This window comes from Mustela erminea, chromosome 12 (assembly GCF_009829155.1).
Source record: "Mustela erminea isolate mMusErm1 chromosome 12, mMusErm1.Pri, whole genome shotgun sequence".
NCBI classification, from domain to species: Eukaryota; Metazoa; Chordata; class Mammalia; order Carnivora; family Mustelidae; genus Mustela; species Mustela erminea.
In genome coordinates this window covers 44874285-45018463 of record NC_045625.1, presented here as the reverse complement: position 1 = coordinate 45018463, position 144179 = coordinate 44874285, and the positions used below count along the sequence as shown (strand labels likewise).

General features: G+C 35.4%; 1 protein-coding gene across 2 annotated transcripts; it reads right to left on the bottom strand.

The window, feature by feature from the left end:
- Positions 1-81485: 81485 nt before the first annotated feature.
- IZUMO3 (IZUMO family member 3) lies at positions 81486-84234 on the bottom strand. Of its 2 annotated transcripts, none has more exons than XM_032308305.1 (7): positions 83791-84234; positions 83579-83653; positions 83349-83438; positions 83117-83134; positions 82575-82655; positions 82048-82138; positions 81486-81727 (listed from the first exon to the last, which is right to left on the bottom strand). In XM_032308305.1, exons 1-7 carry the CDS (start codon positions 84020-84022, stop codon positions 81592-81594), a joined length of 723 nt encoding a protein of 240 aa, XP_032164196.1. In that variant the 5' UTR covers positions 84023-84234; the 3' UTR covers positions 81486-81591. The 2 variants fall into 2 exon arrangements, with proteins under 2 accessions (XP_032164196.1, XP_032164197.1); XM_032308306.1 differs by having other exon boundaries at positions 82065-82138.
- Positions 84235-144179: the final 59945 nt, after the last annotated feature.

Here is a 144179-nt window from a genome sequence, read left to right as displayed (position 1 = left end):
TGAATTAATTTGATAATATTGTCTTATTATTTTTAAATATCTGTAGGTTTGTAATGATAGCTCCTTTTAATATTTTTGGTCATTTGTATTTCTTTTCTTGACCTGCTTTCTTATTAGTTAATTAATCTTGTTAATTTCTGTAGCCCCAATGTTTGGTTTTGTTAACTTTTCTCTTTTGTTTGTCAGTTTTATGCTCTTGATGATTCTCTCCTTTCCACTTACTTGGATTGACTGTGTTATTATTTGTGATTTTTATTTGTATCTTGGATTTTCCTTCTCTAATGTAAGGAATGCAGAAGAAGACACAATAGAGTATAGGAAAAGCTTCCCTGCCTGTCTTACCAATCTAATGGGACCTTTAGAAAAGACCTTAGTGGTATATGTGCTAATTTAACTTAGTCAATCCGCTCAATACAACATCTGATATAAAGCCATTCATCAACAGCATAGCAGCATCCCTCCTTGTAGGAGAGTGTAGTGAAGTGGCCCAAGAGGACAGTAACCTGCTACTCTTAAGTAAAAGATGGATTTGGCCATAAGCACTGAGAGAATGAATGAAATAATAGCACTACTACCACAGATAATCAAAAAGGAAACAACTATACATTGAATGCTTACTATTTTCTAGGAACTTTACATTATATTTGAAATTATGTCTGGCTGCTTTCTCTCAATACTTATGAGATTCATCTATGTTTCGTAGAGTCGTTCTAATTGCTGGATAATATCTTATTGTATGAATATATTTACCTATTCAGCTGTTGATAGCCATTTGGTTAATTTCTGTCTTGGGTCTATAGCAAATAATGTTGCAATGAATATATTCTTATGTTTATATTTTCATGTACATTTGTATACATTTCTGTTGGGTATATACAAAGGAATATAATTGCTAGGTCCAAAGATTTTTGTACTTATGTTCACATTTAGTAAGCACTATTAAATAGTATTCTAAAATGATTAATAAGGAGAAATTTCTTTTAAAAAAAACCTTTATTTCGCTAAGCATGATACGTGAAATAAGTCAAGCAGAGAAAGACAACTATCATATGATCTCCCTGATATGAGGAAGTGGTGATGCAACATGGGGGCTTAAGTGGGTAGGAGAAGAATCAATGAAACAAGATGGGATTGGGAGGGAGACAAACCATAAGTGACTCTTAATCTCACAAAGCAAACTGAGGGTTGCTGGGGGGAGGGGGGTTGGGAGAGGGGGGGTGGGGCTATGGACATTGGGGAGGGTATGTGCTTTGGTGAGTGCTGGGAAGTGTGTAAACCTGGCGATTCACAGACCTGTACCCCTGGGGATAAAAATATATGTTTATGAAAAATAAAAAATTAAAAAAAAATAAGCTGAGAAAAAAAAACCTTTACTTTTTTATAAAAAGGAAAACTAATACCACTGACCATAATTAGAAAACTAATCACAAGATAGAAAAATAAATACAAGCTGTATTTACATATCTGCTGCCTTGTATAAATTTTATTGCCACAACATGTGTTGGTACCATACTTTGGGTAATGCAGGTCTGTGCCACTTAATAATTAATCATATATTGTCTAGTTTTATATTGCCTTGGCAGCTATTATATTTTTGAAATGAAATGTAATTTTCTGTCTTATTTCTTTGCTTACAAATGGTAGACATTATTTTATTATTTGTATCATCAAAATGATTTAGTAAAAAGTCTTAATGATTTCAGGAAATACTTAATGTAAGCAATTTTTAAGTTGGCTATTTGCCACAACACTTTTTTTTTTTTTTTAGCCTTAAACCATTTATGGTATTATATTGTAAGCACATGCATGCTTGTGTGATATTTCTTTTGGTACATCTTAGGGATTGTTGGCATGTTGAAGCTTAGGAATTGGAGTCAATAACTAGATTTAAATACCTTATTTTCTCCCTTCACCCTATTTTTAGTCATGTAATTTAATCATTGAATCTGTTTTTTTAAAAAAAATAAGGATTATAATGCATTGTAACGTAAAGTTAAATGAGGATTAAATAAGTAAATAGGAGTTAAGTTCCCAGGACATAGTAGGTGTTCAATAAATTTCCACCTGTAGACTATTTTTGCATGACCTTGATTGAAAACTAAATGACTTAATAATATATTAAAAAATAAATTTGCTTCTGGAAGTTATTTAAGTGTAAGTAACTATATATTTCAATATGCATAGCTCTATATTTATTTATTTATTTATTAAATATTTTATTTATTTATTTGACAGACAGAGATCACAAGTAGGCAGAGAGGCAGGAAGAGAGAGAAGGAAGCAGGCTCCCCACGGAGCAGAGAGCCCGATGTGGTGCTTGATCCCAGAACCCTGGGATCATGACCTGAGCAGAAGGCAGAGGCTTTAACCCACTGAGCCACCCAGGTGCCCCCATAGCTCTATATTTAAAAACATGTCTCAATTCTCAAAGTCTATGCTGCTTCTGAGAGTGTCTTACTTATTCCTCCTTTGGAATAATTAAACAGAATGGGAATCTGGCTAAATGAGCCATACGACACCTTGATAATGGCCAGACTTATATAATGGTCAGTGTAACCAGGGCTTTGAAATCAGAGAATGTGGAGTTAAATCTTGGCTCTACACATACTTGCTATTATGGCAGGTTATGTACCCTCTTTGGATTTAAATTTCCTAATCTATAAAATAGAGATTATAATACCTACCTCAGTGTCTAATACACAACACAATCACTCTTAAATGATGAGTTTGCACTGAAACTCTATTTTCTTAGTAGATTGGGTTATCTTTTGCTTTCCTAGCAAAGTCCTATCTTTGTTTCATGTATTTATCTATAAATTAAACAATGAGAAAAAGACACTGTTCATATACCTGATTATACGTGGTCTTTGTAGGCTGTCACACATAGGATGTGGTGAGTCCTGTGCTCAGTGAACTCACCCTTGATCTGAGGATTTCATTTCAGGAGTAGAAAGTACATGGATCTAATGTTTTTAATTGCTGGGAACAACACAAGGTGACTATCTGATCTTTTTCTTTTTTGATCTTTTAAAATGTCAATTTGAACTTGTGAATTTAATAAAGGCAAAGATAAAAAAGAAACCAAAGTAGTAATTCTGAATGTAATCCCAGAAATTTGTTTATTTCACTTGTTTCAGAGAGCTGTCATTCTGAGAAGATTAGAGATACTCATTTTAATAAGTTCAAGTTAAGCAAGCATTCTACATGCACAAAAGCTGGGGTAAAATTCACTAATAAACAGAATTTAATTGGAAAGTCCGACTTCGTTGATTACATAGCATTAAACATGACTTTAGAAGTAGTGGGAAAGAATATAGGGAAGAAAAACAGTTAAAGCAAATATATTTGAATCTGGAAGTCATCTGGTTGCTGACTTGACACTTCCGAGGCCGTCCTCTGGGGACTCGATGAACATTAGCTGCAGTAGCGTTTTAAGTCAGGCACTGCCAAATGCTAGTTTTACTCTTGAAAGCTGTTATTTAATTTGTGTGGCAGATACCCAAGATGACTTTTTCATTTGCAAAGAGCAGCAAGCTACCTGGGTTACTGGTGAACTGTGTGTAGCACTTGCTAACCACCGCTTGATTTTTTTTTTGCCAGCATATAATGCTTGTCTCTGTAGATGACAGGAGGGAATTCCTGATTGTGGAAGCAATGGAGAAAAGAGCAGTCGTGTCCATTACCAGAAGAAGTAATCACCATTGAATGAACTGGCCAGGAATGAGTCTTACTGTTGTCTCTAGCGGCTTGTTAAGTGATTACATTGATCATTTAATACATAATTCCAAAGATAAAGATCCCCAAAGTATCCAATAAAATCAAATACACAGGTTTGATGTCCACATTTGGGAGACCATCGTTGATGTGAGAACTTCCACTATTAGGGGTGGCTTTCCATTCTTCTTTCCAGGCTTACTCAGAGAACAGTGCTTTATCTGATTGGAGAGGTGAGGGCCTAACAGCTACTGTTTCATGTTATGCTTTTGAGTATGTGGCGGCTAGATGGTATCTGTGCTGCAGACCAAATCTTATTGTAAAGTAGGATCCAAGGGACTAGAGGAGGAACAGGGAGCTCATAGGTTTGGGTTAGTGGCAATAAAGCTGTTACATAGATTGCCATTACCCCAGCTCCTGTACCTGGTCTGAACTGGGTCTGAACTTGGAGGGAGAGAGGTAAGTGATTTATTGGTTCTCTTACCTCCCAGCCTAAATGTTATAAAGATATGATTCCAGTGGACATATTAAGGGATTGTCTGAGAACTCTATGCTGGCTGTGAAAGCCGAGCTGGTGCTTGGAAGGGAGTCCGTCATTTGCACACAGCAGTGACTGGGGGGCACAGGGATCGGCACTGCTGGCTGTACTTGATGCAGGATCAGTGGGAAGAGCTCAATAAATCTCTCCTCCTCATAGCAGAGTGGGAGCTATTGATCGCCTGTGGCTCCATTAGCTCTGTATGACTTCACTGAAATTAAAATCTTCAGGGCTCGATCTTCCCTCGGATAGCCCTATGTACACAGGGACCTAATCTAACCTTGTACTGGGTGGTGCTTTTTTTTTTTTTTTTCTTCTTTCCCCTCTTTCACCTACCACCTAGGTATTTGAGATGAGCAAGCTCCATCCTTCAGAATTTTAATAGGGCCCTGTTTAAAGTAACGCCTCTGACCTTTATGAAATTAAAGAGTAGGGAGAGCATTGCCAGTAAGACCTAACCAATCATTCTGTCTGCTGGCCAGTCTCCATTTGTGTGTGTGTCCGCTCTTTCCGAGGAGAAAAAGAGCCTTTCACAAAACCACCTCTAGGGCTCATCAGGGTACAGTTGACATGTTGAAATCAGGTCAATCAGTTGTTACTAAATATGATAGACTGAGGCACAAAGATCTGGGATTACTCGTGTTTCATGCTGGAGGTTTTATCACCCCGATCCATACACTGTACCCTGTTTTATTAACGGCAGGTCCTAAAATGTTTATTTTGCTTTTCTCTTGATTCTTGACTCCATCATTAGGTACAAACTGAAATTGTTTTCTTGATATTATCAGAGGGATAGTACTGTGCAATTGCTATTGAAAATTCAAGAGCCTCTTGATTTAAAAAAAAAAAAGCAGCAATGCCTTTTTTCTAATATAGCATTATGTTCCTGTTACCTAAAACTCAGAGATAGACAGATAATGAAGCAACTGTTTCTCATGGGAAATAATACTTACTATCTAATGGGACCACTTAAAAGCATGTATATGGAGTCTGAGATTTGGAGTAAGGCTTTCGGCCAAAAGTATACCAGCATCACTGTAGTTGTCTGATGGAAAAATCACAAAGCCATATATTTGTGGAAACCATTAGGAAAATAATGTAATATATCACAGCAACTGTTGGTTGACTTTTAAAAATAGCGCAAATGCATATTATGAAATATATTGACCTGTATACTGTCTAGACATCCTAAAGAACCCTTTCCTTTTATGGAGATTATGAGGGATATTGGAGACTATCTGTTGTGAGATTAAAATTTACGCCAAACCAGCGATAAGCTAAAGGTAACACAATTCGTCCGTATATTGCCTTAATCAAGTCAGATAGACTAGATGACCTCTGAATTTCCTTTAACTTCACAATTTCTGGGAATCACTTTTCCAAACAAAGAAAACAGCTAGAAGTTTTTTATTTGTCAGAACATCCAGGTCAATTCAAAACCATTATCTGTGGTGGCCTTAGTTTGAATCTTAGTGATGTTAGTTAAGAACCATTGAGCTAAGTCCTCAGAATAACTTGAATAAAGATAGGAACATTTTTAGTCACGTATCTGTAGTCTTTTTTTTTTAAAAGGATTTACTATAATTAGAAGTATAATTTCTATGTTTTCTAATTGTATGTCTTATACAGAGTTAAAAATTAAGAGCAGTGAGTCTCCTCTCCTTCTCTTCCTCCTGCCAAGGACACACACAAATGCAAGTATATACATGAAAGTTCTGATCCACAAGGATGTTTGGGTTCCAAAGCAATTCCTGACGGTTGGTGTTTCAGTTACAACTTAGTGGAGTAAAGGCTGAAGGAACATACTTGACTTTGCAGGGAGGGCATGAGTGATGGGTCTGGCAGGGAGTGGAGGAAAACTTTGCCTTTAGAATCAGGTCTGATCTAAACCTGCAGGTGACTCTGTGGCCGATTTGAAAGCATTACTGCTCTACTCCTCAGGCTGAGATAAAAAGAGAGATCTTGAAAAAGCGGAAAGGATAAGCCAAGATTTAATGATTTAATTCTCCTGTTGAGACAAGGCATTAAAAAAAAGTGAACTTGAGCCCCTCCTCCTATGTTCGAGAAGTGAGCCCTCTGTTTACAATTTAGTAGATGGGGTGCCTGTTGTTTTATAGTCCCGTCCCCTGCTCGGGTTCTTGTTCAGCACTGAATGGTTGTTTCATGATGGGCAAGTCACTTAACCTTTGTGTGCTGTATTCTTTTCATCTGCAAATAGAGATGATAATGCTCACTGGGGATGTGTTGCTAAGATTAGGCAATATATGATTGTGAAGAGCAATATATATGCTAAATAACAATGATAATGCTGTCTATCAGAGCGAATATTTGGATAAGAGAGCCTAGGCAGTTTTGTGAATAGCATCTCCTGCAGAGAAAGGCTTTAGCAAATGATTACCTGGTCTGTGGGACTCATGTTTTGTAATAAAGTAAGACTATCCTTCTCAATCTCTCCCCTCACCCACCAAATACCCCTGTGAAAATTTTTGGAAATTAAATACCAAATTGTTCTTTCGAGGAGGGGAAATAAATAGAATATCCTGTCAATGTCATTTCTGCTAGGTCCTCTTTGTAATTTTCTTTCAGAAATCCTACATTTAGACATTGGGTACCATTGTAAAATGCAGTGGAAAAGCCCAAGCCTGAACAGCCAGCCCGTGTTTGAAGGTTATCAGTTTATTGAACCTTTAATCTCAAAATCTCTTTTCTATTTCTGGAGAATGTAGTCCTTAGCAACTTTTTTTTATTCTATCTCCGTTTGTCACCTAAACCCACCTTACTTGCTCAGATCCTTAACAGGGTTAAAAATGTTAGAGCTCGGAGGAAGAACCTCTCATCCCCAATTCTGTGGCAGAGACCAGCATTTTGTTAAGGGCCAAGAAACTGCTACCACCTCTCACTTGTGTGAGATGTTCCTAATGGCACGCTGCTATGTTCTGAAGTGAGTGTAATGACATAAGGTTACGGCAAGAAAAATACACCTTCCCCCAACAGCAGTGATCCCATAGATAGTAAGAAGAAAGAAAGATCTTCAGTTGAGTTTTTAAGAAAACCACACTTGATAGAAAGATGGGGGTCAGAGCAGAGGCATGACCGCTTCATTTCAAACTTGATTTTTTACTTCCTCCTTGAAGCTGACACTATGATAACAGTATCTCACACATCCTTAGTAGTTTAACCATTTCAAAATTAACTCCCATGAACTTTCTGTCTTTGAGCATTACCACACAGTCCTGTAAAGCAGTTAGGGTGATTTTCTTCCCATTTTACAGGTGAATAAACTGGGACCCCAGAGACAGCTACATATTCACAGCCTTCCAGTTCTTTTGCAGCCAACAAACAAACCAAACAACAGAAGTTTTTCATTATGTGATACAACTATTTCTCTCATCCTAAAGAAAAGTGAAGTCTCTGAGAGACACTTTTTTTTCTTTTTGAAAGATTTATTTATTTGAGAAAGAGCAGGAGTTCAGGCAAGTAGGGGGGAAGGGAAGGGAGAGAGGGAGACGAGAGTCTCCAGCGGCTCCCCACTGAGTGCAGAGCCCTACCCAGGGCATAGTCCCATGACCCTGAGATCACGACCTGAGCTGAAATCAAGAGGTAGAAGCTCAGAGCCACCCAGGTGCCCCTCTGAGAGCCTTTTAAACTTCAGCCTTAAGTGGAATAAATTCTAGAATAAAATGTGGAGTTTATTCTGAGCAGATTAGATAGCATAATATTTCAAGAGTATCAGAAAAAGTCCTTCTATTCCTTAAATGATCCTACCATATATTCACAGAGGAATCTCCTTCCTTCTCTATTAGAGAAAAGGCTCAAACACAAAGACTTCTGATGAAGGTGACAACAATGGCTGAGATTTCTAAGGCCTGATTTGAGGGTTTTTTCCTGTAAGCATCTTAAAGAGGGAGAAGGGCTATATTGGCAGAGGTTTTGCCCTTTAAAGGAATGCCAAGAGTGAAGAATAGTGACTCGGGTGATGTAGAAAATGTTTCACTTAGATTACAGTTTAGCTCAGGGGTATCCTATGGGCACCTTGTCTATATTGATTGGAGCCCATGCTGTGTCAATGGAATGCCCTTCCTTGGATATACCAATCACCGCATATGCTGGAACATTTGGCAACCCTTGGGGGCCCCTACACTGTTACACAGCCAGTGACAGCACAGGCAGCACAGATGGGCAAAACTTGAAATTAAAGAAAGCAAATATTTTCCTCTTATCTGGAGTCCTCTGCATCAGTTTACTTAGGCAAGGTTTTCAGGTGACAATTAAAAATGGGGGACCTCTTATTTCCACAACTTATCTGTGTATTCCTTAAGGTTAAGCTTAGGGGGTATGGGTGTTCAGAACTGTCTCTAATGTATCAGGCTGCTTCCGCTTTATACGAAGTCTTAATTGTGGGATGCGGTCTGTGACAGCCATCTGCTGAAGCAGTCACATTTATCTCTCATTCAGACTCAGTGAAATTAAAATATTGACAAGAATAATTTCACAAGGTGAGGAAGTTAATAGAGTAATTGGAATTGGTATGCTTTTTGAATTTAAGCTGAATATCCAGTTTTGTCCGTGTTTGTGCAATGTTTTATGCTGTTGAGCATCAAGTCATTTTGAAATTGATACTGTATCTCTTATGAGGAAGAGCCTCTCATCACCCCAAGAGAAGATGCAGGTAGCAAAATGTTTCCATTTTTGTATGTGTGTTGGAGGTTTTTGTTGGGGAGAACATATGTAAATTCAGAAGGATGTTACTCGTTTGTCCAAGAAATATTTATTGAGATCTGGCCAAAATTTCCAACAAAGGAACTCTTCAGAAGTATAGGTATATAATTATATATATAAATATATATATATTTTTATATATAATATTTATTTTATATATATATATTAAGTATATACTTGGTTGAAGATGATGAGAGTTTTGGTTGGTAGTTAATTGGGCTGGGTGGATAATTAGTTTCCCACAACAAGTCTTATAATTCCATTAAATTCTTTATAAAATTGCTTAAGGAATAAGCAATTTTATAACTACTTCTTTAAGAGAGATTCAGTACAATTTTTCTTTTATATATGTGATAGATACCAAGTATTTGCTGGGACTACACAGATCAGTGAATGAAATTCTGAGTCCCCTGAAGAACAGAGTATGGTCTGAATTAACAGAAAAACAACTGTGTGAGAGGAGTAAGGAATAACCCATGACAATTCCAGAAAGATTCCAAGGGGGAGAGTGGGAAACCGTATGGTGGGGTCTGGCCAGTGGATCAATTATATGAATTAACTCTTCTTAGAATTCAGTTAGGACAGGGAATTTTCATAAGTTTTTGTCAAGAAGGAAGGAAAATTTGGGAAACTGGAGAAAGTGGAGTTACGAACTTAATTTGAAGGGGCAAAAAAGTTAATTTTCTACATTGTGAAACTTTTGGAACTCTGGGTTCTGTAAGCATTTGCACACTCAATGACAGCGTGGGGTGAGGGCTGGGAAACGAGGAGACCGTTGTTGCAGGACATGAGTTGAGCAAAGTCGGACTGGTCTTTGCAATACTAAGGAATTTACATGTTACTGTGTAAGGAATTCAAGGCATAGTAAATTGTGATATAATTTTATTTTTTAAAGTTTTATTAACTTATTTTTAAAATTCAAATATAATTAACATACAGTGTGATTTTACTTTCTGATGTGCAGTAAGATTCAATGATTATATATCCAGTGTTCCTCATGATAACGGTACTCTAAATCCTCTTCACCTATTTCACTCATCTTTTCCCCAGCTTCTGCCCCTATCTCCCCTCTGGAAACCACCAGGTGTTCTCTGTTTAAGAGAAAGAGAGAGAGAGAGAGAGAGAGAGAGTGTGTGTGTGTGTGTATTTTAGTCTGTTCATTTGTTTCTTAAATTCCACATATGAGTGAAATCATAGGGTATTTGTTGTTCTCTGACTGACTTATATCACTTAGCATTATATCTTCTAGATTCATCTATGTTTTGTAAATGGCAAGATTTAATTCTTTTTTATGGCTGGGTAATATTCCATTATATATACATATACCACCTCTTCTTTATCCATTCATCTGTGGGTGGACACTTGGGTTACTTTCATATCTTGGCTGTTGTAACTAATACTGCAATAAATATAGGGGTGCATATAACTTTTCTAATTTTCTTTGAGTAAATATCTAGTAGTTCAATTACTGGGTCATATGGTAATTCTACTTTTAATTTGTTGAGGAACCTCCATTGTGTTTTCCATAGTGGCTGCACCAGTTTCCATTCCCACCAACAATACATGAGGGTTCTTTTTTCTATACATCCTTGCCAACACTTGATGTTTCTTGTGTTTTTGATTTCAGCCATTCAGACAGGTGTGAGGTGCTATTTCATTATGATTTGAATTTTCATTTCCCTGATGATGAGTAATGTTAAGCATCTTTTCCTGCATCTGTTGGCCAACTGTATGTCTTCTTGGAGAAATGTCTGTTCATGTCTTTTGTCTATTTTTAAATTGGATTTTGTTGTTGTTGTTAAGTTGTAGAAGTTTTTTTTTTTTAACATATTAAGTACATATATTTTTTTGCATATAATAAGTTCTTAATTTTACATATTAACCCCTTACCAGATGTATCATTTGCAGGTATCATCTCCTATTCAGTGGGTTCTCTTTTGTTTCATTCCTGATTTCCTTCACTTTGCAGAAGCTTTTTATTTTGACATAGTCCCAATAGTTTAATTTTGTTTTTCTGTCCCATGCCGAAAGAGACCTACCTAGAAAAATGTGTCTATGATTGATTTCAAGATTACTGCCTATGTTTTCCTCTAATAACTCTGTGGTTTCAGGTCTCACATTTAGGTCTTTAATTCATTTTGAGTTTTCTTTTCTTCCTTTTTTTTTTTTTTAAAGATTATTTATTTGAGAGAGAGAGAGTCATTGGGAGAAGCAGACTCCCTGCTGAGCAGGGAGCCTAATATGGGACATGATCCCAGGACTTCAGGATCATGACCTGAGCCAAAGGTAGTTGCTTAACCAACTGAGTCACCCAGGCACCTTGAGTTTTTTTGTGTGTATGGTGCAAGAGGGTAGTCGAATTGTTTTCCATGTAGCTGTACAGTTTCACTAACATCATTTTCCCATTGTATATTCTTGCTTTCTTTGTCATAAAGTGATAGGCTATATAATCATGGGTTTATTTCTGTGACCTCTGTTCTATTCTATTGATCTATGTGTCTGTTTTTGTGCCAGTACCACACTCTTTTGATCACTACAACTTTGTAATATATCTTGAAATCTGAGATTATGATACTTCCAGTTTCTTCTTTTTCAAAATTTCTTTATTTTGGGGGGGTCTTTTGTGGTTCCATACAAATTTTAAGATTATTTTAAATACTATGACTGAAAATGCTTATTGGTATTTTGATAGGGATTGCTTTAAATCTGTTGATTGCTTTGGGTGCAATGGATGTTTGTTGGTTCTTCCAATTCATGAGCATGGAATATCTTTCCATTTGTTGTCTTCAATTTTTTTCATCAGTGTTTTATAGTTTATCTCCTTGGTTAAGTTTATTGCTAGGTATTTTATTATTTTGGGTACAACTGTAAATGGAATTTTTTTTAATTGGGGTATCATGCTTTACATTCTGTTCTTGTGCCTTTCTTGACTGATTTTATAGATACAATTATTTCTACTGCTTTTGTGCTTTAACCTCCATACTGGTTATATAAGTGATTAATCCACTTCCATTATGTTATAGGTACCTGTGAAATTTTTTTCCTGTAATTTTCTTACTCCTGATTATGGCCTTTTCTATTCACTCAAAAAATTCCCATGAACATTTTTTATAAGGCTGATGTAGTGGTGATGAATTCCTTTAAATTTTGTTTGTGAACTTCTATCTTTCCTCCTATTCTGAATAATAGTTTTGTTGGATAAAATATTTTTGATTATAGGTTTTTTTTCTTTTTAGTACCTTGAATTTATCATGACACTTTCTACTGGCTTGCAAAGTTTCTGCTGAAACATCAGCTGATATTTTTATGGGAGTTTCCTTTGTTTGTAACTGTCTTTTCTCCTCATGGTTTTAAAATTCTGCTTATCACTAATTTTTGCCATTGTAAAAAATATTATTTGTCTTGGTGTGTACCTCCTTGGGTTGATTTTGTTGGGGCCTCTGTGTGCTCTCTGGATCTGGATTTCTGTTTGCTTCCTCAGATTAGGGAAGTTTTCAGCTACTATTTCTTTAAATAAGTTTTCTGCCCTGTTTTCTCTCTCTTCTTCTGGGATCCCCATATGTCAATGTTAGGCTTAATGGTGTCACTGAACTTCCTTAAGCTATTGTCATTTTTCTATTATTTTTTGTTCTTTTAATGTTCAGTGTGTTTGCTTTTCATTGCCCTGTCTCCCAGCCCATTGATCTGCTTTTTCTCATTTACTATTTATTTGCTCTAGTGTATTTTTTAATTTCAGTTATTGAGTTCTTCATTTCTGGTTCTGTTTTATATTTTTTGTTATCTTGCTGTAGGTCTTAATGAGCTCTCCATTCTTTTCTTATGTCCAGTGAGCAGTTTTATGACCAGTACTTTGAATTTTCTATCAGGCATATTGTTTATCTCCATTTCCTTTCGCTCCTGTGCTGTGGTGTCCTGTTCTTTAATTTGGGACATAATCTGCTATCTTCTTTCTCATTTTGTTTTACTCTCTGTCTCTGTTTCTATGTCTTAGGAAAGTCAGCTATGTCTCCTCATCTTAAAAGTAGTGGTTTTATGAAGAAGAGGTCCTGTTGTGTCCTGCAGTGCAGTGTCACCTGTTCACTGGAATCTGGTGCTGTACGGGTGTCTCCTGTGTATGTTGCATACACCCTACTATTGGGGTTGAGACATATTTATCTTCAGTCCAGTCATCTACAGTGGCTCTTTTTGTCTGTTTTAGGCAGGATTTGGTTCCTGTTTTGTTAAGGGGATGCCTTGGGGTTGAATTGACCAGATGCCTGCCCTCTGCTTATTTTCCAGAACTGTTCTTGCCCTGAACTGTCAGGGGCTCTCCCTGCATTTCCCCTACAGGACTTTCATGGGTGGGCAGGGTCTGCTGTCAGACCAGGTGTCTGTCCCCAGTCCCTTTATTGGGGTTACATTGACCCCAGACTACCCAGCTCTATGTGCTTCCCCCATGAGGTTTTGTTGGTAGGAAGTATCAGTTGTTGGATCAGCTATCTGCCATCATTGGGGGCTGCAGTTGAACTGGTGTGTTCAGTTATCTTCCCCTCTCTTAGGGAAAGGATCATTGTGGAGTGGTACTTGTCACACTAGGGGTTGCTTACAGAATGAGATGCATCAGGTCCACTTAGAAGCAACCCCTGCCAAATGGAGTGGCTCAGATAGGGGAAGTCTTCAAGAGAACACGGGGACAGGCAGGACCCACAGTTTTAGGAAGGTATGCACTGGTTGCATTTGTTTGCTTGTAGAATGGGACCTGGACCACTTTGGAGGGACTTCAGCCCAGTGGATATGTTGGATGTAGGGTTGGAACACATGGTATTAGCCAGCTAGGTGGTAAGTGCTTGGGTTGGTTCCCTCATGTTGGGGTGTGGGGGAGGGAAATTGTGCCCACCAATCTTTCTATTCTTGGAGAGGTCTCCTAAAGGTCTCTGGCCCTCTAGTTTACATTCAGAGATTAGTAAACATGTCTCTTTCCCATATATCCCAGGCACTTTTCAAACTGCTGCTTCTGCGCTATAACTAAGAGCAGTTAAATGCTATCTGTTTAAGGTTGGGGACTCAGTTTTCTATTGCCCTCCAGCTTTCCCAGAGCCAAGCCGATGATTTTTCAAATTCTTGGTCTTAATCCCCATTGACTGAACACCTTGTCAAGTTAGGCCCTTGTGATTCTCAAAGCCAAATGCTAGGGGGAGTTGTCTTCCCACTATAAGTACCCCCTTGTCTGAGTTGCCTGGTGTGGTCTCTGTTCTTGTCTTTTCTCCATGCTTGTGATGTCTCTTCCTTTTGTGATTCACCCGGTAGGTTAATTTCCCAGCATTTTTGATACCACTTCTTCTTTACCATTAAGCATGGACAGCCTGTTCTACTATTCTTCAGGTTGTTTTCTGGGTAGTTTAGTTACACTGATGCAGGTGTTGTGTAGGTGCATCTAAGATGAAGTCCTCTTACTCCAGTATCTGTGTATCTGTGAGATGAGCTCAGGGTCCTCTTACTCAGTATCTTCCCTGGAACTCTGATGTACAATTTTAGAGCAAATTTTGAAAGCAGTTTATTTTTTCATTTCATAAATACTTATTGCTTAGTTTTCCCTAAGTATTATTTTAGCACTGGGCATACAGAGGCTAAGAAAATAGTATGGCTCCTGCCCTCGTGAAGCTCAGAGTTTAATAGGGAAAAAAAGATACTAGACAATAAACAACTGATGTATGTATAGAAAAAATTGAGTCAATGTTATGATGCCCTCTCGGAGTGGTATTCAAATCAAAACCTCAAAGCTAGTACAGAAGTAATTTGATACTAAATTAGGGGAATGATATTCTGTCAGAGAGCACAGTTAGCATCTGACAGCAAGGAATCAGGAAAGAGCTAGCTGTGTTTGAGGAATTTATAAAGGCCACCACTGTTGCAGTCGAGTTAGTGAGAGGCTAAACTAACCCAAGAACGCTTAATTAACAGACAGTCAATGCATAAGTCACATGTAACATATTTATATTTTCTGTAATGTGAGAAGTTTAGGTAATTATCTAGATCAGGATGGGGGCAAAATATAGCCTGCAGGTCACATCTGGCCTGTTATTGTAAATAAAGCTTTGTTAGAAGACAGCCATACTCATTCATTTCTTGTTTTCTATGGTTGCTTTTACGCTACAACAACAGAGTTGAATAGTTATGAAAGAAATTCCATTGCTCTGAAGCCTAAAATGGCTCTTCACAGAAAAAGTCAAGCTCTGATCTTGATCCTTGTAGTTTAATATAAAGTACACCAACATACATCGACGCATACATGTATACAGGTGTACACATACACAGAAACACAAAAATGTTACTTCATCAGTCTCCATGAATATAGACATGAATATCAAAATCATGATTTGTGGTGAGTGGATTTTTCATTAGTGCTACAATTCTCTTTGTTAAAATAGTTTCATATGCTACAAGCATCAAGTAAAGATCATGATTCTTCTAAGATGATGGTCAAGGAAGACAGAAAAGTCTAGATGATAGGAGAATAATTCAGGGCTTGTAGTTTTATTAAATATGCCTTAGGATCTGTGTGATTCTAAAAGAATTATGACAATGAAATCTTCATATTTAACTTCAGCAAAAAAAAAAAAAATCCTAATGTGTAGAGCTCTTGTGGTAGAAAAGTATATGATGCCTTAGAATATGTAATTGCCAAAGTATTAGATTTGGAAATGTAGAATTACATGTGTCAGAGCATACTTCATCATTAATAGTGCAGTATAGCTCAAGGTGCAGCAAAATTTCAAATGCTACATATTTTAAATGCTTTCATAAAATATTGACCTTTGATTTTTAAGTGAAAATGCATAAAGCCAGTCCGTATATTTGAGAAATAATATAAAATACATCTGTTTTCAAATGCAGCATTACGCTGTGCATTCCCCAAATAAAAAGGAATGGAAAGACATGAGCATCTCAAATATTACAATCCTTAACAATTAATTTAGAATAAAATACATAAATTCTATATAATACACATACAGTTTAATGTACAATAATAAACATTTGTGTACTTCTTTCCCAGCTTAAGATATCCCTTGTGAGCTTTGTAATCATATTCCCTCCAATATTACTCTTCCTCTTCCCTAGTAGAACCAATAAGTTCCTTAATTTTATAATGATTTAGTGTTTTTCTTTGTAATTTAACCATATATGCATGTATCTGTAAGTCTCGACTATTTAGTTTCTCCATATCTATTGTGATGGTTGCTTATTTGAACTACCTGTTGGGGTTTAGTTTTGTTTAGGTGTTATGAGAAGATTCTCAGCAATAAACCAGATGCTTTCTTTTTGTACCTAGATGTCAGGTCTTCTGGGTGTTGTTGACAGCTAGGATGTAAGCTTGGAGGGAATTCCTTGATGACACCTCCAGAACCAAATGTTACTGAAAAGAAAAGGATGTTTCTGAAAACAGATGTTCTAGAGAGAAAGAATAATACGTCAAACATGTTTTAAGCATGTCTGAGTCTGCATTTGTAATGAGAAGTCAATAGGCATGGTCTTTTTTTGTTTGTTTGTGGAAACGAAAGTGTGGACCTATGAGGGACATGTGTTGCATGACACTAGATATTGCCTAACATGGAGTATCATCATGGAGCCTCAGTAGACACAGTACCAAGTTAGAACACACTGATTGCTTATGAACAATTTCCATACCAGCCAGACTGCTGAAGTTGAGTGGAAACCCACTGTTTGTAAACTGTGGTTCCTATCACTATTAGCTGAGGGGATTGGTACAAATATACTACGCCTCTCAGCCCTCTTCTGTGACCAGTAAAAAGTACATGGTCAGTACTTCATGCAGGGGAGCATACACATGCCCCTAAACATTCTTTTTTTCCCCTAACAGATCAAGTGAATAAAAGAAAAGCACAGTATAAGATAAAGCAAGTAGTACTGGTCATATATAATAACATCACTCACATTTTAGAGCTAATCCTTCTAAATGAAATAGAATTGAACTAAACTTCACTGTTTTGTTCAACGTCCTCACAATGAAAAGCTTGGATGAAAACCTTGTGGGGAAAATTTACACGGACCATCAAATTCTACAGCAGTTGGAGAGTTAACATTTCTTGCTCTGGTGCTTCCACTATATCATTTGTTTCTTGGTCTAAAAATTCAAATCTGCCATATTAAATGCGTACGGGTAATCTTTAAGCAAGAGTATCACTGCATTACTTCATTGCTTTCCAGGAGTAGCTTATTGTTGAGAGAGTTCTGAGTTCATAGCATAGGCAAATGTTGTGTGCCGGATTTTCAGGCACAAAGAATAGAAGAAGAACTGACAAGCACCCTTGTTTTGTTTTGCTAAGTGGTAGGTTCAAGATACTCCAGACTGTTTTAGATTTGAGTAAAATATAATGAGCAATGTTGCAAAAATGAGCCTGGTTTAGCAACACCTGGTGACAGTTTTTGCTCACCTAGTCAGCCAGGTCTAGGCCCTAGAATGTTGACTACAAGTGTACTTTTGCTTTTCATACACCTCTAACCCCCTTAGAGGACTCTCACCATTCTTGAAAGTTTTTAACAATACATCCTTCAAACACTTACAGTATACAAATCTATAACTGTCACTGTGGATTATAACTCCTAAGACATTATAGTAAAATAGAACTAAAAACCCTTGCATAAATGAGAGCAATAGTTAGATTCATAATTGTGTCTAGAAGAAAGGACAACTTTCTAGGGATCTTGAACCTTTGGAACTATCTGTTCACACATAATAATTTGAAATGGGTTCACAAAATACAGGTTTAAATATTTCAGCATCAACCAAATGGGACTAAGAACTTCCAAAGGTATTTGCCTATTTGGTGGGAAATCCATTCCTCAACCTTAAATTTTTCATGCAAACAAACCAGAGATCCTTGAGTCACATTTCCCCTCAGCAATTATTACAATGACTTAGTGTTTGAGGGTCTTGAGAATGGACCTAAGATACTCCTTTTTCTAAACCACTGTCTCTCAGATATATCTTCAAACATGTGTCCTTGCATATTAAACGAATTAAAATTCACATGTAAATATCCTAACAGTACAATATCAGTATTTTACCAGTGTGTCCTAGAAATTGATAAAACTCTTATCTAGAAGTAACAAACAGAAATGTGTCTGGCTAGTGTCAATGCAATATTCTTAATTCTCTGCTTTTAGTATTCTAGTTTTGGGGTTTGTGTTTTGATCCCCTTCTGTGTTTCAAAATTATCTATGTTTTTTTGGTAATCCATTTTGAAACAATTCATTTTCTTGAATCAGAGCCAGAACTCGCAAATACTCCCCTTGTAGTATTTCGAATTTAAGAGACTTTTTTTTTCTACTCTAAATTTAGAGCTTTAGTTGCTTGCATTCAGGCTTCTTAAAGCCTAGATCCATGCAGTTCTTGAAATTGTACTTCAGCCTCAACTTCTAACTTCAACTGTGAATGTTAAAAGTTCTTTCTCCCCTATTTAACAAACACATCTAAACAAAACATATAAACATGAAAAGTCAAGACTCAATCCTGAGAAGCTTCCTCCAGCAGCTGGTGCTGGTTGCTATGGCCCAGAACTGGATTGTGTAATTAAACTACCTCATGCCAACTTCTGGGAAGGATATCCTGGTCTTGAACAAAAAATATATAGTGGATTTTAGATTAGCTAACAGGATTGATTCTTTCAAGCCATTTTTGTATTTGAAAATATGTAAAAATAACTAGAATTTGTAAAGTAACAGACTCAGTCCTGTTATCTTTCTTTAACCATCCTGTCAGTATCCATGGATATTTCTAAAACTGTGTTTAAGAATAATTTGTCCCATATTATTCTTTCTTCTTCACTATATGTTATTACGTATTTTATCTGTACTGTGGAAAACTTCTCCTTACAAATTCTCTCATTTCTTTCCAGCTCCTTCTTCATGACATCACACCATGTACAGAACTCTTTTTTTCCCCCATAATACTAAATCACAGCTTCTGGGTTTTCAGTGTTAGGTTAAAAAGTGTGTTATTGTTTTTTGTCTTGTTTTTGAAAATAATTCTTCCTGAGGCTTTTGTGGTATTTTCATTCTATAAATACTGTCTTTTCCACTATATTTCCACTATTGAGAGTCTCATTGTAAAAGGTAAGATAGCAAATACTATCCATGTGAGTAATTTTGCATTTTCTAAATAAATTGCCTCAATTTATTCCTATCATTTTTTCAAGTGCTTCAGGCATCAATGAAAATAGGCTCATTAATTGCTAAGTAAGTAATTTTTCCACAAATACAGTCTTGTTCCAAACACTCATTTGTGCATTTACTGTGCGTGACCGGAGTCACCAAACATAAGCCTAGTTATTAAGTGAAATACACATTTCCTTGGAAAGTGGGCACCAGGGTCAAATTAAAATCCCACACAAATCATAGCATCACTTATGATCACTGCTGGAAAATCAAAATGTTGACTTATTTACTTGCATGGAAAAGCTGAGAGTCATCCGCATTGTTGGAGAGGGTAGTGTGGATGTAAAAGCTTTTCTCTATTTCTTGACCCATGTTGAATGTTTTCTCCTCCAAATCTTTCTCTGTCCTCAAAATGAAAGATGATCTCTCTGATTCATCATAGCATTTTATCTATGATCTTCTGTCAAATATTATATTTTTGGGTTAGATTTTTTTAAATACATCATCTTGTCTACCCATTGGAATGTGACTTTTTTTTTTTTTTTTTTTTGGCTGTGTAGACCTTTGAACCATCCTTGGATTAGTACCTTGGATGGAGTAGATGCTCACTACTTGCTGAAAGCATGAATAATGTAATAGTTGTATAAAAATATTCATTATAGAGAGAAGGGCGAGAATAACAGGGGAAGGAGGAAGTTCTTTGTGTGTATTTCTTCCTGATTCTGCTTCTATGCAAAGCATAAGTCTCTCCTTTGTTTATTTGGAACTTCATTCATTGGGCAGGAATGATGCATCAGACACAGAAGGACGTGTTCTGCCAGTTTTTGAGCTGCTTAGAATTCATGTGCACATAATTCTGAAACAGACCCGAATATGTTGGCTTGTCATAGGCAAAACACAATTTCCAAGTTTTTAGGAAAATAAAGGAGTTTGGAAAACTATGAGAGATTTATAAAAGACTCAGCAGTCTCATGGTTCTTGAATGTTGTTAATTTGATTGCTATTGTTACCACTGTACTTCTCATTGGCATTTATAGAGAGTTCTGTATTTGCCTTGTGTTTCAAAATAATGTGTGTAATACAGTGGTTGTATTTTAGGGTTTGCTTATTGATCTCCCTCTGTGTTTCAAACTTACCCATGTTTCAAACTTATATCGATTGATACTCTTGGGGTTTTGTGACATAAACAAATGAATGCAATTCAATTAACATTTGTTGATTGCTTCCTATATGGAAGATTTTTTAAAATAAATTTTATTTATTTATTTGACAGAGACTTAGCGAAAGAGGGAACACAATTGGGGTATGAGAGGGAGAAACCGGCTTCCTGCTGAGTGGGGAGCTCTCTGCAGGGCTTGATCCCAGCAACCTGGGATCACGACCTGAGCCACCCAGTTGCTCCTATGGAAGACGATTTTTTAAGTCTGCATGCTAGATAGGGCAGAGAGAGGAAGAAAGTTATAATCTAGTGGAGAAAATAGGTATACTTATACCTAGCATTATGAGGGAAACAAACTATCTTAAGTGGTATCTGTCTACCTGAAGACAAGGAAATAGACTAGGGAACTTGAGGTCTGTTTAGATCCTACATGGCTCTGGTTTTATAAATCATGAGTCCAGGAAGACAAAAATTTTGAATTCCAATATTGTTTTTAAATCGCAGAGAATATGGTGGCAAAAGGCGATATTATGGTTGCATGATGGCTTCAGCCAGTATCATGATGCTTTTAGGCAGCATTTTTAGATGTTTCTGGAATGACTTCTATTTTCTTGGTTCTTTGAAAACTTGAATATTTTAATCCATAATAACCCTTTTAGATACTACTCTCACTATTTCAGATGAGGAAACTGAGGCTTGGAAAGGCAAAGAAATGTGTTGACCATCCCAAAGATAGGAAAGCAGCAGGGATAGGGGTGAAACAACATTGAACCCTCAAATCTATACTCTAAGCACTAACATTTATTTCTTTATCATAGAGGTAGGTTGCTTCTATAAATTCATACGTTGTGAATTCTAAATTTATCTTTTTAGCTATGCTCATTTAAAAATAGTATAAAATTTTAACTCCATTGAAAAGAACATGAAGTGAGAAATTGAAACAACTGGAAATTGCATGAAATTTTGGTGAGGAGTGTAAATTGGTGCAAGAATTTTGAAAAAACTGTTGGCATTATCTACTACAGTTGGAAAAACAATTATCTTGTGGGCCCATAGTTTTATTTTCTTGTATATAAACCTTAAATGGTATGCTTTTATGCTTACATACCACAGACATGTACAATAACATTTATATCGGCATTATTTGTAATATCCCCAAATTGGAAACTACTCAGATTTTTAGTCAACATTAAAATGGATAAGGAGATTTTGGTATATTCATAGGAGTGAAATAACAGACGGCAAAAAAAAATGAATTAGAAACATGCAACACTACGTTAATTATCCCACAATATTAAACCAAAAGAGACAGATATAGTAAATAAATACATATTATATGAGTCCATTTATATACAAATTTTACATATAACCCAAAATAATCTGAGTAGTGAAAGTAACGGTTTCCTTGGAAGTGGCTCTGAAATATTAGTGGTATACTCTTTCTTGACCTACGCATTAGTTACCCAGATAGATTCTTTTTCGGATTATTCATTGAGCTGTTATTTATTAGTTACACACTTTTCGAGAAATATTTTTGCTTCAATAAAATGTTAAACAAAATAACCATCATTTGTGGGGAAGGAGATGTTCTTTTTTTTTTTTTTAAGATTTTATTTATTTATTTGACAGATAGAGATCACAAGTAGGCAGAGGCAGGCAGAGAGAGAGGGGAGAAAGCAGGCTCCCTGCTGAGCAGAGAGCCTGAGGGGCTCGATCCCAGGACCCTGGGATCATGACCGGAGCTGAAGGCAGAGGCTTTAACCCACTAAGCCACCCAGGCACCCTGGAGAGTTCTTTATAAAGAAGTGTTTAATAACAAGTGACACACAAAATATCTACATAGCTCTTGCAATTGGCTTAGTGATGTTTTCTAAGATGGGTTATTTTACTTTTATGTACAAAATACAGAAATAATATCACATTACTTCAAATATTTGAAATTTTTCTTGAAAAAGACTGAAAGTAGAGGATGCTGAGTACATGGAGCAGTGACTCAAACATGCTTCTCTAATTTCCATTTGATTGCCTACCACTGTCTTCTCTGAGAGTAGGAAGGACCTCAAATTACTGTGGTAATTTCGATTTGGTTGTGTTGAGATCCTACTCAGGTGTCTCGTGAGAAATTAGAATGTTGTTGCAGCTCCAAGTATTTCATAATCTGTGCCAAGACCAGACATTTTAGGGACCATTTACTTTATTTATTTACTTTATTATGGTTTATTTGGAAGAATAAACCATCTAATTTTTTTCCCCAAATAAATAGTCATCGCAGACCAAAGTATTATATACCCTTATTGTGAATGCTCCTGGCCTCCTCTTTCTAGAGTAGAGGTTGGTCTCTGGTGATCTTTGGTGGTCTGACAGACATGAAGCTGGCTTTAGTCACACTGGTGCTTGGATCCACTCACCCACAGTGCAGGTGCTTCTCATGACCTGGGCAAGTTTTTGCCCTGGTAAGAGCTCTGTCCTCTTAACTAAGTTATCCATAGCAAGTGTCAGTTAAGAACAAAAGCTCTAGAACCTAACTAATCTTGGGTCAAATTCCATCTTTATTACTGTCTATATGGTGACCTTGGAAACTTAAACTTTTTAAGTGGGGAAAAAAATAGACTTACTAATATGTAGATTTGTTGAAATGATGCATATAAAACTCCTAGCACAGTATCTGCCACAAAATAAGCTTTCAATAAACATCAGCTGTCATTGTTAATAGCTATTACTATTGTTTAGATACATGCTGCTTTCATATCTAACATAGGACCACATTAACTCATTTGACCCAAGTACACAAACCAAGGGAAATAAAGCAGAACCAAAAAAGTGCTTTAAGTAAGATATTACTAATCATGTAAATAAAAACAATATACTTCTTTATAAGAGGAAATTTTATTTAGAATAAAAAAACAATTTCTGTAAAAGCTACACACAATGAACATATATCTCTATTCACTTAGATCTAAAACAAGTTAAAACCAGTTTGAAGATCAGTGAATTCTTGTTAGTTCTTTAAGGCACAAAATGTGTGGGCTTTTTTTTTTTTTTAAGATTTTATTTATTTATTTGGCAGAGATCACAGGTAGGCAGAAAAGCAGACAGAGAGAGATGGGGAAACTGGCTCCCAACTGAGCAGAGAGCCCCATGCGGGGCTTGATCGCAGGACCCTAAGATCATGACCTCAGGTGAAGGCAGAGGCTTAACCCACTGAGCCACCCAGGTGCCCCCAAAATGTATTTTTTTTTTTAAAAGTCACTGATGTACCTTGAAATGAAAGATTGCAACCAAAGATTGAAGAATATATTTTACCTTTCTTCATTTTCTGTTTAAGCTTTGCAGAGACTGATGAATTTCAAATCATTATGCATCAGTTAGTAGGTGCAGAGAAAATGCTTTAATGTCTGGAAATTCCATCAACCATATTCCTCTGGCGAAAAAGGAATTGCTTAGATGAGTGTTCTTGAGATCAACGTGCTATAATTACATATCAGACATCTAAGTAAATACAAACATTACAGAGGTGTGCAGTTTCAGCAACACATTCTGGTTTTCAGAGAATTAATTTTGGACCAGATCCACTGGTTTCTCAAAATACAGTTCACCATTTTTGGCTAGTGCTCGACAGTGGAAGTACCACAGTATAACAAGGTGCTCTTGGCTATCAGATATACAGCACATGCTTCCTGCTGCTTTATTATATGTGCGCTTTCTTTCCAAAAGAGTTCGGCAAATGTTTGCCCTCCCACACACAAACTGCAAGAATGCTGACTCTCTCAGGAGACAACTGAAATCCACAGCTACTCGATTCTCCACTACCCCCGCTTTTAAGAGGAAAAGTTTAAAAATAACCAACTTCTCTCAGCCCTCTTAAGCGCATCTTTTCCCTGGGAATCACTTTGTTTTTCTATTTTCTGCCTCTCTTTTAAAATTGAAAACACGAATGCTTCATTGCCTAAGAAACTGAGTAAACTTGATTTCTGAAATGTACCTTTTAATGTCTTTTATGATTTTGTTTTTCTTCCTTTATTTGTGCTCTCAGCTGTGGATGAATTTCCGTGCAATGCATCATTTCTTTAGGAGTTCACACACCCGAAGAAATAGAAATGGAAAATGGTCTCTATTAAGAGAGAACAGCTTTCTCGAGTCCCCAGCAGATGCTGTCGGTGAGCTGCCCTCTGGTTGTTCAGCACAGCAGATCAGCTCAACCCTCCATAGGGCTGCCAGGAAGAAAGGAACATATTTCTGGTTGTTAAACAAATGAAGGCATTCTTCACTTGACTCTACCCTCTTATTGTTGCAGAATACAGCGTATACCTAGGGGTTTGTAAATTTAAGTCGCACATCACTCCGCTTTGTCTACAATGATTTCTATTATTACAACCCCCTGGCTTCCGTATGATTGGTTGCCTGTGATTAACTTGTTTTTAAGCTTCCTCCCCGCCATGCCACACATCATATCACATAGCATCTGCACACACCAACACATTGCTTCTGTTGTTATTAATTTGTTCTAATAGACTAAAAGCTATGGTATCTATCCCTATTTCTCTTCATAGCTGAGGACAGCCTCAATGAATCTTTCCATGGTGGAGGCAGCCAGTTAGTTTGTACGTAGTGTTTGGCCTGTCTTCATTTGGAGAGGGGCAGGATGAGATCTGAACATCTATTTTAGCAGATTTGTGATGTGAAGGATAAATCGGACTTGGACTAAACAGAGCATGACTCACACAAGCAGTATTAGAAGGGATGAGGCCAGAAGAGGAATAGAGGGGCAGAATATCTGCTTTATAATCCACACTAGTATTTTTGTTTTTTAAATATATTTTTATATAAGATTTTTATTTATTTATTTGACAGAGATCATAAGTAGGCAGAGGCAGGCAGAGAGAGAGGGGGGGAAGCAGGCCCCCCGTTGAGCAGAGAGTCCGATGCGGGGCTCGATTCCAGGGCCCCAGGATCATGACCTGAGCTGAAGGCAGAGGCTTTAACCCGCCGAGCCACCCAGGCACCCCTGGTTTTTTGTTTTTAACATTGGCAGGGAAGGTGTGTGATAAAATGGATCTGTGGAATGTGGCATAATACTCTGTATTCATGACTATCCTGTGGTTCCTGGCTTCTCCCATCCCTGTTACTAGTGGGGAACTTGCCTGCTTCTGTGTAAGCTAAGTTCTCTATCGTGCCCCTCAGAGTGCTGTCCTCGGCAAACCAAGAATGGGGTATCCCCAAGTGGCTCTGGGGATAAATGTTATTTCATACTAAAGAGGAGTCAGGAGATGTCAAAATCACCTGTTTGGACCTTGAAATAGGAATGTTTGTTCACAATTAAGAAGTTGAAAAGGAAGCAGCAGCAGACATTTAAATCTTCCTTCCCAGTCATTTACTGTGAAATCTAACTCCATTCCTGGAGCAGAATTGATGGCATTTTAGGACTTTAGTGTTTTTCAGGTATCAATAAATTTCCGCTAGTGTCTCTCAGCCTCTCTAATAGCCAGCAGGGCCAGTAATAAAACCTAACAAAAGGTTTTAGTAAAAGAAGCTGACATTCCCCTATATTATTTAGATATATTTTAGGCATTCTTTTGACATTCATTTGACTTGAGTAACCATATATTTCTACAATTATTTTTTTAGCCATTTTATTGTAACATGGAGCAAAGTTAAACAAATGTATAGCTTTTTGTTTGTCAGAAAGCCATCACCTTTCACATCAACAATGTCAAGTAGTAGAGCACTACCAAGATAGCAGAACTCACAACTTTTCCGCTTCATTAGCTCATGTCTCCCCCTCACTAATAATGACTCACTTTTGTTTATAATTAATCATCTAAGTGCACATTACTAAACATTAGTGTGAAGCCTTGCCAGTTTCTTCAAACTTCATTTACGTGAACTCGTACGGCATGCCTTTGTGTCTACCTTATTTTAGAGCTGTAGGTTATGTTTGTGAGGTTGTTCATGATGTAGCGTGTAGCTACTGCTGATGTGTAATATTCTTTAATCTGATTGTACTGAATTTATAAAAGTGTTTATACTATTGGATTAGCATTTAGAATATTTCCTGTTTTGGGCTCTTAGAAACAATGCAGCAATAAATATTCTTGTTCATGTCTTGAGGTACACAGTTGGGCAGATTTCTCATGGGTGTATAACCAGGTGTAAAACTGCTGGGTGATAGTCACTGTATCTTCAACTCTATTAAATGAGATCAAACCATTTTCCAAAGTGGTTATACCTGTTTTCACTATTAGCACATGATAGCTTTGTTTTTCGGCTGTTTTTTTTTTTTTTCTCCTTGTAAATCTCTTCCCAAATTCATTTTCATAATTCTGTGGCTTTAAAATAAGTTGAAATATCTAGTGCAGCAAATTAACTTCCTAAAGATTATCTTGGGTATTCTGGACAATGGTATATCCAAATACATTTTGGAACCCCCTTGCCAATATATAAACTTTACACACATGCAACCTGTTGAGATTTTGGTTGGGATCAAATCTATAGATTAACAGGAGATTTTATATTTTTGTGGTATTGAATCTTTGCAGTAGTTCATCATTCTGTTTACTAGGCCTTACTTTTCAATAATGTTTTCTAATTCTCTGGGTAGAGGTATCCCATATCTTTTTACAGAATAATTCCTAGTTACTTGAATTTTTATTCTATCATAATGATCTCTTTTTATGTTTTCTTAATATTTGATGTTGATACATAGAAATAGAATCACTCTTTATATATTGATATTTATAAATATATATGTATCATGCAACTTTTGTAAACTCAGTAATTTATGCTAGTAATTTTGTTGTAGAATGTACATGTTTTTCTTTAAACACAGTTAAGTTCTATATAAAACAATGAGAGTTTTACTTTTTCCTTTCCAATCAAACAATACCCCTGATTTGTTTTTCCTTGTGAAACTTTCAGTATTTCATTGTTAAATACAAAATTTTTGCTTTTGTATATCATCTATCAGTTTAAAGCATATTTTTTGACTTCCGTGTGCTAAATGTTCTTTTCATTCATCATATCTTTCTGTTGTATGATAAATCTTGTCAATACAATATTTACAGCTGTAAATATTGTAAAATACACAGCATAAAATTTACTCTCCACCATTTGGGGTGCACAGTTAAGTTTTTTGGTACATCGTAGAACCATCACCACCATCCATCTGTAGAACTCTTCTTATACAACTGAAACTCTGTACTGACTAAATAGTAACTCCCCATACCCTCTTATCCCCCAAACCCTGACAGCCATCTTTCTAATAGAGAAGTCTTTGAACCTGACTCTTCTAGGCACCTCATAGAAGTGGAATCATATAGTATTTGTCCTTTTCTGACTGGTTTATTCCACTGAGCATAAGGTCGTCAAGGTTCATCCATATTGTAACATGTGTCAGAATTTCCTTCCTATATACAGCTGAATAATGTTCCATTGTAGGCACATACCACATTTCCTTTGCCATTTATCCATTTATGGACACCTGGGTTGCTTCCATCACTTAGATTTTATAAGTAATGGTCCTATGAACATGGGTATACAAACATCTGTTTCTGTCCCTGCTTTCAGTTCTTCTGAAGTAGGATTGCTGGATCATATGGTAGTTCTAATTTTAATTTTTTAAGGAACCACCATACTCTTTCACATGGTAGTTGCGCCATTTTTACATTTCTACCTACAGAGTACATGGGTTCTAATTTTGTGACATCTTTGCCACTAAGCATTTTTCTTAAATTAAGAATTAATGTTGAATTTGACAAAAGATCTTTTCAGCATCTATTCTGATGATGATATGCTACTTTTTCCTTTCTTTTGTTGACATGGTAAATTACATTGATTTTTAAAAATAATTAATCCATTTTACCTTTCTGGAACACACATTGTTCATGACATTTTAGCTGTTTATATATTACTGGCTTGAATTTCTAATGTGTTGTTTAATGTTTTGGCATTTATGTGTATGAGAAAGAATTGCTTATAAATTTTTCCTTCTAATTGCATTTTTATATCAAAATCATGCTGCTCTCATAAAATCATTTGGGCAACATAATCCTTTTCTGTTCTCTGGGAAAGTTTGTGAAAGAGTGACATAATTTTTTCCTTAAATATTTTGTAGAATGTGTTGGGAAAACAATTTGGGCTGAGACTTTGTTTTGTTTTTTGGGCGATTCTTAATTTTGAATTAAACAAACCATAAGTGACTCTTAATCTCACAAAACAAACTGAGGGTTGCTGGGGGGAGGGGAGTTGGGAAAAGGGGGGTGGGGTTATGGACATTGGGGAGGGTATGTGCTTTGGTGAGTGCTGTGAAGTGTGTAAACCTGGTGATTCACAGACCTGTACCCCTGGGGATAAAAATATATGTTTATAAAAAATTAAAAATTAAAAAAAATATATATATATATTTGTAAAATATAAGGCAATTCAGGATATTTGTTTTATCTTTGATTTGTTGAGTTGTGCTTTGCTTGGACTTTGTCCATTTCGTGTAAATTTTCCAATGTTAGTATAATGGTACTCTATTATGATTATCTTAATATCTTTTGGACCTTTAGTGACCTCCCTTATATTCTTGACTTTATTTTTGTGTTTCCTTTCCATTTTCTTTAGCATTTTCACCATGGTTTACCAATTTTAATAGTCTTTTCAAGCAAACCAGTGTTTGGCTTTATCAATCCTTTCCAGCCTGCTTCCCCATCTCTCTCTTTTTAGTACTTCTTCTTCTTTTTTTTTTTTAAATTAAAAAAAATTATTTTTATAAAATATAGGTAGAAGGTAAGTCCAGAAAAAAGAAAAAAAAATTGTTTTATTTTTTATAAACATACAATATATTTTTATCCCCAGGGGTACAGGTCTGTGAATCGCCAGATTTACACACTTCACAGCACTCACCATAGCACATACCCTCCTTAATGTCCATAACCCCACCACCCTTCTCCCAACCCCCCTCCCCCCAGCAACCCTCTGTTTGTTTTGTGACATTAAGAGTCACTTATGGTTTGTCTCCCTCCCAATCCCATCTTGTTTCACTTATTCTCTAGTTCTTCTTTTTTTATTTTTTCCTTTTTTACTGCCTTTGGTTTTAATTTGATGTTGCTTTCCTAATTTTTTTCTTGGATACACAAATAGCGGATACTTGGTCATCTTTTCTAAAAATACATTTAAATGGTTAAATTCTTTCTAAAAATATTTTATTTATATCCCATAAGTATTAATGTGTAGAGTGTTAAAATGTATTAATTTAAAAGTATTTTCTAATTTTTATCATTATTTCTTCTGGAACCAATGTACCTTAGTGGGAATTTTTTATCTTGGGCAATTTCTTTTTATTCCTCAGGTAGAGTAATTTACTCACTTCCATTACTTCAATAATTTATTGGTCTAGATTTCTCTTTATTGGGATAAATTTTTTAATTACATATTTTGCTTATAGGATAAATTTTGGAACTAAGTCGTTTCCAAAGCATGGAAAGAAAGGAGAGAATGCAAAGATGCTAAGATTGTTCTAATGTGCACCATATTCTTTATATGTTCTTCCTTTCTCCTACACCTCCCTACCACTTCTTACTTCTACCCATTTCTTCCTGTTTTGTGTTCTTAGTCACCTACCTCATCAAATTTTTTTTCCTTGCTCCAGGAAAACCTTGATAGTGTTCTCTAAATCCATTGACAGATTCAGTTTGTAGTCATCACTTACATTTTATTCCTTTGCTTTGATTTATATGATATTTATATCCAAAAATATTTGCTGGGAACTTATAAAGGAGTAACTTACTTCATGAAATCCTAGACACTGGACATCATGGTTTTTCTTTTTTCTGGACTTACCTTCTACCTACAGAAATCTTAACCATTGCTGTCATATACCATCTCTCTTCTCAGTCATTCTCTCCTTAGTTCTGTGTTTGTGCCTCTGTGTTAGCTTTCCGCACACTGTAAATTGTTTTATTTTGGGTATTGCCTCCCGATTAAAAATTTCTCAGGGTGAAGAATCACATTTTACGCATCTATTATTCCCTACTGCCTCATAATAATGAACCCTTTCTAACTGTGTTAAATGCCCATCTAGAGCCAGAGGACATAAAGAGAGAAGAAGAAGCTTCCTATCTCTGCAAAACTTCATGCCCATGCCAACTTAATTATCTTTAATGTTTAAGAAATGATCCTGTCATACACACACACACACACACACACAAATGTATATAATGTTTATAAAACACTTTTATTTACGTGCACTTATGAATGTAGTATTTTTTTTTAAAGATTTTATTTATTTATTTGACAGATAGAGATCACAAGTAGGCAGACAGGCAGGCAGAGAGGAGGAAGTAGGCTCCCTGCTGAGCAGAGAGCCCGATGTGGGGCTCGATCCCAGAAACCTTAGATCATGACCTGAGCTGAAGGCAGAGGCTTAACCCACTGAGCCACTTAGGCACCCCATGAGTGTAGTATTGAAAGCTACAGATATATTTCTTTTTGGTTTACAAATCTCCTACATTTGTTTTCTGCAAATACCTCACTGTCTTTAGCATATCAAGGTGCTTAAAAACAAACATAATTTCAGCACATAACATATGTTAGAGGGCCAACGCAGCACTTTGCTGTGTAGAAGGCACTCTGTAAATGTTCCTTTCATTTACTTTTTCAATGTCTATCTAGTCTAAGTGTCATGCCTACACAATCCATTTCAGCAAATATTATTTTCTTTTTTGTAACTTTTCTCTGTACTCTAAATAAAAAGAATAAAATTTTTTAAAAAGGTTGTGAAAAATTGCCACCAATTTAACTAATTTGACAGAGCATCCTTCCCTGGATTAAATAGCTGTTAATTCTTGTATCCACCATATCAATGACAATATTGTGCTTCTGTTTAAGTAAATATGCGCTTTCTTTGTATAAGCCCGTGGGCATACCATAATGATCTATGACCGTAGTGTAAATTGAGGTAGATCTTAATAGCACCCACCTCTGTGTCACAATGTGGGACTAAATGGAGAAGGATATTACAGCCTAAGATGATCACTTCTAACTTTTATATTGAAATGTAACAGTTGACTCTTGCATATTAGAGCACCAAGAACAAAAGGAATGCTCAAAATTTTCTTATAAAAAATCTTTAAGAAATGTATTTTCTATGCGACTTAACACTGAGTACATCTTAAATAAGTGCGAAAGAATAAGAGCCAAATAATGAAAATATATGGAAGTGTATGTGTTGTTAGGCTATATTACCCACACATAGGAAGGGAAACAGAAGACCAGTGCTGAGGGGAAAAACCCAGCTGTCATTTACTCTTCTATGCTGGGAAAAATCACATAAGAAAGAACTTTGCAAACCTATTCTCAGCAAAGCACATAGCTTAACCATTAAAAACAGCAACAACAAACAAATAGACACTATACAGCAAAAGGAAAATAAACAGTGAGCCTCATGCCTGATACTATTTATTTAAACATTTTGTGATGCTAAACTGAAGCTTACCGACATGGCAAGGAGCTGCGCACTCTCCTCTGCCTCCTTGCAGCCTTTCTCCTCACATCTTTGGTTACAGCGCTATGACGAATAGGGCACATCCTCCAGCAGACTGAAAGGTCACTACTTTGTTTATATGACTCTTAAATGTCTACACAACGAATCCCACAACAGGCTCTGGTCCCTCCAGGGATGCAGTCGTTTTATGGTACTGTTTGCCTCTCAGAAGTTTTGTGAGATAGTGCTTAGCATTTGGCATATGTTGACTTTGCCTGAGTGGACGTTAGGTCCGTGCTAAGTAATGGTTCAAAAACCCAAGCAGAGCCACCCAGGCAAGCCAGGGATGCCTGGAACTACCATCAAAGTGGATTAGACGCAAGCTCTTATATCTAAAGTTGGTTAAAGGATATAACCTTTTAGTTACAAGGCAAATAAATTCTGTGTATCTAATGTAATAATGTAATAACTGTAGTTATTAATACCACTGTGTATATTTGAAATTTGCTAAGATGGTAGATCTTAATGTTCGTACACACACGCACATACACACACACACACCCCCGTATGTGAGGTAATGCCTGTGTTACTTACCTTGTGATAATATTATCACAATACATAAATATATCAAATCACGTGATATACCTTTGATATATACAATTTTATTTGTCAAGTATACCTCATGAATGCTTCAAGATGACAAAACACGAAAGCTGTTATTTTTGTCCCTTGATCTGGAAGATCCAGTTATTCTCTGTGTTCACCCCAGGTCCTTTGTCTCCATCTAAGTTCAAATATTTAATGTCCATATTTAGAGTTTGGGGTGAGGCTTGTTTCTTCAAACAGATCATGGGCTAGTGATAGTGGGGAAAAGGAAGACTGGACCAGTTGAAGAGGACTATCTTATTTGGGTTTGGAATATGAGAAACGGAGCCAAATACCTTAGCTCGGATCGTGCCCATGTTTCTTTTACGCAGATAGTAATGGTTGAATCTTGTAAGGATATTCCCTTTCCTAGTGAAAAATTGCATTGCTTATGGTGGAAGGGAAGTATGCAGGGACTGAGCTAGGAAGGAGATGAGTAGCGTATTTAAAATGTAAGAGGAATCCACAGGTATTGCCAAGGGAAAGTCAGGTGGAGCTTATCAACTATACTTTAAAAAAAAATGAATCTAACCTTTCATTCATCAAACAGAACCCGATATAAATGTCAGTGAGCATCCACATTCAATTAACATTGTGACTTATTCATCAGTTAGGGATATAGAGTGTGGGGACTCCTGTGGCTCCTGAATCATAATGGTAGAGACCTTTCTTCAGCTGTCTTCCGGTGAGGATGCCTCACCTGCTGTATGTCGAGCACCTTTCATTCAATCTCTACTTCAGACATTTATCATACAGTCCCTGGGCAATACGCAGGTAGGATCTCACATTGGGTTCATTGCCCATCAAGACTCCAGTGAAAAGCCAGCCCCTGGGAACACAGAACTGACAGCCTATCCCCCCTACCCCTGCCTCTTGCAAAAACAAAAAAGTTGAGGGGAGTTGTTCTGTGGTTCTTAATATGTGTGTTGTTTACATATAAACATTTGTTAGAGGGGGGAAAAACAGTTATACTCTCCTGATGTATCTGCATTCAACCCTTCCTCAGGGTGTACTTTTAATTCTGCAGCCAGGGTATTAGCAATATTAAACTGAAAATGTCACAGAATGTCAAATCTGAAAATGTCACTGGGAAAGGGGAAGAAAAAGATGGTGACCCTGTACCATCCAGAGATGAAATAAATATGCTGCTCTGGTACTGTACAATGGTTTTTTTTTTTTTTTAGTGGGTATAATTTTATACATTTTGCATCCTATTAATTTTCCTGGCATCGATGGAGAAATATTAGAACAGCGAGAGTGCTGAAGACAAATTAACTCATCAATTACATGTATGGGACAGTGGAGACTGAGTTTATTTCACCATTTCAAATTGCAATAAAACTGTAATTACTAACTCGTGGAATCTTCATGGAAATCTGCATTCATTACCACTTAATTTGGAGTCAGTGGCTGCTGTATACTTAACTTTTCTCTAATATCTGCCACCAAGTAGAAGTAGTAGGAAAGAATTTAGAATTAAAGCAGCTGTCCCATTCAGTCCCCACAGAAGCATTTCTCTAATCATCCAAACTAAATTTTGCCCATGAAACCAGTGAGATGAGTTTGTATTTAAATAGTGCAGAAAATGGAAAATGAAAGTATTGTTTGTTCAAGGACACAAGTCCCCTTTCTCTCTCTCCTCTCCATTTCTAACTTGTTGCCACTCAGCCCTCTTCCATCCTTTCCTTATGACCTTAAGCCCCGCACAGTGAGAGGGGGTTCCTGCAGGAAGAATGGCCAAGGGGGAAGATGAAACCAGGAGATGGAGGTTCAAATTCGTCTATTGCATTTTCCAACTTTATGGTAGTGAGCAAGTTATTTCACCTCTTTGAAACTCTCTCCTGTCATTTGTAAAGTAGGGATTACGATGCCAACCTTCAAAGGTTTATGAGAGCATTAAGTGAACTAATACATGCAAATACCCCTAGTGTAAGCACAGAGCATTTTGATGCTGGCTTCTCTTATTTTAATCTTTAAAGAAAACTAGAAATTATAGGTCTTACATACTGTGTCATGATTTATGAAGCGGATTGAATTTCCCTGAGAGTTTTGCATCTAGGAGGATCAAAACTGCATTTATTATACATAGGCCATTTGTTTTTGTTTTTGTATCCTTAATATGGTGGAAAAGCAAAGTTCTATATAAATGGAAAGCTGATCTTTTAACCAGATATCTTTCACTTGCCACTATGAATTAATTAAGTCTGAAAGGCATCATTTAATGTTATTATTTTTATTTCTTTAGTCAGTAACTGACACCTGGGAAATTATGGATCACAGATGTAATGGGTCATATACGGGCAGACATCACCTGCATTTTATTTTGGGATCAGTGATGTTTTTCAAAAGTCTGTTTCTGTCAACTACAGGTTTTGATGTATGTGCAGAAAGAAGCAAGGGAAACAAGTGTCTGTGGTGTGTGCACGGAGCAACAGAGGCAATAAAGCCTACTCTCTGATCTTAGCAACAAAAAAAGAACAGGAAGAAGGGTTAGGGAACTAGTTACAAACATAAGATGCCAACTAGAATCGATCTTTTAAATGAGTTGAAAGTAATGACACATGCTTAGTTAAGAGTTGTAAAATTCCATCCACAAACAGTGTTAGCAATCTTTGTTCATCTCAGAGTACCTTTCCATTGGAGAGACTTCTAAAGCTTATTAGCGCTTACTAACACCGTTAACTAGCATAGGTAAGGGGAAAAAAATTAAATTCCATGCATTCACTATCATTTGCTGGCTATTTCTGGGTATCTTTCCATACCTGTGAAAGGTGCACATGCTGCCCTTTATCAAGCCAGACTAGTTAAATGAACGGATCATTTCTTAAACTACTCTGGCAAATTACATATGGACTCCATGAGCTTGAGTTGATCCACATATATTTAACAACATTTACATTGCTGGTCAGACCCTGTTGAGCAAATGCTGTGCCCCTGATTTCAGACTGCTTGGGCTGAGTCTCCCGAACAGTGCCAATTCCTCACGGGAAACAAAAATCGAGGGAGTCAGGGGTTTGGAGATTTTGAAGATTCCGTTCAAATAACAACTGCTATCTGCAAAACTAATAAGATTTAAATGAGTTAATACTCAGCTCTTCTAAGAGCTCCTTTCACATAATAAGCTCTTAGTTAATATTAGGCATTATTACTTTACTGCTTTTGCTATTTATATGGTTAAAACTAGGATACAGTTGTCAACTAGATGTAATATCTTAATGTAGAAAAAGGAGAATTCAGCTTTTTATGATATCTGATGGAAAATTCCAAGCAAGAAAGCTTATGCTCTGACTTGAGTAACTTCTGTGGACGAGCTACCACAGTTTACTAGTTGATGTGTATAATCCATTAGATAGCTAAGAAAAAAAAAAAAAAGGATTTAGTGGGGGAAAAATTGTGTCATTTATAAATTGATGTCTGTTAGCTTAACTGATTAAAATGCGTATTTTCAGTATGAACTTGAAATTGAAAATAAAGCAAAGATAAACTTTACTCTAATTCTTTTTAATTCCAAGATCCTATTGCAGAAGGAAAATTTGTTGGTCTTAGAGATAGGAAGAGGTTTCTAGAAGTTTATTCACCAATGTTTATAGTTTTTTCCTAAATTGATGTAAGCTGTTCCTGCCAGTATCCATCATACCATTTCTGGTCCTTGTTCAACTTTTCCCCCCTTTGAATATTCTCAACTGTGTCAATAAAATGAAAGGAAACAGAAATACCATTAATGGCCAGGATTTGTTTTAAAAAAAGAAAATAAGTTAGTGCACTTTGATCAAATGAGAGGGATGGCTTTTTGTTTTTTCCAGAAATATAAAGCCTTATTATCCAGCTCTTGCTTTGGACTGTATGCAGCAATATATAGGAAAACCCTGATACCACTATTTTTTAATAGTTTGTTTTGTTTCAAATTTTCATTTAAATTTTAGTTAACTTAAGTGTAATACTGGTTTTAGGAGTAGAATTCAGTGATTTTCATCGCTTATAAACAACACCGATGATCATCGCATGTGCCTTCCTTAATCCCCATCTCCCATCTAGCCCATCCCCCACCGACCTACCTCCATCAACCCTTACTTTGTTCTCTATAGTTAAGGGTCTCTTATGGTTTGTTTCCCTCTCTCTCCTCCTCCCGCCCCTTCCTGCATGTTTGTTTTTTCTTACATTCCACATAGGAGTGAAATCATATTTGTCTTTTTATGACTTACTTATTTCACTTAGCATAATACTCTGGTTCAATCTGTGTCATTGCAAGTGGCAAGATTTCATTCTTTTTGATGGCTGAGTAGTTTTCAGTATTTTAAATGTACCTAAGAACCTTAGGAGCTCACATCATGTGCTATATTTATTTCCCTATTTTTCTTGAAAGTAGCTTGGCTGTTGGCTTGTGCAGTCTTCCTGAACCACGTTTCCTCTTCTGCCTTCTTTGTTGTCTCCTTCTAAATGTAAGCCTTTCCCAAGGTTGACTCTTCAAGTTTCCTTTGCCCTGCCTTCCCCTTGCTCCAAGGTCTTTTGTAGACTACCTCTAGTTCAGTGGGCATTTTCTTTTTTACACGGATAATGTCCAGCTCTATTTGACATGTTTCTTGACTCAGCTTTCACCCTACTACCTCTCAGACATCTTTTTTCAGATATAATATCAGCAGATTTTATTCAACATTTGAAACATCATTTTATCCCCCTCCAATACCAGCATTTGTCCTTGGAAATGGCATTGCTATTTTCCCATGTTAAAAAAAAGAACTTTGACCTCTTACATGTAAAAACTTTGAAAAAACTCTATATCAAATTATATTTGACCTGTGGGATTTCTTGTTCATTCAAGCTTTATACTTTCATTGCTATCACTCTTACTCAGACCCATGATCCTTACCACCCACATTACTATGGTGGCCTTCAAGCTGGCACCCAATTTCTAGCATCTTTTCTACCCTAACTGCTGCAACATTAGACAGAAATACTGGTCATGCCCCTGCTTTCTATGGCTTCTTAAATAGATTACTCATAGATTTCTCATTTATGGTCCTTATTTTGCAACTGTGCACACCCTCTGTTCTAAGGCAAGAGTTGCCAAACTACCTAGGGCCAAATTTGTGCTATCCCCTGTTTCTATTAATAAAATTTTATTGGAACATAGTTTCATTTATTCTCAGATTGTCTTCGCTGGTTTCATACTAAAATGGCAGAGCTGAATAGTTGTGACAGAGGTTGTATGGTCTACAAAGCCACTAATATTTACTACCTGGCCCTCTACCAAAAAAAAAAAAAAAAAAAAAAAAAATTGCTGATTCCTTCTCTAGACCTTTTGAAATTTGAAAGTTTAATAGTATATCTTGGGTTAGGCCTGTGATTCTGAATTTCTAGCATGATGCAAATGCTCTTGGACTACAGATCATACTTTGAGAAACAAAGGTCTAAAGCAAATTTACTGAAGGCTAGCCTCATAAATTATTAGGAGAGAGAGAAAGCATCTATGATTTCATGACTAAATCAGGCTATGAATTTACCTCAGAGCCTCCTGGTACATATAACTATACTAACAACTTTAAGAATTTCTGACATAAAGACAAACAGAAAATAAAACAAATCATGAATCATGGACTCTTGTTATCCTGGTTCGGTCACTTCTAAAACTCCCAAAATCTGTCCTTACTTTGGTTCGTTTGGTTCTTTTCTAATGTTCCCTCTTTCATGAATCTTTTCTTGGTTCCATGAACTATACCTCCCCCCTCAATCTTCAGGGTGTGGTTTCCACATCTCTCTTAAGAATTTGTTACCTACAGCTCTAATTCTCATAATTCCCTACATTGTGTTGAACAAGGGCGGTAATAGTCCAGTCCAGCCTTCCTTATGTTTGCAGATAGTTTTCCTCTCCTGAAACTGTACTATATTGGTCAATAAAATTACTAAGCTGAATTTCATAAATCCTAAAGATAGACTCAAAACAGATATGATACATAGTAGTTGGTATATGTACCCAAAAAAGATTTTAAAATAACTTACCTGAGGGGACAGTCTTAGGCATGACTTGATACATTGAACTTAAAAAATATTTTGTCTCTCAGACTGATGTTTATCTGATATCCTGTTTCTGTCATGGTCTTTGTATTATGAGTCTACATGACAATGTCAGAATATTGAGAGAGAAATTTGGAGGCAGAAGGCAAAATCTGATTTATTTTCAGGATGTATATGTGTGTCTCTGTATTTATATTTAGATTTATAAAATCCATTATTTCTCACTTCCAAGATCTTCCGTGACCTCTCATGGTCCTCATACTCCCCTTTGAGACAATGCTTAAGTAATACTGAACTGACCATAGTTCTCTTCAAATATCGCACTCTTCCTTGCTTCCAGGTCTTCACATATGTACTCTCTCTGCCTGGAATACTATTCTCTTTGTTTGTACTGTCACGTCATTACTCCTGAGCGTTTTGCTTCTAGCTTAGGTATTGTTTTTACACAAGAAAAGCCTTCTCTGACCCTCAAAACTGGGTTTAGGACCCTTCCTCTGTGCCTCAAAGCACTCTCTGACCACCTATATCATGGAACATTACATATTGCATTCAAAATTCCTCATTGATGTCCATTTATCTCACAAGTCTAGAACTAAGCTATAGACAGCTATCTTGTTCATTATTTTCCTCAAGCAAAACACATCATGTGTACGAAATGTCTGGTAACCATTTGTTAAATGGATTCTGGTTATTTGCGTCAGAAATGAGTTGGGCTGAGAAGCTTTGTTCTTGCTCAGGTTTTCTTCTCTGGATTCATGTGCTTTGTAGGAACTCAGAGCCCAGTAGTGTTTCCTTGTATCCTATGCTGGAATCTATCCTGGTAAAGTTCTGAATTAGAAGGGACCTCTGAGGCATGTGTCTCTCTTTCAGAGCCTCTGACTGGAATTCAGAGATGTAGAGAGGATGTTGTAATTTTCAGGGTCTCTCTGACTGTAGGAAAAAATTTGAATATACACTATAGGTCAAGGATGACCCTTGGTATTCAGCTGGGCATTTAAAAAATGTGACTAATGGTCATGAATCTGCCTTTGAATAAGGAATGGAAATTATAGAAAGTTTCTACAATGCAGGGAGAACAGAGGAAACCAAATTTCCATTAGGGATTTCAGTGTTTTGATGTCTTTGTGGCATTCTGTAATCATTTAAGGATGATGCAGTATAAAAAGTTAGGTTGATTCTTTTCAGTTGCCAGTGTGTACTGTGAAAGCCTACATCCATGCATTTGTATCTACCACAGGCATGTTGATATTTATCTCCTATAAATTCCACCCATGTTTATTAGATTACTAATTACATTGCTGTATATTATTCTCATATGCCCGACACCTTTGAATGGCTACTCCTGTATATTATCACTTAACATAGAGGATGTTGTCTTTAGTCAGAAGCATTTTCCTAATGTAGAGTTACTAGACAATGAACTATCTTACCCTTTTAATGAGTTCTAATTCTATGGAAGAGACCAGACAGCCATTTTCTTTTTATTGCACAATTTGGATAGCACACATTTTTCTGGTGGATATAACCATTTACATTGCAGTAAAACCCACAAATATTTTATGGTCTGAATTCAATAGTGTTAAGAGCTTTCAATTTCTGAAGTCCTGCCCTGCTCTTTCTTAAACACAATAATCAATAGGCCCTGTGTCATTGAGCAGTCTTTTTTTTTTTTTTTTTTTTTTTTTTTTTTAATAGAATTGCATTGGTAACCGTTGCCAAAGTCTTCCTTTAAGAACTGACATTCTGGGATAAATTCCTTTGTGCCAGTGGTAGTCATATTCCTTGAGTACTATCTTTTCTCAGTCTTTTTAGAATTAAACTTCTACTTATTTATACCAGACCTTATAAAATTTCTCTCTCTAGATTTTCAAAGGTAGAATTTATATTTGTATATATTTTTAAAAGTCGTACTTTTTTTTTTCTTACAGAACAAACAAGGAAAAGTTTTCATTTATAAGTTTTTCAAGGCACAGTACTATTTTCCTTGCAAAATGGGTATGCTTTCTCCCCTTGTCTCTTCTTCCTTCTCCTCCTTTTTTCCTCTCTTTTGCTTTGGAGACATTTTAATAGGTCTATGCATGAGGCTATAAGTAAGTGCCCCTCCATATTCTTTTACAGGACCTTTATGCATACCTCTCTCATTTGCAGTCCTTGGTCCTTTATTTCAGCAGATTATTTTACCTTGTTATCATATAAGTGTTTTTTTTTTTTTTTTCTGTGGCAAATTTGGATTAGGTATGGTCAGCAATGTAGGAGAGATCCTGAGAAATAAGACAAATTCACATGACAGTATTATTTACTGAGTGCTTATCATATTTCAAGTACTGCCTTAAGTGATTTTCATATATTTTCCATTTTGATCCTCATAACCAAGCATTTTTTTTTTCCTTCATTTTATAGATGGACTTCTGAGAATTTAAGTGGGTTGATAAAGGACAGTCATAGTGAAAAGGAGGCCTGGTACTTAACTGTCTTTTCCTAATGCAGTCTTAAAATTCAATTAAAATTCATACTTTTTCCATGTAACAGACTGTATTTGAGATGGTGAAGGGTGGGAATAATGAATTTGAAGCCTAAGTCATAGAAACAAAGGTATGAAAAGTCTCAGGGAAGATTTGTAATCACAAAATGAAACTCTTCTGTTGTTTTGTTTTTGTTTTTTTTTTGCTTACACTGACCACTCCTTGTCCCTCCCCTCTGTTGACTGTTCCTCCTCTGCACATCCTGTAAAGACTGGCTTGGCCTAGGCTTCTCTTTGTTCCTCTGTTCTCTCTACTTTTATTTGTTAGAAGATTTAAACCATTCATGTGGCTTTAAATACTATCTACACTATCATGAACTTTAATTGTCTACCTCTACTCCAGAACTTTCCCCTGAGATCCATACTCCTGAATCTCACTTTTAATTTGATATCTCCATTAACAGGCACTTACAATTTTATGGCACCAAAATGATGTTTGATTACTATCCCCCCAAAAGTCTTTTTCCCAGTCTTTTACATGTTGGTGAATGTCACATTATAATGAAACCAAAATTATAGGAAATATTCTTGGTTATTCCTTGTTTTTAGTCTTCTGTACAGAGTTTAACAGCAAAATTTTCTCAAATCTATCTCCAGTATTTACCTTGAATCTATTTATATTGCTCTCTACTCTTCTACTTAGATTTTAAGAACCATGTCTTGCCTGAACTAATTCCAGAAGCTTCCATCTGGTTTTACTCCTTCTTCTGGTGCACTGCTCCTGTTCATCACCCTTTAGCAGCTAGTGATTTTATTTCAAAAGGTTAATAAGATGGGAACCACCACTACCACACAACACACACACATGCCAATATCATTTAATGGCTTCTTTTTGCTTTTAGAATAAAATCCAAATTATGTAATATGACCTCCATGGCCCCATTCTGGCTCTAGCTTCCCTCTCTAACCACATTTCATGGTCATTTTCCTTCTGCCTCATATACTCCAACCATTATGACTTTCTTTTGTCCTTGCCCTTTCTAACCTGCAGGACTTGGCCTGGAATGCTCTGCTCTCCTTGTTCTTAATGTGTCTGATAAGTTCTCCTTACTGAGTTCTCAAGTCCTTGTTGGGAAGGACTTCATTGTTTGTGCTTACTCTTATCCGGCTCCAGCTCCATAGTATCTTGTTTCACTATCCTAGATAGTTTCCACTTGTTAAAATTTGCAATATTTTGATAATCATGTGTAATCATTTGCTAGAATTAGACTCCCATGAAAGCAGGGAGGTCTTTCTTCATTGTATTCCCAGTTAACAGCAGAATGTGTGTGAGTTGCATATATGCAGTATTTTAGGGAAAAAAGTGAATTAATATTTGCAGAGATGTGCTAACCAGTGATGTAATTATAGGAATATAATAGTTTAGGTTATCTCAATAAACTGGTACTTTTTTTTTTTTTTTTAAATCTGGTGTGCATTCTGTGTGGGATTTCTGAACTGAAATTAACAGGGTTCTTGACACTGTATGGCCACATTAGTATTATTTTTATCTCTTAACAAAAAAGAATAAATCTTGATCACCCAGTCCAGTCAACTTTTTGGCCTTTGTTCCTTGTTCTCTTTGATAATTTGATTTTGTGAAGGCCCATTTTCCTTTCACATTCTATGTGATTGCTGCTTTGTTAATAGGAGTTTATTGAGCTAGACTTGTTTTCCTCTTTCTCACAAATTAATTGCCACATGACTTATAAGAGATAAGAAACGGTACTACTACTAGTAAAATACCTAGAAGATGAAGTATTTTTAACCACCCTGGTATTCGCACTCTGCTAAATATTTTACATGCATACTCCATTAATTTACATGATACCTTTTTTACAGAGAAGACAAATGAGGTTACATTGGCCAGAAGCACAAAACTGGAAACCAACTAGTATCAGATTCTATGCTCAAACGACTACCTCATACTTCCTTATGTGCCTGCTCACCAAGAGTGCCTCATCCTTCTCTATACAAATAGATAGGGATGATATCACATAATAGATAAAAGAGTGATACTAAATTACTTTTTCGCCACTGGGATTGAATACTGCTTTGATTCTACTGCCAGTTTGATCCTCCTGGCTGGTATATGTCCTATCTACTAATTATACCTCTGTATTTGATACACAAAACTAGAACCAAAATTCCTTCTTAAAACCATTTTATTTATTTATTTGTTTGTATATTTATTTAATTTTTTAAAAAATGACTTATTTATTTGACAGAGAGAGATCACAAGTAGGCAGAGAGGCAGGCAGAGAGAAGGGGGGGAAGCAGACTCCCTTCTAAGCAGAGAGCCCGATGCAGGGCTCGATCCACAGGACCCTGAGATCATCACCTGAGCTGAAGGCAGAGGCTTTACCCACTGAGCCACCCAGGTGCCCCCTTAAAACCATTTTATTTGTATTTTGGCAGAGCCAGTGTTTATCAGAATTTTTAGGGAATTTGTAAGTTTTGAAAGAGGGCCTCTGGAATGGATTGTCCCTGCATATGGCATTGTTCTTCAAACTTAGTCCTCAGGCTTCGTCTCCTTTAAAGGGCACATTTCTAGACTCCATCACCGTCAAACTGAATCAAAATTTCTAATCCATCCAATCCTACTGCAAATTCCTACAGGCCTACCCATTTAGATGGCCCTTCTTAACACCATCTGAAACAATAATTTTTTACTTGGGTATTTATCAAGACAAGAGAATTTATTAAAAAGAAGGGAACTCAAATCATGGAACAAACATACTACTTACATAGGTGGTTAAGAATAAGTACATATGAAGCATCTGCAAATAATGTGTGTTTAATGTTAGCCACCAGTTTATGGTAGTAAATTAGAGAAAACTGGCTATGGAAGCCCCTATGATCTTTTTGGATTGTAGGATTCCTTGATGTGTTTCTTTGTCCCATTTTGGTCCACACAGATTTCTACTGCATTTGGTATTTAATTTATTCACCTGACAAATATTTGATCCAGACTTTCACTGGGCTCGGTGCTGGTCACTTTCTGTATCAGAGATAAGGTACTAATTATAGAGAATCCTTCTGTCTGTTTGCAGTTGCCAGATATTCCATTTTTGAAGCCCAGAGCTTTTTGATCTGATACACAGTTTCATCTCTTGAGTTTGTTTTTCTCCAGCTATTTCTCTTTTTTCAGTGCTGTTGTATAAACTTGTGTCTCTGTCAAAGCTGCTAAAATCATGGGCTCTTTTCAAATGCAAAAGTGCCCATTGTATGCATTTTGAAAATGTTTGCAAAGGATTCCTGCAAAATACCTCCTTGTAATGAACCTCCCATAGCTGTGCTGTAAGGAGTTTCATAGCAATACCTGATTTTTAGGTATAAGAATTTTTATGTTCCAAGTTGTAGATTTCCTTGAAATTCCTCTTTTAATAGACTTCCTTAATATTGTGGGTTTTTCCCCCTTACGAAATTATGGTGAGCTCTTTGGAATTTTTTTCTGTTAATGTTTTAATTCCCAGTACCTGGCACATAGTAGGTACTGAGAAATATTAGTAGTGTGATAAAATGAATGCATCAGTAAATAAAATGCTCCCAAATATGCAGCAATAACACTTTTATAACACAATGCTTCCTCTCCAGAGTTTTGTTAATTATTATGTGTGTTGCCAAAGAAATGGACTACATGAAATATTTTATGCTTCCAACTAGAGTTTTCAAAATTGAGCATGCTTTGTAATGTAAAATAAGAGAAAATATAATTAAAATAAGTACATGGAACTCTTCCAATGCAGACCCTTGGCGTATTGTCAAATCTACTTCTCACTAGTTGTTTAGATTCTAGAATAAAAAATATCCTTTGACTTTCTCTTAAAAAGTGAATGGCCACCTCTGCAACCTTTGTGCTTTAACATAGTTAGAATTGATTGTTCCTGATCTTTATTGATGTCTCCTTTAGTTTTGTTTGTTTTTATGTGTTTTTTTTTCCCAGAGTCCCAGTGCCCCGCCACAACTATTTCTGCAAACTCCTTCTGCACCTGACCTCTTCATTTCTATTATTTTCTTTAGTCAGATCATGTGTTTCCTCTGCTCCTAGATCTTTCCTTGTCCTTGAATCTGGGCTAGACAGAACACTGTAAATGCTAATGCATTCAGTGTCGTTTTCTTGGCTTTCTTTGAATCTTTCCCCTTGCTTCCTCCCTGCTGGCACTCTGCCTCTGTGTGAGTACCTTCCGTTTCTGGAGGTCAAACTTCTTTGACTTTGGCTACTCCTATCTCAGAGTTAGGACAACAGTGATCATTTCTCTAGATTTTCCCCTTCTGTCAGTTCCCATCTATAACCACTACTCAAGTTTTCCATACATACAAGGTTCTCTTACCTCTGAGATTTATACTTGGCATCTGAAAATCTGTAGACATCATCTCTCTTCATTTCACAGATGAGAAAACAGAGTTGAAGCTGGTTGACTTTGGTGCATTAGAAGCATGCATTGCCTCCTGAAGCCCAGCTAAGATAACAGAAAGGAATACAAGGGGTAAAATGCTACAAGAAAAACCAGAACAAAAACCATAGCAGCTAAGAGATGACATCAAACTTTAGGGGAAAGCAGGTAGTTGTGTAATGAATGATTTGGCGTAGTACATGTGGAACTCTAGGTACCTATAGAGAAGGGTACCAAGGAAGAGAGTTCATCTTAGCCCCAATGGAACTTGGAAAGTCCCTCAGGTTTTAAGCCATTAGATGCACCTAGTTCTGTGTAAGGCAAACTTTGTGGGAGACAAAGTCAGGATCATTGGTTTATTTTTGTAAAAAAGAAGCAATTAGAAACATCAGATGTCTTTTCCTACCTCTGACTGTCAGCCAGCTATGGCTTTTCCAGCTTCAAAAGGGAAATTAAGTCTATTTTCCAGAGAATGGACTTGGAAGGGATTTTGAATGAGGGATCTTGGGCAAAGCAAAGAAAGGAGGAGTGTCCTTTCTGAAAATAAGGGGCTTAAGCAAATGTCTCTATATCTAATGGTGAGAAGGATACATATCTCTTTACTTTGTCTAACCCTTGTAATGGAAGCAATGACATTGCCAGAATCAACCATTAGAGGATTTCCTTAAATGGTCTGATTTGGCAAAGGATACAAAATACAGATCCAAAGGGACACCCCTGCTCTTTAGAGTAGCATTATTAACAATAGCAACTACAGAGAGAGCCCAAATGTACATCAACTGATGAATGGATAAGGAAGATGTAGAATATACATATATACACAGTGGAATATTACTCAGCCATCAAAAATGAAATGTTGCCATTTGCAATGGTGTGGATGGAGCTAGAGTGTATTACACTAAGTGAAATAAATCAGAGAAAGACAAATACCATATATCTCACTCACATGAAATTTGAGAAACATATAGAAAAGAAAAAAGAAAAAAGGGAGAAAGGGAAACAAGCCACAGGAGACACTTAGAGAAGAAACTGAGGGTTGATGGAGGGGTGCTGGGTGGTGAATGGGCTAGATGAGTGACAAGTCATTAAGGAGGGTACTTGTTTGATAAGCCCTGGGTGTTATATGTAAGTGATGAATCACTGAATTCCACTCCAGAAGCCAGTCTGGAGTTGTTGCACAGTCTGTTAACTAAAATTTGAAAATAAAATAAAACGAGGGGTGCCTGGGTGGTCTATTTTGTTAAGTGTCCAATTCTTGGTTTCAGCTCAGGTCATGATCTCAGGGTTGTAAGATTGAGCCCCACATAGGGTTCCGTATTGAGCACAGCATCTCCTTGAGGTTCTGTCTTCTTCTGCTTCTGCCTATCCTTCTTGTGTACTCTCTCTAAAAATAAATAAATTTTTGGTGAATAAATAAAATGATGGAAGTAAAAATAAATCTTATTTGAAACCCTGTTAACCTAAAGGACAGCCCATGAAATCATGAGACTAGCCCATATACAGAGTTCCAGATTAGTTTTTCAATTTCTCACTTCATTAGTGAATAGTCCAGGATTACTAGAAATTTGGTTAAAAATGTGAACATGAGAGAAAGAAACAAAAATAAAAACTTAGTGAAAATAGAGTCTATGCAGTAATGATAGAATGCATCACAAAATTAATATTCTCAAAGAACTAAGAGAAAATACTATACCTATCAAACAGGATGATGATAATCCAAAACTATGAGGGACTGAAGAAAAGTTCTTTGAAATTAAAAACAAAATAAGTTGAAGTGTCAAAAGGAAAAATTGGTGTAATCCAGATGATAGAAAAAAAAAGACAAAAAGACGAAGCTCTATACACAACTAACAGGGGTTTCAGAGAAAAAGGAGTGAAGACTCAGATGATGGTAAATATCAAAGAAATGAAAGACTTTTTCAGAAGGTGAGGAATATGAGCCCCTAGAATGAAAATGCCCGTGATGCTTTCAGCTACATGGTTGAGAAAAAACTCACTCCAAGGCAAAGTAACATGTCCAAATGCCAGAAACAGAAGAATCCAGATTGTACTAGGTGTTGTATCAAGTGTTGAATCACTGTATCATACACCTGAAACTAATACACTGTATGTTAACTACCTGGAATTTAAATAAAAACTTTACAAAAAGGAAAAAAGTGAGTTATGTGTGATGGGTCACAATCAGACTGTCATAGAACTTTTCTTTTTTATTAACATATAATGTATTATTTGCTCCAGGGGTACAGGTCTGTGAATCAGCAGGCTTACACACTTCACAGCACTCACCATAGCACATACCTCCCCAATGTCCATAACCCAGCACCCTCTCCCTACCCACCCGCCCCCCAGCAACCCTCACTTTGAGAACTTTTTAGTAGCGAGAGTGGACACTGATGATTCTTTAAAAAATTGGAATAAAATACTTGCCATGAATACTTATATATGCAGCAAAGCTTTCAATCAATGTGAGGCAGGAATCAACACATTTCTAGACATACATGATTACAAAAATGTACTTTCTATGTATCCTTTCTTAGAAAACTTCTGTGCGTAAGATCTACAGTTGGTGAGTAAACAACAATGACAGATCAGATTGAGAAAATAGGAGCTATAGTAAATACATAAAAGAGGACATTCTGGGAGCAGAGGTATGCGCCTTACACAGAAGGATCCATCCAGCACACCCGACAAGAGGACAATGGGAAGGAGAACCCCTGAGGAACAATATAATTGACAGATTTCTCAGGGAATTTATACTAGTGGAATGTAGTCTTATGGAGACCATTTACAGTTTTATTGAAGGGCTTGGGAGGGACTATCGATAGGTCCTCTAGAAAAATGAAGGACTGAATGAACTGACAATCATTAATCTCACCCACTCTTGCTTCCTCCATTCGTTCCTGCACTGCCAGTTGGTATCAGCATGTATGGCGCAGTTCAGTGTCCACCAAAGGATCTTGATTGGCGAATTTGGTTATAGTCCTTTAGTTCTTTCCTCCTGAGTGCTTCATTTCTTTCTTTCATTTCATTCTTTCTTCATTTGTTATTTAACTGGGATCTTTATACTTAACAAATTGTTAGAATGTTTTTGGTGCATAAAGCGTTCATTCATTTTAAGTAATCACTGTTTAAGATGGTCACAAAACACTAATTCTGTAACATCGTTTCCTTCTTCTCCCCCCACTCTTTCCCCACTCCCCCCCCAATTTAAAGGGTACATGCTTGTTGAAAGAGGGACTCTGCCTTTAGAATATCTATTTAAAAAATCCAGGATACCTCATTTTAATAAATATTAGGTGTTTATTGTATAAAGCTTCTTGCCATTTTTGCTAAAGCAAATTTTTAACAGGCTAGCAAGACCCTGAGAATTCATCCTCTTATCTTCAGGCAGAATTGTGCTCAAAGAGTCTGGACAAATTAAAAAAAAATTTTTACAAGAAAATTTACTCTTTCTTACGTGACCCATTGTTAATACTTAACCACTCCCCACCACTGTAAATTTCATGTCTGAGTTAAATCTCTTGAATTGATATTGAAGTCCATTCTTTCCTTTATGGTGCTGTCATACCAACGGGGCAATGTACCCTTTCCCTCCTTCGGTCCCTCTTTCTCTTTTTCCAGGTTGAAAACAAATTTTTGTCATAACGTAGCATGGTATCTTGAAAACAAAATCAAAGAGACCGTAATTGCAAAATTAACTTCAGGCAACTCACAACGTTAGCCGACTCTGGTCTTCTGATGTGGAGATTCTGCAGTATAATGGCCCTTTTTGAATCTTGTAAATGGGAAGAGAATTTGATCATTTATTGACCTTGAATGTCGTGCTAGTTTAGCCTTCTACTTGTGGGTATGGACTTAAATAATTTCCTGGAAATTCCTATTTTGGTTCATTGCCATGACTATGGGGCTATATTATTAGCCATTCAATCAAACGGTAAGTTTAATGCTAGAAATTACTATTAATTACTATCGACTTCTTCCCTCTCTTCTATCGTAAACAATAGAATATTTAGGGAAGCTTATGAGATCTGATTTACTGAAAACAAATCTTGAACATAGGTTCTTGTAGAAAATAAGAGCAATAGAAAATTTAGATATACAGTAAAGCTACCTACTTTTGTTACATGAATATTAAATACTTCTGCATAATTTATGAAGCATAGGTAATAGCACACATTTATCATTTTTAAAAAAAATAATATCACAGTTTTGTTTAAATGTTGGTACCCAGGGATAAATTCCCCTCTCTCAGGGGTTGATACCAATAATGAGGCGGCTGAGAAGAAAACTCTGAGATGTATTCTCCAAGTGGCTTGTAGATGCGCCAATGCAAAAGAGGTAAATAGAATGTGTGTTGTATTATTAATGTTCTCTGCATTTCTATAGACCGTTTTTGTGACTACCCTTAAAGTCCTTCACAGTGTGTGGGTGGTCAAGGAATTTCTGAGCTACTCCCTGTTGCTTTCAGATTATTGAACCAATTTGACTCTAGTTAATAACTCTATTTACTGGATAATGGTTACTGTCCTTTTATCGGCTCAGTAACACCACATCCCCATTATAAACAACTGGTCGGGGACATAAATCTCTTTATATAGTAATACACAAAATACTTTGTCTCTTAAGGGCAGTCTTACAGAAACAGTCACCAGGACTGCATTTGTCATTGGAAAAAGCTGCCTCCGGCCTCTGTGGGGCTGCAACTGGGTGGCATCTTCTAAATCTTTTCTCTGGAGTTGAGCAGATGGCAGCTTTCAGATTGGAAACTTGATTCAGTGCTGCATTTAGTGTGATTAAAACAAATGATGAGCCTGGAGCTGGGTCTCTACAGCCCCACAGAACAGGTTTCAAAATGGAAAATGAAGGTAACCTGTTTGTCTACACAACACCAAAGAAATAGCTTGATGAACTTTCCACTACTGGAGTGACTGAGTTTTTTTCTTTTTTCTTTCTTTCTTTTTTTTTTTTTTTTCTCATCAAATAAATTGAATTGACCAGCTGTATTGGCGTCCTGTAGACACAGCCTGAAAAGTCTCCTGCTCTAACAGGCTTCAAACTAGTGGGGGTCTGTAGTGACACAGCAGGTGCAGTGAGATCTAAGCCCTTAAATGCAGTGTATACACAGAGCTCTGCAGACAGCCCTGTGGAGCTACCACATAAGATGGTTTTTCATGTGTAAATGAGAAGGCCTTTCATTTTTCAAGCTATTGCATTATATCCCCTTCTGTTGAAAGACAAACACAGGAAATCAACTGACACTGAGTTAATTACGAAAGGGTGGCCAGTATCGTAGTCTGGTATTGTAGGCTTCAGTCATGGGGCTTAGATGCACCAGTATATTTTGCACTTTGGTCCTCAGACCTTAAGCTACACTGGGGAATCATGGTTTTCATGAGATCATTTTCTGGGAGATCCTTTCTAGGGGCAGGTTGATATTGAATGAAAAGCCTACCAGGATCGGGGGTGAGAAGGGGAAATAGTTTTAGGGCTAAGAATTATGAATAGCTCAATGGCTGACTTATAAAGGGCGAAATTACCTGGCTTGGTGTTTTAGTAGAAACTTCCTAAACCCCTGAAACTTGCTGCTAGAAGACAAAGTTGAAGTCCCTTAGCATGAATAGAAATAAATGTAGATAAAAAAATATAATGGACGCTATGTGATTTTCCTAGTCATGGAATGAACAACTCTTGCAAATTACTGTAAAAGGCATTTAAATTTTAAAGGTTTCCAATATTTTTGATTAGTATTTGGAGGAGTCCTACTTTGAGGTTTTTACTTACATGTTTATAATTTCCTCATATTTAATCAGGCTGTATCACTATAGTAGGACTTTAAAATATTTTTAAAAATTTTCTCATGGTACATGATTATGTATGTCTTTGTGTACAAGTACACAAAATATACTATATACATTTGTGTTTCATGTATATAGATATATATATACAAAAACACACTATTTGTGTATGTACTATTCTCTCTAAAACACTTAATATTTGTAATGACTTTAATGAAGACTAATGAATGTTAAAGCCTTTGATGTGTGGAATGTTCTCTCTGACAGCCATTGGAACTTGAAGTTTTGATAATACTATTACCCCTGTTTTATTAGTTAGAAAGCTGATTCAGGGACGTTAGGTAATTTTCCAAGGTTATAAAGCTCGTAAATGACAGAGCCAGGAATTTTAACCTAGATCATAAGTCTTTGAATACTGTCATATACCTTCTCTTGTTGAATATATATTTCAAGGTAAATGTTTCAAGTAGATTTCAATATGTGCTACAAAATGAATATGATGTATACATATGCTCAAATTTTGCATGCTGAACATTTCTTTAATGAATTACGTTGGCAGATTTCTAATATAGACTGGGTTAAAGTCTGATTTTCTTGAATAAAGTAGAGATCAGACATGCTTTTTTTTTTAGTGTACATCTTAGAGTTGGTCTCTTTTATATGGCTCACATTCATATTTTAAGTTTAGCCTCAAAAGATCTATAATAGAAACATAATTTTAAGGCCTTGTTTTGGTTTTCTTACTGTTGTTGGTAGCTGCTGGAAAAGAGGATTTGCTTCTTTTCTGTATATCATCCTATGAGATGTAGGTCTCCTGAATGGCTGGTGGTATTATTTGTTTGTTTCTTTGAATAAAGGAATGGAGGTAAAAATCTGTGATGGAAATATTTAATATTTATGACACAAAGAGACTATCAAAGACAAATCTGTGTCTTAGAGACTCCTTTGAAAAAGTCCACTATTAAACTCCAAGTAGCCAAACACTTACACAATTTGGGAACATATTGTTTGTAAAAGTACTAACAGAGCTCTTCCAAATGTTTTGAAAGATGTGTCTTGGGAGAGGTCAGATGGGCTCAGATCCTGTGGCTCTATGTTTGTTGCTATTAGACTCTATTATATCCATTGACTTTCTAAGCACAAAAGGGAAAATGAAAGGATATCAATCATGCTGTAGAGGATAACTTCAGCCTGATCCTCTTTGCTGTTCAACAAGTGTCTCTTATTGGGTCTGCTCAGTCATTGACAGCCAGGGAATTGATGTCTGCATGACAACAATAAATGCTAATGGAGTTGTACATGTTAAATCCCAGTGCACTGATAAAGGACAGATTCAAGTGCTGAGTGTGAGCCTTCTGTGGAAACCAAGTTGGGACTGATCTTGCTAAAATAACTTCCTTTTGTAAATCCAAAGCATTTCTCAGGACAAATTGGCTTTTATTTATTTATTTATTTCTTATTTACCACTTGGTATTTCTTGGGAAAGGAAAAATGTAGAAAAAGGTAGGTGTGTCTTGGTGGTGCTTTTCTGCTATAACCAATTTTAGAAAATCCATATTTCAAAATATAAAATGTACCATAATAGTTGTCTTAGTCATTGTCTCTGAATAATCCCATTTATTGAGATTAAAAATTAGAGATTCCATAAACTCCAGATGTTTCTAAATATCTGGGTATTCTTGTTCTTCTAATAAAGCAAACAAGATGATTAGATCTTTTTCAGTCTTGTGAAATTTTTGAAATTAATTCCATCCATGTGTGATTTGAGTGATTGTGATGGTAGGGAGCCATGCATTCTAGTTTAGAACTTATTATTTAAACAAATTTCCCAAGTATTTTTTTTAATCACTTTGGCTTTATTTTAGTTTGTAATAGACTAATTCTTTAATACAACTATCTCTCTTCAGATAAAGCACTGAGAGAGCACATAGATTATTTCCTTATGAAAACAAAGACTGAAGTAATATTCTCCGATTTCATGAAATTATCCACTCATGTCCATATGTCTTTTGAAAGCTCACTGTATAACAGGTGTACTTCTAGGTCATGGAGGGGGGAACAGTGAACAAATAGATAAAACCATGCTTTTATGAAGCTTACCTTTTGGTGTGGGAAGATGGAAAATACAACGAAATTATTATATAATATCTGGTGGTACTAGGTGACATGGAGGAATACAAAGCAGGGTGTGCGGACTGGGAGTTGTGGGAGATGAGGACTACTGTTTTACATGTGGTGAAGAGAACTCAGGTGGCTATAGAGGTAAAGGGCTTGATGCTAAATGTTTACCATTGGCTTATGTGGAGTACTAGACCTTGATGATGGAAATGGGTTTCCTCTATTCCTTTCCAAAGAATAGAATGCCATTTACAAAGTGATATAATGTCACATCTTTCTCTCATTTATCGAATATGGCATGACTTTGAGGGATGGAGCCTTGAATGTGGAAATTTATCACTGGTTCATTGTCATATCAGACAAAGGCAACAATTGGCTTCAGAATAATCAAACTTTAGAATAATTCACATGATTGAAGAATGGCAGTAAAGATTTTGCTATTGCCCAGATTAGCTCAGGAACAATACTGCTTTGAGAATCCTTGAGAGATTTTAACCTCTACTCCTTTGTCCATTCCCTAGCTTCCTCTTCTCTTCTTCCCAGTGGTGGATGTGGCCATCATTCTTTATAGAATTCAGCTTGGCATGACCTTCCTCAGGGACCAACACCATCATTTCCTGATTACTCTCTGGATTCACCTACTTTATTCTTCACACATGGGAGTGGAAAGGAAATGAAAAAGAAAATGATTTCACATGTATGCAGAAATTTCAAGAAAAGGCATTTAAAAAAGTAAACTTTACACTGTCTCAAGACTCTTTTAACTTGCAGCAAATTTAATATTAGTTCAGATTATTCTATGTTTATATTACAGGATTGCTGACCTAGATTATTAGAAGACTGTCAGCAATCAGAGTTGGGCAGTTAATACATATATTTGTCACTACCTTCCTTTTATTGTTTACTTGGTCTGAAGAAAATACAAATTATCTTTCATGCATTAAAAATTTGATGACAACAATAGTACTTTTTGAACCCACACAAAATTGCCAATCATACTGAGTTCTCACAAATATTACCTCATTTTACCCCACTGGGAGTATATATGTGGGAGAGACTATTACCATGCCTATTATAGAAGTGAGAGAACTAAGGCTTGAAAATACTAAGTAACCTGCCTAAAGTTATAAGGCTAGTAAACGCCAGATCTAGGATGAAGACTGAGGAAATTTAAATCCAAAGTCTGTAGAAAGCCGCAGCATTAAAATACCATTTTCAGAGATTAGTGCAGAGAAAACAGAATTCCAATCCAAGGCCTATAGTTAGCTACTGCCAGTCTCAGAGCTTAGTGGTTTTACATATTAGAAGCCTTAAATATATTTTTACAAAGAATTAAAAAAATGATATCCATGAAAGACTGACTTGGTATTAAACCAGTACAATGCGGAACTTCCAAGTCCATTCTAAGGCACCACTTGAGAGTAGATCAATTGGGGAGCTCCTGAGTTTGAGTTTGAGATATGCTCAAAGCAAAGAGCCTGGAGTCGGGTTTAAGATTTGGTGAAATGCACAGTTTTCCATGTAGGAGCAAATGCATGTTTGTCTTGGAAATAGCATCCAGAGTCAGCTTTGCCAGAAGTGCCAACATTTGATTTTTCTTTTTTAATCAGCAGCCAGACACAAAAGAAGGCTGTGAGTGAGCACAAATCTAACCTCATTTCTCCTTCCTCAGTTCCCTCAGTTTCACCCTCCTGTCTTGATTCATCTTTAATTCCACAAGAGTTAAAGAGCTTCCTCTTATCAGGCATTGTTATGGGTGGTAGGAAAATCAGAGTGAGCAAAGCATAAGATCCATGCCTTTAATAGAGTTTGTATTTTACTAGGAGTGCACAGATAACCTTAATAAGTAAAAATGACAGTGATGAAGATGACAACATATCAGGGAGGGAATAGAAGTATAACTTTATGATAGGGTATCAGAGAGGGCCTCATTGAGAAGGTAACTTCTGATTGAAAGATCTTTCTGTTGAGGGGTAAGAGTTGAGGGAGTAAGATGGGGCAGAGGTCTCTCTCACCCACTCACAAAGTCTTCTGATTGGCCCACCCACTCTTCCAGCAAGATCTGGCATGACATGACGTTGTTGGTTTCAAATTTTATGCTGGGCTGTGGAGTTACCTGACCAGTATTTGTGTATTTTTTTCAAGATATATTTTTGGTCTAGTCTGCTTACAATGAAAATATGAGATAGCTTGCTTTATACACCTATACAGGAAATACATGTTCTTCTGTATAAATGATTGTAAATTTTTGCAGGACTTTAATTTTTCTCAGCCATATGCTAGACTGTGTTGTATCAGTTGCTTTTACTTGATGAGCAGGCGGGCAAGGAGCCAGAGACTCCAGAATTGTTAGGAAGGAGGAGGCTAGGGACACATACCATAAGCCATGACATAAAACACTTAATGTAGGTAATATTATCCTTATTTTACTAATGAGATAATCAAGGCTGAGTTGGCCAGCCTTCCTCCAAATGCAACATTCTGAAGTTTTATTTGAGTTATTAAATTTCATATATCAAGTACATAATTTAATTTTTCTGTGCCTTCATTGTCTGTGTGTGGGGGGAGTACATCTGTATATTTAATGTCATAATGACATCATAGATTACACAGGCTTTCAGGTGCTACAATGATAGCGCCTCTCTTCATATATGATAATATCTTACAACTTTTACTTTTTAAGATTTTAGTGAAATGCTGAAATATTGCTATTCAAATAATGTATTCTAGTATCAGTGGGATGCTGAATAACCTACCACAGAAAATAACAAGCTTTGTGCAACATAAAATAAAATTCTATTTCAAAAAAAAAAAATTCTATTTCATACTACCTAGTAATCTTTACCCTGTAGTAAATTTATGATATGATCAAATGATTCCATTTTAAAATCACTTGCTTACTAAGATCATGAGAAAAACAGGCCATAATCATAGTTAGACAACTAATAAATGCACTTATCATTGCATTCCTGTTACCTTTGACTCAGGATTTACAAATGATTACTGTTCACACATTTAAAATATAATAGTAAAATATTAAATAATTACTGGGGATGCCGTATGTTTTGGTCTTATGCTAAGAGTTTTGTGTCCATTATGTCATTTCATCCACATGAGACTCTGGTGAGGAGGATACTGTTGTTTTAAAGATGAAAGACATAGGTCGACCAGGTAAGAAAACTTGCTCAAGATTACATATCCAAGGGTGGGTTTAAGATTTAGGCAGTCCCCCTCCAGGGCATATATATAACGACAGCACCATCTGGATTTACAGAGATTAGTGGGAAAAGGCATGACATTGAGGATTGTGAGTTCATTATCTTAGTAACTCGGTGGTTTTAGATTTTGTTATCTTTGACTCATAAAATAGGAATGGTCCATGGAGAAAGTGGAACCGTTTATGTGACAGTGCTTTAAAATTTTTCATACTATCCAAAAAAAATATTGTTTCCTTAGAAACAGTTTCTTAATTGTTGCTTGTTAATTAGGAAAATTATGGAGACTGCACAAAAATCAGTGGTTGCCAGAGGTTGGTGCAGGTGAGCAAGGGATGAACAGGTGAGCAAAGATGATTTTTAGGGCAATGAAACTACTCTATATGATGGTGTAGTGGTAGATACATGTCATTATACATATGTCCAAATCATAGGAGGTACAATGCCAACAGTGAACCCTAATGCAAACTGAGGACTTTGGGTAATAATGTTGGCAATGTAGATTCATCAGTTGTTAACAAATGTACCCCTCTGGTGGGGGATGTTGATATTTGGGGAGGCTATGCTAATGAGAGCTGGGTCATGTGGAAAATCTTTGTATTGTCCACTCAGTTTTGCTCTGCCCTAAGACTTTAAATCATAAAGTCTATTAAAGTCTAGCCAAACATGTTGTTTGATACAGGGAACTTTAATCTAAAAATTAAATTAAAAACAGAAAAGTTACATAATTTTTTTTAATGTACAGCTTCTAAAAACAGCATTGCAAGTTTCACAGCTTTTATACAAGGAAGATCTTTATAATTTCCATCTAACAGAGAGGTACAAATAGGAAAGTAAGACACTTGGTCTTAAAAATAGTATATAGCAGCAAATATATATTTATCATATGGGACAAATTCTTTTCTTCTAATGGCTTATCCATAAGAATATAACTAGGCTGTTAAAAACACAGCAAAGGAGTTTTGGCTAAATCTTAGCAGTACAATGATGAGAGGCATACCCTTTTCCATATTTAAATGAAAATACTGATTAAAGAAGGTAAAAATTCCAAACAGATTACCCTGAAAACCAAGAATCTACTGAACGGCCTTTAGAATTAATGTATATTTCTTACAAAGTGGAAAATTGAAAAAAAATGCATAATCTCAGTGATGCTTATAACACAATAAATCACACAGAAAATCTTAATAAGAATTATATTTAAATTAGCAATAAAATATATTTAAAAGGCTGAAGTAAACTGAATAAGAAGATAAATCTTTTATAGGACATGAATCTTGAATATCTGGATCAATGGAAAGGCCATGTGCCTAGTATTAAATTTATAAGTATAATGATCATCAAGAGACTGAGAACACTTGAATGAAAACACAATAGTATTTTGGTGTGTTTTAGTGGGTGGCCCACTCTTTTGTGGTTTAAATTCTTAAAAAATACATGATTGCAGTATAATTAACTTGCAGTAAGCCGAACATATTTAAAGTGTACAGTTTAATGTTTTCTAATATATATGCACCAATGAAACAATCACTGCCTTCAAGATAATAAACATCCATCAAACCTAGAAGTTTCCCCATGGCTTTTATAATGTTTCCCACCCTTCCTTTTCTTCCATCACCTACTTCCCCAAGCAATTACTCATCTGTTTTCCATCACCACAGATTAGTTTTTATTTTCTAGAATTTTATATAAATGGAATCAATCATATATTATGGACTCTTTTTTGAATATGGCTTCTATCACTCATCATAATTATATTGGCATTTATCTATGTGTGTGTATCCGTAGTTCATTCTTTTTCTTGCTGAGTAGGATTGCATTGTAGAAATAGGCCATGATTTGTTTACCCAGTTAACTGTTAATGGACATGTGGATTGTTTCCAGTTCTTGGCTGTGACAAAGTTGCTATAAACCTTAGTGTATAAGTGAACAGTGAAGATGTGGTAGGTAGAATATTCTTGTCCCTATGTGATAAGTGTTATATCGATAGTGGTGATAAATAATAATAATGGCAACTACCATTACGTAAGTACTCATTATGTGTCAGATATTGTGTCATATCCTACATGTCAGATAGGTTTTACATCTATAACTGTAATAGGACAAAATTAATATTTCAGCTGAGGTACCAAGATAAAATTGTCAGGTCCTCAAGTAAGGGTGAAACAACCTTAGAGAAATCATCAAATTACATGAACAAGGACTGTTTCCAGGACTCTGGGGTGAAGATTTCTTCCTAGAGTGAGGAATTAAGAACATACTATCTCTGCCTTGAATGGGATGGTGCTTCAACTGGACTTTTTGGAGGCTTGATATGCATTCCCTGGGGTTGAAGGACCCTGTGTGATGCCTGACCACACTGGGGAAAGCTAAAGCCAAATTTGCTTGGGCAAAGTATAAAATTAGGAGGCTGCTATTTGGAAATAACCATGTATACACTGAACACCACAGAGAATGATGTGAACTGGAATGTTATGTTGCCCAGAGGGACTCTGCTGGGAGGGTTGAAGAGCTCCAGGAGGGTGAATTGTGGTCAACCGTAGAATCAGGTCTGAGTGGAGGATTGGTTAGGAGGTTACAGTCAGGAAAACCAAGCAAGAGGCCACTGAGGAGCCCCCTGATGGCACACACATGCTGAACCATCTCTGTGACTCAGAGAACAAGCAAGTGAGGACGTTCTTTTTCTGACTACTCTTTGTCATGCATGCTCTTTGATTTTAGCAGACCAGAAAATCAGCAGTGAATTTGAGGTAGAGATGGGAAACTGAGAAGAGCAAAAGCAGGAATCCACAACATCCTCGTCCGGAAGGCAGGCAGGCTGGGTACGAACTATTGGTCTTAACTCTAGAGAAAATAAATTAACAACAAAAAAAAAAGATTGAAGTGTTGATAACTTAAATTGCACATATTTAATTACTGGAGTGAGACAAGGCTTAAAGTTATTGTTCAATTATCTGTTACCAAAATATAAAAGAATTGCTTTCTCCATTGGATAAATTTTAAGTGGGCAGTGGGAGGCAAAGAAATAAAATTTAGTTATATCCTAGGTGTCATTCTTTTTCAGAGTTTCAGTTACATCTGAATCATTAGCTGATATAATGCATAGTTTCTGAAATTTTACTCGAATACAAAAATCTTAAGTACAAATATATTCGTGTGAGAGGCAAGAAATGTAGCTTTTAGGTGAGAAATTCAGAAGAAAATAATTCATGCCCCCTACATTGCCATGAAACCAGAATCACAAACAGCTTAGTGCTGACCTGCCTTAGGAGATAAAAAACTAGTTCATATCTCAAAGAGCAAGATTTTAGAAAGCTCTTTGTGGATAAAGATTTAAGACGTGAATCCTTTGAGAATTGTTCATTTCATTTCTGAAAATGCCACTGTTCTAGTGTAAGTTCATATCAGCTAACTGCATGTCTTTTTCTGGAGCTCACTGTTTGTTTTTATGCAGGAGACATGAAAAATGAGGGTTCTGTATTGAGATGTAACTTGGTCACAGTAGAATGATCTCCATCTAGTTATATCACAGAGCTAGCAGAGCCTTAAGAAACTAGAGACAGGGCTTTGAAATGACAATTGCAAGTAAAATGAAATAGTCATTCTCTTTACCCAAAGCTTATGAGTGAGGACTTTTTCACTGGCAGTTTTATCTTTTCTTTATAACAACCACCAGCTAAACACACACACACACACACGTGTGTTCTCTTGATTCTGAGGCATGTGTGTGTATACATTTGGTACATTTAGAAGTTGGGAAAGAATGTAGTTTTATTTTTTAAATATTTTATTTATTTATTTGGGAGAGAGAGAGAGCACACAAGTAGAGGGGAGCGGCAGAGGGAGAGGGAGAAACAGACCCCCCTGCTGAGTAAGGAGCCTGATATAGGTAGGGCTCCATCCCTGGACCCTGGGCTCATTACCTGAGCTAAAGGCAGACACTTAACTGACAGAGCCACCCAGGTACCAAAGAATGTCGTTTTAAAGAGAAATCAGTCTTGCCCAGCTTTACCTTAAACTTTATACTAAGATGTTGTATTGTCTTTTCTCAAATTGAAAATGAAAATCTTAGCACATCTTTAATTTGAATAGCAATGGAAATAAATTCTGGTAAAATAATTTATTTACATTTAAAATGTGTCCAGTATTTTTTTTTAATCCTGCATATATCCTGAGCAAGAAAATTCCCAATAAGCATTTTCCATTCTAACTCCACATGTGAGATCATTACAAACTTTAAAACATCTTATGTCAAAGTTATGATTATAATCATGTCATACTTGGATAGGAAATACTCCAACATATTTGACTCAAATATTTTTCTGGAAAAAAAAATCTTATATTACCTTTATTTCCAGTTTTAATTGTCTTCCTTATGTTTGAATGAATTTTCATTAATTTTATAATAAAACTAGCTGTGTGATTACTTCCAGAAAAAAATATTTTCAGGAAAAATCACAGTCATCTTATTTAGTTGAAATACTCCAACATTTAACCAAGTTTTGTTTTGCTTTTTTGTTTTGTTTTTTTTTTGGGGGGGGGAGACAGTAAGAGGGCACAAATAGTGGGGAAAGGGCAAAGGCAAAGGGGAGGGAGAAAGAGAGGCAAGGCTTGATCTCAAAACCCTGAGATCATACCCGAGCCAAAATGAAGAGCCAGAGGCTTAGCCAACTGAGTCACCCAAGCCTGCCTCCTGCCCCCTCCTCTGTGCAAGAGCTAACATTTTAAATTGGGGGAGTATTTGAAATTTGGGGAAATAATTATAGATGAACAAATAAGATAAACTGGATACTCCAAACTCCTCATTTTCCAAATGGGTGGATTGAGGTCCAGAGCCATAAAAGGGGAGAGCCTAGCATTCTTCTGTGTCAAGGTGTTGTTCATTCCCCTAAACCAGGTAGATTATACTATTTATTGTTTCATTATTGAAGACTTCTTTGAAATCAACATAGAGAAGCTTGGGTGATGAATTTTTTTTTAAAGATTTTATTTATTTGACAGAGAGAGAGATCACAAGTAGGCAGAGAGAGAGTAAAGAAAACAGACTCCCTGCTGAGCAGAGAGCCCAATGTGGGACTTGATTCCAGGACCCTGGGATCATGACCTGAGCTGAAGGCAGAGGTTTTAACCCACTGAGCCACCCAGGTGCCCGTGGGTGATGAATTTTGATAAGCATCTGTCCATATGCACAATTCCCTGATGTTACTGATATGAAATAGCAGGGTAAATACACAACAATTCCAAAGTACAATTATCTTTCAACAGGAGATGGTTTCTTAATTTCTATTCTTCACTTGGTACTATTTTGTATAAAATTTTCAATTTATGGACACCTGGTTGGCTCAGTGGGTTAAACGTCTGCCTTTGGTTCAAGTCATGATCTCAGGGTCCTGGGATGGAGCCCTGCATTGGGCTCCCTGTTCAGTGGGGAGTCTGTTTGCCTCTCACCCCTGTTTGTGCTCTCTCTCAAATAAATTAATTCTCTAAAAAAATATTCTCAATTTGTATTTATTGAATTAACTTGGACTTAGGAAATTTTTTTATGGAGGGTATGGGAGGGGAGTCAGTGTTATGAATGATGTAAGTTGAAGATAAAGAACCAAACTTAACTAAATTTTCTAATTCATGTGGCACTTAATGACAGGGTAGCTTGACAGATGGAGGAACTTTTACAGCCCGCTGATTTGATTTAGGATTGATTCAGGTTTTTTTAAATTAATTTTTTAAAAGATTTTATTTATTTGACAGTGAGCACAAGCAGGAGGAGAGGGAGAGGGAGAAGCAGGCTCCCTGCTGAGCAAGGAGCTCTACTCGGGGCTCGATCCCAGGACCCTGGGATCATGACCTGAGCTGAAGGAAGATGCTTACCTAACTGAGCCACCCAGACACCCCAGGATTGGTTCAGGATTATCCTAAATCAGTTCATTTGGAGTTTGTGGGCCTAAGGTTTTTTTTGTATGATATTTACAGAGGATACATACTCAGAAGTAGAAGGGTACACACACACACACACACACGCATATTTAATAATACTTATATATTAAGAAAGTGTTATATACTTCTAATACCTATATACATAAAACCATACTTATCTGATATTTTGTATGCATTGTCTCATTTGAGCCAAAACAACTCTATGAATTAGGGAGTAATATCAGCATATTAGCACTGAGGAAACTGAGGCTCAGGGATTAGGCAACCTGCATGATTTCACACAGTTAGTCAGATTCTGGATTTTAATTGGGTCTGCTCAATTCTAAGCTTCTGTGTTCTTTTTTATTGGCCTTCTGCTTAAGAAATCAAACATTTCAGAAGAATGCAACCACTAAAAATCTGTTGGCAAATGTTGACAGTTTCAAGATATACATGAGCTTAATCTATTCATTAGGAAATCATGATCAGTCTGTTGATGGTAGAACCTGAGCCCTAAACATCACGAACCAGCTTCTCTGAGGTAGGATGAAGGGGGAGATGGTATCCTGAAAGGGCAAGGCACTTGAAGGAATTACCACGGTGTGGTGGCAAATTTTGATAAGCATTTTTAGAGTTACTAATTGTAATATTTGAATTCCTATCTCATGCCCTGCAGGTATGAGGCACACTCAAATTACTGTACTCTGTGTATTTTTGTGGTGAGCAAATGGCAAAGACACATTTCCTCGGGATACAAATTTTTTCCCGTATGCAAACAATATTCTCCTTTATTTGAATGAGAACAGATGGATGAAGCCTCAATATAAATACTTATTGCCCATAGTAATGGATGATTTTATGAGACATTCAAATTGGGCTTAAACAAGGGTATGAATTAGTAGATCTGCTTAGCTTGATATTTTTATTCTGACAACAAGAATTTCTATAAGAAAGGGTGAAGCTGAAAGGGCAACTGAGGCCCCTTTGAGTGAATTAGTATTCCTGTTGCATTACCCGTGTGGATAATATTCTTTACCTCCGATGTGACCCTTACAAATTTAATTAAATTTGATGGCTGGCCAGCATGTAGATTATTCCTGCTGTAGACAAAACTTCGATGTTTTCTGGCTATGGATAAAATATTTGTGGAAGTTCCTATTAATTTATGTACTCACCTAACTTTTCAAACATTAGACGTTAGAGCTAAAGAGCAAATGATATTTGCTGACTTGCTATTATGTGCCTCATGTCTATTAATGGTAAACCAAAAAAGTGTGATGGTACTATATGGCCAGGGTCACTGGAGATGTTTTATAAAATATATTTGTAAAACTGTTGGATTTTAAACAAACCTGATATATGAAAATTAGAGGTTATATTTATTTTTTAATGGAATTTATTCCTGTGTGTGTGTGTGTGTGTGTGTACAAAATTAGGTATCAGAATCCCCAAAAAAAGAACCACAACAAGGTCCCTTTTTATTAAAACATCAACACTTGAATGTTTTCTATTGAAAACATAGCTCTAGTGAAGAGATTATTTTCTCATCTGTACAAAGCTTATTCTCAGCATCTTGATGATTAATATTTCACGTACACTTAACAGCATTTGGTGATTTTGAGATGCAACATTGTTCTGAACCAAGCATTCCTAGTATCACAGTAGCCTCTTCGTGGAGCTTTTCTTCTAAGTGCACGTTGACAAGGCTATGGTGGGGTAGAAGCTGCGTGGTACAGTGAGACTGTAGTTTCAAAATTAAGCGGATTGCTTTCTGGTATTATGGCTCTGGCAAAAACCAGTCAGTTCTTCACTGTCTCTATTTCCTCATCTATGAACTAGGAATGATAACACCTTCCCTGTGATGACTGACAAGTGGTATATTTGGAGAAACAAAATTTTATGTCATCATTATTGAAGCATTGACAAACCCTACTAATGAATGGTTGGGGGAAGAGGAGTATTGGAAAAGAGTTCCTTCCCACAAAGTACAAACTACACTTGTGCACTGAAGGGCAGGATGGCAGTGTGGTAAGAATACAGGACAACGGGCGCTGAAGGATCTGCTTGTGCCTCAGACTGTGCTCATCTCTTCTTGTTACCTTATGCTATTCTAGAGCCCCTGGCTGCCGTGCTGTCTCTAGAGCACACATTCTTATAATGATGTTCTGGACACCTACATGTCTCATTCCTTGACTTCCCTTCAGAGCTCTGTTCAAACAGGTCTTCATTGAAGAGGCTGTTTCTTGTGACTCTGCATAAAATGAGGCACTGTTCTCAACCACAGTGACTTTTATCCCTGCTTGATTTTGCTTTACTGTTACATGGCTTATTGATTGTGGATTTTCTTTCCATGAAAACACAGGCTTCATGAGCATAGGAACTTTGTCTCTCTTGTTGAGCAGTCCATCTGCAGAAGCTATAGGACATGGATATAAATGAGGGAAGAAATTAGGCTAGGAGCAGAAGAGTTGTATTCTAGTCTTTTCTCTCTGTGAACATGGAGAATCTGTCAGTTATTTCTGGACTTCATTTTTCTCACTGTAACTGCTAGAATCAATTTTTATTTTTTGCATAGTAGTTGGGAAGTTAATGAAAGGAGCAAACTATTTATGTGTACCTACTACAGGGCATACCTTGCTGCAAGTAATTTGCATTAATTATCCAAGCGCCATACTAACTTGAGAAATGGATGGAAGTATATCTATTGCAGATTAAGAAACCAAAGCTAAAACAGTTTGCAACTTGTAAAATCTAATGAAAATGTGTGAAATAAGTATTGAAGATATGTCTTTTTATAAAAATAACATCTTATTAGACTAGCAAAGAAATGAATGAATAGCTATTTTTGTTAAAACCATCCTAGAGTTGTAACTAAACCAGTGCTGCATTCACTCCTTGGTGAGTCAGAAACTACACCAGGCTGGGTTGTCCCACAAAAAAAACTCTTATTTACAGCAAACAGGGAGATCACAGTGAATGACTTCTAAAGCTCTGACTCCCCAAATAAGGGTGGATGGGTTCCTTTAATTTAGGCTAAATAAAATATCTAGGATGGTATTTTATAGTTAGGATGAATATTTAGACAGGGAAGCCTTGTTATCAACTGTAGAGGTGGGCATAAAGTGTGTGTGCCTTAAGGAGACATGTGTGTACATACATTATACATTATATAAATGAGGCCTGTGCTCCCCTCCTTGGGTGGAGATTTTAGTATTACAATGAGGTAAAGGTTGGTCATTCCAGAGGTGACCATTCAGGCACCAGTCAGGGGGTTGGGTTTAGCCCAACAGGTCTGGGTGGTCTAGGCCTGTGGAAGGCCTTTTCAGGGCTGTCGCCATCATCTAGATTTTTTCTATATTAAGAGGAAAGGCAGGGGGAAAATGTAAGACTAAATTTAGTGAGTATAAGTAGGTGTGCAGTAAAGGCCATTTCTTGGGGTCTGGCTGGTGACCTAGTTTACTAGATGAAAATAATATATGATTAGAGTATTTTATCCATTTGTATGATAACATTAAGCATGGAAAAGAAATAAGTAGAACAAAAAATAATTCATTTGGATATATTACCATTGGTACTATCTGCTGAAAGGTTTATAAATTTCCATTTTTTTAAATAGAGATCTGTTATAACCAGAGCAGTAATTCTCTAAACATTTCAGATCTGTTGTAATAGAAATTTTTTCAGACCCATTTAATTTTTTTTTAGCAAAGGACAACTTATTATTTTGATAGTGCTTTGAAATTTCTACTTTGTACCCTTTTGTATAATTTTAAATTAATGTATAGGGTGTATACTCTGTTCAAGATATAAAGGCCTCTGATCACATATTGACTTACGGGCTTTGGTAATAGCTTAAAGGCCTTCTAATGTCTGTAGCACAAGGTCTGGCAAATGTTCAAGAAATTAGATGGAGGATACTTTGTTTATGCCCAAGCCTTTTTGGCTAATTCAGGTACAAAAATAAGAGGTCTTAAAATTCTTTTATCCGAAGAAGAAATGGAAGAAATCTCTTTGAATGAGAATTTTCTGGTGTAAGGTGGGAGAGAAAACTCAAGAAAAGACTTTCCATAGAAAACCATTTAAATGACAAGATAGCTAAATTATCCTCACAAAAGCTTACTGGGCAGCAAGGGGAAAATAGTGGTCTTCATGAACTCCGAAAAAAGGAACCATTTCTATTCCTAAGTACTTTATACATCATATCTCTTTTATTAAAATTTGGAAGAAGTAATCTTAACTGGGCTTACAGCCATTTAGAAAAACTGAATAATAAATTTCTACTGTTTGTTTTTCTATACCAGGCTAAAATATTTTATTCTATTCACCTAAATGGCTTCAGGCCCAGCAAGCAATATGCTAAATGAAAAGTTTGTCATGGGGAAAGATCTTCAAAAATTAAGCAGTTTTCTCATTTAAATAATTTTAAGAGACCCAGAGTAGATCACATTTTAGGTACATGGATAAAATTGAATTACCTTTTAATTTTGATTCTCCACTCTTAAAAATGTATGGAAAGTTTAATTAGAAAATGCACATATGATTTCCATTGATTAAATTGAGGATGGTATTGAGATGCTTTTTAGTTTCTCTGTTACTGATCTTAGGTCTGTCACCTTGGACATGCTGTTTCAGATCCTCTGGGGCCAGTTTAAATGAAATTGGCCAAGTGAAAATGACAAGAAGAAATGCTTTTTATTCTCCTCTAGAGTTAAAAAAAAAAAAAAAAAGGTGGTGGAGACATGAGATGAATGGGGAAAATAAGTATCAGGCATCAGAGTGTTTGTATAAATACATTGTTTGATTTTTCCGATGGAATAGATCATCATACAAGGAACTTTTGACTTCAGTCTGTTATTTACTTAATTATTCATTTGGCAATGACAGTGTGAAATAATGTTTAGTAAAGTTTTTTGTTTTTTGTTTTTTTAATCCTCTATTTTCGTAAGTGGAAAGGAAATTCAAGATTTGCCACATTATCTTATATTTATTGAAATGCTTGTTCTGATACTCTTTAGAAATATGCAATTCCAGGTACTGATTGTTGATTAAGAGGAAGCATAAAGTGTGGAATCAGGGCAAGATAGGGTAGGGGTGTGACTCTGTGTGTATGTGTGTATGTGCACATGATGATTTAATTAAAAATTATTTATAGTTGTAGAGGACAGAAGAAAGGGGACTATATCCAGGTGCTTATGTTTGTGTTTTCTTTGCAACAATAATATACTGAAAGCTTAAATGGATGAAACAAATTCTGGAGAGAAGAACATCTTAATGTAGACCCATCAGCTGACTAATCTGTGGTCTAATCAGTATGTTACCATTATGATTTGAAAGGAAAACATGCTTAGTCTGCAAGGATGCTTTGGAGAACAGAACCAAACAAAAATGAAAGTTCAGACTCTTTTTTTTTCCTCCCCCATCATACATTGCTTTTTCCATGAGCAGCAGTATTCTAGCAGTTTTTATCTGAAACATTAGCCTGGCCCAGTAGGTGTCAGATTAGATATACATTACTCCATTATCTTGGTATACTACTCTGCATCAAAGGATCTATGGACTTGGAAACTGAAAAAGAAAGAGAATAAATAAAGGATATCTCTTTTCAGTTTTAGAGTAGCGCTTTTAACATTAAGAAAAATCAATAACTGGATTGACTGCATTCAGTAGGGAGCATTATTGTTTCCCATAATGTATCTAATGCATATCATTACCAGAGTAATCACATTATTATCTGCCTCTGCCTTGCTGCTTGCTTCGCTAGATATGAAGCCAGAGCTATTTGTAAAGTAAGGTTTTTTTTCTCTTTTGCAAAATTGCTGCAAATTGTATTTTTCCCATTTTCTTTATTAGTTGTTTGAACTAGCCAGAACCTCTGAATTCAGATTAAGTGTCTTGGTTGGTTGTGGTAGTTATTATTTTTCTCCTTCAGGATTCCTTTTTGTCTCTTACTCAAATTAATCTTTAGGAAACGGGACAAATCGTTTGTGGTTCATCGTACTGTCTGGTGTGGAAGATGGGGTAGCATGAGCTGAATGTGGGGGTGGGCTTTATGTTTGTGAGATACCTTTTAAAGTCAGCAATTGAAGAATGATCCTGAAAAGCTTTTCCAACAGTGTTACATTTCAACCCTCCAGTCCAGGGGGCTCAGGCTAAAATAATGAAGAGTGTCCAGAGATTAGAACAATCAATTTCCTTTCTGATTCTGATTATGAAGGGGGTAGAAGATATGCCTCTCTTAATATGAGATGCACATTTCACTTACGTTTAACTCCTTCATTCATGAGCTTCATGACTTCATGTGCACCCCTCATTTGTATCATGGGAGTCACACTCCATTCTATTTCCGTAGAGATATGCAACAATGTGTGTTAAGATACCTAGCCAAGACTACGGTGGTGGTGTTCTTCTCAGTGACAATATAATAAAATGGTGGTTATTTCCAGTGACAATATAATAAAAGAGGGTCAGTGGAGCAGAAAAACTGCCCAGATGAAGACTAAAGTGAATACACATGGGGTGTTTCTCTGAAGAATTCCTTATACTTCAATAGCAACTGAAGTTGCTAATGATGTCTGATTAAAAAGCTAAATGGTGGGAAAGAAAAACAAATGCAGTTTTCTTAAAAATATGACACCAGGAATAGGAAACAAGTAGGGCTTCTGAAGTGCTGAAAGATTCAGTCACACTTCCATCAGGTAGGAAATAGGGGGGAGGTAGAGCTGGTCTAAGTCATAGGCCTCACAGAAACGCTTCCTGGAGAATGAGAAGATGGCTTTTTTGGTACAATAATTGCTCTCAGGAAACCCTACTTTGCTCTTGGACCTTAGATTCCTCTATGTCTCATTTCACTTGCATTCTAAAAACATCATTACTTAAGGGCAGATTTCAGAATTTTCTTTACCAGAAATACAAATCACACATCTTCTTTTTTCCTCCCTCCTCCCTCCTCACCCCGCCTTCCCCTCTCCTCCCCTCCCTTCCCCTCTCCCTTCCCCCCTCCCTTCCCCCCTCCCTTCCCCCCTCCCTTCCCCCCTCCCTTCCTCCCTCTCTCCTCCTCTCTCTTCCCTCCTCCTCCCCTCCTCTTCTCGTCTTCCCTTCCCCGTTCCCTTCCTTTTTCCTTCCTTTCCTTTCCTTCTTTCCCTGCCTTCCGTTTTTGTACGACTATTCTAGAGGATGGGTAATAACAGACAAGAGCCCCATTTGACAGAAGTTTGAACTTTGGGAGGCAAACTACTTTCTGGTCACGTAGAAATACTTACTTGATTACAACCATTTGTCAGTTCATTTTGTGGAAGCAGATTAAGCCAGAAAGCTGCCAATATTTTTCCATATTTGATTCTTTCTCTCCATTATGGAAAGGAAACCAAAGTACTTGGGAATTAAAAACCTCTTTGATTCCAGAACAACGGTGTTGCTCAATTTGGAAATGGCAAGGGGTATAGAGGTACAAAGGAAATGGATATAGAAAACGGAAATTCTGGTTTTCCTTCTAGCTCAGATGGAAGCTTTTAGGATCATGCTTTTAGGATCCTAGAAGAAATTATTGGAACTTGGAGTATGATGACCAGACATTACTGGGATGTTTATGGAATGCTTTTGCTATGATCCTTAACTTTTAATCTACATTCTAACATATTTTTGCAGTGTAAATATATGTATTTATGTTCTTATGTATTAAATCTACATTTAAATATTACATATTTAAAATATAATTATGCATAATATATAATAATTAGAAATGTGTTTTAAAATACATTTAAAATATACAAATATATATTCAGTTATATATATATATATATGTATATAACCAAAAATACAACAGAAATAAAGACATTCTGCATTTTCTAGAGGGAACAAATTTGAGAAATACATGAAAATGAAAGTATAGGAAAATTGTGTTTGTGTATATTTTTACTTGTTTGTTTTGTTTGTAGTTTCCCTCAAGAACATGTTTCAACAGACATTGGTTGATAGTAAATGATTTTTCAACTCAGAACAAAAAGGAAACAAGTAACTCTAATCAAACAAACTGTTAATAGCCTCTGGTTAGTGAAAAAATTCAATTGTCTAGCCAAGTTTAAAAATCAATAGTGGCCACTCTAAATTTGAGTATAGTTATAAAATGGCAGACTTAAACACATTCTCAGAGATGAGAACTTTTTTCTCATCTTATACAAATACAAATATGTAATACAAATATGTCAGAATCTGGGGGTGGAGAAAGGAATCAAAACCTCAAAGAGAATTACGGTGTTTCATGTTAGATACATAAAACGTACTCAGAAAAACTGATGACAAAGTTATCAAGTACCAGTGACCAAGTTACAAATGAAGATTTCAGTAATTTGGTCTAAAAAATTCTTATGCTTATAAATGATAGATTTATATTGTATTTGTCTAATGTATCTAATGCCTATCATTCAGTGGAAGCATCTTCAGAATTAGGAACTCCGTTGTTTACCCATCTTGCCACCTAAGATTCTGAGAACCAGAGACCTCAAGAGGAAGTGTTGTTGTCCAGTAGTTAGAACTCTAATTTTGCACTCAGACACAGGTATGTTCAAACCGTGACTCAATCACTCGTCTTTGAAACAAGTACTTTCTTCTTCCAAAATCTCACTTTACTTGTTTTTGCTGTGGGGCTACTCATAGTGCCTACTTCATTGTATTTAATTATCCTCATAGGATAACTAGAAGATTATAGAATAATAAAAACATTGTAGCTAATGTATATAATACCTACTATAGAGTAACTATTGAATATTCCCATTTTAGTATAATATATAGTAGCTAATAAAGCTATTATGACTCTCAGGTTTTGGTTTGGACTGCTGAACTCACTTGTTACACTATTAGTGAGGTCACAGCCTTACAGAGATTCATATATAGTCCACATATTTTTATGAAACATCTACTAAATGTAAGTTACATCATTGCTTTTTATAAAATAGGAAAATATAACATCGGTCCTGTTTCTAAGAAGCTTATAATTAAGCAGGGGGTACAAGATACTGTGATAAAAGATAAATTATGGTAGGCAAAATCAAATAGGAAAAAAGTCCTGTGGTTGTAAGAATGAAAGGGAGATACCTTTGACCAGGTGGAAGGTGATCAATAGACTATATAGTTACTCTATTTGCAGTAGTTATTGCTAACTCCAAATCCAAAGCTCTCTTGCAGAGCTAAATAAATAAGTCTTTTAAAATATAAGAGAATCACAGAATGATTTATTAAATCTATTAACAACATTCACATGAAATCTCTTTTGTTAAAAATAAATAGGAAGGAAAGGAAAAGAAAAACTAAAAAGTTAAGACTCTATGACTACATTGTGCTTAAGGCAAGTGGACCTCTTTGAGAAGAAATCTATGGCTGATTAAAATATGAGCTATCCCATTAATCACACAATACATTAGATAATAAATTGTGGTTGTTAACTTGATATGCACCATTGAACATGGAGAAAATATCACATAGGCAGACAAGTGCACCAAAGTATGACAATGTAATAGCTTGTGGATATATTCTTTTTGTAAATATGTCTGCAGCACATCCAGTGTCTTACTAAACTATGCTGTAAAATAAGGTTACTCTTTAAGTCACAGAGATTAATGCTGCAGATTTTTCAACACTGGAAAAAATCATACATTTGAATAGAAGGAAGGGTGAGATAGAAATTAACATTTTTCACTCAGAGTATGTCATTCTAATATCTCATTCAATTTTCTAAGGGAGCTCTGAAGATGTTAGATTAAAAAAATGTTTTGGAAAAAGAAAATCCAATAACATATTCCACTGACAGATAAATATGTGAGCTAATTTCAAGGACTAGTTTGAACCATGATAGGATAGTTAACTCTTCTTTGTAGATCTAGTGAGCCCACCCTGAAAATTTGCTGATAGCACATATAGGAAATAGAAACAGTGCTATACATTCTATAGGCTAGCAGTCCTTTTTACAGAAAATCATAGATTTCTTTCAGTTTTGATTTGTTAAATATGTAAATGTAACATTTAACCGATTGTTAAACATAATTTTCACCTGGTCTTGTGTTTCCAATTTTCTTGACGAAGTAACACATTGAGCAACTTGACCAGGTTTCACTGTGAATATTGTCTTCTTGTATGCTGGTGTGTTGACCAACATTGCAGCCAGCTAGCCGCATTTGGCTACTGAGTACTTGAAGCATGGTTAGTCTGAACTGATATGGCTGTCAGTATTAAATACACACCAGATTTCAATGACTTAATTTAAAACAGGCAAGATATCTCATTTGGATTTAATAAAATACATCAGTTACACCTATTTCTTTTATACATATCATATATATATATACACATATATATATAAATTTACTTTAAATGTAAAAGTAAAAGACTACAAAATTTAAAACTACTTATGTGATTTTCATTTATGGCTTGAATTATACATCTGTTGATTAGAGCTGTCTACGGGATCCATAAAGTAAACTAGTGATAAAGGAGATAAAATTCTGAATGAAGAAATTTGACGTGCTCAGAACTACATTGAAATAGCTCACATTCTCCCTTCTCATGGCTGCATAATATTTCATTGTATATATGGACCAAGTCTTCTTTATCCATTTGTCTGTTGAAGAGCATCTTGGTTCTTTCCATAGTTTGACAATTGTGGCCATTACTGCTATGAATATTGGGGTAGAGATGGCTCTTCTTTTCACTACATCTGATCTTTGGGGTAAATACCCAGTAGTGCAACTGCAGGTTCATAGGGTAGCTCTGTTTAATTTCTTAAGGAATCTACACACTGTTTTCCAAAGTGGCTGCACCAACTTGCATTCCCACCATCAGGGTAAGAGGGTTCCCCTTTCCCCACATCCTCTCCAACACTTGTTTACGGTCTTATTAATTTTGGCCATTCTAACTAATTTAATGTGGTATCTCAATGTGGGTTTGATTTCAATTTCCCTGATGGCTAATGTTGAACATTTTTTCATGTGTCTGTTAGCCATTTATTGTCTTCTTTGGAGAAGTGTCTGTTCATGTCTTCTGCCCTTTTTTTGATATGATTATTTGTTTTCTGGGTGTTGAGTTTGAGGAGTTCTTTATAGATCTTGGATATCAGCCCTTTATCTGTAGTGTCATTTGCAAACATCTTCCCCCATTCTGTGGGATGCCTGTTTTGTTGACTGTTTATTTTGCTGTGCAGAAGCTTTTTATCTTTATGAAGTCCCAAAAGTTTATTTTCACTTTTGTATCACCATGGATGGGACTGGAAGAGATTATGCTGAGTGAAATAACTCTAGAAGAGAAAGTCAATTATCATATGGTTTCACTAACTTGTGGAGCATAAGAAATAACATAGAGGACATTAGGAGAAGGAAAGGAAAAGTGAATTGGGGGAAATCAGAGGGGGAGACAAAGGATGAGAGACTGTGGACTCTGAGAAAGCAGCTGAGGGTTTGGAGGGGTTAGGAGTAGGGGGATGGGTGAGCCTGGTAGTGGGTATTAAGGAGGGCACATATTGCATGGAGCACTGGGTGTGGTGCATAAACAATGAATCTTGGAACACTGAAAAAAAAAAAAAAAAACAACTCATGTATCTACTCCTGTATCTACTGACCTTAAAACATGTTTAAGTTGTGGGTAAATGGTTATATATAAACTATATAATTCAAAGTATATGATGCATTAGAAAAAAGCATGAGAAAAATAGACTGCAATTATGTATGTGTAGGAAGATAACATTGTGAAATCTAAAACACAAAATATTCATTTAGTTACATGTTTCTTATCTGAAGGGTAGGCCCTACTTGTGATTCCTGCAACCATATTACTATATTGAGATTACAAAGGACCCTCTTCTCCCAGCTAGTCTGAAATTTTGTGGAAAATTTATTTTCTCATCAAAGAATTTTAAATAGAATCAATACAAATAAAAAATTAAAAAAATCTTTGTTCAAGTTTTTCTATCCTCCCGTAGAAAGAAGACAAAATTATTTCCCCTCCCATTGAAAGGCCACATAAATCATCTGTTTCTTTTCTTTTTTTCATGTCTGTATTTGTCAATATTGGGATCCAACAAGGGGAGAAAAGCCCCAGATACAGTCATAAGTGAGAACAGTACAATAGGTGACTCTAGAATTTATTTTTCTGTAGTACTACAATAGTCTGCCTTTGGGTTGGTAACTTAATAAATCAGTCTTTATTGCCTGAAAGAGTTGATATATATTCTAAAGCAAGCCATTTATAATTTTACTTGTATTTTTGAGGATGAGACCATTTATATTTTTACAAAATTATGTGTTTCTTCCCAGAATTATCACCATGTAAATTCAGAATATAATAGTTGTTCCTTAAGGGCTTATTATATGCCAGGAGTAACCATTAGGTGGAGGTGTATCTTGAAATTTTTTCACATGTGCATGCGTGTGTGTGTGTGTGCGTGTGTGTTTGTGTATGTGTGTGTATGTGTATGTGTTGGGGTGGTTATTACCTTAAAATATTTCCTTTGGAAGGTCTGTAAGGGTCACAACTGGACTTTGATGCATGGGCCAGATCTGAGGATTAATCCTCAAGGAGGTGGGGAAAAAAAAAAAAAAAAACTTTTAAAAAGTCTGAAACAGAAAAACCTTGTGGATTCTAAACCTGTGGTGTCTAATATGGTAACCACTTAAAACCTGTATCTACTGACTATTTCACTTATAGCTGATGTTACTGAGAAACTGACTTTTTAATTTTATTTAACTTTAAGGTAGATTTAAAAACTGATATTGGATTCAGTGAATGAGAAACTTTTAAGTGTGTTTGGAAAAAAACCTTGGATTTACTTTTCCAACTGTACACTTTATGATATATAAATGCAGATTAGGTATTTTCAATTACAAATTCCAAATTGAGATATGCTGAAAAGAATAAAATACAAGCCAGATTTTGACACTTAGTACCAACATAAATTAAATAGCTCATTAATAATTTTACATAGATCACATATTGAAATGGTATTTGTATTGAAAGGTATAGAAATTAATTTCACCTGTTTTTAAGTATTTTCTAAATGTGGCTACAAGAAAATTTAGAAATCTATCTGTGGTTTATATTATGTTTCCATTAGACTGTGCTGTCTAAAGAAGAGGAAAACACATGGAATTAACCATGAGATACCAGGACTGTAAATGGGATATGACAACAAAAGGGAGACTCTAATGGCAAGTTAAGAGTTGGTAGCAAATAAAAGAGAAGTAGGTCCTTAGCTTATCTTACTGTGTTGGCAGGTGACTAGTGTATAATGCTTGGACTGGTTTGAGGGTTTAAGATTAAAAACATAACTTTTAAGTCTTTTGTGCCTTATAATCAAAGACAAGTAGATTTTTTCTTTAATAATAATAATTTGTTATTATTAGTTTTACTTTTAAAAAGTGTTAACTGAATTTACATCTCTTTTGAACCTTCCACATGGTATTAAGTGCATTATGTACAGGCATTGAAAGAATTTTACCATAATAAACCTTGAAAACAAAAGATACCTGAATTATAGGATGGGAAAAATAATGTTAAATCAAATTTAATTCCAAGGGTAGAAATCTTATGAAGCAGTAATATGGCCCACTTTGTTATGTAAAATCTATTCCATGAATGAAATACTGTATTAAATTAACATTGGACAGTTTGGAACAAATTAAATTACATTGTATTTGCCAGGGACGTCCTATTGCCCTCATGTTGAAGTTAAATAGCATTTTTTCCCATATAAGATGCAAGTACATTGTAGAAAAGTTGGAAACACAAAAAGCAACACGGAGAAAATAATAATGACTTATAACGTACACCACCCAGAGATAATGACTACACATTTCCCTTGTATTTTCTTTCAAAGATATACAGTTAGTTTTTAGACAGGGTTTGGTTTGTCTTAATAAGCACTGCATCACAAACTCTGTATTTAATACTTTTCACTCCTTCCTTTGAACTCTCTTTGGACTGGTTTCATAGCCCAGACTGAGGTTATCCATTATAGAAACAACAACTTAATAAATGATGTCTTGTTGACTTGAAAGTATTATTCACATAGATTTCTAAAGTGACAAAGATACGACCAGAAAGTGTTTTATTCACTAGAAAATCTTGTTGAACATTTTCTGACACTATTAGTAAGGTAAAGAGAGTATGGATGAAAGAGAAAACATGAATTCTGAATCCTGAAGAGCTTGTGCTTATTAGTACTTTCAGCAGAAATCATGAAGGGCCACCTCATCAGGTGGACTGATGAAGCCTCATTAGGTAAAGGCTTGAAGTGTTCTAAGAGCAGTCCCTCACAGAAAGAACATCCCAAGTGGAGGCTAGACAAACATGCCTACCTGTCATTGCTGCCTTTTGATTGGAAGGAGTTTGTATTTGTATCTTCTTTAAGAGGAAGGTGTGCATGCAAGTATAAAATCACTTAGCAGTGTTAGCAGTGCTAGATGTGAAAATGCAAACCTAAGGGCTTGAAGTTAGGCAAGCTCCTTGAGATGAAGTGGAGTGCAGAGTGCCCTTCATTTATTCTTGAGATATTTACTTCCATTCTATGGCTTTTCACTAGCTACTGTCTTATACTCAGTCTTGCTATTCAAACTATTTTTAGGTGATTTGAAAAATAAAAACATTCATCTTGAAGTCAGGAAAAGCAAAGGCTCAGTACAATGTTCCAGAGCTTTCTGTGTTTATCGCTTTTAAGACCATCAGGTACCTAAATGCCAAAATCACTGCACTTTATCCAAATTTCACTTTAAACGCATAATCAGGGTAATTTGGGGGGGGTGGCAGGATATGCTTCAGTCTGCTGATATCTGAGATAATTTCTGGATTTAGATAATGTTAAAAATTCCTGAGAACTCTTAGAAAGCTTGGGGTTTCTTCAGATTTCTGACATTATCTAGCTGACATTAAGGCTGCCTGGTAGGGCAAAATCAACCAAGCTCCTCGGAAGTACACATGAAGGAGCTTAGAACTTCTCATAGCCCTTCAAAAAAGTTTCTTACTAGGAACCTGTGCACTTAATTTGGAAATTTGGTGTTTACCCAAATTCTGATCTAAAATTTCATGGAATGTGTTAATTCCAAACAATGTTGTGGGAGCTCTTATTTCGTGATTTCACTGTTGTGTTGAACATCAAGCTGCAAAGGTTTTCAAAGACTGAGGAGGTTATAGTACGCAGTCTGGCAAACAAAGTGTGGTAACATGTGGTAATATTAAGAATATCTAGGGTATGCTCAGTTCTAAATAACAGGATTCATTAATGCTTCATTTATATATTCATATTTGTATTCAACTAATACATTTTTTTCTGTGTCAGGTGTTACAACGAGCTGTATGCACAAACAGCAGATGTGATTTCTGACCTCTTGGAATCAGACTTGATTCATGGTTATGTAATTCCTACAAAGCAAAAAAAGAATGGCAGTGATTCAATGTAGTTGGAAGGGCTAACATAAGGTGAGGGGGCCAGGAAAGTCTACCTTGCATAAGTGATATTTAATCCAATGCAAAATTTTGAGATACATTGCTAGTTGTTGGGAATATGAAGATAAACATGGCGTAGTCCCTGTCCTTGAGGAGTTCATGTGCAAACCACTAACAGTCCTCTGTGATTTGTGCTCTACAGAAGTATATGAATTACTGTGGGTCCTAAAGGTTATGGGTAATTTGGTCTGACCATCTCAGGAAAGAGTGTATGAGATGAGATGTCTTTAAGTGTAGGTTTTGAAACACAACCATTTTGAAGACTAAGGAATATTACTAGGCCATCAAGACAGGAAATAATAGCTAGGAGTAAGAAATAAAATCCAGTATGTTTGGTAAACTCTAAGTAAAAGGGAAGGCCTAGGGAGGCAATTGGCCAAGGGTGATATTGTATATAGGGTGGGATGGTAAATTGAAGGCATGAGAAACACTGTATCAAAGAGTTTATACTTCTTTTTTTAGGAGTGGAGGAGCCACTGGAATATATAAATTAGGAGTCTGAAATCAATTTGTGTTTGTAGATTGATCATTCTGCATGCAAAAGGAAAGATGGATTTGGCTTATGGAGAGGTGGGATTCAGAGAGCCTGATTAGAAAAAAAAAAAAAAAAAAAAGAAGGCCATTGCAACAGGCCCTAAGAGAAGAGGGCAGAACTTCAGATCTGGCAGCAGGAAGATTTAGGAGATTCAGGAGTGAAAATCAATGATAATTGAAGACTGACTGGCTAGGATAGCTGAAGAGGAGAGAGGATTCCAGCATAGGTTGAGGTTTCTACCTTTTGGGTAATTTACAGTATCCATAGAGCCATTGCTAGCTAGTGGAAAGGCTTGAGACTGGGTGTTGGAATCCTGACTCTGCCACTTAAAAAGTAACCACTTGGAAGAAGTTACTTAAACTTGCCTAGCCTCAGTTTTCTATGTCTATACAGAAATGGCTGAAAATAATTTTGTGGGATTTATAGGAAGATAATTATGAAATCTAGTGAATTGCCTTGCCCGTAGTCTACGTTCAACACATATCTTCTTCAGTTTTAGGCATGTGGAGTTTAAAGCCATTATTTTGTGTCTGATGGATATATCCAGTATGTATTCAAAAACAGAGGTTGAGGCCTTTGGAAGGGGGGTGCAAATAAAAGCCCAAGAATTTGGAGATAGGATTATTAGATGATAGTTGAAATCACTTAAACTTTATGAGATTCCATCCTAAGAACAAAACCTGCCTCATGTAAGAGGTGTGCTTAAAGAAACCATTAGCACTCTCAGAAAACTCAGAACTGACAAGTAACTTGAGGAATAAAGAGAACTCTTTGAATATAACAATTAAAAGATCACTGACAACCTTAGAGCAATTTCCATATGGCGGTGAGGAACAGAATGCAGATTGTGGTGATTTGAGGAAAGATTAGAAATGAAGAAATAGTTATGATATAGAATGTTCTTTTAAGAAATTTGGCGTGGCCATTTGGGGTGGTAGGTAGAAGTAGATAAAGGATAAAGGAAAGGGGCCTTAATTTATAGTAATAGACACTGAGAGGAAAGATCTAGTATTGAAGCAGAGGGAGATAGTGATGGGAGATAAATAATGAAGGAATATTCTAGAAGAAGCTGCAGCTCAGGAAACATAAATCACAAAATAATGCATTTGCTTGAGATGGAAGAAGGTACAACCTCTTTTTGTGTCAGAATGTGAAGGTGTGAAGTTGGAAAGACTATCAATAATTGGAAATTAAGAATCTTCCAGTATCAACCCAGCTATTGTTTTATCCTCTTAGCTTTTATTTTTGTGTCCTAGTAATGTATGTTTTGAGTACCTTAACTGGATTGTTTAATACCTTTTAATGTTATCTCCACATAAGATGAATTATTAAGTTTTCATTTAGTAAAAGTCAAGTGAAATCTCACCTCTGTCCTTTTTTTTTTTCCCCTGAGAAAAGACAAAAGAACCTTGGAAAATACTGATTCTTAAAAAAGTAGCCCCAAGAATGATAGGGTTGCAAAAAATTATACTGTGCCAGAGTCTCAGACTATCAGAGAAATACGTTACTCTAATGATTTATATATCCCATGGAAATATTAGAGCTAAACTTCATGCAGTATTAACATCAGGACATTGGAATATATATTAGCTCTTAAAATACGATTGTTCCAGTAATAAAATGATTTGTATTGTTTCACTATTGCTATCAATGAGTTTTTGGTTGAGTGTTTGCTTTTTGGAAAATGGTTTTACATATCCTTTTTGTAAATGTTAACTGTTAGCTCACGCTTAAATTGGGATTGTAAGCAATTAATTTTGTATCATGTCTACATTTGAAAACAAGTTCGAGAAGACCTTTCCTAGTAGATGAACACATAGTTTAATTAGATCATCTTCATTCTATTGTATTACAAAAACATAAAAACACAATACAACCAGCCCCTCCTCATACTGGCAATTCTAGAAATGATAAAGATCACGCTCTAGATTTATTATAAAGTAATTACAGTAAGGTAGAAAAATCATATACTGTAAAAGCAATAGTCCTAAAGCTGATGGGACTTCAACACAAGGTCAGCATCTCAAAGTCTTTCAAAGGCTTTGACTATATAGACTATATAGAACAGTTATATTTAAATATTACCATCATGTGGGGATTTGTAGTAATCTTTCCTTGGTCTTCATGACTTAATTCTCTACCTTCTATCTGGAGATATAAGTCTTACTTTCAGGGTCACTATTTGCTTTGTTCAAATGCTTTGAAATACATTTCATTAGCTTTGATCTTCTTGCTATATTCTTAAGTGTAAATCCAAACAGTCAATGAATATCTGTTTTTGATAGCACAACAAAATCAATACTTAGTATTTTCAAAACAGAACTTTGGCCATTTCCATCAAATTTACTAGTTCTCCTGTATTCCCTACTTTAGTAAATGATGTAATGAAGTACCAGACACTAAATCTGGGACGACATCATAGTTTCACATTCCAGATAGACATCAAAGTCAACCTGTTGTATATCATTCAAGGTTTTTCCTTACGCATGGCTGTTTTTTTCAGTAATGCTCATACCATTTAAATTTCTTTAAAGAATATTGGCAATTATGGGTTATTTTTTCTCCCTATGTCAATATTACTAGTTTGTACTTGTATTAAAAGTATCCAGATTATCCAAGTCTTAAGATTATTGTGAGAGTTCAGTTAGATATAGATATAAAGCATTTCATAGGCTGCCATCCATATAAGAGGTATACGATAGGAACAACTCAAAGAAATAGAAATTAATATCCAATTCAGTCATGGAACATAGATTTAGAGAAAAATAGGGGCAATTCTCAACTATTCAGAACTAATATTTTGGATGTGTGTGTGAGATAGCATGATGAAGACTAATTGTTACATATTATTGAAGAAATTGTCTACATTGAACAAAATGATGACTACAGAAACAGTAAGAAAATAAAAAGAAGTAAGCAGCCTTAGAAATTGAGATACTCTAATTATAGCCACTGATGAGAGTTACCAACCATGCATTTTTATTATCATGCAGTGTATCATCTTTATGTACATTGCAACATACCAGCATTCCATTCTGTAAAACTCTGGGTATATCATTTGCCCTTTCATTGCCACCATTGCCTCAGGATAGAATAAGGTTCTTTACTAGAGAACCTCTATTTCAGTTTTTTAAAATGCTATGACTTTATGACCTCAAACAGCTTAATTCTGAGTTTTCTGTTCTGAGTCAACACTTAAGAGAATTGTGAAAGACCTCCTGTACTGTATTTACTATCTGATTCCCAAATCATCCTTTGCCTTCTCATCTGTCATCCCCATTAATTCTTCAAGTTTCTTCTCCAAGTATTTCTTTAATGACCTTCGTATTGCCTTCATTTTCCTCCGATGAAGCACACAAATATGGAATCTAGAGTAGAGAAATAACATAATCCTGACTTCAGTATTAGTAGGCCAACTCTTAAGGACAAGTATATAACCATGTTTTTTCCCCCTTCTTTTTCTGGCTACTGCTCCAGGAGTTTTCCTCATATTTAATTGTACCTCCTCCATTTCCTGTGGTTCAGTTTTTATCCCATAAACTTCTGTCCATTTCATTCCTGTCAGTATTGTATCCCAGACTTTGAAATGACTTCATTCCCCTTATTGCCATTGGAAGAGGGGGATCGGGTAATCTCTTTGCCAAAGGAATGCTTGACCCAGTGTGTGTGTGGAGGGAGGAAAACTCACAATATCAAAGCACTTCCCAATATCACAACTTCTGTGAGCAATATCAGAAATAGTGCAATCTCTCGATTCTCAGCCTTCTTTGGATCCTCTTCTGGAGGGAGAAAGAGGAAAATGGAGAGTGAGTTTGGGAGAGGAAATATACTAACTTGAGAACTTGATCCATAATAGGTGATTCTTTTTAACATCACATAATTTACTCTGCTCATCACTTCCACCACTGTTTTCTAGTTATCCTGCTATTTATTACACTTAGATCGCTAGGCTCTACAACATGATTGCCCTTACTGCCCCAACCTAATTTCTCCACCTTTAGTGGAGCACCTTTTCTTTCATTTCTCAGCCCTTCAATTGATCCAGTGTCCAGTAATTCATCCTGGTACAAATTTTGCCTAATAATTTGGCTCTCTTTTGTGACATTACCATGATCTGTATGGAAGGTGCTCACCAAATATTTGTGGAATGAATGAATGGACAACTCAGTACTTTGATGCTGACCCCTCCAAATGCTATACTACAGTCTTTGTTACCTCCACAATACTCTCCTCTGAAGCATGGGGAGCTGATGCGAAGGCAGGTCCAACAATCCAGGATAGGACTTTCAGTCACGACTGATAAAGAAAAGAAAAATAATGGATGGGGGCCATGGCATGCAGTTCTCTTAGCTCAGACATGAAGTATGGATTAGATCTCAGGCATTTCCAGGATTCTTAATGTTACATTGCTGTGAATTTCTTCTTCCCCTAACAATCACATTTCTTGGTGGGTCAAAACCTTCTGTAACTTATGTCAGATCTCCGGGGGAAGAAGTGGGAAAAATGATGCCTCAGTGTATATTAGTCCTATGGGTTATAAACTATACTTTAGATGGCCTAAGCTCCTCTAAACTGTATGTTTGAGATTGCAGAGAGACACATTTTGTTGTCAGGTCTGATTGATATTTCCACCCCCATAATCCCAACTCTATAAATTGGATTCTTAGTATGACAGGTAGGATAGATATGGCCATATAGAGCAAATGAGATGGGAAAATATGACTGAATTCTTAAGGTGTTGCATGTACTGTACTCACCGCAATCTTCAGAACAAGCTAAAAGAGAATCAGAAAGTTCTAATGAGCCTATAGTCAACTCAGAGTTTGCTGTATTTATACCCAATACTCTTCATTTGGTTACCCATGAAGTTCCAACCACCCCTCCATCCATTCTAAACAACTGTAACATGAAACCACCTTCCTCCTCTCACCCTCATTTCCTATTCCTTTCACATAATTTGAGTGTTGTTAGATAGATATCTTTTATTACCAACGTCAGAGAAGTTCTTTAACATCTCTTTCAGTTTGGATTCCAGGTTTAGGCGGACGTTGAGAAGCTTGCCTTGAAAGATAAAGGCACCTAAGAGGGGGTAGAAGGGGTGTCAAACTAGGGGTAGACTTCCTCTTCAGAAATTAATCCTAATTGTTTGTTTTTTCAAAGGAACTTTCCTTATACTTTCTTGGGAAAGACAGTCTTTTAACACTGAAACTCTATCTCACCTTTCCATGTTTCATTGCCCAGTTTATAAAGTTCATTCTTCAGCCATATTCTCAACTTGATAACATCATCAACAGCTAGAGAAGAGAAGTAAAGGTACATGTAGGGAATAATTACATCTGTGGAGGAAATTATGTGGACTCAGGTGCACTCTTCCTTGCCTCCCCTTCTCCCTTTAATCCACAAAACTCTCAGGGACTCAAACTTCCCTCACCCAATACCCGAAGCGTCTTGTCCCTGTGGGAGACCTTGATGCTTAAACGGATCATCTCCTTAATTTGCCGTTCAAGCAGATGAACTCGGCCCGGGACTTCTGAGGGTACCATCTCTGCCAGCAAGAACCTAATATTTTCTGCAAATTTGGGGTCACATTCCAAGCAGCCTTTGACCCCATGGTAGGCTGCCAGGGACAGGGGCAGGAGCAGGAGCAACCACAGGTCTCCCATTTCCTTGCCCCAACAGCCGGTTGTCCTGGCAACTAGTTCACCTCGTTCCCTTTTCTTCGAAAATCCAGGAATAAGAGCTTTGTCCTGGATAGTCTGACTTCACCTTCCCCTGCATTTCCATCCCACTTCTAGGCAATTTCATTTCCCTAAGGCTCTTCAGTTGTTTTCTGACTTTTATCCTTCATTACAGAGAGAGGGAACTGCCAGTTGGGAAGCAGATACCTGAGTTCTGAGTGTAGAACACAGAAAGTGAGAGAAATCTTGAGCTCACACAAGCAAAATTCCATGCAGGGAAAAAAAAAAAAAAAAAAAAAAAAAAGCACAGACTTTTCTCAGGAAAAACTTTTTCTTCAGGTTTCTTCTTTACTTGTGTCTTCAGTAATTTCTCACATTCCTCCCGACCATAAGAGTAGAGTAGTGTCTCAAGATTCTACTGCTATAGAGGAGGTGAGAAAAGCCTGGAATATTAAGTTGGCATGCCAGTCTCTGAGGGTAGCAGTTGTTGAAAATTAGCCATAGGTGTCTAGATGTAATTGATATATCATTGATGATATTGATGTATCATTGATGATAATTTTGATGTAATTTAGGCTATCTTTGTCTGTAGGATGATTTCCCAGCCATGCTATATAATAGCCTTCTTATATCATTCTCTTTATAAAGAGTCTGGAGCAAGGAGACTAGAAACAGCCATTGAGGAATATATGGTGATAAGTGAGACTCCAGTAACACTCAGGGTTCATTAGTGGGTATATCTTACAAGTACTAAGGATGAGATGTGAGACATGTTAGAAAACCAGCACAGTTACTGTGGGCTGCCATCTCAGGCCACTGTGGAAGGAGGCCAGATAAACAGTTCAGCTTAGGGCTCTTTGAATAAGAATGTTCTCTGTCATTTAAAGAAGTTAACGTTGCTTTACAGACTTTGCAGGATACCAGTAACTTCTCTGTTACATTGCTTGTATGTCTGTGACCTCCTAGAAACCAGGGAGCCTAGGATCTTAAAAGGTTGGTGGTAGAATTGAGAGCTAAGGTATGGGAGAGTTAGGGAATGAAAAGTTGTGAGGGAAGTCCAAAGAACTGTTACAATTATATGCCTACCATGAGCCAGATATGGCATGTGCTAAACATTTCTGATAGATCATTATGAGTCCTGATGGCACAGCATACTTTGAGAAATTATTCCAGTTTTATAGATAGGACTCTATATCTATAGATAGTCCTATAGATAGGAATAAGAAATATGAAACAATCCTTTCTACAAAATAATTTAGTAGTCATGGAATTAGGATTTGAACTCAGGTCTCTCTGATTCTAAATTCTTTACACTTCATTCACTGTCTGGTCAACATTTTCTGGGATAATGCAGAAAATGATTTCTTGGAATTATAAATCAGATGACTGCAAAGGAAATTCAAATCGTCTGATGATCCAAATCCACACCTCTGGTCTGATTTTATTTCCCTTGGCTAGATGATCTCATCTTTAGATGACCCTCTGGAAAATTTGCACATGCTGAAGTCTGAAGGCATTTGAGGTAGTGGGGTTAAACTACTTCTGGAAATCAAAGTTGGATACTAAAAGGGGCTAAAACTTGGCAGGCAGGTAGCCAGGTATGAGGAAAAACTGTTCTTTAAGGGAAAATATACATTATAGATGTGATGTTTTCTAGTTAACCGTACATACTTTTACTTTCAGCTTGGATACTTGAAGAGGAAGTGATGGTATATTACTGACTCATTCTGCTCAGTGGCACATTATCTTGAACCAGACCACATGCTCTACTATTTTTATCCTTGCCTCATTCTTTCAGCTTAATTTGCAATCCAGGATTTGTAGGATGCAAGAAAAAAAAATGATTCGACTTCCGGACAGTGTTGGGAAGACGGAAAATAGCAAGCCACTTTCTAAAAAGACAGAAGTTGTAATTGAAAGGGACATATAAGACAGAAAATAATGGAGGAAATAGCACCCCCGTGGAGGAAACAGTAAATGGATAATAATAGTGTGAGCTGATGATCCAGGCAGAGGTACACACGGTTTGTACTTTCTATAGGAAGACCAAGCAGCACTAAATCTGGAGGAATTTCTTCTAGAGAAGCTGGATCTAGGACACTAGAAACAGGAGTTAACAAATACATGATGGGAAGTGGGAACCCAGAAATATTCAAGATGTTTTAAGAGAAGCATCTGGAAAGTGCTGATGACGGAGTGGATGACGTATAAGAAAATGACTACATTATCCTGGGCTGGTTCTTTAAATTTAGTAGATGTCAACTATTCGAAATTTGGAAAAGAGCAATCTGGAAATAGACTGATAATATAATGATCATATTACTTAATTAAAATAACGATACTTGTATCTAGGCGGCAAAAGGCTAATACCAGATCCTTCCTTGATTATGCTAATATTTGGTTTGGATTGGCATGGAGAGGATACGGTTACAGTCAGTGTGAATCTGTGGAATAGCTAACCAAACTCTTCATTTGCTTAAAAAAGTGTAACGGATATATAGTAGCACATGCATGCATAATATTTTACCAAAGATATATTTATTCATTTGTAATTCTTAGATAAGATCCCAGGTTTTTCACAGATAGAATATGTGTTGTATATGTTCTTTTTCTGCAAAACAATTAGTCCTATTATTTAGTCCCTCTGAAGGGTTAGAATCAGTTGTTTTGTACACATTTGACCCTTGTTATAAATCAAATGGTACACTGAGGTTTAAAATCTAAAAACCAAGTCTCATTAAGAAAAGCAAGAAGCTTCTTAACAATAATTTTCCCTCAATCCATAGCAAATATGATTCCCACATCCACACACAAAAATGAAAATAATGAATCTCTGTGGCTCAAGCTTCTTGTAGCCTCTTTTCTTGTGGGTTACTTGTCCCAGCCGAGCCCTGCTGCATTCTTTCTCCATCTGTAGCTCTTCAGTAGATGCTCTAGAAATTTGGCAAATAATCCAGAAACCTCTTGTAGTTAAGTGAGATTAAATTATTTCCTGACTATAATCTGGGACTAGGAAACTCATACTTGGTATCTGGCCATGTTAGAAGCTAGCTATCTAGGCAGCATAATAATCACAATTATAAATATTGAAATATTTCTATAGTCCAGATCCTTCACAAGTAAAGTGATTTCAATATTTTCTGTATGCCTGCCCATTTATATTGAATTGCCATTAAGTCAGTTTCTCTCCCCATATTCCACTCATTTATGAAAAAGTCATAACGGTGACACCTCGCTGGCTTAGTTAAGTATCTGCCTTTGGTTCAGGTCATGATCCCAGGGTCCTGGGATCAAGCCCTGTGTCAGACTTTGTGCCCAACGGGGAGCCTGCTTCTCCCTTTCCCTCCTCCCCTGCTTGTTCTCTCTCTCTCTCTCTCTCTCTCTCTCTCTCAAATAAATAAAATCATAAGAAAAGAAAAAGTTCTAAGTTTGGAGCTTAGAAGACTTTGAAGGAATTGTTCTCTGGTAGGAAAGCAAACCAAAAAAAGCTGATACTGTTAGGGATGAGGAAAACAGGGGAGACAATGGCAAAAGATTTATGTCATAACCTCTGCTCTCTAGACTAGGGTCCCAGAAGGGGAGATTATATTAGTTAGGTTAAAAGGAATACTATAAGAAAGTGTAGTTTCTGTCCTGCATCCTTGAAGAACTACCAAGGCTACACCAGTTATGCACATGTGACAACTGAACCCGAGGAAAAAATAGTATCATGTCAGGACTGGCTAATAGAAGGCACTCCGGAGACAGTGATAGTACCTTGCACTGTGGAAGCGCCACTGTCCTTCCACTGGCTGCTAGGCAAGGATGTGCAAGTGTATTTGGGATCTGACTGGGAAACTTGCCAGTGTGTATCATCAAGGCTTCAGGTAATGGGACCCTGTCTGAAAGATGGATAGCAGACTACTGCATCAGGAAAAGAAAAGGCATCTGCAGCAATCCCTCAGAACCTGATGGGGCCAAATGGTCAGGAAAGACCACCAGACCCTGAGGAAATAGAGAACAGGCCTCAAGTGCTCTGCATGCAGTTTCCCAGAAAATACAAGAAGATTCAGAGATGGGGTGGCACCAAGCTTGCCTTAGAAGATACCCACACATTAGGAAAGAACAAAACAAATATACTCAACATTAAAATATATGTCATTCAAGGAAGGGAACATCTATTAGTAAAGAAATCCGCTGGATAATTTACTGAAGAGGGAAAAGGCAGGGATTTTAAATCGGATGAGTTCATGGTAATAGTACTTACCACGATTTGAGTGTGGTTGGTAAGATGGATGGAATTGATAGTTGGATTGGTAGTTAACACAAGCCTGATGTTTCAGTGATTAGGACAGTGTTTTCTCAGGCCCAAGAGAGGTCTAACATTCCACAGTTACTCAATGTTCATAGTTCCTTATCAGTTTTAGGTGGTTAGAGCCAGTTGGAGTAAAACATTAACAATGGCCCTTTATCCCGTTTTGGAAAGAAGCAGAGAATGGGAAGGAAATATAAAAGAATGATTTTTCCAAAAGGTATTTAGTTACCAAAAAAAGTATTTAAATATTGGGTAGGATTAAATTTCTCATATTCTGCTGTTAGTGCCTTTTTTCTTTGTTCTCTTGTGAGGTGAGAAGTGAGGTGGCTCAGAGAAAGCACAGACCAGTTATAGAACACAAAGAAGCTATGTCTCCTTTGTATATCTGACCAAGTGTAGATAAATGTGTGACCTTGCAACATAAACACTGTAATATTTAATTCTCAAGACAAGCTTGCATTAGTATTTCCACTTTGGAAAATATGAGCTTGGTTTTCAGACACACTAAGGGAAGTCTCCCAAGTTCACACACCCAGTAAGTAAAAGATTTGCAGGAACACAGATTTGTCTGCTTTCATAGTTCTGTTCCCAAAATACCAAAAGGTTTCTCGAGTAGAGTTAATCCCAGGTACAATCATCATTGCCTCAAATTAGTAAGAATTTCCTAAAGGAAATTATTTTTGCAAGGAAGGAAAAATGGTTTCTTATTTCGCATTAGTTTATTTTTTAAAGAAGTGGAGTTTATAATCCTAAGTAACTTTGAATATTTCTTCCATACCCGATTCTTGCTTTTTCCCTCCTCTCTAATTACCTGAATAAAGGATTTAAAGACTATTTATATTCTACTGTAGCTTGTTCACCTGTCAACTGCAGTACTCAATTTTCTTTAACACCATGTATAAAAAGGCACAGATGTTAATCTAGTTTACCTTAAATAAGTACCAGGCAAATACAGTATTATTGCTCTCCTCCTTTCAAAGCAGATTAAAAGACAACAACAACATAATAACAATAAGAACACAACAACAACAACAACAAGTAGTATCATAGAACACATAGTCTGTTATCAAATAGTGTTTTATATTCATTGTGTGCATGATCTTATAAAATCCTTATGCTAAGAGGTTGGCACTGTCATTGCCATTTAGAGATGAGAGCACTGAGACTGACTAGTTAAGGATGCTGCAGGAGATCACACAGCCCTTCGGTGGGGTAGCTTGAATTCTTAATCTCATTTTGACTGATTTTCCATGTATGTTCTTTTAACCGCTAAACTGTCTCTTGTCTTTTATTGGCCAAAAACAGAAAAACCTCACAAAACCCCCTAAAGTGAATGTCCTGCTCATGTGCATAATGAATTGTCATATTTCTGCAAAACCAGCATTTGGTGGGTGAGGCATTGTGGTGTAGTACACGGTGCTACATTCAATTCTAATTCTGGTCCTTATATGAACAGATTTCTCTTCAAAGTATCAAGTCAAGGAAGAAACTCTGAGTTGAACTTGAACTTCCCGGTCACTACCCTTTGATAAATGATCTTGTTGTTGATAATTCCTTTGCATTATACTACTTTCCATTAATATAAAATTTTACATTTGGAGCTTTCCCTATTTGGGAAGCTCTCTGTTGTCTTGAGATGACTGAGTTTCTTCTTGGTTTTCTCTAATATGCTAAGTAAATATTTCTGCTTAAATACAATCCCCTTTAAGCACTATAGCTATATTAGGTTACTAATCAGTTCTTTTTAAATTAGATCAGATTTCATTGTTTCTTGCATGGTCTTTTGTAAAAGGGTCTCAACAATATGTACTGTCTCCCTATTTACCACATAAGGACACAAGACAAAACTGAATCAATCAACTCTGAGGCACGATGGTTTCAATTCAGTGGAGGAAAGAAGATCTTAGTGGATTGGGTTATTGATGGTAACTCTTGGAACAAGCTATGATAGTAGGTGTGGAATCTCCTTTCCTGGAGAAGATTGTTGGTCACCTCTCTCAGTGCTGGGCAGTCTAGTCTAGTAGTTTGGGCTTCTCCAATGGAATTTCTCCATTGGAGAAATTTCTCCTGTGTAGCTAACACAGCTACACAGAGAATATAACTTGAAGTATATTTCATAATCATTTTTCCTTAAATTTATTGCAAGTTTAATAACCGATGTATGGTCAGTTCCTTTTTCAAAGAATGGAAATTATGGTACAACATACACTAGATGGGGAAAGAGTTTATCACGTTCTGTGCTCTAGAAATTATTGCTGTTTCTAGCATAAACATAGTCACCAAAATAGATTGTAGAAACCACCCCAGTTTTTTTAATGGTAGGGAGACAACTCGAGAGAAAAATATTAACTGTTTTTCAGTTGCCGCTACCTGAGAATTTCACCGTTTCATTTTCTTGCCCTGGTGCTGTAAGAAAAGACCTTGACAGAGTGTGCATTGCCCACTTCTCATTTATGCCAGGTGTAGCTCTATGTCTGAAGGGCATATGCGATAAATGGGTCATACATTATCTCATTTGCAGTCTGAGTTTTATGAGCTCGTGTAAAACAATTACCATATATACATTTTACAATAAATGGGCAAACAAAGTGGCTGCAAACAATATGGAAAAGTCAATAATTAATTTCAGATTTCCAAATGTAGCAGAGACACTGGAGCTTTCTCTTCTTTTCAATAGAGATGGTTTCTTTGTTAGGAATATGCAAGCATGTTAATTCATTACTGTGTGGTTTCTCTTTTTCCAAAGCTTGTTGAAGGCCTAATTTATGTGCAAGACTGAAAGCTGTTTAAACGGATAATATGCCTCCTTCATGAGAAATACCACCCCTTTATGCTCCATTAAATTCAGACGTTGACTCTATAAGCTACGTACCAATTATTTCTTTCCAGAAACAGCAGCATAGTTTTTTCCACAAAGGACAACAGATTATTGCAGGCTGCTATTAATCTCCACATAGTCCACAGAATACATAGGACACTAGGGAGAAAACAATTGAGAAGCTATTTTAACATTTGCAAAACTGCGATATGCAGAGGAAATAAAAGAGATGCTTGTCTGTTTGCTACTTCTAAATTATTTCAGTGATCCCCAAATATAGAAGCAGCCCTTAAATTCATCAGTAATGACCTGCTGACATTGAAGCAGTGCCTATGGAGGAACACAGTTGGCTCTTTATCTGATTGATCTTTGTTTTCCCTAACAACATATATCACCGACCACTGTACATTCTGCTACATGCTCCATTAGGTGGATGGGGTAATAAGTGAGATGCCTATTAACAGCTTAAAGCGGGTTCTTTTCTGGTAACAGCATTGTTTGGTGCAGGGAAATGGGTCAATTCTCAGTGCAAACTGGAAGGATATACTAGTCCATCAGCATAGCCTGGCATAGCCTAGAATTTAATATAACGACTGTGGATCATTTTAGAGGGTATAAATCACTCTAACATGACTGTCTACAGAACTATTGTTACTGATACCAGCCCATGTGTCAAAGTCCAAGGAAAACTTTAATGAGAAGCTAGTCATTAGGTTATTTAAAAATTGTAACTTTTAAAATTTATCCAGTCAAAAATATTGAGCACCAACTACTTTCATTCCACAAGTACTGAACATTTATCAGGACGATCAGTAAAAAGGAAGATGAGTATAGAAATGCCTCTACTTTCACAGAGTTTGAAAATCAAGTAGTATAGAGCTGATCATGGAATCTAAACTGGTTTTCTTTTATATGATTTTTTTTTTTTTAAACTAGCAGTCCTCTTGTTTCTGAATGGGATTTTCACTCAGGTCTATGCAGATGAACATTTGGGTAGTATTGTCCACAGATCAGAGTGAACTCAGAAATAGCTTAAGCCAATTAGTATTTTTAATTAGTATTTTTAATTCCCTAGAAACTGCATCAAGTTATGGGTATGGAAACAAATGAGATACTGGCAAAAACTAGTGGATGGTTTCAGGGGGAAAACACAGTTCCTCCGGTTTGCTCAGGAGCTACTAAGAAGAAACTTGAGCTGTCCTTCAGGACTTGGTGAGGTAAAAAATCTGAACACTGGAACTGCAACTGCCAGAGGTCAGCTGACCCTTAACAGCTCATGATAGCTGATCCTATAATCCATTCTGTCTTCGGTGACATCATACTGGTAGCTTGAAGTGGCCATGTTGGGAGTATTTACATCATAGAAACCACAAATGCTTTAAGTGAAGGTGTTGGCCCCTTTGTCCCTTTTTCAGCCCCCTGCAACATCCCACCATTGTTTGAGTAACTGCAGAGAGTTTATAGTGTAGAGACAGCATGAGGCCAGCAGAGAACCTTGAGAAACTGGGTCTTGGGAATACCCTTTGAACTCTTAAGATCAAGCTATTCAAGGAATCTGCCCTCCTCCTCTGCAGTTTTCAGTTATGTGTGTATATAAAATCCCCATGAAATAGCAAAGGTTTCAAGGTTAATATCATTTTTTGAAGGTAGAACATTCTAAATTAGCATTACTTAAAGCGTTCTCTTAGATGCTAATTGAAGTTTCTGAAAAAGGGAGTGTGCGTACTGGGACTCTTAAGGGAGGAATTGGCAAATTTGAATATATAACTCTGCTTTTCAAGGTACATCTGGTGGGCAGGAGCTCAGGGGGTTGATAATCTGGAAAAGACAGTTTAATTGTTGAAGACATGTGTTGCCTGCAGAGGTAAAGGTTAAGTAATTAAACAAAAGGTGGTATTGACTTAAGCACTGATTCCAATGATCAGATCTACTCCAGCAAAATTTGCAACACATACTAGCTAAGTATTGCATCTGTAAAATCTGAAGAGCCACATTTCTATTTCTATACCAGTTACTCGCCATCAAGGCAGTGACTTTTAAGTGGAAAAATCCAAAATAACTGATCAAATTAAAACCTCTCTTTTAATACGATATGGAAACAGCAGAGTCGCTTGATTGTACTGAGGCTAAAATAGAATTTTTAGTGATTCTTAACCATGAACAAATAATTTCAATCCTATTTTTAGTAATATACTCAAAGAAAAAAATAAACTATGATATAACACATTACTAATAGAGAAACATTGCTATGTTTTTTAAAGCTAATTTTTGTACAATATTTTTTCTTGTGAATTTATGGACAGTATTAGCAAGGGAGTAGATCTTGAATATTTAATGAAGTCCTGATATATGTCAGACACTTTTAGAAGTACCATGCCATTCCATTTTCTTGGCAGCCCCGTGGACAAAGGTTTGGTATTCTCAATTTGTTAAGTAAAGAAACTGATCTCCAAAAGGAAAAATCACTTGTCAAAACTTATGTGTCCTGTGAGGGGCAAAGTTGGGTCCAACTCCAATGTTCATACTTAGTTGAATTAAATCACATCAACTAAATATCTTGATTATATTTAATCCCAATGCCATCAAAAGGATAAATAGATTTAGAGATGAAAACTTAGGGGTATTTTGTTTGTGTTGGAGGATATGAAACAGAGGGCAAGCCATTGAGAATGTTAAATTAATTGTCACATGTGTCCAATTTGAGTTAAATAAAAAAAAGTTTGATAACAGTGCTTAATATGAACCTGAAGGCTTATCCTCTGACCTGAATTTCTACTTAGAAAATATTGGTAGTGTAGAAGAAAAGTCCAAACGTGATCAGACACATGATCTTTAATGTGTGGAATAAGATAAATAGGGAATTTTTAAATTAGGATAAAATAATCAACTACTTATATCTCAGCATCAGACAAATGACTGAGAAAGACAAGAAGCTGGAAAAGCAGAATTGTCCCATCAAAACTATCCTTCAAAGTACTATTCCTGTGACCTTGGGCACGACATTTATTTAACCTTTAATAGCCAAATGTTCCATGACATGGGAATAACAAAACATATCTCATAAGGTCATTGAAAAGATTAAATGAGATGTTAATTAGCAGTATTTCATGCTTACTAAATGTGCATGTCTAATGTTAATGTTACTGTGATTACAAATAAAACTGTGTTTTTCCTGGCTTTCTCATTTAGTAGCTGTAAGAATCTTGCACTAATAATTGGGTCTAAGTTTTGTTTTTATTTGTAGACGTTCTAATATACTACCCTGCTAATCTTGCCTGTTCTGTTTGAGAATTAAACTAAACAATGCATGTAAAAGTACTTGTTAGAATGTAAATTGAGGAGTAATGCCTTTATGATGTCCTGAGTATAAAGTCCTATGATGCTTCTCAGTCCACATCTTTTTGGCCTCTGTAGTACTGGGCAGAGAAGGTCACTACCTTTTGCTTAAACAGCATAATTTATAATTCTCAATTTTATTTACCTCCTTTCCTGTCTACCTAGCTCTTTTTATTTTCCTTGCAGAATGCAGTTTATTTCCTGACCCCTTAATCATAAGCATTCCCCAGGGCTATCCTCAACCTCCTGCTAACTCTGCTTCATCTCTACTAGCCCTGTGACTTGGACATCTGAAATCCCTATCTATAACCTGGTCCTATACATGAATCTCCCCATCTTAAAATGAAATTTCCCAAATGGGGCTTGAAGACTTCATGGTTACTGATTGTCAAAATATAGGGAATAAACTTTAAAAAGCTATACTCAACTTCATTTTCCACTAGATATTGATATAGGAGTAACTGCGCTATAGTATCAGACACCATTTAGAATGAGAGATTTATCACCCTTCTTGGCTATAGCTTTTATAGGAGAAATAAGTAACCTCAGAGGACAAACTATGCAAATCCAGCCTAATTCACTTATGGCAAGGCTCATTCTGGTGTTGAATTTATAGCATCCTCCTCTTCCTCATCTACTTTCTTCATGAAATATTTATTTCGTATTCTGTGTAGAATACTAAGTTTTCCGAAGGAACAGAGGTAATCATAGGGTGTGAAGAAGATTATTTTTTGCTTCAAGTTGTTCACGTATTTTAAGTCCTATCCTTACTTCTTGCACTAACTTTAGCTTTTGGTTTATCATAAATGTGAGTTACACTGAAAATAAAAGTCCCTCTGTAAATATTCAATTGGACAAATAATCTTCTGACTTGAAGTCAGTCTGAAAGAAGAAAATAAGGTAACTTTCAGTGAAAGTTGAAAAAGTGGTTTCCTTCTAAATTGGAGGATAACTCTTAACTGGGAGGTAATTACTTACAACTGGAAACTGCTGACTTTTTATTTTATGTAAGGTCATAATAAGAAATACATAAGTTGACATAGGACTGATTTGTTTAATATAAAAGGTATGTATTTTACCTTATGTATTTGAAGCACTGAAATAGTTTTAAAGCATTTCAAATAGTTCCTTAATTTCAGGGTGCAAAACTCCTCAGACGGAAAGGACAACAAAATTGCTCCCCAGAAGCCAACTCATTTATCTGAATTTTGATATTCAGTGAGTGAGGATCTCCACCATTGCTTGACCAAATCCAGACATACTCTATTCCTATACTCTGTTAGAATATAAATATAAACTATTTGTAATTTGTGTTAGCAGTTGGCGGTATATTGCAAAGAGAGAACTGTCAGGTTATTTAAAGAAAAGAAATGATTGCCAAATTATGACCAAAAGCTCTTTGGAATTCTTAGATAGAAAATGTTTATTGTTGAAGTTGTAACTGGAAGATTATCAACATGGGAAAACTGAAGGGTTGAGATAAAAGTAATCTCCATCTAAACATCGGTTAATTTTGGGTTAACAAATCTATGGGCAATTTTTTGGTTGCTGAAAACTCAGCTGTAACTCAGATCTTATATCCTATATAATCTTCTTTATAATTCTATGAAGAGGTTACCTATAATTTCCATTTTTGTAGATAGAATGCTTGGTTTATGAATGTTAAGGTGCTTTCTCATGGCTGTATAGTTGGTCCTTGGCAGAAGCAAGATTCCAATCCAGATAGGTGTGATCCATGGCCTCAGGCTATTTTCACTGTTCTATACTGTCATTCCATTACCCCTTTGCAGAATAAAGCAACATTATTATATTGTAGATAATGTGATGTGATATAATGCTAACCAGTGATTTTTCAAGTAAGGGAATTAATTTTGTCCTAATCCATTTAAAGTGAATCACCCTGGGGCGCCTGGGTGGCTCAATGGGTTAAAAAGCCTCTGCCTTCGGCTCAGGTCATGATCCCAGGGTTCTGGGATCAAGCCCCACATCGGGCTCTCCGCTTAGCAGGGAGCTTGCTGCTTCTCTCTCTCTCTCTCTGCCTGCCTTTCTGCCTACTTGTGATAAATAAATAAAATCTTTTAAAAAATAAATAAATAAAGTGAATCACCCTGTCTTCCCTATGGTCCAGGCCATGTGTTTGTGGGACAGATGGCATGATCTGAGGTCATGGAAGAATGATACTGACTGACCCATGTGGGGATTATTAAGATTTTATGACCTAAAAGAATCCGTCCATTTTTAACAAAGTTTATGAGTATGCAGAAATATAACTTATATCCTCATATTTTTCTTAAATATATTTATGGACCTATGTAATGATTTTTGATCTTTCTAATTAATACAATGCTGAGATACTGAATACTTGTATTATTTGAAGGGCAGAATTTTTTAATAAATTAGATATTATACTAATAGACTTTAGCTTATAAAGCATATTATCATAGTTATGTTGCTCACTGGCCTAATATTCATTTATTTTTCTATAAAGTAAGCAGGTATTGAGCTTGTTGCTAGGGATATATCAGGGAGTGAAATAGGCAAAATCCCTGCCACAGTCTAATTACACAAGGAAATGAATGATTAAAACATTTGTAAAGGCCCTTATGGACAAAAACCTGATTTTAAGAGAGCAAGGGAACTTGACTTATAATGGCTGCTTAAGGGAGTTTTTCTCATGATAGAAATAAATTTAAGCTGAGATCTGAAAGATGAATGGGAATTAACTAAGATAAAGAATTTTCAGAGAATGTTCCAAAGAGAGAAGGAAGTATGTGCAAAGGCCCAGAAGCAAGAAGAATATAATTAAATCAAGGAACTGGAAAAAGTCTGACTGAATCAAGGCAGAAAGTAATGTGATGAGTATGCAGAGAGAGAGAGAGAGTGGCCAGACTACACAGAGGCCCACAGGGCAGGTTAAAGATTTTTGTTCTGCCTTCACAGAAGGGAGTATCCATTCAAGACGTTTAAGCAGCAGCTAATCGGATCAAATTTATGTTTGGAAAGATCACTCAAGCATGAGTTTAGAAAACCTCCAAAAGTACCAGGGTATATGGTGGGAAAGCAGTAAGCTATTGAACAATAGTCAAGATGAGAGAAAATGTTTAGATTGGGCCAGAGGTGTAGAAGTGGAAGCCGTATACACAGATGACATATATTTTGGATTTTGTACCTGCTAGATGGACCTTGGTAACTAGTAAAATTAGATATTCTTAGTGTCTCTGGACTGAGCAAATAAGATACAGAGTACACTGGAGATTTTTCCAAAGGAACAAGGGGAAAACTGTCTCTGTAGAGCATAGTTGACCTGGCCGTCGGATGAGGAGGAACGATAAATTACCAATAAAGGACAATTTGGGTAATACTTAAAAGACCAGGTTTAGACAGGAGTTTGGAAGCATTACAGTATAATGCTTAAGAAATAGATCTCTGCATCCAGGAAGCCTGGACTTACGTCTTGGATCTGGGACTGGTTAGGATCTGGGACTTAGACAATTTGTTTGTGTTCCTTTTGCCTCATTTTCCTTATCGATGAAATGAGGATTATGATAGTAACTAATAGTGCACTGTGTGGCACAGAGCAAGAGCTTAGTTAAGTTATTGTTACTATTATGAGTCATTTTGGATATCTTGAATTTTAGGTCCTTTTAAACATCCAAATAGAGATGTTAAGTAAGTTTTTAGAAATATGGGTCCGGAGTCAGAGGAAGGGTCTGACTTCAAATAAACTCAGGAATCAGTACTGGTTAGTTGGTAATTGAAATCTTGGGAGTGGCTGAAAATGCCCCCTGAGAAAATATAGAGCAGTACAGAAAAAGGAAGTAAGACTTGGCTTGGAGGAATACTATCTTTTAATGGCTAGGTAGAAGATGGGCCTCTGAAAAGATGGAAGAAAATTAACCAGATGGCTAATGAAGAAAACCAAAAAAATCTCTTATTATGTGTATCAAGAAAAAAGTACCTGTGAAAAAGAAGAGAATTGTTAAACTTCTCCGATAAAGTCATATGAGACAAAAATTGAACGTGGCCTCTTGAATTCAATTACTTGGGAGATCCTGGTACAAGGTTAAGCATGACCTTAACAAGGGTTGTTTCTGTGGAATTATAAGGTCAGATGTCAGAATGTAGTGAATTGAGATGAAAAATAAATAAAACAGAAGAGATAACCCAAAAGTTTAATTGGAAGGATAGGAGAAAATAGGATTGTTATTTGTAGGGATGTGGAGTGAAGAAACCTGAAGATTTTTCAACATAATGTAAAAAACCTCTTACTGATTCTATTAGGAAATGGGCCACATACTGTAATTTCAGTTAGGAATTGACAATTACAAAAAAGTAAAGTTTTGCGTGTCCATACTGACAAGACATGACTCAAATATTGGTCTTATATTATTGGCTTGGTCAGATGCTGATCACTTCAGATAGCCTACAGTGGGACCAGGCAAACACATCTGCCACATTCGAACATCTGCTTATGTCAAGATGCTGTTCACCAGAAATAGATTAGAGTGCTCTAATTCCCTACATGGGAATACATGACTGCTTTGATTTCTTGACTTATTCTCAAGCTCCAAATTTTGAGTTTCTCTGTTAATAGGTCCCAGTTTTGGACCCAATCTTAACACTGACTCTGGCTTTCATTTCTTTTGACCCTTAGTAGTTCCTATCCATTAGTTGGTTATTTATTTCATACCTTCACTTTACTCAATAGTTGAGCTGTCTTTTGTTAAATATTTAGAGTACCTACTAGGGTTGTAACTATTGTTCTAAAAACTAGGTTACAGCTGTGAACATACCCCCCCACCCAAATCTAAGCTCTCAAGAAGCTTATTTTCTAGTGAGAAACATAATACATGCATACACATCTGTGTGCATGGATGAATGAAATTGCTTATCCAGGATTACATAGTAGGTGAGAAATGTACACTCTTGTCAATGATTCTACTGAATTTTATTTAGAAACTTCAGGAGAATTTCCCCAAATCTGCCCAAGAGCAATTCTGCCTACACTATGTGACAGTCTAAGAATTACACAGAAAAATTTCATAGAAAATCATCAAATTTTGACATTTGAGTGATTCTGGTATAATTTTTGTGGTGCAGTTGAAACATCTTGTGTGGTTGTTGGAATACTTAAGGTTGCTTTGCATTACTTGCTCTATTTCTGGGTCTTTGTAACTTAGAGGCCACTCAGTCTGAATTCCTACTAGTTTTGGGTTAATCACCTTTAAGATGGTCACGAAGTAGTGATAAATTTTCAGAAATGATCTTTCACTAGAGAGATTTTTCTCTTGCTACTCCAGAAACAATTGTGGTTAAGCTCCTGTTTTATGTCATGCAGCAGCTTGAAGCCAGTATGGTAGAATCTCACTAAGTATGATAATATATTTTTATTTCTTTAACAACCATTCTCTTTAACAGCTGTGAATGGGGGATAGGAAGGAATCAGGGGTAAGGTCTGTATGAGCCCAGGTCCAGTGTTTGGGCTGCTTGAGTGTCCTGTGGTGTCAACATATAGAGTGATGAGCACAAAGGAAGTTCTTTAAAGCTGCTCTTCTACATATGAGTCTTGAAACTGGATTTTTCTGCCATTGCCTGAGTTATTTCACTTTTGTTCTCAACATTTCCCTCCAGCATTCAGTAATAGAATAGTTGAAACACTAGGTATCTCAAGAAATAGAACATTACTTATTTATATGCTTCTTTATTTCACATTTTAATGACCACCTATTGTTCAAGGTAAGTATAGAATCTGTGGAGAATCCAAATATCAAAGATAAAGTTAGTGCATTTAAGTTGATTAAAATTTAGTGGAGAGAGAAAATTAAAGATAATAAATAATGATAAATGGGAATATAGCTTAGTAGTTAGCAGTCTCAGCCCAGGAATCTGGTATTACAGCTGGATTGAGTGTAAATTATATCACTTAGGGCTATCTAGCCTTGGATGGTCATTCAGCATCTGTAGTATACCATTAGTAACTGATACATAAAGATGTTATATAGAAAAAATGATTCAGTAAACTATTAGAGTGTCTGGCATATAATAGGTTAGCCAGCATTATTGTTCATATTGTTTTTTATTATTATATAATAGATACATACACATGGTGATACTTGAACAAGAAAAAGGACATTGGAGGAGGAGTGTCACAGAGGACTTTCTGAATAAGTGACAAGATCTGAGTCTTGATGCTTGAAAGATGAATAGGGATCAGGAAAGACAAAATATGTAGAGAAGGAAAGGAAAAGTGTTAGAGCAATGTCTGGAAGTACATAGTGAACATTTGGTAGAGTGGTACAAAAAATTCTGTGTATTTGGGGAAAAAAATGTTAAAGTGTGAATGTGGTAAAGTCCTACCATGAAAGGCCTTGTGTGGTATTGGGGTCCTAGAAATCCACCAAGTTTCATCTTTTCATGGGTCTTGGCTATGTGTTTGTGTGACATTGGGATGCTCTCCCAGTGAATTCATAAATATTCTCTTAATTTCAGCATTCTAGCAATTATGTTGCTTGTAGTAAAAATAATCTGAGATATTTAGTTAAAATAAGTTTGAAATTATTTTACTCATTATTGTGTTAAGGGAAAGAGTTAAAGTTGAACTCACGTGGGATTGTGACTTTTCTAATCCTCTTTTTTTATGAAGTGGGAAGTAAAAAGTCTCTCAGAAATGGCACATTGTCCTCTCCCTTTACTTCTGCGAGGGTGGTTAGGTGAGCCAGAGAAGTACCCAGTTCTTTCTGGATGGAAGCCCAGACATCTTCAACTCTCTGCACTTTTTTGTGCTTTTAAGTATGTAGGTAAGGGGACCTGATACAATTCCAAAATGCTGGAAGAGGATAAAGCCAGTTAAGGTCCAGCATTACAGAGAAACTTTCTTTCTGGCTTGTTCATTCATTACATCTGGTCTAGGCAGAAATGCCTCCTACATGGGGCTAGTTCAGGTCACCCCAAGGAATATCCTGGAGTGTGGAGCCAAAGATCAGCTAAAAATAACATACTCTTGTATTATTCACTCTCTTGAAAGTTTCCCCAGTGGCAGCAGTGGTGGTAGCTGCTTATAGACCAAACTGTTCCAGGGCTCCTGGGTTTCTGCTGTCTCCCTCTGTACAAAGTATATCAGTGGATACCACCACTTTAGCATAACCTCTGATCAACTACCCCATATCATTACTGTGAGAACTGAATGAGCAATGTGAAACGTGGTAGGAAGTTGGCTTAGATATGGTTGGCCATGTCCATTCATTCTGACCTATCCCACTGAGTAGGATGAAGGGAAAGTATACACGAGATCTGACTTCCCTTCTTCTTTTCATCATTGTGAATGCAGGGTGAGGTGGGAAGAAACTTAGACTTACTTTTTCCCCCTTCTCTGTTGAGTTCATATGAAAAATATGTCTACCATTAAGTAATAAAACCTGCATATTCCCCAGAAAAGTTCTAGTATTTTCAATTTAAGATTATTTATTCAAGATGAAAAGATCTCATTCGTAAGTCCTTTTTTCTGATTTTTTTGAGACATTTTTTTCTTCAGGGAGAAATCTTTATTATCTTTACTAAAAACAAGTGGATTTCAACAGCAAAAACAAGCTTGATGTCAATAAAATAATAAGTTTTCTTTCCTTTTTTGTGTGTGTGTTTAGTTTTGTGTGTGTTGTGGGGGTGGTTTGGATGGAGGTTGTTACATAGGAAGTGAGGGAAAGAAGAGACTGAGCTATTGATTGTTCCACATTGTTCGGAAATTTGGAAACTACTTTTTCTCATGTTTTGATTCTCTCTTTATCAGAAAGTGAAGTTATGCCTGAAGTGAGTGTTAACAATTTCACTTGAAGCTAAAGAAAATGCTAGGCTACTTTAAAGCACGATCTCACCACTTTGGCATAAGGTCAAATTGGCAGCACCAGCAATTCTCTTGTAGTCTGTGTTCTCTAGAGTTCACTGAAAATGAGTAATTCCATGAATCTGTAAGCTTGCTCCTTTGTTGTTAAAAATTTCCTTCCATGAATCACTTGATAGCTATTTTCTCACATCATTGTGTGCTCAAAACGTTTTCTCTTTTAATTAAACAACACAAAAAACTTAGACTTGGGTAGATATGGGTCTCCCAATGCTCTCTTTAAGGATAAGAGAACAAGTAAAATAACACCAAAAAAGTTGGCTTAACTCCCCCATTAGAGAATAATTATCACCTATACTGGAGATACACGTGTCCATCCCTGAAAAGTCTAACCTAAAGTCAACTGTTATCTCTGTGTCTCCACCAGGCTTATCCTATCTATAGCTCAGAGTCAACAGAAAAGAAATGGAATACCTTATCAAAGACCAAATTTGCTTCTGTAAGTCACCTGATACAGAACATTTAAAACCTCATCTTCCATGTAAGAATACTGTTTCTCTTCCTCATTTATTGGTTCATTCCACTAATATTTATTGTCCACCGGTAATGTCTTAAACATTGTCTAGGTTCTGGCATTGTTTAGTCAAAAGTCTGACAAAGATATTGCCCTCATTCTAATTCTGTTGCTGGGGTGACAGCCATAAAATAAAAAATACATGGCATTATACCAGATAATGATAAATGAATGCTATGAAGAAAATGACTAAAATAAAATTAGCTTCTTTGGTCTTACAGTTAATGATATTTGATAACTTCGTTTTGCCAGGATTGTTTTCGGTCTTGTGAAATTCATCATCTACTAGGTCTTCAGAGGTATTTTAGTGAGTTAAAGACAGCAGCTGGCCAGTCCTCACACTGGAATCCCCTGTTCCTCTTTCTTTAGGTGGTGCTATCCATTTCCCAGGGTTGCTGGATATCTTGTTCAGTCTTGTCTCTTTCGTTCTCTTTGAATATCTCTTTCATTTCTCTAACTTGCTGCAGACAGGATTTTTCTTTTGCTCAATTCCTATGATAGCTGGATGTCAATAGTCTCAGGCTTTTATTTATTATGATATCAATCACCTAGAGACAGATAGATGGTGGTGGTAGTTTCATGAAAAGAAAACTTGATTTTGTATTTCTAGATTTCCACGTGTAAATACTTCATTATAGCCAATTTCAAGCTACCAAAATGAACTTACTGAACATGGAGTTGGAAAAAGTTCATATCTTAACTTTATAATTTATTTTAAAGATTTTATTTATTTATTTGACAGAGATCAACAGTAGGCAGAGAGGCAGGCAAAGAGAGAGGAGGAAGCAGGCTCCCTGCTGAGCAGAACCCAATGCAGGGCTTGATCCCAGGACCCTGAGATCATGACCTGAGCTGAAGACAGAGGCTTTAATCCACTGAGCCACCCAGGTGCCCTTAACTATATAATTTTTAAGTATGCATAGCTTACAAGTGTATCAAGTGTACATCGAAGTGTCTACTCTCCTTTGACAGAGATATGGAATATTTGCATTTCTTTAGAAAGTTCCTTTGTGCCTTTTGCATTCAGTACCCCACTCTCCAATGGAAGAAGCCAGTGATTTTATTTCCATCACCACAGGTTAGTTTTTGCTCTTACTGAACTTTAAAGACAATCACAGTTTGTTTGCTCTTTTGCATCTGATTTTTTTTGCTGAACACAAAGTTTTCAATTCATACATGTTGTTGCATGTGTCAGTTTTGTTTTTTTGGTTTGGTTGGAGTAATATTTAATTGTGTGACTATGCCACATGCTGAGTACCCATTCTGTGGGTGGACGTTTGAATGGCATCAGTTTGTCATGATTATAAATGAAGCTAATATGAAATTTTTGGATATATATTTTTGTAGACACATGTTTTTATTTCCTTGGATAACTGTTGAAGAAAGTGAATTACTGGATCATGGGGTAGATACGTGACAACAGCTACAAACTCTTTTCCAAAATTTTTTCTATAATTTGATGTCCCATGAGAGATATGTGCTATTTGCTCTAAATCCTTAACAATTCTAGTATTGGTATTGACAGTCTTGAATCTTGGCTATTTTAGTGTAAAGTAGTATCTCACTGTGGTTTTGCTTACATTTCCCTGCAACCAATGATGCCAAATACTTCTTCTTGTCCCTACTGGCCTGTTGTATATATCTTTTTCTGTAAAGCATTTTTACAAATTAACAGTTTACTTCTTTTCTTTGGGTTAATCTGTTTTCTTATGGAATTATTTCTCCTTTATTATTAAGCTATAAGATTTCTTTTATATAATTTGGATAAAAACCCTCGTCAAATGTTCATACTGTTAATATTTTCTCCATAAATACCACTTTTCTATTTTCCAAATGCTCATATTTTTTTAATAACAGTTTCTGATATTGATGGAACCCAGTCCACCAATTTTGGATACATTTTGTCACCTGTTTAAGAGATATTTGCCCACTTCACGCTTATCAAGATACTGTTATGTTTTCTTCTAGATTAGCTTTATGTTTAGTTTTCTGATTCATCCCAAATATATTTTTGGTTTTGGTGTTCAGTAGGAGTCAGAATTGATTACTTTCCATTTATATATTCTGGTGTTCCAGCACCATTTAATTAAGATTTCTTTCTTAGTGACTTACATTGGAAATGAAGAAAATTGTTTCACCATATGCATGTGAGTGTATCTGGATTTTCTGCTACATTCCACTGATCTTTTTGTCCATTTTTAAATTGGTACAAGATTATTTTGATGAATGTTGTTTTACATTGAGTCTTGAAATATGATTATGTGAGTTCTCTTTGCTCACTTTCACGTATATTGGCTGTTTCAGTGTCTGTGTTTCCATGTTAATTCATAGGATCTGTTGATCTATTTCTATAAAATATGTTTTGTAAGTTTGATTTGGAATGCATCGAATATTTAAATCAATTTTGGGAGAAGAGTTATTTTAATAATCTTGAGTCTTCTAATCAATGAACAGGACAAGTCTCTCCATTTGTTTATTTAGTTATGTCATAGTTCTTAAATATTTTATTTTTTTAAAAAGATGTCAAGGTGGGTGTGGGGTAGAAGGAAAGGGAGAGTGAATTCCAAGCAGACTCTGTCCTGAGCATAGAGCCTGACAAAGGGTTCAATTTAATAATGTTGAGATCATGACCTGAGCTGAAATCAAAAGTTTGGCACTTAACCGACTGAGCCACTCAGGTGTCCCTAGTTTTGCAGTTTTTAGATAAAAATGCCATTATCTCTAAGTGGTTCAAATTTTTTACCAATATTAGTAATACTATTTAAAATTTTATTATCCAATTGTTTGCTGATAATATGTAAAAGTGTATTTGAAAAAATAAAGACTTAGGATACCGCACCCTTGCTAAACTTACTAGTCTCGGTATTTGTTCTATAGACCCCTTAGGATGTTCCATGTAGATGATCATGTTATTTGTGAATAGAGACTATTTTAATTCTTTCTTTCAAATTTGCTTATCTTTTATTTCTTTATCTTGCTTTATTTACCTGGTTAGGACATCCAGTATAATGTTGATTAGAATTAGCAAGAGCAAAATTCCTGACTTGTTCTGATTTTAGGGGGAAGCATTCAGATTCTCACCATGAAACAGAATGTTAGCTGTAGACATCTATTCCAATGATCATGTTTTTCTTCTTTATTCTGTTAAGAATGAAAAAAATGATTTTTGAATATTACTCCAGCTGTACATACTTGGAATAAACTTCATTTCATATAGTACTAGATCTCATTTGTATATTACTGGATATGACTTTTTGATAATTTTATAATTTTTACATCTATTTTCAAGAGTAAGGTCAACCTATAATTGCTTTTGTGATAATTTATTTTTTAGTTTTTGGTATCAGAATTAGGATTAGCTCAAAAAAGGCATAGAATATGATCTGTCCACTATATTTTAAAATTAGTGAAAATCTGCTGTTTTTTAATTTAAATTTTGGGAAGAATTCACCTGTGAAAACATCTGGGCTTAGTTTTTTCTTTATGGAAAGGATTCGATTACAAATTAAATTTAAAAAGTAGATAGCATTTTTCATTTCTTATGTCAGTTTTGCTAAGGTCTATTTTTCAAAAAATTGTTCATTTCATCTAAATTGTTAAATTCATTATTATAAAGTTTATAAAACTGCCTCCTTTTAATGTTTTTAGACTGGGTAGTAATCTCTCTCATTATTCAGTTTGTAAATTTATGTTTTCTTTTTGTTTGGTTACCATTGTTATGATTTATCTATAATCTTTTCAAAGAAACAATTTCATTTATGTTGAATTAGGTCTTTGCTTCTTGTATTTTATTGATCACTGGTCCGTATTTTATTTTTTCCTTCCTCCTACTTTGGTTTGATTTGCTCTTCTTTTTATAACATATTAATGTGGAAAATTAGATCATTTAAGTTTCTTTTTTCTAAAATAAAAATAAAAATTAAAATATCCTCTAAGTCTTGTTTTAACTATCACACGTTGGAATATTTTCTAATTTTCTTTGTGGTTTCTTTTTAAATTCATTGTTTGTTTGGAAATATGCTGCTTAATTTCCAAATACTTGAGAACTTCATCTTTTTATTATTTTGTAATTACTTCCATAATATTAGAGGTTCAGAGAACATAACTGTAAGGACTCAGTTTTGAATTTGCTGAGACTTGTTTATACAGCAGAATATGGTCTATTTTGGTGAATGGTGTGTATTGAAGCTGGTTAAGAGTTTGGCTGTTATACAAAGATATTGTTATGTAAATGTCTATTCACATTGATAATATTGTTCAAATCTTCTCATTCTTACTTCATTCTTTTCTAGTTTTTCTACCAATTACTAAGACAGAATTGCTAAAATTTCTTGTGGTTAAAGATTTGTCTATTTCTCCATTTAGTTCTGTCAGGTTTTGCTTCATTTATTTTGAAACTGTTTATGATGCATATACATTTGTCATTTTTATGTCTTCCTGAATAATTGATCTCTTTAGCATTATGGAGTTTTGTTCTATCTCTTACAAAGTCTACTTTGTCTGATATTATTACAGTCTCTTTAGATTTATTATGATTCATGTCTGCAAGACATAACTTTTTCCATCCCTTTATATATTCAACTGTGTCTTTATACATAAATTAAGTCTTACAGTTGGCATATCATTAGGTACCACTCTATTATATAATCTTATAAGCTAGTTTTTCCTTGTAGTATTTGGACAATTTAAATTTACAATAATTTTTTATGTGTTTGTGTTTATATTGACCATCAGACAATTGTTTTTCCTTCCTACTTGTTCTCTTATTTCTTCCTCCTTTTCTGGATTAATTGAATGTTTTCTTTTTCAGTATTTCATTTTTATTATTCTGCCCTTTATTTTAAACCAATAACTCTGTGTGTGTATATGTGTGATTCATCTTGGCATTATATAGTATGCAAGTTTATCACATTCTACTTAAAATTTATATCATAATACCTTTTGTCAAATATAAGAACCTTACACCAGTGTAATTCCATTAACCACCTATCCTTTGTGTTACTATTTTCCCATTATTTTATGTTATAAATTCCAAAATATGTTATTTTTATTTAAATGGTTGTTTTAATTAATTATAATCACAATTAATTATATAATATATCCTATATAATTATATATAATGTAATAATACAATAATAATAATTATTATAATTAATTAGTTTACTTTCTATAGATTCACATTTTTATTTGGACTTTATTTTATTTTAGCCTAAAAACTATCAATGGATCTGTATCCAGTATTAGCCTGTTAGAAATGACTTTCTCATCTGTCACTGGTTAATAAATACATAGGCATAAAAATATATAAAAGGAACCAATTATATAGGCTAATGCATAATGAGTGCTTTTTGTTTAAGCCCTTAAATAGATTTATACTGACTGCTTCCAAAGTTCTTTTCTGTAGTCTCTTTTTATTGATTGCTTTCTTTCTTGATTTTGGGTTTCTGTTCTCTGCTTCCTCACAGGTGCAGGAATTAAAGCAAATAGCCATTGCTAATGGTATATTGTAGGTAGTCTGAAATATGTTATCCTCCTTTAAAAGTTTCTGGATTTTGTTCTGAAAAGAAATGAATGTCCTGAGAGCTCTTTTTTATCCTGACAGGCTGGCTTTACTCTTTATGAGAGTAACTGTATTTCCCTTTGTCTTTAGTACTAGTGTATCCCCTACTCTAGGACATGATCCTTACTTCTAACTTCCCACCTTCTGAGGTCTCAACTGAATGCACAACATGCTTGTAAGGGGTCTCTTTACTCTTGCAGAGCTGGGATTCTAGTATAACCCACCATGGTGAGACTTCTGATATCTTTTTTCAAGTTTCCATCTCTGAAAGAGTTTTTCTTGGCTAGTGTTTGTAGAGTTTTGACTTACACATTTGCAACCCAGACATTGGCAAATGACATGTAGCACACCCCTCTGAAGTTTTTTGTGCTCCCCTCCCCCAATAACTCCCTTCTTTACTGTTTTGCTCACAAATTCCAATAGGTTTAATGTTTCTTCCTTAGATGGAGTCCTGCATGGGGCTTCCTGCTCAGTGCGGAGCCTGCTTCTCCTTCTCCCCTGCTTGTGCTCTATCTCTTGCTCTCTCTCTCTCAATAAATAAATAAATAAAATCTTAAAAAAAAGAAAAGAAAAACAATCCACTTCTAATTTGAGCAGATTCTGAATCTGTAACCTCTTTGCCATCTGGTATCTATGCCTGTAAAAAGAGGGAAGCAGATTAAAGGGAGGACTCATAATAGGGTCAACATCATCTTATATTTATCTTTTTGTGGAACCTATCACAACTATTGTTTGTGTTCACTACCTCTGATGGCTTTAAGGAAGGCACACAGGGAATGTAGTAGGGTCTGTTTGATATTGCTGTGGAGGGTGATAATATTTACACATTAAAGAATGTCTAATTTTGCAACTGACTAGTTTCCAGAACTTCAGAGCCTTTTCATCATTCTGATACTAGAGCCCCATTTGTTGAACGAATGAATAGATAAATTTCTTCTCATTGTTCAAAAGTATGATCCATTCTAATTGAAGTGAGGCCATTTGCTTTACTGGCTTTGAATTCATAGAGATCTGAGTTTTAAAACCTGGCTCTGCTTTTCTGTGATCATAATTATATAATCATAATTCCCAGAAATTATATGAAATATATAGAGAAAAAAATTAGCAAGCAAATCTAGTTAATGTGAAATTATAGATAATAGTATTTTGGTGTTAAAAAAATCACATTTTCATCCAAGAAAACAATATTAACAAATAAGGAACATCTTTACATGCATTTAAAACTTCATTTTAAGAAAATGGCCTAATAGATTCATAAATGAGTGTATTTTAGTGAAAGATTAAAAAATTTCCACATTTTCAACAGTGTTATTTTAGAAAATCAATAGATAGGGAGCAAATTTGTAAAAGAGGGAGGTAGCCAAATCAGGAGTAAATTAGAACACTATAATTGTGAGTTTGGAAACATGTGTTTTATATGTGGACTGTGCCATTAACTAGTTGTGTTCTTTATGAAAATAAATGCCTTTTATAATCTCAAAGAATTACAAATGCCCACGTTCCTTTTACTTCTAAAAATTCCCCAATTCAGCGTTTTTGGTATGCTTCTTAGCTACCTTAGGATTACACAACTAACCAAATGTGGTTCTAGGTTATAATGAATTAAATTTTCTCATCTAATGATATTCCTTCTATATTTAGTTTCTTACTTTCTAAACAGTGATTCTTGTACCTTCACCCCCCAACACATTATTTCTTAAGCCTCTAGAGAAAGGGGGTCCATGTGAAAATTCACCTGTTAGCACACCAAAACATTCCTTAAAATAACATGTATGGGTCTTGAGTTAGATTTCTTGGATATTTCTTTGTAAAACTGAACCAAGAATTTTGCCCTTCATGCTTTATTCAAAGTGTAGGTCATTCCATAGCTAAGTCGTACCTCTAAAGCATCAGTGCCTTTTCCTACCTACTTCTTGGGATTCATTTATTAAGAGACTGAGATGTGAACATCTGTCCATGTTCCAACTGAACAAATCATTGTAAGTAACCTTTCTAACCCAAAGTTCAATGGCAGAGACAGACCATTATTTATATCCGAAGGTTTTTGTTTTGTTTTTGCAACAAAAGCCATTCTCTTACAGTACTCTCAACAACTGCTTGTATTGCATTAATCAGACCTTAATTAACAAGGAAGAAAGGTGATAATTTACATTTATTTCAAATTGACACATTGTACTTTATTTAGCAAATGAGACCTGTCAGGCACTGCCAGTGACGCTTAGATTGAAGACAGAGTGTCGAAAATATGTCTTCCACCTGCCTGTGCCTTTGTAGGAGGGAGCTTTCAGTGTGTTTACACAGGGATCATTAGACGTACCTCATGCTAAGCTTTCATGAATCTTTGAATAAGAAATGCTCAAAGGTCATCAGGTATGAAATATTTTATAATGACACACTGCCATAAGGCATGAGAAACTGTGATTTATCCTCCAAAGTAAACTCCGAGGATAAAGGCAAGAGAAACACACAGGCCTCCAAACCATTCTAGATCTCTCTGCAACAGAAGAGTGGAGGGTTGAAACTGAGGATGGAAGTTAGGAAAAGTGTATTTACTGAGTATCATTGTGCAATCCAAAGATGAGTTAGGGTCTTAATTAAACAGATGTGTACTCTAGTTTGTCATCAGCTTTTGAGAAAGAACATAAATTGCTATCAAATGTTAGGAAGAGAAAAGAATTTAGGAAACAGAAACAGCAATCTGCCATTCTGTGAGATGAAAATAGAAAATCAGAGAATTGGTTTGCTCATTCTTGTCTTTAATTGGGTATATAAGTAAAGGTTGAGTTTGAAATTTAAGAAGGTTTAAAGAAGTGAGACTTATAGGCAAGTTAAAGTGGATCCATGTTCTCTCCTTCCCTTTAATCTAAGCATATTTTCATGGTTTTTATTATATATTTGACCCACAGTTTAAGCCAGGCAAATGCAGATGGAAAAGACATTATAAGACATGATAGACTTTAATGCCATAAGGCAATAAGAAAGCTCGAACAAGGTTTTCTCTTACATATTTGATAGGCTTGGACCAATGGGCACCCCCTAGAGGATGCTGTGCACATATAGGCATCCATGCCTTTGCTCATGTTGTCTCCTTTGTTGAGATGACCACTGCCTAGACTCTATATGGTAAACCTATTGGCAGCTTTAAACTGTGGCTCATATCTCATTCCCCCAACCCTAGCCCAAAGCTTTTGTTCTTACCAGTGTTTCTGTGCTCCCAGAGCACTGTAAGTTGCACTTATCACATTGCATATATACCTCTGCTCTGTCTATATGTAAATTCTTGTTCATCTTTGTTTTCCCCATTGCTTAGTATAGTGTCTGGCACAAGGAAAATCTTTCAATGGCTGCTGATTGAAATACATTAAATTTTAAATGAAAACTCATATTTTTCCAGCTAATAAGTGCTACTTTGTTATGGTGAAAATATTATATTTACTTTTTGAGCTGTGTCACTGAATGTATTCAGAGATAATGTATGTACACTGTGGAGTGAAATTGTGCTGCTATACATAAAATTTATGTCATATATGCCATATGTAAAAAATATATATGAAAAATACTAATGCATATAAACAACATATGCAATTTTCAAAGTTTTATCCCCCCACAATTATACAGTTTTTAAATTTGTAGACTTTTTAATTCTCATCCATTATTTTTATCAGTTTATATTTTTATTAACATAAAGCATTAGAGGAGTTTGTGTTTGCAGTCATTCAGCTCACGATTTGAATGATAATTTACCTCCTTATTTCTTAATATGTAAACTTAAGCAACTTACTTGATTCCTTTTGGTAAAGTTTTTAAAGTTTTATTTTCCTTATCTAGAGATAAAGAAATCAATCATGGGTTGCTTCATTTTTTTTTTTATTTGAAAAGATAGAATAGATAAAATGCACAAAGTCCCATGCAAATCTTAATTGTTTGATTAATGTTTACTATTCTCCCATCACCCTTATGATCATATTGTAGAAAGTACATAAACTTACAGGTCGAGGAGCTGAAATTCACATCAATTAATGACATTGAACTGGTCTCTTAACCACTCTGGAACTCAGTTATCTCATTTAAAAACATGTTTCATTGAAATAGCAGCCATTCCATGAATGAAAGATAGAGCTCTTTGGAGAAAAGGGGATCTCTTGTTCGATGAATGTTGAAGTTATAAAGACAAATGCAGATGGAAAAGACATTATAAGACATGATAGACTATAATGCCAAATCTGCATAGTCTCACTGCACTGAATTAATGATATGGTTTGAAGTAGAAATTTTTACTACTACTCAGGATCTGTAAAATAGGAATATTGATTTTTGTTTTCTCAGGTATGCTATAGAAAACATTTCTGGATCAAATCTGTAGTTTTGCTTTATAGGTGAATCAGGAATTAGGATAATATAGTCCCCCTTTTAAGTAGATTTCATTATTGTAGGTTTTTCTATGATTGTTCAGTAGCAGAGCTTGGGCTAAAAACTAGGTTCTCGTCTATTTCCATGATTTCAGCTCTTGTCTCTAAGGTAATAATTTCCAGATCTCAGGATCTAGCTCCAAATACTCTTTTCCAATTGATTGGTGACATATCTCCAGAGAATTTTACACTTGTATTATAAACATAATATATCAAAACCAGTTATTTATAATAAATATTACAGTACCCATTTCCCACATATTTATTACTTATCTTGATTTTCCATTCTCCTTGTCACAAAGACTCAATGTTTGTTTTATTTCACTCCATCTATTTCTAACATCTGTACTGTCTCATTCTGGAGTGTTCCTTACAGTCCTTTCTTTTGCCCCTACCACCTAGACCATTGTTGATGATTATAACATACAGTTACTGCATCTGGTCCTTTTCTGAAATCTTTTTTTGGGGGGGGTATATATTTTATCTATATAAAATTTCAGAAAAAAGATCATAGGCCATATTGTGGCTTATCACTGCTTAGAAGATTAACTTTAATTTCCTCAGCCTGGTACACAAGACCCTTCCAAAATGGTTTAATGATTTCTATTTTTGAGAATTCAGAACATATCTTTCAAAAAGTATAGCTGGAAAATCTGAATAGCATACCAAGTACTTATATTTGAAGATAACAAAGATCTAACAATATATTTAAGATTTCTAGAGCTAAGACTAGGGAGAAGTCAGAAATCTGGAGAGATGAGCCTGGAATTTGTCCTAGTAATGCATTCAGATTTTGGCAAGAGGTAATGCTCTTTGAGAGTCTAAAAAGCCCTTTTGAAAGGCTCGTGAATATATAGGTACAAAGTTGGAATTTTAGGGCCTGACATGGTCCTTCTAATACTTTTGTGCTTTGAGGAGGAATTTTTTTTGTTGTTGATATTTTTCTTTTTTTAGATTTTATTTATTTATTTATTTTTGAGTGAGAGAAAGCATGCATGTGCATGTGCATGAGTGGGGGAGGGGCAGAGGGAGAAGCAGACTCCTTGCTGAGACAGATGTGGGGCTTGATCTCAGGACCCTGAGATCATGACCTGAGCTGAAGGCAGACATTTAACCAAGTGAGCCACCTAGGTGCTCCGAGGTGGGATTTCAAAGATCTTCACCACGGAAGTCAGTCTCAGTGACAAGTAGACAAGCCCTCAGAATCTGAAGTCTAGTATTAAATAATTTTTGTTCTTCAAATTCAACTAAGACAATCTTAGATTATTAGTGTCCCTGGGAGCCTGGCAAATGCAAATGTAAATCCTCACTGGAAGAAGATAACATTATTCTAGTTCTTGCATTATTTCAACAAATGAGTTTTCAAACACAAGTTCTGAGATAAAACAGAAAATGACAAGGCAGATAAGTAGACAAAACAACCTGAATGATAACAAGCAGAAGCAATAGAGAGAAAGACCTTCAGATAATGGATGTGTTGGATGCAAACTCTGAAATGTCATACTGTATTCAAAAAGATTAAAAAATCAAGACTAAAATTATATCAAATAATAACTATAAAAGGACATTAAAATATGAAATAAGAAAACTAAAAATATTTAGAATTTGAGTTTATCAACCAGCATAGGTGATATGAATAAGTGAATCATCCAAAACAAAGCTGAAACTTCAAGATGAAAAACAAAAATAGATAGGACATATAGAGAATATAGTATAAAGTTCATATATATGTAATTTGAGTCTGAAAAAGAGAGGAGAAAAGGAATGTGGCAGAAGTCAAATTTGCAGAAATGTTTGAACACTAGATTTCTAATACTCTTGAAATCATTACAGCTTATAAACCCCAAACTTTATTGTCCATGGGTGAAATAACAAATTTCAATTGGTATTAGAAAATATTTTTCTAAAATATGGTAAAAATACTACAAAGGAAAACTTGTATGATGCAGGAAATCATGCTTAGAGGGTCCTTTTTTGACTTAAATGTACATATTAAGGGGAAAAGAAATTGAAAATGACTAGTAAGAATTACTGTGTTTCCTTTGGAAATTAGAAAAAGACTAGTAAATTATATCTAAAGAAAATTATATGAAGGATATAAAAGAGTATAAATTAATAGAAGTTAAAACAATGAGGAAGATTAGCAAATTAGAATATTTTTTAACAATTAATGGAATTGGTAAACCCCTGGCAAGATAAATTAAAGGAGAGAAAACATAATAGCCTAAATATAAACAGAGAAATCACTACAGATCTGGAGACTAAAAAGTTAACAAGATAACTGTGATATTGTGAGCAATTTCATGACCATGTACTAGAAAATGTTGAAATGAACACATTTTTAGTAAACTAAAATTGTTAAAACTAACATAAAAATAGAAAATCTAAATAATTACTAAAGAATTTTAATGTGTCATTACCTTTCTTTATACACTTAAAGACACAAACTTTCTCAGGTGGGTAAATTTTACTAAAAGATGGAACATTTTTCAACTTGTTTTGTGAGATCAGCATAAATTTGACAGTAAATTTAGATATCATCATTAAGTATAGATCAATAATAAATCCTGAAACAAAAATTCTAAATGAAATTAGAATTCACCACATTAATAAAGAAGAAAATCACATGGCCTGCTCAATAGAGACAGGAAAAAATCTTCCAATAAAATTCAATATTAATTCATTAAAATGAAACTATTAGTAAAATTGGAATGAAAGGAAATTTCCTTAATCTGAGAAAGGTTATCTTCAAAGGCCTTCAGCAAATAACATGGTAATAAAGAATTATTAGAAACTTTTCTTTCTAGATTTGATCACATGTTCACTATCTTCCCTCCTAGTTGACATTTTTTGAAGTCTATGCAATATTAAGATGTAAAAAAGAAATAAAATGTAGATATTGAGAAGGAAACCATGAAATTATAATCATTTACATTTAATATGATTACCTAGGAAACCTCAAAGAATCTAAACAATTAGAATTAACAGGTGAATTTGGCAAGTGTATTTCCAAATAGTAACAGTAAGGATTTAGAAAATGAAATAAAAAGAATACATTTTAATAGCATAAATAATGTGAAATATATTGGAATCAATACTATGAAACTTATGTAAGACTTCTATATAGAAAACTGTAAAAGTAGTGTCAAGAGAAAGAAGGTCTAAATAAATGGAGGAACATGTATATTTATACATTAAAAGACTCAGTATTGAAAAGGTCTAAATTATCCCTGTACAAATCCTAAAATCCTGTGGGGTTTTTTTTTTTGTGGGGGAGGTGATTAAGATTGATTATAAGATTTACAAAGAAATAAAGGTTCCCAAAATAGCAAAGACACTAGAAAAATAGGGAGGAATTGCTCAATCAGCTGTTAAGACTTACTATAATATTACTGTAATTAAGACACTGATATTGTCACAAGAATTGGAAAATAGATTAAAAGTTCAGAGAAAAATCCATGTTTTTAATGGATATTTAGTTACAAAGTTGGCATTGCCAATAGTGGCACTCCCACCATTCGGTAGGAAAAGGTTTTTTATAAAATAAATTTTTAATTTGTTAAATAAATTTAAATAAATAAAAATTTAAATAAAATAAAATTTTAAATAAAATATGGTAGGAGAATGGCACTTCTATGTGAAAATAGTAAAATCTGACACCAAATGCAAAAATCAGGTAGTTTTTAGATTTAGACCCAAGTCTTTTAGGAGGTAATAGAGGAAAATATGCTCATGACCATGGAATAGGGAAAGCCACCATTCTGCACATACAAATCATTTGTCTGCTTACTTAATTTCTCACTAGATTAACCTGTCTTGCCGATCCTGGTGATAATTTGTTGACAGGACAAACTTCTATAAAAATAATACCTACCTAATAAGCCACTGGCAGGCTATAATATTTAAAGTCTGCTTATAAATAGATGAGAATCATCAATTATATTTTCCTCTCAATTTTTTGAAATAAGAGCTATGAGAGTATGTTGCTCATCAAGTGGTTTGCTCCTAATTATACTCCATTAATTAACTCCATTAAAATTTTCAGAAAAAAAATTTAATCAGCTTCTATTTAAAAGTTGTTTTCCTGCTCATATGCCATTTGTAGGTGCCTCAGAATTTCTATAGTGCAAATTGGAATAATGTTTTAATCTCTTCAGTAAGATTTATATTATGAATATTTAGTCTTAGTGTAATTACATTTGAATACCAAAATCTATATTTTACCTCTAACTGTAGCAGATTCACCTATTACCTCTAACTGTAGCAGATTCACTTAATTTACAAATGTTTATTAACAATATATATGATATAAAAATAAAATTTTAATTTTAATTAATTTTTGTTTCCTTAAAATATAAACATTACAAGTACAGCCATCTAAATATAGATAATCCAGAAAGTTCAACACAAATAAAAGGTAAAGAAATAACTGAATTACTAGCCTCTGAATAAACTAGGGGTATTTAATACAAATACCTTAGTTTATGCTTCATACACATGCAGATATGAAAAACAATATAGCCCCAAATTTCAAGAAAAAATTTAAAAAGTGAAGTCTTTCATTGCTCATGGAGGCTTTCTGCCTCCATATTGAAATCTTCAATAAATTCTGTATCTTACATTCAAGGAAATCACCAATGTGTTCTTTAAAATACTTTATCATTTCCTCTCTCACCCATTTCTTAAATTCCAACAGTTATCAAGTTTTTATTCTTTTGTAAATGTATTCATTATCTATTATCCAATAAGTGATTTTTTATTTACTGTTCCAAAATATTAGCACTTTATTAGCATTTAAATATTCAGTCTTAATTGACTCAAAAGCTTCTAAGCATCCCATACCTATTCCTATTCACTTCTAATCCTCCTTCTGTCAACTATGGGTAGATTGTAGCCTATTTTAATTCCTGTCCCTAAAGTTTTTAATTAGCGAAGTATTGCATAGTATTCGAATGCTGTTGATTAGTTTCTAGGAGAATATGTCCAATAACATTCCCATTGTGTATTACATTAATCCAATTTTTGATAGATTTTTTATCTTACCAAAACCAGTCATTTTTCCATGTTAACTTCGTTTTAGAGAGAACAGCACAATTGTCACTCATCCCCTTGTAGAAGCTACTAATTTTGAAAGTGTTTCAAATCTGCTGAAAGCCAACTCACTACTAGGAATTAAAATGGACAGATACACAACATTAAAGTTGCTACGAAAGATTTAGATCAGTGAGCTATAAAATGAAATGTATATACTCCCCAAATCAAAGCCTCTCTCCTCCAAAACGCTGTTCTTTCATTTCTCTTGTGACACAGTTATGAAGTCGTCAAAAAACAAGCTGACAGAAGTCACTTTCTCCTGCTCTTTATACCCACAGAACTTCAGTATCCTCCTTGTCAAAAGTCATCAGCTTGGTCACATTTTTATCTTTCTCTGCCCTAGGATTATAGAATCAATGGGAATCTCAGGTGGTCATCATCTTAGCAGTCACTGGAGCCCCATTTTCTACATGAAGGCACTGAGGCAACATAGGGATCGCTTTGAGGTCACTTGTCGAGTTACTTTAAAAGCAGGGATGGTGTTAAGGCTTATTCTTCTAGTTTACTTGAGCTGCTAGCAATCAATTCTGCATTTCTCTTATGTTGTCTTTTACATGTTTACTTTTCTGGCACATAGGTAAAGTGACAGCTGCTTTTGGTACAGTAACAGGTACCAAAAGGTACCAGGAGGATGTCTGCCTTCTCTCAAAACTCCTGCTGAGTGGGCAGCTAAGAGAGGGAGGCTGCTGTACATTCCAGCTTACTGGATGAGAGAGAGAAGCAACTGACACACACTGACTAAATTTCTATCCTATGAATTATAAAATGTGAGATGGGGCTCCTAGGCCCACCTATACATCAGCTGAAGCAGAAAAACAAAGGTGAAGCCTACACCATTTAAACTGCCCGGTTGTTTCTAAAAAGTTAGAATTGAGAACCACTGATTCTGATCATGGTTTTCTTTTTTTTTTTTTTATTTTTTTTTTATTTTTTTTTTATTTCCAGCATGCTTTCCTTATACCTATTTTCATAGGCTATTTTCTCTGTGTATATGTGATTTTTTGTGTCCATATTATGAACATGTATGAATGTATGGCTACATTCATATTCATTGCTACAAAAACACTGACTTTGGCATTTACCCTCATTTCTATAATTCTATCATATTTTTCACTAACCTAAATGAATGATCTTGAATGATCTCCTTTCTACTATATTACTTCATTCGGGATTTAGTTGTGTGTCAACTAGACATTAATTACAAAACACATCTATTTCTCTGCTGCATAAAATATGATTAGAATTCCAAATAGTAAATTAGCCCTTAAAATAATGCATAAGTAATTTATCACATATAACACTTTTCTGATAAAAATATATTGATATAAAATGATAAACACTATTTTGATTAATAGGTTAAATTGAACTTTTCTTTTAATTCATTTTTTCTATATTACATTTATTAAAAATACTACAGAATTTAATTAATGTTTAACATGGAAAACTGTGTTTGGTAATTAGCTTAATTTTTTTGCTAATTGGTTACATATTAAATCCTCATTTTCATAGAACACTGCTCACTACCAAGAATAATAATTCTAGTCAAGAAAATATTCATCACTTTGTTGGAGGATTTCTCCCTAACTTAATAAGAAAAAAAAGTTAATTTTCATTGAATTATTTCTCGTTAGTGATATTAACTTCAATCAGGCAAACTTCTTACCATGTTTAACTTACAATTTATATATATATATATATATGGTTATGTGTGTGTGTATATGTACCAAAGGCTTTTTATATTTAAATAGAAAAATTGTCATCCAAAAATGCCTGTTCGTTAATTACTTAGTAATTATATTACAGGTTCAAAGTAAAATATTTTTATGCATTGTGTTTTTTATACTAGATATAGATTAGAAACAAATCCTGTGGTGATGAGGAATATATTCGTTATTGAGACAATATTAATTCAAACACCAATGATTCATATTTCATATAAACATTTATCTATTTATAGCCTAGCTTGAAATTGACCTGAAATTTCCTATTGGCCTATTGTTAGAAGCATATTTGTCCTAAGGGTGCAGTTTTCTGCTTTTATAAGCCTCTACTTATATGCAAATGATGCATTTTCATTGGTTATTATTGTCAGTCCCACATTAATTGACTTAAATAATAAGCCTACAATCTTTGAAAATGTTATAAATTTATGTTTTTCAATGACAAACTATACCTTTACCAAGTTTGCACTTATTTGTGAGGCCTATTATACTTTGATAAGAAAACATTAATTGAAAACATATCACATCTTTTATTTTTATTTTATTTTTTTTTAAGGATTTTATTTATTTGACAGATCACAAGTAGGCAGAGAGGCAGGCAGAGAGAGGGGGAGGAAGGAGGCTCCCCACGGAGCAGAGAGCCCGATGTGGGGCTCGATCCCAGGACCCTGAGATCATGACCTGAGCCGAAGGCAGCGGCTTAACCCACTGAGCCACCCAGGCGCCCCACCCGCCCCCGTAATGAATTTAAACTGATATCTAAATTCTTGTCTAGAATAGCTATATCCTTATACTTAATAGAATATATACACATATGAATTTCATCCTTTTATTAGAAGTGCATAAAAGTAGTAATAAGACTACATCAGACAGATAATATAGGACATATTTTCTTAACTGTCCATAAAGAAAGAGATTTTGGTTCTTCCCAGTCAATTCAAAATAAGCACCATTATTATGGTGGTTTATAATAATGTTAAATATTAAGGCAATATTTTTATGACACAAATTACTTCTCCTTTGTATGATATATCATATGGTCCAATGATACCTCTTTTTGACAATTGTATATGCTATGAGGAAAAAGTAGTAGAAACTTACTTACATGGGAGAAATGATTTTGGTATTTCATCTTTCAGAGGAGTCATAATGAGTACACCTATGCATTTTGAAATAATATTGGTGGTATAGTTACAGAATGGAATAAATTATATTGACAGAGGCTAAACCTCACATAACCACATAGAACTAACCAGAGGTTGTATTCACTTGTCTTTCTGATTCAGATAGAGTTCTTCAGGCATTTCCATTAAGAATCATGAATAAATCTTTATTAAACCCTTTAATCCTCATATGAAACAGAAGAAAAATAAGCATATGGAATTGTATTTTTAAATTTTGGGGGTGTGTGAAATATAACACACATACTGAAAAATGCCCCCCCCAAAGTACTGGTTAATGAATTATGACTAAGTGAGTAGCCAGATAAACTCTAAGAAATAAAACCTCTTTAGTGCCTAGAAGCCTCCATTACGCTTCTTCTCATCTGTTTTTCTCTAAAAGGTAATCTTCACCCTGACTTTTATGAAAATAAGTTACTTGGTTTTCTTCAAAATTTTACCACTAAAGTATGTATCTACAAACACTATAGCTTTGTTTGCTTTCAAAGAATATATAAATGGAATCATAGAAAATGTTTTATCTGATTTTTTTCACATGGTATTTTTTGTTTTGAGTCACTACAATTCATTTTCATTATATTATTGCATTCTATGAATATGCTATGCTGTCCTTATTTTATTTTTTAATTTATATATATATAGATTTTATTTAATTAATTAATTAATTATTTGAGAGAGAGAGAGTGAGAGAGAGCATGAGAGGCGAGAAGGTCAGAGGGAGAAGCAGACTCCCCATGGAGCTGGGAGCCCAATGCGAGACTTGATCCCTGGGCTCTGGGATCATGACCTGAGCTGAAGGCAGTTGCTTAACCAACTGAACCACCCAGGTACCTTGTCCTTATTTTAATACTGATGGACACTTCTATTTTGGAACTATCATAAATAATGCTGCTATGAATATTTTTCTAGTATCTCAGAATACATATTTTTTTCTTCTAAGATATATTTGGAGGAGTAGAATTGGTCAGAAAGTATGCATTTATACAACTTAAGTAGATGCTGAACTGACTTCTTAAACCCACTTAAGAAAAGTGACTTTCAGAATGATTGTACTAATTAACACATTCCATTCTTTACGGGAAACAAACATACAAACTCCTTCATTCCAAAGATACCCCTGCCTGCCTAAGATGACTAAAAGAGATATGCATACACTTTTACTCCATTCCCAAAAGGAGGTGTTTGATGGTAACTTATTTTTTTTTCTCTTACTTTTTAAAAGATTTTATTTATTTATTTGACAGAGAGAGAGAGGGAGATCACAAGCAGGGGGAACAGCAGTCAGGGAGAGAAGGAGAAGCAGGCTCCTTACTGATCAGGGAGCCAGATGCAGGGCTTGATCCTAGGACCCAGAGATCATGAGGATGGTAACTTCTAGAAACTACCTCCAAAGTTGATATCATGGGATGCCTTTCTGAGTTCACAGCTTCCAAATGAGGTTGATTATTCATCCAGTGATTCCAAAATCCACTAACCACTCAATGAAATCCAGGACAGCATTTTCTAAAGGTGAATTGGATCCCAATTACTTACCTTGGATGAGATTTGACCTTTGAGATGCTATTCTATGCTGAAGAGCCTGATTAGAGGAAAAGTGTCAGAAGGCAGATAGCATCTCAGACCTGAAGTAGACAAGAGGAATGTGGAAGGATATATACACAGTGGTTAAGAAATTGGGCGCCTGGGTGGCTCAGTGGGTTAAGCCGCTGCCTTCGGCTCAGGTCATGATCTCAGGGTCCTGGGATCGAGTCCCGCATCGGGCTCTCTGCTCCGCAGGGAGCCTGCTTCCCTCTCTCTCTCTGCCTGCCTCTCCATCTACTTGTGATTTCTCTCTGTCAAATAAATAATAAAAATAAAATCTTTAAAAAAAAAAAAAAAAGAAAAAAAAAGAAATACATTTAACCAAGTAAGTCAGTGTTTATAATTGAAATTTGATAATTCAATTTTCTGTTGTCGCAGTGCACATAGCGCAAATTAAAGGAAGGTGAACAAAATTCATGAATAAACTTTAGTTTCTAGAAAGAAAGAAAGAAAGAAAGAAAGAAAGAAAGAAAAATCTTCGGTAGAATGAACCCTTGTTGGGCCAGCCTTTTTACTGAGGACACTCAAATTTCAGTATGAATCTTTTCTTGCTTTTCTGCTTCCTAAGTGCCATTTAGTTTCTGGTCAAATAGTCTTCCAGTCTACCTCCTGGATATGTGGTTGTTGGTTGGTGAGCTTGGATCAGTGTGGAGGATTATGTGTGGCTGCCAAGATTCTGAGGAGGTTAGGGAAAGAATAATATGCTGCCATTCAAAATGAGCTTTTTAGGTCATTTCTCTATTTGCAGCCCTGTTTCTAAAATCTGCCTTCAACTAGGGCAGTGATCTTGAGTCTGGAGCCTTTCCAGATCAGTTTCCTCTAGGGGGATACGGCAGGTCCCTCGGCTTCCCTTGCCCCATTGGCATTTATATTATTATCTCTCTTGTTCTTGTAAGCCCGTTATCACTTCTCTATATACTTTCTTTCTTTTAACAAGTAGAAATGACTTGTCTGCACTTTTCTCTTCTTTTCTATCCTTGGGTTTATAATAATTTACTGTCACTCGGGTGAGCCTGGGTAGACAGATGAAGTAAATTCATATAGGCATCCAACCATGTTTAATTAGAAATATGACTTGTTAACTGTGATAGGCAGACTGTAACATCTATGGAGAGAGGATGTGCGGCCATCTTATTTACTGTTCAGTACCATGGTCTAACCCAGTGCCAGATACATAGTTAGTACTCAATAAATATGCATCAAATAAATCAATGGTTGCTTCAGAAAGAAATACCTTGGTGATATTTAGGTGTCGGTTTAACAGAGTATGTGTATGTCCTATCCAAAAGATAGACAAATGCAGACATAAAGTGGAAATCACGTTAGACTCTTTTGCAGATCTGGCTGAATGGCATGGATAGACGGACAGATGCTGTTTAAAAGAACTTTGGTTCCATTAGTCTTACTCTTAGTTGAAATTACCAGATTTGGAAGGCTGTTTGCATTTAATTCTTTCCTGGGAATACTACTTTATTTACTTATGGGGTATATGGATCACATTCCTGTACCAGTGGTAAATATTTTGAAGTAATTCTTTTTTTCTTTATCCTGAGAAAGTAGAAAGTCAAAGGAGTATTTTTCTTGTTGTGATTTTTAAATGCATCATGATGAGTTAAGAAGTCACCCTCCCATACGTTCTGGCTTTCTATGATCTGGTCTGCTTTAATTCTTAGGAAAAAGCAACTTTGTTTTTTTTTTTTTTAAATTTGAACATACCTGTCAGGTAACTCTCTATTCTTACAGTCTTGGGAAAACATGCACAGGTTTATCCTGAAATACACTGATGAAAGATGTAGAAAGCAGAAAGAGGTTTGAATATTCCTCTAGTCCCTCTCAAAAGATTAGAATTTCTTAGCATCTTCAATCTGGCACTTTTATGAGAACATGGGCGTGATGAATGAGCACTTATCAGAAAAAAATAAGTTAGATTACTTTATTCTCTATTGTTTTTAAAGAACTTGAGGATTCTAATTTGATTTAGGCCTTTTGACTGATGTTCATATGACCCAGAATTACTTAGAAAATCTGCCTTTATAGATACGTGCTTATTGGTATATGTTTGATACTTCAAAACATTTATAAGAGCAGGCAAATATTCTCAGAGAAATCATACCCTTCCTAAGTATTCCCTCTGGGGAAGGTTACCAGTTTGGGAGTTAAAAAAAATTAAAAAATATTATGCATGTTTACAAGTGAAAATACTTCAGGAATAGAAAATTTATTGGCAAGTGTGTAAAGAATGGGTAGAGTGTTATATAAACCTATGGTTTCTTACTGCCTGGAGAATCCCAAAGTTCCCTTTCTCTTACCACCTATATACTCTAATTTGATATTAAATTATTGTATAAAGGAAGTAAAATGAAGCAGTACCAAAGCCATGATGTGTCTACTTCAGTTCTAAAATTTCTGCTTAGTACCCAGATGTAGGTGACACACTCTATAGATAGCCCAGAAGCCTTTGCTGTGTTCACAGGACCAAAATTAGTATTGCTACCATCCTGTGACTATGGCCACTCTTAATGACTCTTGCAATGTTTATGGATGAAACCAATTCTCAATTATCACCCTGGTAATTGAGCCTGCATTTTTAGCATAAGTGAAAAACCATGGGGGGCCCAAAACTTCACAGTCGCAGAGAAACTCAAAGCCTCCTCACTCTGTCCTTTCTTTATCATTTGACCTTTGTTTTATTTCAAAAACTTGTTCTGATTTGATCACATTCCTCTGTGATTAGAAAAGATCTCATGACACACATTAATTTACCGTCATCATCTTACTATTATTTTTTCCCATTCTGAGCTATTAGGCCCATTCCCCTTTTCCTGCTTTCCATGATAGGTACTTTGTTCACATGCCTCCTACCTACCTTTTCCTCTAGAGCATTCCTAATAGAGACATACAGGGAAGTATGTAGAGCTGATACTCTGAATGATAGATATCGGGGGCTACATTTGTCTTTAAGTTGTGCTCTGTCTGTAGAGTAAACCCTTCGAAGCAGGAGCTTTGTTTATCCTAATAAATGATGTATCCTCATAGCCTAGGGCAGCACATGGCATGTAGTAGGCATTTGGTACATATTTATTGTGTGAATGAATGTAACTGTTTGTGATTCCATTAACTTTGAACTTCCAAATGACAAGGGCTATCTCTTTAGTCCAGTTTCTAAGGGGTGTGTCTGAGAATTGCAGCAGGATCTGACTCACATTGCATCATGAAAGGAAATAATTGACTGTGTTCATGGTTGCCCTTAGCAGCAATAATCACAAAAGTGCTTGTAAATGCTTAATTGTCTATGGAGATATATGTGGTGGCATATGAAGAGAAGGAGAAGCACAAAATTTAGAGGGTTTCACAGACCCCTCTGATGTAGACTCAGTCATGGTACACAGATTAAAGGCAGAATTTGGACCATTTGGATGGCAAAATTAAGAAAAAAAGATTTCTGGTTTTGTGCCTATTTTTCCTCAACAAGGTTATTTTATTAAAAAGTTTTCATAGCAGTATAAATGTATAGTTATTATGTGTAATAGTTGCAAAACGGTCAAGAAAATGATAGAAAACAAACCAACCAATGCACACAGAAACAAAATAACCAAGATATTCTTGCTGCTGTTTCTATACATCTCTATACATGAACAATAACTGTTAGCAAATTAGTAATTAAAAAAAGACAGCCTCTTCAATAAATGGTGCTGGGAAAATTGGACAGCCACATGCAGAAAAATGAAATTGGACCATTTCCTTACACCACACACAAGCTTATCAATAATAAAAGGTAGTAGCTTAAGGAAGTTTCTAGTCTTGCTGATTAAGGGGGAAAGAAATGTTTTATAAGTTTTTACCATGCATTTTACATGCATTCAAGCATGTAAATTCTAAACAGCAATAATGTCTTTAATAATAAGAAAAGACATCTTTTTTTTTAAGATATTGTAATTGACAATATATGTGCTGACATCATCCCGATTATTTGAATTTGCTAATAATCGTCCTCCACGTAACAGTAGCACAAGTTCAACCTTAAGATGCATATGTTGTGCTAATGTTAAGATTAGCTGATTAATATTGATGGCAGCTAAGGCCAGTGGCTAATGTCTGACATCTGTTTGGGAAATCAGTGTTCCAATTCAGGAAGCTGACATTTCTGTCGGGGTTAAAATGAGGGGTTATTGTGTAAGGAATTATGATTAGGGTTTCGTGTATGGTTAAGGTTAGGAATAGGGACATGATCTATTTCATTTCTGTTTATCTCAGTGTATTTCTGGTGTCAAGTTGCTTGCTCTGCTCTGTGTTAACAGGGAGGTCTTCCCCTCTGTTCCCTGGTGGCACATTCACGGTGGTACATGATTTCACTTGCTCCTTCTATGTTAATGGAGTGATTGATCTATTTTTCTTCTTCTGTGGAGTCCTTACCTTGTCCTTAAACAATCTTTTCATTTGGGACAGAGGCATTTTTGTTGATGTTCCTTTGTTCCATTTTTATTTACTTTCTTATTTTTTAAAGTCACATGTAGATTCTTGCACTGATTCAAGGCCAGGGGTTAATTTTTATATCATCCTTTAACGGATACCAATCTCAGTCATGATCATGAAACCATGTCAAAGGGCATTTTAGTTTTTGGATGGAAAGGCAAAAATACATTTATCTCCCAAATGTCTGGAGTATTTGTGAATCAAAAACTCTAAACCAAAAAGAAAATAAACAGTGTAAAATTCTCGAAAGTTTTCAGACATAGAGATTATTTCTTTTATTCTCTTTCTCTAGTGGGTTTAAATTGGCTTCAAGTTTTAAGGAGGGTAAAGAAGGAAAAAAGTAGAGTTTGCCCAGAGCTTATACAGAGGGAGCAATGAAAGTTTTACAATATACTTATTATAACAAAAGGGCAATAGTGAGGTGAAATAGCCACAGAGATTAGGAAGATGAGTCAAATGGGAAAGCACAGAACACTGGGACTTTTCAGTATATTGAACAAATGATCAATTAAATCCACTTATTTCCACTTTGCTTCAACTGAAAAATCAAGTAGAAAATCATCAAAAACTTGAAAATTCAGGAAAATTTCTCAGCTTTTGAGCGTCCAATATACATTGCTTGTGTGATGTTTGTAATGAAATCCCCGAAGCCGTGAGCCAATACGATCAAGACATTCTGTGCAGTAAGGCAGAAAAATGAAATTTGACAACACTCATGGAAGATTTTTTTCCAAAAACTACTTAAAAAAAAACCAACAAGATGGTTTTATATTAAAGTTCCGTTTAACACAACAGAGTAGTTCTGTAGTGCACATCTCCTGTCTATGGGGATAGGAAAGCAAAATGAAATCAAAAGAAAGTTGAAATTAACTGTGGGCATTCCATCCCAGTTGGTGTGAAGAAAAATAATACTTTTTTGTTAGGATCTGTCCAGATTACTGTTAACTTTGAGACAAGGATCTTTTGTTTGCCTGTTCAGTAAAATATATCTGAATTTCACCCTGGGCAAAAAGGGCTACTTAAAACTTCTTGTACCTAAAATTCCACATTTTTAAAAATGTACCTAAGATTCCATATTTTAAAATTTTTTTTAAATTCCAGTTTTTGTATCTAAAGATTCCACATTTTAAAATGGTATTAAGGATATTATGATCGTTAATGAAGTAATATATGTAACACATTTAGACACGATGGTAAGTGCATGATAAATATTGTTAAGTATTCACCTTATCTAATACAATGCCCATTTAGCTTATATATTGAATAAATTCATAAATGAAGAAAATATCCACATCATTTTTGGAAGAATAAGATTCAAGGAAATTATTTAGTGTATTCTCTTACCTAGTATGTAGTCCTATAATTTGTTCCAATGGATGAATATTGTCCTGAAAAATAATTTCCTTAAATTAAGATGAAATCTGAATATACTCAGCTTTTCCTCATTGGTGCTAGCTTTAATCTCTGGAGCTTCGGAGTCGGTCTACCTTCCACCATTAATAACATGATGCCTCAGATTACAGGAATTACCACTGTTTTATATAGACTTCTATCTGGGTAAAACATTTATTTGTTCTCAATTGACTTGGTATTCTTGATAGAATTTTTCAGTCATTCTGATTTGTAAATATCTCCTTGTATGTACCATGTCCAGAACATAATAGAGACTCCAGCAAGACCTGACTAGTCCTATTAATGACTTACTTTATTATCACTTCAGCTAACAAGAATTTATCATTTGCTCTGTGGTAGGCACTCTAAGAAGGCTGTAGATGGTTTAGTTCTTTTTTCCCAGAATCCTCATAAGGCAGATGTCATTACTGTAATTTCTTCTATTTAGAAATAGAGGTATAGCCTTTTTATATTGCTAGCCTAGGGACTTGGATCTAGTTTCCATGAGAGGTGGATCTGAAACCTTTGTTTTTTTTTCTGACAGGAAAAATTGAACTTTCACCTCTGCACTTTTCTGCTATAATCTCTGCCTTATTCTAGACACCATGATATAAACCTTGGTATTCTTGGAAGACATGGCTAAAACTTTAAAAGCTTATCCAACATTAAAACAAAAAACAAAAAACTTCCTAAGAAGTAGAATTTGGGTGGTTGATTAGGCTTTTCTATACCAAATAGGATTTCAATCCAGAGGGGGCTTTAAATATATCATTTCATTTAACTCTTAATTATGAAGATGGTATTATTGCTATTTAAATTAATACATATCATGTATCTCCCTGGTCATGCCCATGAATTGTTAATACAAAGGTATTGAATTTGCATATGTCAAGGGTCTTCACCAATTTGTGAATACTGTTTAAGATTGCATTAGCATTTTCGATAGTTATGGCATAGTGTTATCTCATATTAAGTTGTGCTTACTAAAACTTACACCTTTTTAAGATGAACTATTCAGTGGGCATTATCAGATCTTGTACCCCAGTGATTCAGGACCCAAAGGCTAGGTTCCTGAGAGAAAAACTTATCAGATCATTGCTTTAATGTGAATCTTCCCCTAGTAGAGATTCATATTCAGGCTATACCAATTAACTTCTGGGACCTTAAAGTTACCGTCTTGGCTCTGCTATCAAGGAATAGTAGGACCAAATAACAGCACAATACAAGTATGAAAGCAAAGAAAAGGAAAGGAAGGAAATTCAGTGGTTTGCTATTTTGACTGATAGTTGGAGGGTTCATGCCAATAAAAATCATTATTTGGAGAGCATTAAAGTAGTTAATCAATGTGTTCATCATGCAATATTTTATTTTGATATTCCTAATCTTTTGATAATAAGGAGTGGATATACTTTTTTTCTGAAAGAAAGACAGTAACAATATAAGGCAGTTTGGACATGAAGTTTGATTAAATATAGCTAAAATACAAGTCATGAGAATGGGAACTTATATATCTGCTCTAGTAACTGGGATATGATTATTCCAGATCTTTGAATTAATTTGGTAATATAACCATCAAATCACATGCTTTAAATTTTATAACATGAAATAAATGATGAGAATTATTTCAGCCCAATGGATATTTTTTAAACAGGGAGCAAAGTGAAACATAGCATAAAGGAACCAATAAATAAAAGAAGATAATCAATATGCTCAAACAGGAAAGTATGCTTAGCACACAAAAGTGAGCAGTTTCTGAGCTTGCTGGTGCAAGGGAATTATCTCTTTCAAGAAAATGAATTAATTGGAACTAAATTTCTAAATAATCCTTTAATATTTGATTTTTTGATGCATGAAATTAATTTTACTGCGGATTTTTAATATAACAATATATTTCAGACATGGAGGACTTTCCTAATTTAGTATTTGAAACCTTGTGTAAAGAAAAATGTCTTCCCGTTTCTATGTTTTCTTGTATTAGCCATAACTCTTGACACGCTTTTGAGGAAGCTTTTAGTTTGCTTTGCCAAGTCTCAGTAAATATCATTTAGTTGAATTTGATAAAACTAGATGCATACGGTGAGGTAGGTAATTTAACTGTCAAGCAAACTATAAGTATTTAGGCTACATAATACTTTTTGTTTTTCTTCCAGGAAAGTATCATTTAAAAAGCATTCATTTCCTTCAAAATAATTCTTCACCTTATCCCCTCTAAAGAATTTCAATACTATCAGTAAAAAATATCTTGAAATACTGGTCGTAAAGTAGTTTTAAAACATTCCAGTGAAGTGCTTTAGAGCTTCACTCCATAGCATTGGGAGTTTTCATTCCTGTTCAAACATGAGAGCGGAAAACAGGACTGGCTGGCACAGTAGCCTGCTTCAAAAGATTCAAGTCGAGTGGAAATCAGAAAAAAGAACAGGCAGCACAGATGGTTAAAAGTAAGTTAGTGTTTCTGAAATTAGCTTAAATTGTTAATAGCTATTTATATTTTAATAGCATCCTTTAATGATTCGTATTTTGAAAGTATTTCTATGAATATAGGTGCCAAATTGAAAAAGTATTTGCATATTTATGGGAATATTAATTTCCAGAACTGGATTCTTAAGATTTGGGGTGATATGAATCACCCCAAATGCCAAAACTAGAAAAACAGAAACTCCCAGTTTTTATTATCTTTGTTGTCTGATTTTGTAAAAACAAAAAACAACAACAACAAAAAAACCCCACAACTATCTAAACCTTTCAATTTTCACTAAACCCTATAGAGCCTGGCTGTATTTCTAGGAGAATGTTCTAATCATTCATTTTCATTTATGTGGTGTATTATGTTACCTGAAAATCTATTAAGGTAGCAGAATACAATGACAGAAAAACAATCCCAGGAACAGAATTCTATTGCATCAGGATCCATTATACATTTTTCTTTCTTTGTCAACTCAGAATGGACAGTTTTTAGAGATCTGACCTATCCTTCCTGCTTTGTTTAAGTATTTTTAAATTCTAGTCCTTGTGTAGTGAGAATTTGCAGGTGTTTCTCAGAGAACTTTTTCCCCTCTAGCTGGATGTGGAAAGGACAATGCAATTAATAACAGATGGCACGGGATGACCACGTCCTTGAGAGAACGCCTTATTGGCACCTCCTGCTAATTGTATCACATATAACACAACTAAAAGCATAATAAATCTGAACTGGGGGACATTTTATGCAAGAGCTCTTCTCCTTTTCCAGACGGTAAATTGCTCAGCTCTTGAAATATCTATAACCTTGTGACACCTAACTTGCATTAGCTTAATTGCCTTTTTTCCCCTCTCCCTCCCCCGCTTCTCTCTCTCTCTCTCTCTCTCTCTTGCTCGCTCTCTCTCTCTCTCTCTCTCTCTTGCTCTTATTTTTTTCCCCTCTTGGGTATCAGGGAACAACTGGGCTTTTGTTTTTCTACCTAGTTTAGTGCTGTGTCTAAAATAACTATATCTTCTGGTTGGTATAGAATTTGGTTCTGAGTTTGATCTAGGTTTAATGAGAAATTATTCTTTTAGAGCTCTTTCGAACACTTTTCTTAACATTAATGTTGGGAAAGAAAATGTATGTCTCACTGCTGATTTAATAAACCTGGGGAAGAGAAATTAATTGGAAAAACATGTAAGCTTCACATGGATATGTGCAAAGCTTTCTTTTTTGTACAATGGCAGCAGCTCACAATATCCTGTAGCAGTAAAATTGAGTTTTCACTCACTCTATAACTCCATTTTGTTGTTATTAACAGTTTGTAAAGTATATATTTTATGGTATGTCAGGATGTAACCTCCTAGCAAGCAATTTTTTTCCCCTCTTCCTCTAAGAAAATGCTTTAGTGAGTATCCTGAATTTCATGTTTAGTTACTACACATCTATTTTTGGTTTGGAGGTGTGCCTATAAACATTCAAAAGGCAATGAGAGGTACAAGTACATCAGAATTGGGGAATATATGTTGAAATTGTGTCTTGGTTGGCTGTTTGGTGTGTGTATGTGTGTAGGTTGTATGTATGTGTGTAGGGGTGTGTGTGTGTAGGTATGTGTTCTTTCTTTCACTATGTAAATGTCTATTCCTCTGCAGTGATGCAGCCTCACTGATGAAAGTAACCTTGATATTTGTGTCAGTTGAATAAACCAACCTTAAAATAATAAGAGAAATAATAACTCATACAAGAGATGATGTAAGGGAAAACAACCATATTCTGAGGTCTTTCTGATACTAGTACTGTCCTTGGATCCACTATAGAGTACTTATACTTTGAAGCAACAACTTTTAGGTCAGTTCCAGACCTAGGACACACTTGAGACTGGATGCAAAGGAAAATGGAAGGTGGTCATGATTCTGATCAATTTCATTTGTTCTCTGGTGAGATGTGAGACATACTGATAAGTTATCTGGTAGACCTATAATCCCCAATAGCAGGTTTGCAATGGAATAAATAAATTGACAGTTTTCTTTTTAATAACTTAGAGGTGGATTTAAATCATGGTTTGCATGTAGCTAATGAATGATGCTGGGTAAGTCTCAACACTTCTCTGATTAGCATGGTCTTTCCTTATAAAGTGAGAGTAATATTCAAAGAGCACTTTCTTGAGGATTTGGGGTTCTGCAGGCCCCTTCTTATAGATGGTGCAGTGGTGGTTGGGGGGAGAATGTAGATCAGGAAGCCCCTATTCTCAGAGCAATTTTGGTATTGTTTGTTGTGTTTGTTTCATATAAGATTTCCTTTAAGAAGTTATTGTGCATACATGTCACATGACTGAAATTTTTCAAAAACAGTTAAAACTACATACTTGCTAAGGTTTTCTATTCGGTGAGAAATTCTAACGTATATGTATTAGCACGCATCCTCTTTAATATGAACTAATTCAAATGTGCAGAATGACTGAAACGTGGCATTTAGAAACAATTACTCTACTCCTTCTTGTTCTGCAGTTCCTTTGAATAATAGACCATACAGGGATGAAAATAAATAAACTCCTTTGCATTAAATGTGTGTGTATGTGTGCAAGCATACATGTGCTTGTTTAAGGTGTATGTCACTTTGTGTCTCTATATTTTGAAGAAGCACTCATTTCTGTAGCAGGAAGAATCTCTAAAACCTATGTGAATAATGGGTCTTATGTTTTCCTTTGATTTCATGTTTGTTACTTCATGCCTGGGTATTTATAAGTCCATAGTCCTCAGGACTTATGGACTTATGGTCAGTGCCGATGGATAGTTGCTCAGTGGAACCATAAAGATAGTTTTCTCACACTTAGAAAAAAAGAATAAAATCATAGTATTAATTATAGTGACATTTGGCCTTTGTCTCATCTGTGTCCCTGTTCATATCAGACATTTCCTAGGAGCAAATCCTTATTTCTGGGTCAGTAGTCAATAAAGATGTTTCCTATCTACTGTGGAAACAGAGGCTAATGTGATAGGAAAGATACTCATTACCTTATATCTCTGCACAATAACTCATCCCATTCCTGACTTTCTCACTTTTGGTTGCTATGAGGACTGGAGCAATTACACGGTGAAAACATTTGAAAAATATAAATTCTGGAATGAATACAATAGTCTGCTTGTGGGTGAGAGAGAACCTTGGCTTTCTTCTCTAAGCCTGATCACTTAACAAGTCTCTTAAGGTATACTTCATGCTCAGTAAATAAATCTTTGATAAATATTAATAAATGAACAAATAATGATACTATGTTATTTGGGCCAATGCATTAGATAAGGTGAATGCTACATAGAGATGAGTTTCTATTAACTGTTTATAGCATAATACACTGGACAAGGGAGCTTATGCTGTTTATTTGTTATCATATGTGATTTTAAGAAGTGAACATAAAAAAGATGACTCTTAAAAAGGGGGATGTTTCCTATATACAAATATGCTGTGGCTAGGGTGGAGACAGTGTCAAAGAAAAAAGTCAGAAATCGAATGTGGCTTTCTTTGGTTATAATAATCCTCCTCTGCAACTCATTATGGGTTTTGCCACTCATTTTAAAACTAAATTTATCTCTGGTCCACACAACCAGGTGATATCTCACCTATATTATTGTAAATTATTTACATCACAAATTCTGGGTCATGAAGCAGAGGTGATGGAATATTTTTACATAAAAATGTTGGGATCATGCTTTATTTTAAGCTTCTTACACTGATCATTTTATTTGCAGTGTAAGTATGTCCTACATTAGCTTCTGGATTTAGGTATTAGTGCAGTGAATGGGATCAGTTAAATAGGAAGCATTCTATGCCTCCTGATTAATGTTATACCTTAGGTATTTGGGTAATTGCGTATATATTTGGATATAATCAAGATGAAGTGTTATACTTTTCTATTTTGTATGACTTTGGATAAGTCATTTGAAATTGCTCAGATCCTTGTTTTCTTCAAAATAACAGTGTTAATACCAGGTATAGATTTATTATTCAGAGTTGGAGGACATCATAATATTTGGTACTGGGATTGATAAGCATTAACTATTAAAAAGTAGGTAGTGGAAAAATACTGGCTTTGCAATCTATCAAACCTAGATTAAATTTTTGACTTTTCCAGTTACTATATGATATTGAAACAGTTTCTCATACTCTAGGTTGCTTACCAATAAAATAGCATTAATAACCTCACAATGGATTGTGTAGAGGATTACAGATAATAAAAACAGAATGCCTACTACAGTATTTCTCACCTGTTTATTCAAGATGCATTCCTTTTATTATCATTGCATTTCTTGATATTACCATAAGTTAAAGTATTGGTTTGGGTTAGTGGTTTTTCAACCAGAGGAGGTTTGGGAGGTGTTTTGTTTTTGTTTTTGCCATCCATTCACCTTAGAGATGTTTCTTAGTACCTGGAGACATTTTTGGTTGTTGCAAGAATTTTGGTTGAGTGAGGGGACTACTGAAACTTGATATGTAAAGTCTAGAGATGCTGCTAAATACTGTACAATGCATAGGACAGTCTCCCCTAGCAAAGAAGTATTTGGCCCAGAGTTTAAATTGAGAAACCCTATTTCAGTTATTTTGAGTCAAGCTGCTGTCTTGAAAAACAAGTTGTAATTTAAATTAACTGCTTCAGATTCCAAGAAATTAACCCAGGAAGTAACTAGACCAAATGACCTCCTTTCTGTTAAGTTAACCTTGGTTAGGCTGAAGGAAATGTCTTCTCCCCTTAATATCACATAGTAGGTATATCTCACAATCTCACAATTTTCAGTTATTTAAGACATATAGCATCTGAATTATAATTGTCTCCTGATCACATTGACCAAGTAGTTAAGAACTGAAGCTCCCATTGACCTGAATTAGTTCTTCTGTGGTCTGTGTTTTGCACCACCTTTTGACTTAGCTATTTCCAGGAAATGAGAGGGATTATGGAGAATCAATGCTGCAGTGGATGGCTAAAAGCATAATTACTTTAGCACAACTTTCTTTACTAACATGAGTTTAAGTGTGTATTATTTATTGTTTAAGCTCACGTATTTTATTCATATTAATTCAATTTGGAATGTAGTCATTGGTATTGTAAATGAATGATTTAAGTTGGAGCAGCACAGATGAGATGAAGACCTAATGCCATCATAATTTACAGTAGCTTTTTTTTTCCTTTTAACACTAATAAAAAACTACTTGCATGTTGTCATTGAATATTCATATACTTTAGAAATACCCTGAAGATTATAGACTTAAGAGAACAGAGATAACATGTATGAAAAAAATCAAAGAAAAGCAGAAGAATCTGTGACAATCATTCATTTTATTTATCTTTATTAAAAAATCAACACTGTTTAAAATACTTGTATATATCCACATGGCCTTTTAATCCTCATAAGAAAAAATACTTTTCTGCAATTGAAATGTGTCTGCGATTGGTGTAGTGGAGTAGCAACGAGAAGAGTTAAAGTTCTGGTTCTCTAGAAGTTTACACTCTATCTATTCCTTCGTTCTGACAAGTGGTCTCAGACATTTCTTGATTTGTCTTTTTTATTTTTTTGTAAGTAGATGGCAGTATTTATAGAAACAAAGAGTGGCACCAACTTCTTCAAACCAGAATTTTTTCCCTCCTAAGCCTTCAGTGCCTTTACTCGGTACAGTCTCCCTTCTTTTTTTCCTCTCTCATTTCATTATATTTTGGACTCTTGTCTGTCATGTGGAGTATAAATAACAAGCCCTAACAAAAGACACAGTAGTTGCATCAAATAGGTAAACCAGCTGAAGGAGTCAGAGGGATAAGCAATGTTATACTGACAAGCTGCACTAGAGGGCAAGAGAGGGAAGAATTCTAGTTTCAGCTGCATTACTGCAGAAAATAACAGAAGGTTAGCTTGTACATTCACCCTGGGGAGGTTAGTCAATGGAATTTGTTTAAAAGTCTTGTCAGATGTCTAGCACTTACTTGGGAATAAAAATGATTTTATAAAGTAAGAAAAAAAATTTTTTTTTCCCTATCTATCCCAGAAAAGAATCAATTGGTTTGTATGAAGAAACATTAAAAAAAAACCCAAAGCCAAAACAAAACAAATAAAAAAAAAAACACTGGGGAGGAAAATCTGGAACAAATGAATAAGGAAGATCTTGTGAAGCTTCGATAGGGAAAAGAATCTTAGTAAAATCTTTAAGTTAGAGAATTCCTTGACCTTTTCTTTATTCAATCTAATGGTCATTTGAGTGTGTCTCCTTTCTCCTGATGAGATTTTGTTGGAAAATCAATGTGGTGACCATGTCTTTGAACAAAGTACTGTCATGTGCTGGGAACCATATCTTTTATGATAACAAATATGAATTCAAATAGATAGCAAGGAGATATCCTAGAGGAAATTGTGACCCTTGATTATTTATCTGTTATCCAACTTCACTGAACCATAAAGGAAGAGAAGATGAACTATCATCTGCTAGATCTGCTTGCTTGAAACCACATTTCTACCTCATGTGGCTAGAAATGAAAAAAAAAAAAAAAAAAAGACCTTTTCCTTAAAATGGCAGCACTGAAAACCAATCTCTGCTCTTCCCAGTCTCTCCATGTCACAAAGGCTGACTGTAAAGTACCCTTGTGTTTGTGACCTGGGTTGGGAACCGAGTTTTGAACAATCTTTGAACAACCAATTTAATGGGTTAAATAAATTGGAAAGTTGGGGCCCCTGGGTGGCTAAGTGGGTTAAAGCCTCTGCCTTCGGCTCAGGCCATGATCTCAGGGTTCTGGGATCAAGCCCCGCATAGGGCTCTCTGCTTGGCAGGGAGCCTGCTTCTTCCTTTCTCTCTGCCTGCCTCTCTGCCTACTTGTGATCTCTGTCTGTCAAATAAATAAATAAAATCTTAAAAAAAAATAAATAAATAAATTGGAAAGTGTTATAAATTCTAAAATCCAAACATATTGGAGACCTTGAATTGACTTGTAGAAGTAAAACCTATTGCAATTACAAATGATTAATTTCAATGAAAAAATGTATATAAATAAAGAATATTATATTGGAACTTAGGGTCTATCAAGAGTTTATCAAAGGAGTCTCATCAAAGAATTTGGAATGCCTTAGGAATAATCCTTTAGGAATAACATCATTATCATTCCTTAGGAATGCTCCAAAGGAAATGAACTTTTATGATAGCATGTAAAAAGAGAAAGAATAAAGGGGATTCTTAGAAAACTGAAAATTCTAGAATTGAAAATTTAGAGAATAAACGTTAGCTTTCTAAAATCTATACTTCATATATTGGTGTATTTGTGTATAGAGAAAAACTGATGTAGACAACTATTTAATATTCTTTAATTTTCTGAACATTTTGTCTTCCATTTGGTATATAGGAGTAAACTATAATCCAATGCATACATTAGGGAAAAAAGAGTAAAAAAATTAAGAGATTTCTAATTATAGTATTTAACATGAAAAGAATCATGGAAACATATTGAACACTTTTCTAAACATTGCTAACCTAGCCTGGTGATTCTACTGACTTCTTAAAATGAACAAAATTCCATAACAGGGGAGAGGTGTTGCCTAAGGAAGTGGAAATCCAAATTGTCTCTGTCATTTGAAAGGAGTCTTCTTTTTCTTGTGTAAATGTCATCCTTAGGTATTTAATGAAAAATTGAGGAAACCCTGAGGGGACCTGGTGCTTTCAGTAATGATGCAAGCCCCATTGACTTAAAATAAAAATTAGATTGTGGGCCTATTTTCTGCTCTTTTTGGCACCTGAGCTCCTTCCATTCTTCCAGAAGAAGCAAGATAAAGAGGCTGAGAACATGCAGCTTTGCATCAGGGTCTTGGCAAAGAGAATGTACAAACATTGGGATACTTAGAAAGTTTGTGTTTCCCTGAGAATGGGCTCACATGGCTAATCACATATGAGCTAGAACCTGTGATGCTGTTCAAGCTAAAGAAATATCAGTTGATTTGGGAAGTTGGTTGATCTAAACATTGAGTAGATTAGATATTTTGTATTAAATTGGGCAACTTTTCTCAGTTTAAAATATTGTACTTCCAAACAAACATTACATATATACTTTTTTTCACATAATTTTTTTTTCTCATTGTTTCAAAACAAGTTCTATTAAGTTAACTCTTGGTGACTTCAATCAAATACCTTCTATCTGGCATTGGGTAAAGAAAAATATAATTTTCAACACTTCTTAATGTAGAATATCAAGTTGAAAAAACACAACTCTCTGTCTTAAGAAAAGTTGTCTAATCAACTAACCAAGGTATTGATTTTTCTATAAAGAAAATTGAGTCTTCTTTTTCTTCCTCTCATGTGGGGTATTTATATTTGCTTCATCAACAGAAGATTTCTCACAAATTCAAGTGCTCAGAAGAAGCATGTGGGGGTGAGTTTTCAGGAAGGAGCCATTTCTCTTGATGTTTACATAATCTTAGAATTTCTGAGTTAAATGGTTGCTGGTGTAAACTTGTTACTACCCAGGCCGTACAAATGCAACTTTCATACTAAAATGGCATTTTTAAATTAAAAAATGAAGGAATAAAGTAAAATAATTAAAAGTTACTTATATAAGACCACCACATTATTTGCCATATTACACAAATGAAACATATTTAAGAGGTAGTTACTACCCTTGAAGGAGGGATATAAAAGTGGAAATACATGGGGCGCCTGGGTGGCTCAGTGGGTTAAAGCCTCTGCCTTCAGCTCAGGTCCTGGGATCGAGCCCCGCAGGCTCTCTGCTCCTGCTTCCACCTCTCTCTCTCTGCCTACTTATGATCTCTGCCTGTCAAATAAATAATAAATAAAAATCTAAAAAAAAAAAAAAAAGTGGAAGTACATGAAGGATAAAACAAAAAAGTTTTGACAAACTATGTATTTATAATGTGCAATGACTGTATGCAGCCCTGTTCATCAGTAGGACTTGTGCCAGCTGTGCTTGCACATGGCACTGAGATGTAACTAGACTATTGGCCAGTGAGCTCACTGGGGAGTACTAGATACTGTCTTACTCTTATTCAGTCTGTAAAATCATATAGCTTGATTCCCTTAGGCCTGAAGACAGAGTTAGATTCCACATACACAAGGAATATCAAACCAGGAGTCAATCATATTTCTAACCAAAAAGTTCAAGTATTGAACTTCACCAGCTGGATAGAAACAAGCCACTTGTCAACTTTGTCTTAGGGACAGGGTGTCAGATTGTTTTCTTTGTGGCAGCAGTGTCTTGGGTTTGGGGTACTGGAATAGCAGAACAGAAATACCGTATTTAGTATTTTAGGACTAAATACTGACATTTTTAAGTAGTCAAGTGGGTTTGGGGAATATGTGAAAAATCAGTGTGATATATAAAGAGTATTCACTAAAGTATTGTGAAGTATATTTCATATTTTTTTTGGTATGGTGATTAAGTGGCTCTCATTTACCAGGCAATGTGATGAGAACATTACACATCATCTTATTTAATATTTTGCACACACAAAAACATGAAGGACATCTCATCATCTACAATTTATAACTGAGAAAATAGATGCTAAGAAAGGCTTATGAATTTGGTTCAACTCTCATAGTTCCTGTGTGGGATAGCCAGAAATTAGACCAGTTCTCTTTGGAGCTAAAATCTATGTTTTTGCCAGCAACTAATACCAACTTCATTGTTGGGTATTTTCTAAGGCAGCTGTTCTGTTGTTTTGCCCTTAATTGTTTAATATGCTTGGATATTTAATTTTTTACTAATGTTAATAGGTTAAATGTTGATTGGGTGGAACTAGATCTTTTTTTTTTTTTTTTTTACTTTGATCAGCAAAAACAACAGCCTTCGGTTGATTCTTTTTGATATTATTGGTTTTAAGGATGAAAATTTTTTTCTCTTTTGCAAAATCAGACAATTAGACTGTTTCCCTTGGAATAAATATTATGGCACAAATGTAATAGTTTCAAAGATAATTAAGTTTTTTCTCCTTCAAGATTAGACTTGCAGGATTAATATTATATTCAAGTCATAAATATAATCACATAGCTTGTAAACAGTCTAATAATTAAAGAAGTGTGTTTTATTGCTTTTATGAAAAAAATGGCTTTTAAAAAATGTCTAAGCAAGCAATTAACTTGATTCTGGGTAGTGTGAAATTTAGAAAGTATTTTAATATATGTGTTTTTTAGAATTTTTGTTATTCCATCCCTCTGCTCTTTCCCTTAATTAATTGATTTATTTAATGGCAAAATAGAAATATTAGAAGATTCAGAGAAAGAGCATTTTTTCAATATTTCTTAGGTACTAGTAACTGTGCCAGGGTGCTTTTCATTCATTGTCTTATTTAAGGTTAGGTAAATTTAGTATTATTCTCTCCTTAGTATTGTGGAAAGCTGAACCCAAAGAGGTCCACTGATGTGACCAACAGACACTTAAGCCTGTATCTCTCTGGCCATAGAGGCTTGGCATTTCCCCACTACTTTAGAGTTTTCATGGAGTTGCAAATGTATCACCAACTTCATCAATTTTCCTTTTAATGCTTACAGAATAGATGTTGGAATAGCATGAGGGGAAACCTGGGGAAATAGTGTTTACATTTTAGGCTGTCTCAATACTTGAGATCAGTTGCTAACATGCTATCCATAGTTGAACACTTGTATGGTGAATTCAGTTTTGTTTTTGTTTTTGTTTTTCTAAATTGACTTCAGTTTTTTATCAGTTAGGTAAGATTTTTTTAAAATTTTTATTCTTATTTATCTTCAGTAGACAGTGTTTCTTAATTATTTAAGCTTTACATTTATGATTTAGTTTTTTAAGTGAGATCTATAAATATATATATATATATATATATATATATATATATTTCAGTATACTTACTTTTTAAGGGACTATTTCTGTAAATACGAATGCCATTGTTCTGAAACTCCACCACCCTCAACCCCTATATTTTAAAGTGTTAAATTAAACTTTCTGTTGGTACCTCTAACTGCTTCTAAGGAAGGTAACTTAGAACTTTAAAAAATAAAAGCCCTATGTAAGCCTTATGAGGCTTAATCTCTGTCTAACATTAGAGAAGGCAGTTTAGGCATGATGTATCACAACAAAGAGATAAAGGCAAAAATTAAAAACAGTATGTCAGGCCACCGTGATATATAATTAGTATGTTGAAGGCTGTATTTTTCAGAAGTTTCAAAATGTGTTTCATTGAATATTACTCTTGTCCATTGCCCTGCCATCCCCAAATGATACAGGTGCATACACACACAAGAGTTTTTTGCCTAAAAATCACCTAAACATGCATATTTAGCCCATTAACTGCCATGGCAAACCTAGCAGAGCCCCCCCCCTCTTTTAAGCCAAAGTTCTCTCCACACTTATTTGGTCAGAAAACTTGCCTTTTCTGTCATACCTATTAGTAACATGTGGAACCAGAACTCAGGATTCACTGCAAGAAAACACTTTTCTTAAGGACATCTCTAGACCCGCAAAGCCAATTTGAAAGGATGATGAGAAAAAGAGATAAGAGGAACTTGAAATCATCAAGGCAAGAGATAATGAGGGGGTGAAGTAAGGCCACAGAATAGGATAGATTCAACAACTAACCAGATTACGATGTAGAGTAGACCTGCTTTAGTGATTATGAGAAGAAGAGGAAAGAGTAGAACATCCTGAGTCTGGCTCAAGAGATAGGTTACAGGGTAGTATTATTGGACAGCAGGAAGTCAGGAGGAGGAATTGCTAGGTAAAGGTAAGGAATTCACTTTTGGACAGTTGGCTGGGAAATACTTGGAGTTCATCCAAGTTGATATTTCCAGTAGAAGCTAAGAATAAGTTTGGAGCCTACCAGGGGGAAAAAAAAAAAAGTCACGGGAAAGATAGAGATGTTCAAGTCACCATGCTGTATACAGCTCCTGGGAGATGGATGAAACTGTGGATGACTTCATCTTTAACTGGTAGGCATCCAATTACTTCATTAAATGCAGCAGTCGAACAAGATGCTGAAAAGGCAAACAATCTTGCTACCATAAATCCTGTTTTTGAAAAAGATAATAAAAAATTACCTACATATTAAATATTTTAGATAGTGCAGGTTGCAAGGGATCCATGATTCTGAACCTGCATTACCCACAGAGAAACAGGCAAATTAAAGTGAGTGTTTGAAGATGTTTAAACTTCTCTATGGACTCATGCCAACGAATACTGCATTAAGCTTATAAATACATTAATCAAGAAAAGAGGTGTTGAATAATGATTCATCCAGAACTTAAAAATCCTGTGATCTATTTGAAGCAGGCTGACTACATTATAGGAAATAGTAAATGCATTTCCTGATAAGCATTTGCTTGTTTCATTTACAGTAATTCCCTGTTCCTGCTCAACTATTCACTTTTTTTCCTGAAACTTCTGTATTTATACTCAATTCAATAATCAGCGACACCTAGTAATAAATGGTGGGTTTGAGAAGGTTTATGTGCTTTCAGGTTAGATGAACCTTGAGTTGATATCACTTCCCATTTCAAGAGGATAATAATAAGAGTACTGACTATTGTATGCTAAGTGACACCTAGTACACACTTTAGTAGGAGATTTGTGCGTATTATCTAATCTTCAGATCAACTTTGTAAGCTGAGTTTTATTATCCTCCTTTAAAGACCTAGAAACTGGAGTTTTGAACATATTCAAAAGTACAAAATCAGTAAGAACTCAATTTTGATTACTGGGTCGAATGATTCTATAGTCTGTCTGTAGTCTTTCCATTGCTTTGTGCTTCCTATACATGGAAGATAAAAAAAAGAGAGGTGGGAATGATGCCTTTCTACATCGGCTAATTAATACCATTAAGTGGCACTTATACGCTAATCTTCATACTGTATTTCCCTAATATTTTTGTAAAAACAGTTAACAGAAACTAATACATGTGAGCAAGATTCTTAGTTTTTAAGCTTTGCTTTGTTCTAGAGCAGTGGTGGGCAATGATTTTAAATACCGTAGAAGGTAAGGATTGAATTGATAAATATAAATAAGGAATGGCAGATAATTGTCCCAAGTGAGGAACTGATTTGATCTCTATTAAAAAAATTCTGTTGGTACTGCCTTTTCCAGAAATATCTTTGTGTAAGTTTTTTTTTTTTTTAAAGGACATTAGAAACTGTATTTTATTTTCCACAAAAACTGCTTTGCTTTGCCTTTTGGAAACAGAGGAAGGAAGGTATCAGTCAGCAGACCATTTATTCAAAATCTACTAAGCAAATTAACTCACCATTGATTAGTTTCTCATACAGCAAGATGAGTTGGTGGACTAAACAGGATTCTGACACCAGAGAAATGCACAACTCTTCTTGACTCATGAAAGTTCCTGGATTATAGTTTGTTTAATTTACTGTACCCATTGAAATTCATTATGCTTTCCATATTAGGTATATATGGGATTAAACTTCTAAAATTTATATTCAAAATGAT

Coding starts and splice junctions, on each gene's coding strand:
- IZUMO3 (XM_032308305.1), bottom strand. CDS start 84,022: ATGGGAGACCTGTGGTTGCTCCTGCTCCTGCCCCTGTCCCTGGCAGCC. Junction 83,654..83,790: donor CAAGACGCTTCGGGTATTGG/GTGAGGGAAGTT, acceptor TCTCTTCTCTAG/CTGTTGATGATGTTATCAAG. Junction 83,439..83,578: donor GGGCAATGAAACATGGAAAG/GTGAGATAGAGT, acceptor ACCCCCTCTTAG/GTGCCTTTATCTTTCAAGGC.